Raw genomic sequence first — 112,368 nt, 5'->3', positions numbered from 1 at the left:
CATGATGAACCAAGACTTTATAACATAAGCTCCAGTGGTTGAATTCATGTGCTTTGTGTTTTTAGATTACAAATTTGCAGTCATTTTCCTCTCCTCTGCTCTTGTAATCTTACATGACGTTTTTGTTTTGACACTCAGCTGTAATGATTGATGACCTAAAAAATTATTACATGAGAGGGTGTGTACTGGGAGATGAAGTTCTTACCACCTGCAAAGTGTCTACTGGGTGTTTTCTCATGGCAGAGGTGTGAATCTTCCATCTTTGATTCTCCTACATTTTTGTGTCTCCTCTCTGGAGCCTCAGGACACAGACACACCCACTGCTGAAAGCAGATTTGGCTAATCGGTCAGAATAGCCTGGTTACATTCCTCTGGCAGATTATTTGTGAGTGTTATGTAGAGCAGTTGAATGTTACAGAAATGTGGCTCTTGGAAGTCATTCAAAACCTTTACAACAGCATTTGAGATCCCCACTTGGAGTAGCAGCAGTTCAGCCAACATGAACAGGGAGTGTGTACTGTACCCAAACAATCAGACATTTCCCTAGATTTACTGTAAACATTGAATGCTTGTGGAAAAAAGATATTTTTTACAATAATATTGAATTTTAACAAACCTGGCGTATAACAACAACAGCGGATGTCATATAATTAAGCGCATTAATCATATTTAATAGTGCCAGTTTTTATTATTATGCTAGGTTTTCCTTATTTCTGGTCAGAGGAGCAAATAAGCAATACAGAAGTTCTAATGGTACTTCTAATATTTTGCAAGCCTTTAAATAGAGGAACATTCAATGAATGAACAAAGACGTATTGACATCAATCAATTAACTGTAGGACTTTATTTGAAAACGATGAACAATCACACCTGGAATATAGGCTAATTATAGTCATACATTCACAATAATACTAGTGCTTTTACTGTCAATTAAGGGTTTGGTCTGAGTGCTTCAGTTGTATATTTAACCACTTTTTTAATGACCACTTGCACAATATTTTGTAAATTGTTTTATTAAAGGAACACTCCACCGTTTTTTGAAATAGGGCTTATTCACTTTCTTTCCTACATTTAGATAGGTGGGCAAATGCATTTTTGTCTCAGTGCATGCATTGTTTTAGTTTGACAGGGTCGGCGCTAGCTTAGCTTAGCATAATGAATGGAATCCTTTGTTGCCAGCTAGCATGTCCTGAGTAAAAGTGATATAAAAAATAAAAATAAAACACCTAATTACTTCTTGTGGCCTGCGTATTCACAACAAGTACAAATAGCGATGCAGATTAACACTAGGCGATTTCCTAGGCAGATATTGACTTATGTTAAGGACTATATTAGGGGGAAGCACAGGCGAAGCACTGCTACTTGGGCGTGATATCTCTGCGCCCAAGTAGCAGTGATTCGTCTGTGCTTCCCCCAATATAGTCCCAAGTCAATATCTGCATAGGAAATCGCCTAGTCTGCATCGCTATTTGTACTTGTTGTGAATACGCATGCCACAAGAAGTAATTAGGTGTTTTTTTATTATTTTTTATATCACTTTTACTCAGGACATGCTAGCTGGCAACAAAGGATTCCATTCATTATGCTAAGCTAAGCTAGCGCCGACCCTGTCAAACTAAAACAATGCATGCACTGAGATAAAAATGCATTTGCCCACCTATCTAAATGTAGGAAAGAAGGTGAATAAGCCCTATTTCAAAAAACAGTGGAGTATTCCTTTAAGGAAAGAGGAAATATGTGAACCTGTACAAGGTTGTCACTGTGTACCACAGTGCATGCTTTGATCAATGAGGAATTATAGAAATCTGAAATCTGAAAAGGAAATGTGTATGAAAAGATAAAAGATTTCTGGTAGTCACAGATCTGCTTTCCTTTCTGTCTTTTCATATAGGATAATGCAATGTTTTCTTGGTTTTGTGCAACAGAAAATAAATTACAAAATGTACTTCAATAGGCAAGAACACACTTTTCCAACCTTAAAATGTATAAACATTTTGGGCAAATGCAAAATGTATTTTTAAATATATTGTTAAATGAGTTTATTTATTTTTTTGGTATATTGTGAACAATACAAATATATGATGGCTGGTGTCAAGTTTTGTTTTTGTTTTATGTTCTTGTTACATGTCTGTCATGTGATCCCCTGTTATAGTCATGTGATCGGCCATGTGTTCCCCATGTGAATGTGACATGTTGTCATTGCTTGATTGTCTTAATTATGTTCACTGGTGTCCCTTGTCTAGTCATTAGTCTTGTGTATTTAAACCCTCATGTTTGACATGTGTCTTTGTCAAGGAGTGTTCGTGTTCTCTTGTATAAATGCTGCACTTGGTTTCTTCAAACTTGCCTTCAGTGGACTTACTTGACCAACCATAAGCCCAACAGTTGTCCTCCTTCGCCTTCCTCAGGATGACTTCATTTTTTTAGAGTGGGTCTCCGGTCTTGTTTGCCAGGTGGAAAAATTCACTTTTCCCTGGCCCAATACATATACCCTGCCCTTCTGTTGAGCGGCTCAACTCTGGGTTTTGCGGACGAGTAGCCCCGCAACACCACAGTACCCTACAAGCTTGAGTCTCTTCATGTCATGCCTGCCGAGCCAGAGACTGTTCACGCCATGTCTGCCACGTCTGTGTCTTCGGAAAAGATGGTCACCGCCATTCCAGAGTCAATAGGATGGATTGATGGAACGATGGAACAGCTGAATGGCTGGATGTATACAACTGATGGATGGAACGTCAGAATTGATGGATGGATGGAACGATGAAAGATTTGATGGATTAATGGAACCATGACTGGATGGAACAGATTGATGGAACGTCAGAATGGATGGACGACTGGATCGATGGATGCATAATGGTCATCACTATCCCTAAAGTTGTTACATCAGAACATTTCCCCAAATGCTGTGCCCAGCACATGCGGCCTTGCTTTGCCACATTTACCAACACTTCCCTCTTTTCTTTTCGTATGCTGCCGCAGGCTTGGGTACACCTGCCAGAGCTTGCTCCCAGATGGCAGATCACGGAGAGGTAGAGGGAAGACAGAAATAGAATGAACACCCAGTGTAAGGTAGAGAAAACGTTTTGCAATGTTCAAAGGCGAAATAAGTTCACAACAACACCTTTGATGTTACTGGCAGCCGCCAGACAGAAGGAGACAATCTGTCTCTCTGGTGTACCGCCCAGCTTGAGCAGTGCCTTAACCCACTCAAAAGCCTGCAGCAAGTTTAAAACACATTCACAGACTGGAACACGCTCATCAAGCACTTCAATTACACTGACAGGCAAAGGCACCTGAGACACTGGTGAGGTGCAGGATCAGGGGGTCAATCTTAAATGCCGATATATCTTATATTCACTTTCATCACAAAAGACTGAATATCTGGACTATTGTTCAAATGAATTGCCATTTACTGGGAAAGTTAGGCCGCTCATTCACTCCAGAAAAAGTTTAATTATGCTTGTGGTCATTCAAGTCCTTTGCATATTGTGGTCAAAGATTATTGTTTCAGAGGTTGAATTTAACTATTAGACTTGTTATTAGACATCATGTTTAGGGAGTTATTTGGTCATACACAGTGCTACAGAAACTGATTTTTAAGGAAGTTCACATGACAATCGCATGATAAACTCAGTCATCAAACAATCTTTGGACATGCATTGGAATAATCTGTTAGCACTGAAAGTTTCCAATCATGCAGAGAAAGGATCAGTAACATCAGACTTCAAAGACAGCACATCTTTTTCACTGCGGACAATAGGGGAAAAACTGAAGGTTACGAAAATTTCCAAATTGTTAAGACAAAACAAAAACAAGATTAACATTCCAAAGTGATGTATTTCATAGCGATGATCATTTTTCTAGATTTCTGTTATTGCACATTTCAAAAGACATCACATTCAATATTCTCTATTTATCTGAGCAATTATTTATATAACTCAGAAGCTGTTTGGGTAGCTAAATTTGCAACTTGTAACAATGGCCTACCTTAAAACTATATACAAGTGAACCATTTTATTTAATTTTTTTTTATTACTTTCTTAAAGAGCTCATGCTGAAAACATAAAAAACAACTTCAAAATTAAGCCACTAAACTTTGCTCCAGATATGCTTGCATAAAACCGTTTGTGTCGTTAATAAATACTTTGCTGTATTCACATGCAGACTGCATTAGAATATATTTTTTACAAAGCAAATTGGTTAGACATAAGATCTTATAGGCCTACTTTTTTTTAATCACGTATCAAAAACTCTAATTCTTACATTCCACACTCTTCACAATTCAACTCTTTAAACAGTATAACATTTAACAAACATTTTCACTTAAAATTTCTCTTGCTAAAAATTAATAATAAATAATAAAATTAATAATATTATTTAGCCAAAGAATGGTTCAAGTCTGTATAGGCCTAATAATTATATCTGATAATAATTACATCTGAGTGAAAAGGTGCCGGATTGTTTCATATTTGTGTGAATATCATAATTTCGAATTGAAATAGTTCACGAGAACATCCTGTATAGTCTTGAAAACGAAAAGTTATGATTGCATACCTCGTTAAAACGAGTACGCCTAAATATTTGACAGAAATAGGCTAGTCTACATGAAATATGACATATGAGGACGTGTCGTCCATTATAATTATAGGAGAAGATAATTTTGGATTTGTGAGTTGCCAAGCGTGCATTAAAATCTTTATAAAAATCATACAATTAACTTCCCTTTTTATGGATCTTTAGGATGGCGAAAAAATGCCAAGTAGCCTATATTTAGTCAGTTGGTGCGCGGATAAGCATGAGCATTTTAATGAGTCTCTTCATTTATCATCTGCGACAAAAAATAGAACAAAAGCCAAATTGAATTTTGGTTCAAAGTTTTAAATGGTTTGGACACCTCTAGTAATGGGCCAAGCGAAATATTTGTCAGCGGAAGCGGTTTATGTTTAAATTCCATTTATGGTTCGCGTTCAGATACATATTTGGAGGATTCTTCATTTTTATAGGCTACTGAAGAGGACAAAAAATAATGATAGAAATAATTTAGCAAGGTAGGAGGGTTAGCCTACATGATAACGATTACATTCATCTTTAACTGACAGTGTCAATAAGATTGCAACTGTGAACGGACTTTTAGGGACTTTTGAATTGGATGTAGGCTATATCAACACTTCTTGGTGGTTTAGGATCTGTTTAAACAAGAAATCATTAGACTAACTGATGGACAACTTATAGCCTACACACCTTAGATAATTACAACGAACTTCAAAGAGCTTGAATTGCCAGCCAATTTAACAAATGATCTAATTAATCTAACAAAAATAGGCTAAACTTCTCCTGAACATTTAGCCTATATCGATTACTGGCCCATATTTCTTCCTCATCCACTATAGAGTTTGCCTATTTAGTACATCAGGAGAGCATTTGACAGCACTGGTCTTCAGCTTAAGTCAGTGAAACACGTGCCATAACATTATCACCTGCCCTCAAATCATAGGTGACATAAACACAATACACAGTATCTTGGCAACAGAGTGCAGAAATAGACATACACACCAGAAGAGAGACACACACAGTGACGACGCCAGCTAGTCTGGCCTAGGACAAGAAGTATTGTTATTAACCTCTTTTCTCCCAGTGTGAATGAAAACCAAAGCGAGGGCATATCCTTGTGTTATGACTTCAGGGGCTTGCTTTGTTCCCCTCTATCATGTACACATAATTACAGACTGATGGAGTAGATACACTTCTCTTTCTTTCTCTGTGTATCTCGTGCTATCCTCTCTTTCTCTTATTGGTGCCTTATATATATATATATATATATATATATATATATATATATATATATATATATATATATATATATATATATATCCCTTCTCTCCTTTTTTGTCACATTTGTTAAAGCAATGCTTCCTCAATCATTTTTTAAGTACAATCAACTTGAATTTTTAAGTCATTTCAACTTAAATTACATTAAACTGACTAAAAATTAGTTGAATCTTGTATAACTTTTTAAAAAAGTTGGAAGTTTAGTTAAAACCATGTAAAAATATATGTTGTTATATTTACAGTGTAGTGTTGTAATACATCCTGAAAAAAATCTCATAACATCCAATGCATTGGAGTTTATCTCTATGTTTCCTCGAGTTTGGCCAAGGTGTTTCAGCATTGTAAGTAGTGTCTGGATCGGCAGGCATCAAGGCTGGGCGTGTCGTGACGGTTGGATGTACCTGTGTGTTGAGGAATGTTGGCACAAGATAAAAGCATCTATAATTTGTATAATTCTCTCCTCACGTCAATATTTTGGTTTAATAACGCGTGCCCTTCAACCAAAACATGTAAAAACATTGTGCATCAATAGCGGCTCTATTCAACTTTTCTCCTCTCAACCACGATAAAAATGAGTTTCAACGGAAATCAAACGTGGTGGATTAATTAGCAGTGGGATGCTGCAATCACTTTGTCTTGTCTATCAAACTTCCTTTTCAAATAATAATTTGTTTGAAAGCTGTTAAGCTCTGTGGGTAAAATAACAGAATCGGAGACACTTCTGTCTAAACTACAATGTTAACGCGAGTAATTTAACGAAAAATAGCCTACTAAATGATGGGAAAATATTTTAAAAGACAGTATAGGCTATTTGTAATTTTATTGTAAAATATTTGTATAAACTATATTATAAAAATTCATAGGCCTAATGTTTGGATTGGATAGGCTAAATATTGAATCAGGTCTATAATTTACAGATAATTGAAAATTATTGTTAAAATTATGTTCAAGTAAAAAAAAAATAGTAGGCCATAGGCCTCGTTTTATATGTAAAATCAAAATTTTATTTTTATTCTGTTAGGCTACTTACGTACAAAACAATGTTTATTTTTGTATATTATGTTATTAAGTTTATGATTATTGCATTGTTTTAGTAGGCTAGCTAAAATGTGTTTCCCTGATGATCACATATTTTTATATAGTTTTGATTTAATCTTCTTGGCGGCTTTGCATATGAAAACAGACTTTATATAAGATGGGTTATTAGCTATATTAAGATCATATTAAATCCTGTTACTGTACATGCAGTCCCCAAAGGATACTTTCTCTTTCTTGAACAGCAATACATTTATGGCAACCGCAATTGTCAGGTATTAGCACCACAGGCTCACATTTACGTTGACATTTTTGACCGTATAGGCTATACATAACAAACGGACCTGTTCATTTTTATCTTTCAACCTTTATGAATCGTTACCGACATGGAGTTTATATTTTTGAGAATAGTTTCCAAATTGTCTATTTTGTTTTTATTTCTTTCACACTAAACAGAATGGTAGTCTATTAGTCCAACGAAGCAAACGTTTGATTTTTAAATCTTGGGAACTTTTAAAACGTGGGAATTGCGATGCTCCGCATACATGTTACACTACTGACGTCACCGCCTCTAAGAAATGACGCGGGCGGCGCATGCAGCCAATAAGAGAGCGCGTTCTCACTGCTGGAATTAACTTCAGTATGTGATGGGACTGTCGAGATGAACTCCACAGACTTCATACACTGCCAAAACGAAAGCAAACTCATGCGCCTCGCGATTTCACGGACATGGATCTCTCTAATGGACTTCTTTAAGGGATGGAAATCACATGACTCTTCTAAATAGATGTTACTTTTATGATGCACCGGTCTAATGGACATAACTCTAAAAAATGACTATGACTTCACTGTCTGAAAGTTTGGTAGCTTCAGACCCTTCAAAATCGGCATTTCTGGAGTTCAGTCACGGTTACCAGTCTCACCAGCAGCATTCACCCGGTGTGTCTCACGCGCACTATCCGGTGCACGGTTTGCATCAGAGCGCACATTCGCAGTACGATGCGGCCTTCTCTCCGGGCGCTGTTTCGTACGGCCGTCCTCTCACTTACCACCACTATCCCAGCGCCCATCACCACCCCGGAGCTTACCTACCCTATCAACACAACAGCGCAGTCGCTCATTCAAGAGTGGAGGATGCAGGTAAAGTGTGCTTTCCTTCACCCACAAAATTCGATTAAAAACGTATTGCTAGATTCCGTTCTACGCTTTGAGAAAATTTGTTATTCCTAATTAACTGAATAATAATAATCCTGATTTCTGAAGATAGAAACGCACGATTCATGCTTGATATTGCTCGTTTAAATTTGTGTTTAGCCTAATTTAATTACCTAACCCATAACGCAATACTAATCAATAACGTGTTAAAACGTTATAAAACAATTTTTCAATTTGCAACAATCCATAGGATTAAACAATCCTGGATAAATAAAAGTGCTTATTAAAGCTCAGTGTAGACAGAAGAGAGAAAATAGGCTACACGATAAATAGTTAAATCATATAGGCTACTTTCTTTGTTAGGCTACGGATTTAAAAGTGAGCATAGCCTATTTGCTTTTGTTTTTCCCAACTCTAAATTATTGGCTACATTATTGTATTATGCTATTACTTTACTGGCTGCTGTAGGCTACGCAATATGGATTAATATATTGTAATGACCTCAGTTAACAAATCAAATGTCGGAGCCCACTCACGCACACACACACACACACACACACACAGTCAAAACGGATTGCAAAATAAAAATAGAAATAGCCTAAGATAAAAATGATTGAAAAAATGCTTTTTCAATAACGTGATATTTGACTATAAAGTTTCAAATTATTCAAAATACGCACGAATTTTCACTGCCATTTCAGAACTAGATTCCAGCAAGAGAAAATGACAATTAAACGCTAACGAAATTGTCGGTTGACAAAATGGTCTTGTATTGCGGGTTTCTTCTGACAGAATAGCCTACACTTTTGAGAAATTATTTTAAAATGTTGTTTGAATTTTTAACAGTTATTTCTACTTCTGATATTATTATTATTATCATTAGCCTATAAATATTATTATTAGCCTATATAATGTAATAGCCTATTTCATTTTCTCAATCAAGATTCCGAGAAGCAAAGTTCCATTGAAAGTGGAGAAATACGGCTGAACGGAAAGGGGAAAAAGATTCGCAAACCGCGCACGATCTACTCGAGCTTACAGCTGCAGGCGCTCAACCAGCGCTTCCAACAGACCCAGTACCTCGCGCTGCCTGAACGCGCTGATCTGGCGGCCAAACTGGGTCTGACACAAACACAGGTATGTAAGGCCTACTATGACAACACTGAGTTAAAGAAGGAAAATAGCTCCTTATATCTTTACGTCGTGTGTGTCTGCATGCTTCTCAAAAGACAGTTGCTTTATGATAAAAATGAATGGTCTTTATTATTATCTTTCTAAATACCAGGTTGAAATAGTATCTATAAGAACAATACAAGCAATGTGAAGTCTCAAGTATGTAAACCAGAAAGCAGAACGTTGGAGCGTAAAGTGCATTTCATCTTTGCGCCACGTTTCCTACATCGTTATGAGTGTTAAATTATCGAAAGCATCGAATCACTTATCAGATTCAGAGACAAAGGAACGAAATAATAAATCGGAAAAAACGACATTAATTGAAGGCCTCCCATCCATTGTTATTGAAATGCTAATTTAATCTATAAGTGTTGGTAAAAATAGCATTAAAACGATAATCTGCGAGCTGCATGCAACGGAATTATCATAAACAATGATTTCCCTTGCAAAAAAGAATTAGGCCTCAATAAATATTCATTTCAAGTTCATTTTATGAAGTAGGCTATACTTAATGTTTAAGTATATTTTTAAGTATACTTTTATGTAGTAAGTAGCCTATACTAATATCAACGTAGATGTAAACATGTTAGTGTACTATTTCAATACTGCTTGGGATTAAATTGGCCGACATTTTAGTATATAAAAAAGTATGTTTAAGTGTAGCTTAACTTGTGAATTGCATCTGTACTGAACTTATAGCCTACTTGTAGTTCACTATTTTAATACTTGTAGTATTCTACAAAAGTAGGCTACACCTTGAAGTACACTCTCAGTAAACTAGTTTTATACTGCAAGTAGTCTATTGTAAGTTTTCTTTGTGAAAAGTGAATATAACACCATACTTAGTTTAGCTTACTGTTTATATATTATTTTTGCATTTTAAGTAGGCTATATGTTCCTATATTTAGGTAACCTATTCATTTTTTAAGGCCTACTTGAAATACACCTTTAACTGTAGAAACTTTAACGCTTTCCATTTAAAAAAAAAATATTATAGCTTTTTGCATTCATTTATCAACAATTGAGTGTGGGTAAAAAAAAAAAAAAGCAATATTCTTAACAAAAAGCTGAGAAATCGATTTATTTTTTATTTTATTATTATTATTTGTGTGTGTGTCAGCGGCGGTTTCTTCATTAGGGCGATCGGGCGACGCACCACCAAAGTGTGAAAGGGACTTTCTATCACTATCTCATTCAACCACAGAGTTATGCTAGCAGTCACTCACTGTTGTTCTGCCTCTGGATATAGTCCAATCAGCGCCGAGTCACGTTCTGTGGAGTACCGCCTCTTTTTGGGCGATTTCACTCTGGCTGAGAATCGCCCAGAGTCTTCCCATAGACTTATATTCAAAGATTTTTTTTTTCGAACTGCAGGCACTGCAATGCATTCTCTATGGGTTCCGGGAGGGCTCGCACTAACGTGCTTTCGTCATCATACGTAACCTTAACTTGTGCAGCGATTGGTGGAAACAAATGTTCCTCTAATAGTATTTAGCCATAAGCTGAAGTGACATCCAATAATTTCCTCAGTGCATAACTTACATTTCACGGACATATTTTCCATCTGTAAATGTTAGAAAGTCCAGTTTGCTGTCATGAGTGGGCGAGCTTTCTGCAAGCTATACTTCCGTGAACGAGCGCCCCCGCGTGCATGCGCGCCGAACAGACGGAGCGCAATAGAATAGGAGCGCAATTATTCTGACTAAAATATACATTAGCACTAAATTATAAATATATTTAGCTAAAACATTTGTTGTTGAATATTTGTTGTTGTTGGTGAACATAAATGTGCTAGAGAATTTCAAACCTACATGTGTATTTTTATGATATTAGCTTTTTTTTTTTTTGGTTTAGTAAATTTAACTACTTCTTTAAAAAACATTATTTTGTTTTTAGATTGTAATGTTGCAATGTTAGAATGTAATGTGATTTGACCCCTTTTTTGGATAGACTGCAGATAGACAGCAAGGTTACACTATGTTTTTATAACCTTCAATATAAACATTGTTTGTAGGACAATATCGATCAGGATATTAAATATTTAAAAAAAAAAATTAAATACAGGTTTTTTTTATTCAAATAGAAAAATAATAATTAAATACTCAGATTATACCATACATCGCTATTTAGCCCAAAAATTCAGATTTATTTGGCAATTGGCTATTTCCCAACCCTACCGGCTGAAGTTTTAGCTAAACTTTAGGCTAATGATAGCTACATTATTATCACTGTTAAATTGTTATTTAACAATAAGCCTACATTCAGTCCTGAATTAAAAATTCAGTTTGTTGTGCCCCCCCAAAATTTTTTAGCACCAGCCGCCACTGGTGTGTGTGTGTGTGTGTGTGTGTGTGTGTGTGTGTGTGTGTGTGTGTGTGTGTGTGTGTGTGTGTGTGTGTGTGTGTGTGTGTGTGTGTGTGTGTGTGTGTGTGTGTGTGTGTGTGTGTGTCAAAGACTATGTCCAGATGGGTTTCAGAACGCTGATCAAAACACAGATGGAGTAGATTGAGTCCATCAACACCCCCAAAGCTTCACAGTTGTTAACCATTCCTCGGTCGACATTTCATAACTTTATATAAAGTTAAATGTTTGATGATCGCGCTGTTTTTTTTTTTTTTTTTTTTTGCGTAAGCAATCTTCTATTCTATCACTTGTTTCTGCTTCTTCTTCTTCTTCTTCTTCTTCACCTGTGTGTTTGATGAGGAGATTCTGTACTGGAAGATGCGTAATAGCGCCGCCTACCGTATAACAGTGAAAACATGGCGGGAAAGGGTCAAGTAGATTTGAAGTAAATTCCAATTTACAGGGACAAATCTGTTTTCTTCATAAATTAATATTTTCAAACAATGAAAGTTTATAAGACAGTATGAAAAACTTTGTGGAAAAAATATTAGGCTACTCAATCAAAAGAGTAAACTTAACTACAAGCCAAGAATAGGCCTCTTAAAATACTGAATTATACTTTTAAGTATCTTGATCAAAAGATTGAGTACATGTATAGTCCAAATACTTAGACCTTTCTGTTAGTATAAGTCAAGTATACTTTTATTTCTGAGAAGTACATAAGAAGTAGATGGAAAGTAGCCTACTTTCTAAGTTTAAAAGAAGTATAGCACACTTGAATAAACTTATTTTTCGTAAGGGATAGAGGCTATTCTTAATAATATATCTTGTGTAAGTAATTGGCCTATATGAACCTGCAAATTTTCACTCCTAATTTCACAATCGAACAAGAAAAAAAAAAAGTGAAAACGAGTCCCTTCCTCCTTCAATGACCAATAGTCAAAAGCATATGTTATTGCATATGTCTAATCTATGAATGCACAGTGCAGATATATGGGATAGTAGTTCACTGCAGTGTGGAAATGAGCATGGCTGTTGTAATCCTGTTCTGTGTAGCTCTGTTCTTTTTCTAACCAAAGGAGCACAACTCTTTTTATATTAACAGGGAATTTGCATGTCTTCAAGTTTAAATTTTTTGTCCAGATTTACATTAAGTATAATTAAATATCCAGCTGTCATTTTTTTGATTAATAGTAGGCCTATACTTACAGTTCCCTACCAACTACCTGGGGTTTGGCACACACATTGAGTCTAAATTATCATTATTATATTTTTGACAGTAGCTTCATATATATACATATTTCTATGTATGCTTTTCTCTTTGAGTATCAATATTTCTGAAATCCTGTCTTACTAAAGTTGTAATTATTTATTGTATTATATTTAGCAGCATTTAATAACTTTCATTGCCTGGTTACAAGTATTGTCCATGCAACCGAACTTACTTAAATATATTAAAACTCAATCATAATTTTTATTGTGTCAACCTGTGTGAAAACTGATTTATTGAAGGGAACCATCAAAACATCTCCAGGGATTAAGTTCAAATGGGCAGCGACATAATTGACAAAAATGTTTAGCAAAACATTTTTTTTTTTCACAAATCAAGCATATGAAATATCTAACTTATGAATGTCTCTTACAAATATATATATATATAATTGAAAAGTCTGGTAAACAACATGTCAGGACACTCATTACTTACCCCCCCACCCCCCATTTCATGCATGTTCCACCCCACTCTATTCCAACCTTATGCGACCCATTTTACTCGATGGACCAGTTCACCTGACTTCACCCTATTCAGTAACTCTAATGAAAGCTTAGAAAAATTACAAACCATCCACCCACACATGAAGCCTAACTTTGAAACAATTCCTAAATAACAATATACAAAGCACATTTTATATGATTTGTGTTAAAATACAAGTCACCTCTTAAAAACCAAATGTCAGCTTTTTCTCTCTATTTTTGTTATATAAATGTCCTATTAAAAGTCTTAAAAGCTTCTTTTTTTTTAACCATGATCCTAGTTATTTAGCTACTTTTCAAGTTTTATGAAGAATTGAATATAGTTTGTAATATATAAAACTGAATATAGATTGAAAGTCTGGGTTTGGAAATGCTGTAAAACACTTCCAATATAAAAATATGTATTATAATACTAATATGATCATGTAAACAAAGAGTGAAAGTGAAGCAAAAACTGTTACAATATTTATGCTCTGAAAATAATTGATACATTTTTTATCATCATTTTCCCCACTAGAAACAATTTTGTTTCAAATAAATATTTATCAAATTAAAATCTTACTTGGTTAGCATGGATATTAAAAAAGTGTCGGTGAAAACATGCTTGAATGAATAGTTTTTACAATCAAGCTTTTATTTTGTTAAACTGCTTAAAATGACGCTTCCACCATAATGCTATTGAACACAATACATGATTTGAGATGTGAGGAACTGTGGTGGGATTGTTCATGTCGTTTCAGAAAACAAATTTAAAAATGAAGCATTTATGCTCTGAAATGGTAAACATTTCCAATTAAATGATCAGCTTTTCTGCCTGAATAATTTGAATACTATTGATTCATTACAATCACAACCTAATCTTGAAGATAACCAGGAGCATACATTTGAAGTCACTAAATGCTATGTATTTTGTAATTCAGGCAGGTAACGCATAAAGCTAACTCTCTGATTTCATGAACAGAGATATGTTTTCAAATTATCTTAATCATTTGTGCTGGTTAAATGCATTGATCTTCCCTTAATATATTGTGAGTTATGACAACATATGTTTTTACATTGCTTTAGCTCATCAAAATATTTTTTTACCATTTTTTTTAAGTCAGTTTAATGTTATTTAAGTTGAAATGACTTAAACTCTTTTAGTGTAATAGCTCTTTTTTTTAGATTGAATTTTATTTATTCATTTTCCTCTGTATTAACATCATAACAGCCATAAACGATTTCTCAGCTATTATTCTCAGTTCATAACCAAGGTATGCCATTTATCCCTCATAATAATATATAAAAACACATGTAATACATTCTGACACATTGAAGTGAACTATTAACCCTAAATCTTAAACTTATATGAGCATTATTCATTGAAAATCAAATTATTTTGTGTTAAGCATATATTTATCCTCCAATACAATTCTTTTGTTTCGGTTTGTAAATGAATCACATATTTCATTGATTAGTGTTATCGCTTTCTCCTAGACATTTACAGATGATTATCTGTTCAGCAGAACAGACCCACTTATCAAAACTTGAAGATGTGTGCTTATGTGGAGGTGTGTGGCAGTTTGCAGTGCCAGACTTTTTATTAGCGGTAGACGCTGTCATCGCTGCAGTTTAAGAGTGCTGAATGCTGCCGCTGGCACTTGTTCCTGTCTTTTAGTCCAGGCGGCTCATTTCATCTATTTTCTGATGATAATAATAATACATGCAGATATGGTTTTAGTGATTAAAAATAAAGGCATCACCACATGATAGAGGTGTTCAAAATGCGGTAAGAGGAACATCACATAAAAGTCTAAATTAAAAAAATTATTTTGGGTGTCAGTGTGTGCATGAGAAAACTGTTAAAAGGGTAATTGGAGTTTAATCCATCTTAAAAGTCTCTTGGAAAACAACACTTTAATTATGTCTCATTATAGAAGGTTTTAAAGCTCTGTGGGTGTCACTGTTAAAATTCATGGTAAATTAGCATGAATTTTCCACATTATGATTATATCATTAAGAAAGTAAAAACCCTGAGTATAATATCAAGACTTGTTTTTGTCATATATTCTTGAAAAGGCACGCACAAGTTTGTGCTGGAGAGTTCTGGGTAAACTGTTGGACTGATCACAAATAACAGTAATGTTTGGAGTTTTACTGCATCCAAAGAGCTTTTTTTCCCCTCTCACTCACAGCAAGCTGAAGGCGTGCTGGAGTTGGCAGAAGCCCTGTTGTACCACAAAAACTCATGCTGAATCAAAGCTTTTCTGAAATCAGTGTCAGTAGAACTCAGTAAAAAAAATGAAGCGCTGCTACCCTGAGGTTGATGTTGTAAAGGTTACTCATACAAAGTAGGCTACACCTCAACATCTTAGTCATTTTAACTGAAAAAAATAAACAATAAAAATGGTCCATTAAAATCTGTTAATATAAGTTAATTTACCTCTAATACTAAAAAAAAAGAATGACATTTAACAGGACAACATGTCATTTTACTGTAAAGCAAATTTACAGTATGAATTACAATTTACTGTGAAAATCTGTATTTAACGAGAAAATGTACCTTTACACTAAAATGTGGTTTAAAATGAAACTTTCATACTTTACTTTTATAAATAAGATAATAAAATAAATAACTTCATAATTAACAGTGAAAAAAGTTCTCAGAAGTCACGGTTAAAAAAATAAACTGTTTTGAACTGAACTATACAATCCCATAATGTCTGAAACGTCAACATACGCATATCCTCCCCGAAAAGCGTTATTGTTCTATAGGATAATTCCTTCCAATCCTGCTCGACCTATGCGTTATGAATAATAAAAATGAGGTTTAAACTATGCATTTAAACAGATGAAAGTACACATTCTAATCCAAATGCAAAATGTTGCAGGTAAAGATATGGTTCCAGAACAAGCGTTCCAAGTTCAAAAAGATAATGAAACATGGCTCAAGCGGACCGGAAGGTGAACACCTTCAAGCGGCTTCTGCCTCCGGACCGCCGTGTTCACCAGGAATGCCGCCCTTGTGGGATGTTTCCATGTCAACCAAAGGTGCCCCCATCCACTCTGGAGGATATATGAACTCTTTTGGACACTGGTACCCTGGTCATCATCAAGACCCAATGGCCAGAACTCAGATGATGTGATGAGGGTTTAGGACAGTCTACAGAGCATCCAGATCCCCTCTACTGATTCTACCAGTTCACTCAGTTTCAGATCACGACAACACTCTTTAGCACTGTTTACTTACAGCCGAACGTCCTCCCCAGTGTTTTTTCATCATGAAGATTTACATTGCTGACATTACATTACTTCTTTTTTTTTTTTCTTTTTTTTTTTGCTTGCAGGTTTTTGTGGTGGATTTTTCTAAAGACTGAATAGACAGCCTAATCTAAACTTGGATTTTGTAAACTCTTGTAAATTTGAATAAAATGCCATTGTCTGACTGCCTTGAATGTCTATCCTATATTTCAAAGCTTGCAACCTCAGTCAGTTTATTGCATATTATTTTCCCTTTGTTAAAACAGCAGTCTTGAAATGACAAGTCTTGACCCTTTCACTAACACTAATGAAATATACACAGATTTAATTTTAGGAAAATATGTTTATGAGAAGCTTTTTGTCCCCCTACAGTGTGACAAATGAGTGCAATAAAAATATTTAAAAAGATAATAAAGTTGCAAGCATAACTATAAAATATTGAACAAAATTAGGCTTAAAACAATTAGATGGAGTACGGCATGTCATGCCACACGACAAATGGACTTCATCTCAAAAATCCAATAAAATGTAATGGTATAGGTTATATTCTCTGTTCAAGACAGAAGACAATCTGATGCCACCTAGTGGTTTGAAAACACACCATGATAGCTTTGGGTGTTTGACGGAAGCTAACTCTCTCTAGGCCTAACAAACACAGATTCATGCGAAAAGCTTTAGTATTATGTTGAGCTGGAATACTGACCTCTGTATTGAACACATTAGACCATTATTACTCTAGATTAGAGGATGACACAATGAAGATGGAACTGGATTACGGAAAATCACTTCAGCACTGAGGCCTAAGCAACAACATTTTCTACTTGAAAGGCAAATTATTTTCGGCTAAACATGACCGACTATGAAGTGTCTGTTCAACAGCTCAATGATCTGTTGACAGATGAAAACGGAGACTTCTGTATGCCCTCCAATCATTTTAATGAAGTCTACCCCGGGATACTCCTAGGAAATGAGTAAGTCCTCACATAGCCTACAGATATGTAGTGGGTGGATTATTAGCCTACCATACAGAAACATTGTTCAACAAACATTTACATTTTGCAGTTAAACTGTATGTTTAGCCTTTCCTATCTGATAAGCTAATATTAAAAACATGATCATGTATCATGTTGCAAATTCACACGGGCAAGACTTTAAATAAACATGGCCTATTTTCCATGTGTGTAGGGCACCCTCTTATGTTTGCACTCTCACACACTCACTGAGAGACTGAAAGAGATCAGTTGAACTGAGGTGGCTGTTATATTACACTTGTATCTCAACAGGTCTGTAGCCACAAATGTAAGACATTTGCATCAGCTGGGAGTGACACACATCCTCAATGCTGCAGAAGGCCAATCGGACATGCATGTGAACACTGATGCAGAGTTCTACGCAGACACAGGGATCATCTATCATGGGATACCAGCCTTTGACACGGACCATTTTGACCTCAGTGTATATTTTGAAGAGGCTTCTAATTTCATTGAAAAAGCTCTGGCAATGAAAGGTGGGGAGGGGTCATAGTAAAAACAAGTAGGCTAGCTACTTTTAAATGTGTATCTTTTTTCTCATCCCTCATTTAATGGTTTTCGTTCTGCATGTGGTGCTTTAAAGCTGCATAGATCCTATTAATAGTGCATTATCTGTAAATATCCTACGTCTTCTTGTTTCAGTGACCCACTAATAATAAACTGCTTGCTTGCTCGCTTGCTCCCTGCTCTCACTGCTAATTTGTGCTTTATCAACATAAAACCTTAAAGGGACAGGGGTTTTTTCCCCACCCAAAAATGAAAATTATGTCATCATTTACTCACCCTCATGTTGTTCCAAACCTGTAAGAAGAGAAGATATTCTGAATAATATGGACACAGTTGATGGACCCCATTGCCTTCCATAGGATGGTGGAAAAAAATAGGCTTATTATGGAAGTCAATTGTGTCAATTTTTGGATACACTATCCCCTTAACACTGGGATCCAGAAGGATCTTCAGAGCTGTAGGTGCTACACACAGCCAGGAACAGCACCAAGTTTGACATATCTGTTTGGTTTCCGACATTCTTTAAAATATCTTCTTTTGTGTTCAGCAGTGATGATTACACAATTTTCATTTTCATTGAACAATATAGCCTAATATAAGCTAACAATAACAATAGTTAATCATCATGCTAGCAAGATTGCTGTTATCAAGAACATGAGCGTGATTATGAGCAAAAACATTGCTTTTCAACAGTTCAATGAACAATAAGTTAATATTGAGCTACTTGCATTTCAGAGAAAGTTTTGTCAATTTCTGTCCACCAGTGAAAGTTCCAGAGTAAGCTAAAGCATAATCGCTGCACATTTTCGAGCCACGCATAGTAGAGGTTTTTACTCCCCAAAAGAAGCAACGAGTCTTTTGAATTATTCAATAAATGCCACTCGCTTATAAAAACAGTCAAATGTCGCCACCAACTGGTAGCCTTCAGAAACGCGCGGACAAGCGGAGGGATACAAACAGTGAAAAGTCCCAGTGTTTTTGGACTGTTATGTCAGCATTCTTGAAGTGCTGCTCAGTCTAATTCGAGGACCTGTATTCTGAAGATTTGTCTTGCGAGCTGCCTGCGGTTAAAACGGTCCTTTTTTCATTCAAAATAATTTCCCCATCAAAGTATCAGCTATTATAGGCTACGTTTTGGCAACTTCGATCTGATTAGTAGCCTATAGGCTTATTTTTTCTTAAGGCCTTTTAGAAATCTTACCTTTTCCTTCACATTAATATTCGATAGCCTTATAAATGAATATTCATACGAAATTAAACCAGTCACAGACTCTAATTTCCTCTGTAGGTAAGGTGTACGTACACTGTCAGAAAGGCTACAGTCGTTCGGCTGCACTAGTCATCGCACACCTGATGCTGCAGCACAGGATGGGTGTTCAAGCGGCTGTGGCCACGGTAAGAGAGAAACGGGAGATCGGACCCAATGATGGATTCCTGCGCCAGCTCTGCCAGCTTAACGATTGTCTGGAAAGCGAAGGAAGACCTGGGCATTAAAATGAATCTGTGTTCAATTCTGGTTAGCATTTAGTTTGCCATTTGGAATGATTGTTTTCTGCATTTCTGAAGTGTCTCCTGCCCTCTAGTGGCACTGTTAATCAGAGGAGTTTAGGCAGAAATATAGCCTAGGCTACTTTAAGTAGCCCATGATAATAATTACAGTTTTCTTCCAAATAACTACATAATCAAACACAAGAGGTCTTCACAACAGACAACAATCATTTATTAAACATTTTTAAAGTGAAAAGTAGCACACATACCTGAGTTACACTGAAACCCCTCCCACATTTTCTGCTTTCATCTGATTGTGGTACATTTTAATATATTGTGATTGTATAGCTGCAAATGGAACTTTTCAGTCTCTTAACATCCATTACAGGTTGGTATGTGACACAGTTTCATAGAAGGAGAATGTACAATGCTACAAAGGATGATTTAACAGCAATTCTGCTCTCTGGACTAGATGGTGCGCCACTGACTCATAGAGAAGAGGGCATCTCAACAACTTCCTGGATTAGCATGGTTAGTGTAAAGCACATCAATTATGCTCCACAAGCAAGAAAAAGACAACCGTGTGCAAGCATCATAGTCTTTGTCATTGAGCATTATATATGGTTGAGAGAATGCAGCATTTTATATATTGTCATATGGTAGAGAGAATGCAGATAAAAGCACTGTTAAAATACAACAATGCACATAATGTACACATCACTGATTGAACATAAAAAATGGTCTGTTTCACTGAAACAAAGGCATGTGAGGTGCCTGTGGTGAGGATGAGGATGGTTTCTTACAGTAAGTGAGGTCCTTTTGTATATTAGACGCTGTTGAATATTGTAGTTTGAGTGAGGTACTGGTGATGGGGGTTAAGCTAAAAAAAAAAACATTTTCAGATTTGCTGCAGATGTGTCCTTTAATAGCTGGATAAAAATCTTTTTAAAACTAACATTAACATTCACTCCAGCCTGATCACATCATGGCAGCTTGTGTGTTGGCTAAGATACTGGAGGAGTGAGAATTACTGTGTTTAATTCTGACACAAATGTGACAATGATTCTGCGCTGAACTCACCCTCCTGTATCGTTTGCATGTGAGGTATGAAGGTTTGAAATAACAGAAGTCATTGTTCTTTATCGAGTCGCTACAAGAGAATCTTGATATGGGAGACAGCTGGCGTATATACTAATGAAGTGCGTCTAATCAAACACACGAGATGCACAATGGCCGTCCACACTGAGCACTTACAGAACCACAGTACAGTTCAGATCAAAAAGCATCTACAAAAAAAAAGCACAGTGTCTAAAATGAACTTTAGTTTTGCTCTGAACAATTGCTCATAACAATCCACTCACTGAAAATTCACAGTTCATACTTCCATAAACAGCCTGCAAATGTCCACTCAGCATAAAATACAGCAAGTATTCTGAGTAAAGAATAAGTGTTTTCTCTCTTTATTTATTTTTTTAATTCCTCATCAGAAGATGGTTAGGGTGTTTTTTTTTTATTATTGGGATAGCAGGTCTTAACACAGAACTCAAAAAAGACTTGCTACATTGCAGACTGTGGACATGCAGAACACAAGGGATTTAATAGTTCGAGTGAATCTTCCAGAGGGCTGTTGAAAGACCCTTTTTAAGACCTATTAAAGGAGTCATAGCATTACATTTTCCTCCCTGAGGTCCACTTATTTATTTATAAATTTTTGCTCCGACAATAGTCAAAATTTAATTTTTAATGGTTCTTGTGCCTTTAAGATGGAGACGTCCAATGGAATTCTTAGGCGCGCCGAATAAACACCACAGACACAGTGTAAGAGTAAAACTATATGCAATATAAGATACATCTGTGTTTTGCCAGAAAAGAAGTTTATTCTATATATCATCTTTTTACTACTTTAATTAATTTTACTATAATTAATTTTACAACTCTATAACTTATCTCTTTTAATTCCTTTTATAACTATTTTAATTTCCCTTGCTTTTATTTTGTGCTTATTTTCTATGCAAAGCACTGTGAATATTTTAATTCCTATGTAAAGCATTTTGAATAGCTTTTTTAATTTTCCTTGCTTTTATTTTGTGATTATTTTTATTCCTTTCTATGTAAAGCACTTTGAATTGCCATCGTGTATGAAATGTGCTATATAAATAAACTCTCCTTGCCTTTAAGTCATCTACATAAAAAACTTTTCGCATTGAAACACGTTGTGTTTCGCATGTTCTCGTCTGTAAACTGGATTCAATCTTCCCTGAAACCCTAAACTTGTTGTAAACTAGTTTCCGCAATTTGGCCTACAAATTTACGTCATTCCTAGCCTGGTCCTACCAGACTGTCGTACATTTCATTTGTACAGAGAGTCTGGCCACTCTCCATTGACAAACGTTAACTTCCTTGAAGGCGGGTACTATGCTGAAGTTTAAAACTATTGGATCTGCCCAGAGTCACTCTGGATCTGCCATAACCAATCTCTAACGTTTGGTCGTGACGTAACCCTACTACAACTCAAACTAGCGCGCGACCTCAACGTCATCGTTCTCAGCCACTTCCTCTCTTCGCTGATTGGACCGGTAAAAATTTATAGTAATAGTACTGAAGGGAAATGAAAATTGTGCGGAAGTACGTAGGAGGGCGGAGTACGTCATTCCTGCACCACTCTTAGACTGAACACATGACATCACCGTTTTCACAAATTGTTTTTTTTAGTTTACACAAAGACAATATTGGTATCATTTTCAAAAACTTGCACTTTGAAAACAGTTTTCAGAAGTTTACATTTTCTGGCCCCCAAAATACCTTTGTCGTGTAAATGAACGGCCCTAAATCTGAACGAGGGAGTTCTGAAAGTTACAGTATGATTTCATAGCACAATAAACTTTTATTTCAAAATATCATGATATGACCCCTTTAAGAGTCAAAGTCTCAATCAACATATTCATGATCTGGCTAGGCATAAAGGACTGAATTCTGCTCTAATAAAAGTGCTGTAAACCAGGTTTGTACATCCAGCAAAAAAAAAAAAAGGCTTCCTGATTCCCCGTTATCAAGCGCAGGGTCTGTGGGCAGGGCTCAGCTGAGCTGACCCTTGCTGGTGCAGTAGATTGTGACTGTGGGCAGTGCTGGTGGGTAGGATTGTGCCTGAGTCAGGTGCGTGGCCTGGGGCCTCATGGGAGCTCCATGCCTGAGTTTAGCTAGTCACAGTGAGGATGTCCTTTCTGCCCTTTTGTTCCTCTGTGTCACTTTCAATGGAGGCCATGCCTCACTTCCTAGAGCCATACTGACACAGTATCGGTCAAAAAGGACACTGAAACCCTGCTATGCATTCGAACCAGAAAAAAATATGCTATTTGAAGAGATGCATTGGGGGTCTGGCTGTGTCCTTTGCTGGGCAAAAGTTTATGTAAAGTTCTTGTGTGAGATGGACGGTTGCATGTGAACAGTTTGGGTTTGGAGGCACGGGGACCGGAATGAGGTTCACCTTGTGCAGGAGCCATCTTCTTCTGCTGCCTCTCCAGCGCTTCCTTAAAGCAAAGTAATCTGCTGAGCAATCGGTTAGGTTTGTTACAGCACTGCGAAATTCATTCAGCCTGGCACATTCTTACTGTCCTCTGAAACAGGGAACAAGACTTGGTCCCACATCGCAAGTGAAAGGGAAAGCAGAATACACATATGAGTGAGGTTGCTATCACATTTATGTGACTTTTTAGTGTAAATGTGCACGTTTATGTACAGGTTTAAGCAGGAACATATATGCAGGGATGAGGGGTGAGGTAGAGTCTTTTTGAAAACAGGAGAGGTAAGTGCAATTATTTAATTTGCTCTTGCAAAGAGGTTAGGGAGATCGTAAGTATCTCCTTTCAGAAAATCAGTAAAGATGTAGGGTACAATATGGCTAAAAGTCCTTGTTGTTTTTCTTTTCCCTCCCAAAACATGGAATAGCATAAAACACAACTAATAGAACCAATTTTAAATGTTGCAGATGTTGGTAACTAATGAGAATCCTTTATATTATATAATATTTCGAGACAAAATACTTGTTTATGATTTTCAGATTTGTTGAAAGTGATTAAGCCAACAGTTTATCAGCAAACTGGCAATTAGTGAATTTGTTTTATTAAAAAGCCTCATAGTGGCTGTTTAGGCAGGTAAAAATCCCATGTTTTCTCCATAGAGAAATTGATTTTTAAAGTCGCGATTAAACGAAAGTAGCAACAGATTTTTTTTTTTCGTATTGTAACGCGCATCCAAGTGAAATTGGTTATCAGAATTTTTTTTTTTTTTTTGAATTGGTTGATGATGGGATGCAGGCAGATCTGAATGTGAGCTTACAGTCAACTGTAAGAAAGGGGCGGACTTAATGATTGGAGAAGTCCAACATACATCATCATAGAGAAGTCACTGGAAGATTGATGACATTATGATTATACACATACCGAGGTGAAGAAAAGAAACGTGTATGGATTAAAGATCAATAACATGCATTAAGAAAAAATATGCCAAATATTGAAAGTTTCAAGACAAACCTACAATAAGCTCTGAGATGCTGTTGTTGTGATTCATCTTGGAGCTGGTTGGTTTGGTTCAAAATATTTTTTATAAAATTCTTATGGAGAAAATGAATGGAAAAAATACTTTCGAAGCCAAAATAGCTGAAAGGTGGGTCCATTTTGACTGCTCCAATAACAATGGAGATTCATTTGTGAAACATTATAGCTAAAACAAAATAATCCAGAAGTTCTTAAATACTAAAATTATTTCAGTATTTATTCTAATCATATTTCCATATTAAACAATTAAATAAACAGAAAACTGTTCAACACCTTTTGTGGAAGTGGTTATTTTGATGTTTAGACTAGTTGTACCTAACAACAACCCTTAGCTTCTACTTTTATTAATCATTTGACAAATTCTAATTTTCACCCGATTATCTTAGGATCATTTTCCACCCTGTACTCCTAATGCTGTCTAGATAAAAAGAAAGGATGGATGGATTTCAGGGGTAATATTAAGATTTTACTAAAAAGAAGTACCATGGCACTACCATGTTTTTTGGACAATACCATAGTATTCTTTGAAGTAACTATGCAACACCAGATTTCAAAGCATTATGGTTCTACCATCTGATGAGACAAATGAGCACAACGAGCGATCTGAAGGCCATGATGAGGAGATGCATGTCTCAAATACAGCATATAGCTGTCAGTTCAATTGGATAACACTAGGAAAGACCGATACCTCACGACAGCTATATGGGTCACGCAGAAGGAAGCAACAAGAGATGTCACAAAATGTTCAGTTTAAGTAACATACCCAATACAAGTGGATATGATAGATAGGAAGGTGTATGAGAACTGTATACACTGCATTTTAAGAAGAAAGATGGGTTGATGCAGGTAGAATTGTGAGCATACATACATGTATGGACATGTTGCTACATGTATGTTTGTATGCTGGCGTTTATGAGGTATGAGAAGTTCACACAACATGTTAATGTCTGTACAGTGTGTACAAGTGCACACTGGTAGTTATGTTTATAAAGGAGAGCGTGCAAAGAGGAAGATGAATGCTAAAATACTACTGTATTTTGTGGAAAAGTGGCATTATTTTGTAGATTAATAGTGTACAGCCCAAATGTAGGTGTTTGATGTTGCTCAAAGAAGTTTCCTCTGTCCTTACAACAACAGCTAGCGTTTCTGAAAGAGTGGCTTTCTTTGTCACGCTTTTATAATAAGCTCCTTCTGAGGATGGGAGGTATGTTGGTACGAGAGGTAGGTTGATGCATGCTAGCTTTTTGTCCGCCTGTGGAAGGAATCTGAATGGCAAGTGACTGTGGGGTCGAAAGGTGTGGAGGTCGACAACCCAAAACATTTCCCAGACAAAGCTGATGAGGGACCGACGGTGCAAAATAAAGTACATGTCCCGATTCGGCATTGCATGAGGATGGAAAAAATCAAATGCTTCTGGTATGCTTCGAGAAAATAAATTCATGATCAGTTTTGCCTCCTTTTTTCCCCTCCTAAATTTTCCCTGTGGCTCTCAGTCACACCTCCTGATCCTCGAAGACCTCTAGGAAGAGCGGGGGGAAGAGTTCTGTGGGACACTCCACTTTCATGTGCAGGAAGCGGCTGGCGTGACAGGCTCCGATCATGCGCAGGTTCGTCACCTTCATCAGCAGCTTGGGCCAGAAGTGAGAGATGTTGTGCTTGCGATGGTTGATGTAGTGCTCGAATGCTAACAGGTACATCTCCTGACACTTCTCGATCTTTTCCACACATGTGAGTCCAGAACGATCTGTGTAATGGAATATTAGACAAAAATTAAAGTGACCTCGTCTTTAAAGATGCTGTCAGGAGGTCATAACAGAAAGGGTAATGGAAAGTTAACGGGATAGTTCACCCCCAAATAAAAAAAATATTTCATCATTTACTCACTCTCCTCTGGTTTAAAACCCATTTGTTGTTTGTCCCATTTAACACATAAGGAGATTTACTGATAACTGATATGCAAAACCAATATTTAATAAGTGTTATATTAATGCGTTTTTTTGCACAAAGGTAAATTATTTGACTATGGGCTATGTCGAACAGACTACTGATTTATTTAAAATGTTATACATCAAGAATTTCTGTAACACAATTCACTTGAGAATGAATGGATGTTACATAAAAGCAGTTACTGATCCCACACATAAAAGCATAAAAGCAGTCCATATGTGTGCTACTGTATGTGCTATATGAAGATACACAAAAGCTTTGTGTGAGGAACCAAATTAAATTAAAGTCGTTTTTCAATGAAAAAACATCCTTCCTATTGCTGCTGAAACATCATTGGTTTGTTTGTCTTGTCACAAACATTATGTAACCGTTAATATTGGTGCTGTTGTCCTGGATGGGATTGAGGTTTAGGGGGTTGAGTGTAACTGTCGTAGGCCAGTAAGAGCTGTGCGAATCCCTCTTAGAGCGGGTCGATTAGGACCGGTTACACTTACATAAGCACCATTCACACTGTCAGTCCAAATCCGATTATTTGTGTATCTGATTGGAATCTGATGTAAATTATTTACTGTCCAAATTGTGAACCCATGTGTCCCATGCTGCTCTTTTGTTTTCCGGAATATCTGCATTGGTTTCTATGGAAATGACGTTGCGTTGGTAGTATACACCAAAAACAACAACAACAGCAATGTGGAGGGGTTTGCAATACAGATGTTGTCTTATTTACAACATGACAATGTGTAGTCGCGTGCTGGACTACTGCGTCTTATGAGACAGCGGCAGAAAGAGGCTGGTGCAGATTTATTCCGTGCTGTCGTCTCCGCTGGTCTCAAAACGTGTCTCCATGTCCATGTCAACATGTTCTCGCCTCTCTTCACTGGTTACCTGTCCATTTCAGAATTCATTTTAAGATTTCCTGACCTGATCAAGCTGTATGCTCAGCTAAGAGCACTTAGGTCTGCTGACCATTGTCTTTTAGTTGTCCCACGGGTAAAATTGAAGGGCAGGGGTGACCGAGCATTTGCAGTGGTGGAATACCGAAGCTCTGGAATAGTTTTCCCCTCTACATTAGATAGGATCAAACACTTGCTGTTTTTAAATCTAGCCTAAAAACTTAATTTTATAGCCTGGCATTTGACGCTATGTAAGAGTTGCTTTTTTATTGTGTTTTATTGTTTTCTTCTGTGTGGTGCGGATTGTTTGTATCATTGATATGTGATATGTGTGTAGAGCAATTTGATAAACACTTGCTGTTTTTAAAAAGTGCTTTATAAATAAATTTTGACTTTGACTCCATTTTATTGTCTTCTGCTCATCCGGCACTATACAACAGCACAACATTGTTTCTGCAGCAACTTTCAGCATGTTTACTTTGACAATGTCTGACATTTACATTTTACGTGGTGTGAGAAAGACACATAAACTATGCAAAATCCAATCAAAGCCGTCAGACTAGACCAGGGTTTCTCAAACTCGGTCCTGGAGGGCACTGTCCTGCACAGTTTAGCTCCAACCCTGATCAAACACACCTAGCTGTGAGTTTCTAGTGATCCTGATCACATTGATTAGCTTGTTCAGGTGTGTTTGATCAGGGCTAAACTGTGCAGGACAGTGGCCCTCCAGGACCGAGTTTGAGAAACCCTGGACTAGACGCATTTCCAGAAATGTGCTTTGAATAAGATTTGAAACCACAAATGAATGTTGCTCGAAACGCATTTCATGTGATTTTTTGCCGTTCACACTTGCTAAATCTGATCAAACTTCAATCGGATATGCACAAAAATCAGATTTGGACTGACAGTCTGAATGTAGCCTTAGTAAACCATATTTGATTTGAAAGCTGTAGTGGAGTAGTCTGGCTATCACCAGACCAAGCCCAATCTTTTAAGATTGAACATTAGTCTGGGGAGTCTGCTCTGTATTTTCTACTGCACAAGAGGCGTGATCAACGGGCATACAGTAGTTCAAATGGCTCTGTACGCAATTGGATAGTCCTTCAACCAATCAGACCAACGATCCAGGTGACGTACTTTGCAGCGAAAACTCCAGGCAGGAAACGTGTCAACAAACGTGTTGGTTGGACCATTGATCAGCGGTTTGCAGAAGCACCAATGGCATCGAGCGATTTTTGCAGGTTGTGCAAAAAAAAAAACATGAAAGTGAGTGGTATTTACACCCACTCAAGCGATTTGTTTGCTAAACTAAAGAAGCCATTGAGCATCGTCGAGGGGTTAAAAGGAATTGGATTGGATTAAACCCACCAATAGCGAGCCAGGTGGATAAGCCAGTTTGTGATTGGACCCCGCAAATTTGTAACGGAAGCATGATAGAGGAATGTGCAGGTTTCTAGCCTGAGCTGCAGGGCGAAATCAAATCGCCGGCAGATCGGGCTGAGTTTACCCAGTCTAGCAGTGGAGGGCAAGGGAACAATAACTTTTGAAATTTGAAATTCAAAAATTCTCCTTTTGTATTCCATGGGAGAAGAAAAAATGTCATGCAGATTTAAAACGACATAAGGGTGAGTAAATGATGATAAAACTTTTTTTTACTCAGTTTTGGGTGAACCATATCCCTTCAAGAGCTTACGATTAATTGTGATGATTCTTAGAAACCCATGTATGGCTATAGCAGCTCTCAGTCCATCTCACCTGAGCTCATGAGAAGTACAGCCTGCAGCAGCGCCACCTCCGAGTCATCCAGGTTGAACTGTGACAGGCTCTTGCCCAAATCAAAGATGGCATCAGACACCACTCCTAACCCTCCATTCTTCAGCTGCTCTCGACTGACAGCCATCTCTCCGCTTAAGGTCAGCGTCTCGCTCTCTGGGTCATACCGCACCGCTGCACGCAAGGACATGATCTCCATACAGCAGCCTTTCAGCAGGATAATCTGGTCTTCACAGGGCAGCTGGACACAAGTGGAGGAACTGATTCTTGTGCTTTTACAGAACACATGATATCTTTCGAGGCTCAAAAACAAGGATGGTTCACTATTTGATTGTGAATTGTGCTGGTCAACAACTTAAGGAAGAAAAATAAATAAATCAACCTGACTAACATAGATGGGGTTATGCTGAAATTGAAAGATTTTTCCAGGTTATGACATTTTTGGCAGTATAGAAGTTCCTATTTAATTATAATACATTTTCTTTTTCATTTGATATGTGTGTCTTTTTCATTTGATATGTGTGTCTTTTTCATTTATATGTGTGAAAAATTTGAATAATAAAGTATTTTACAAATATATTATAAATATAAAAATTATACATTTAAAAAGTCAAATTCCATGAATATATTCAAAATTGGGACAAAAAAAAGTCATACATGTAAATTTATACTTTTATAAGTAATACATTTAAAATTATTATGAAAATTGTAATCAGAATTTTCTGGTTTGAATTTTTCTAACAAAAAAACAATCCTTATTTTCCTGCCATCTGACCTTTAAAAAAAAGGTGGTCATTTGGGATTCCTAGTGCAATTAAACTAAAGGCTTCAATGTCCTCCAATGTAGCAAGATAACAAGTGGTCATTTGAGATCATCATGTGTTCACATGAGCAATTAGAGTGGCAAATTAAGTGATTGAAAGCACAGCAACAGCCCAGAATGAAGCCATTACTCAAATGTGGAAGCAAAGAAAAGGAAACGCACAAGCAGTCGTGGTTCAAAAAGTACAGGGACAGCTGGAGCCGAGAAGATAATTGCTCTGTCACAGCGGCCTCTGTTTGACAATTGCCGCAATAATGCAGAACAGTGTTGTTTATGAAAATGTGCATTTATGGAATAACTATTAGCTGTGCAGAGGCTTTTTCAAGCTGATGGAGAGTTGTTTTTTTGTGCAGTGCCCTACAACAACTCACACTGACCTCAGAGAACATGGGCAGTTTTTTGGCAAAGTCCACAACTCGTGTAATGGCAGGGGTGATGATCTTGGTGAATTCACTGAAGGCCTCCAGGTCGACTTTGTCGTTTTCTGATGTGGGTGCTGGAGACTGCCCAATGTCTTCTGGCTGAAAGACAAACAATGAATAGGTTTGGAGTGAAATAAGGTTCAACAACAGGACAACATTCACATTTCCTACATATTTACTGGCCCCACCTTAAGAAACAATACATTTCATTTTTACCAAATTTGTGAGAATGACGTGTGTGTAACGTGTAGTTCTATGTCTGTTTAGTTTCATTGTGTTTTGGTTCTATTTTCCCTGTTCCCATTTTGCCTGGGTTCCTGATCATTATTAGTCTCCCTGGTAGTTTAGTTCCTGCACCGGTTCTGTTTTACCATGATTACTCCCTCTTTGTATTTAAAGGGGTGGTATAATGCCCTTTTCACAAGATGTAAAATAACTTTGATGTCCCCAGAGTGTGTATGTGAAGTTTTAGCTCAAAATACCCCACAGATATTTTTATATAGCATGTTAAAGTTGTCACTTTTTGAGGGTGAGCAAAAACACACTGGTTTTGTGTCTGTCTCTTTAAATGCAAATTAGCTGCTGCTCCCAGCACAGTGGGCGGAGCTACAACAGCTTGTGTCCTTTTATCTCACACAGACATGCACTGGAAATTTAAAAAACTTTTAGCCTTTTATGTTCAAACCGGAGTCAGACAAAGATGGAGAGACTCAAGAATAAGTGACAACATGTAGACAACATTTCTGAATGGTTAGTTGATGAATTTGTTTAGCTTAGGTGTAGATATCTTCCAGTTATTGATTAGCATATTCTGTCTTGATAATCTATAAATCGTGTTCCCGGGGGCGGGTTTATGTAAATTTTAGGGTTCATGATGTCACTAACCCGGGCGGAATGTTGTGTTGTCCCTACCAGCCGTTTGTTGTAGTCCTTAAAAAGCAATTTCTTTAATAGAAAATATCTCCCTTTGCTTTGAATTATGAGTGCCGTAACTTTGCAGATGTTGTTTATGCTCAAACAGCAACATTACACACTAACTAGAGTTAGAAAAGTGAAATCATATTCAACCACCCTTTTAAGTCCTCAGTTTCCTTCGTTTCATTGCCCGGAATCGTCTGTGTTTTATGTGGTTGTGTGTTAGTTCGCACCTGCATGTTCCTTTGAAGATCAATAAATAAGTGTTTGATTGGATTCTCCTGCATCATGTGATAACTACAGCCACTACTTGTGACCGCATGTATGTTTTGTATGTTTTTTTAAAGTATCTAAATCAATGTCCGAAATCAGTTTTTCGTGAGGTACATTTGTGTACACAAGCTGTCTGCAAAGATGAGAGCTAGAGGTTATTCGAGATCTAGCTGAGAGCCCACCCACCTGTACAATATAGTAAATAATGCTATGCATGTACTTTGACAAGGTCTCATGATCACAGACATACAGACACAACCAGGCCTCTTACTAGGAACTTGCGTTTCTGTTTCCAGTGAGGGCCCTGGGCGTTGGTGTGGCGATGAGCCTCCGTCACCATACGAATGAGCTCCCACTCGGTGACGGTGGGCTCAGGTCGATTGTGCAGCGTTTTCACAACCTCCTCTTTCTTCCTCCGTTCCCGGTTTTCCTCGATCAGACGCCTCTTGGCCACACGCTTTGAATCATCCAGCACCACTGCCAGGGACATGAATCACTCGCACAATCACTCATTTAATACTCTCAGTACTAAACAGGAAGTGACAGACAATGTTATGTAATGTTATTATGTGTATGGAGATTATAGTAGGTTTTTTCAAAGGCCACATTTATAAATGTATTTTTTGACAATGTCTTTCATAGACTAATATGTCATTTTTACTGAGACAGAAATGTCAACATCAAATTATGCTGAATTAAAACTTTGTGTTTTTATCTATCTATCTATCTATCTATCTATCTATCTATCTATCTATCTATCTATCTATCTATCTATCTATCTATCTATCTATCTATCTATCTATCTATCTATCTATCTATCGTCTGTTTGTCTGTCTGTCTGTCTATTCCAAAATGATCACACTTGTAACACAGCTAGTCATTCTTTCAAAACCTGACCTTGTCCTTTCATTACGTTATACACATTTCAGTCCACATAATCATTGTTTCAAACACAAGATTATTGTGAGACCATAATGAGAACATTTGGTTTAATCACTGAAAAACAACAGTATGATCTTCTTTCAGTTTAGTACTTTTAACAATCAGTTCATTCAATGTCAAACAATTCAAGACACGTTTCAAATCAGCCTTGTTGCTGAAATAATAACAGTAACGCAGGCTATAGGTGCCACATTAGAAAAAACACTATCATTACCTAAAATTATACAATTGACATAAAAACATAACGTTTGTAATACAGTTTTTTTTTATTCGCTTTGGTACTATTTTCACAAGTTAGGTGTACATGTTCAAAACTCTTGCTAATATCACAACAGATCATCAAAAGTGTACTTTTTTCAAATATTTCATCATGTTTTCAATTGTGTTAGCACAATACACAAAATCACAAAGTATCCTTTTCACAACACAAAATAAGTGTTTCATCTATACATAAATGTTTCATTCATTTATATATGCTGCAACTGTAGTGTTTTTTTTTATATACAATGTGAAATGTTAAATGTTCAGCTCCATGTTGTACATGCACTTCATTCATTTTTGTTATTATTATCTAGAATATTGTATTGACTTCTATGAACTTTATAATATGAAGGAAGAATTCAGGACGTGCTTGATACTTTCAATTATGATATATTTATTTGATATACGCAATGTCCAATATCCTGCTCTGTGTTCTATGATGTTATGTGGATCTCTGTGTGGATATCATAATAATGGAGAAAGGATGGATGGGTGGTAATGGAAAAGGGTTGAGAGGTGTGTGTGTGTGGGTGTGCGTGTGTGTTCCCTTCTTACTTTTTTTTTTTTTTTTTCGTTGTTGTTATTAATTGTTCAATACCTTGAGCGAATCTTGTTAAGGGTTGGAGGGTGGGCTTGGGATGGGTAGGATATGGAGAGGGAAAGAGAAACAGAGATACAGACAACAGAATAAGCAATACTTTAATTGTGCTCTGTTTTATTTTCAGTGATGATGTAATCAGCCTAAGGTTTTCTCTTTATCTTGTGAAGGTGTTTCCTCTCCATTGTGTAAATAATGATTGTAAGAAAATAAATAAATAATTGATCACAAAAAAAAAAAATGTTTCATTCACAGTAACTGCCTTTCATAAAGCTCTTACTATCAAACTTTTGATTTGCATCTCTTCTCGTTCAGTTTAATACATTTGTCTATTATTTAATCCAAATGATTTTAATGGTTAATCAATTAATCATTTGGTACATCTATAGATTTCTATAGATATTGATTCAATACACAGTTTCTATAGAACTTGTTTGCAATTTCTGATATGGATAACCAAATGTTTGAATTCTTTTTACATAAGTGATTTATAGATAATAACCAACACGATGTTCAAAGTGTGTGCACACGCATGTGTGTGTGTGTGTGTGTGAGAGTAAGAGAGAGAGAGAGAGAGAGAGAGAGAGAGAGAGAAAGATACAGAGAAATTTGCCATTTGTGAAAATATTGTAAATTAGAATAGAGTATGAGAGGAAACAGTCAATGACTGTAAAGCATCAGATTGATCAGAGATGCATCAGTAGAAGGGAGACAGATGGCATCAAATACAGCATTTTACATAACAGAATGTATGCCATGTGGTACTGTAAACATGGTAGAGACATGGTAGTTACATTACTGTAACTCAACCTTCATCTGTAAATGTCCACTACAGTATATTCAGTCAAATAGTCAAAATCATTTACTGTATTCATAGCCAGCAAACTCTGTTCTAGCACAAAACCTCATGGCTGTGCTTCATCACACCTTTTGATAACACACTGGATAGATACTATTACAAACATTATGGATTCAATTACATAAGTTAGGTTATGCACGTGTATTCTCCAATGTGGCATAGCCTGTATTACTGTAATTAATTCAGCAACAACTGTGATTTGAAACATGTATCTTGCATTGTTTGCTGTTGAATGAACTGACTGTTAAAAGTACTAAACTGAAAGAAGATCATACTGTTGTGTTTCTGTGATTAAACCAAATGTTCTCTTTACATATTACAATAATCTTGTGTTTGAAACAATGATTATGTGGACTGAAAAGTGTATAACTGTAATGAAAGCATGAGATCCGGTTTTGAAAGAATGACTAGATGTGTTACTAGTGTGATCAGTTTGGATTTTTGTACTAAGAATTTTGAAAATGTACACCTTACTTGTGATAATAGTACCAAAGCGAATAAAAAAAACTGTAGTATCTATTTAGTGTGTTTTCAAAGGGTGTGATTAAGTATATGTGTTCTAGAACAGAGTTTGCTGGCAATCACTTGTGAAAAAGAATTCATTACATTTGGAAATACATATCGAAAACTGCAAACAAGTTCTATAAAATCTATGTCCACACTGGACTCCACCGAATCAATATCTATAGAAATCTATAGATGTACCAAATGATCCACTGATTAACCATTAAGATCAGTGGGATTAAATAATAGACAAATGTATGAAACTGAACGAGAAGAGATGCAAATCAAAAGTTTGATAGTAAGGGCTTTATAAAAGGCAGTTACTGTGAATGAAACATTTATATAGATGAAACACTCATTTTGTATAGTGCAAAGGGTTCTTTGTGATTTTTTGTATTGTACAAGCACAATTGAAAATATGATGAAATGTGCACTTTTGATGATCTGTTGTGTTATTAGCAATAAAATAAAAACTGGAACCAAATGTCCCCACAAGGATAGTAAAACCTGACATTTTTGATGTTGTGGTGAAAAAAACTTTGGCCTCCATGAAACTAAATCATACTAATTTTTATTTTATTTTTTTTGAAAATGTAAAAACGCAGTATGTTTTATGTAAGATTTAGGTTTAGGGGATATCATTTAAAGTATAAAAATCATTATGTCTAGGAGAATCCTCATAAAACACAAAAACTCAACATGTGTGGGTGAACACTCACAGTCAATGGCCATGCCCACCGAGATGCACTTCTTGAAGCGGCACAGCTGGCACTGGTTGCGGGTGATTTTATCAATGATGCAGCAGCTGTCATATTTACAAGAATAGGAAGGATGAAGATTCTTCTGTATTGTCCTCCTGAAGAAACCCTAAGAGCAGAAGGAAGCAAATGAATGAGTAAGTACAGACTGTGATTGAGAGTCAAGAGGTTCATGGGTTGGAAATCTCACCTTGCAGCCCTCACATGTGATGCAACGGTAATGGTAGCCGGTGGCCTTGTCCCCGCACACCACACATGGCTCATCTTTCTCCAGGTAGCTGGGAACATACCCTAGAACAGAGATGCTATTCACTAGAAGATAAGGAGGAAAATGGGCTGTTACAGCAGAATACACACACACACACACACACACACAAACACACACCACCTCTACAACACTTAGAGACCATTTCTACAAAACTGATTGTCAAATTGTTAATAACTCCTTTTGTGTTCTGGGAAATCATACATATTTCAAGCATCATGATGGTGAGAAGATGATAACAGAATTTTTTTAATTTATTCCAAAATGATCTGCAGATGGTGCAACTCAACTGAACTGACTAAACATAGACATTTTGGAGTGATTTCTGCCACGGCGTTACAGACAAATACATTTACCTAGAATAATCATGCTTTAACATAATTCTCAAAGATAGAAATATTTATTTTTGGAAGTTGCATTTAAAATACGCTTTGCTCCAAAAAAGGAGGGGGTACGTTTGGGCATCATAAGCCCAAAATATTTGGGTTTAGACTGCAGTGACAGCGTATCCAAAGTCCTTACCAGACGTGCTCTGCATAGAGCATTGACTATTCTTTCTTTTTCTTTTCACTCCATTCGGCCACCTGATGAGAGAAGGGAGAGAAGGGAGAGATAAGTATACAGTAAAATCAGAAATAATCAGATTTTCATGTACTATTTCACAAGACTGACATTTTACACAAGCTTTTTAAAATCTAAAATGTAAAAAGCCTCTTATATACACAACAGCTGAAAAGTTTGAAGTCCGTATGATTTTTAATATTTTTGAAAGTCTTTTATGCCCACATTTTAGGTTTGATTTATGTGATAAAAAAATTGTAATATTATAAAATGTAATAAAATATAATAAGTAATATTGTGACATATCTAAAAATATTTTCTAACTGAATATATATTGAATATTTTATAACGTAATTTATTCCTGTGATGCAAAGCTGAATTTTCAGCATGGTTACTCCAGTCTTCACTTGAACGAGTGTAATTTGTATTCCCTTATTATTTCCAGTATGGAAATTTATTTACAGTATGTATTAAGGTCTAACGGTAAAACTGATACTATATAGCGTCATCAAACAGAATAATTACCAAACACTCCACTTGTTTAGACAAACAGGCAGTCAAAGTCAAGGACAGTTATAGCAAAATCCAGCAGTTATACTACATAGGCCCCTGTTGTATGAATAATTCTAATATTTATAATAGTTGTATGCCTGAGATTTAAATGAAAACCACAAAAACATGCAATTTGGTTAAATATTTTTTCTAAATATCTGCTTCTCTTACCTCCCAAAAAATGGTTTAGTCCGATCTAAAGTATTTATTAATTATTAAGTCAGTGACAAACATCAGATGGACCCAATACAATTGTAAATCCCACCCCAGCTCGTGAACAGAACCAATCAGAGTTGAGGCGGCAGTGCCTGAAGTTAACGATGAACTTGGTGGAAGAGCAGGAGACTAACTGACTAAATGTCGGGGGAAAGAAAACATAAATCAGGGTAGCAGAAACGCCATGAAAAGAAGGAGAGGGAGGCCAGGAGAGTTGTTGTATCTCAGTCGATCAAGACGTTCTTAAAGACAGGTTGTATTATTTCGCTGGGAATAAGAAAACTACCGTACGCTACAGCCTGCCGGGTTCTGTCACTCTTCATTATCGGTGCGCACCACAATGCGTTTACTTTTTGATTTATGAATTATAGCAGACTGATCGGAAAAACACATTATTTTGCTGTGACTTTTTTAAAATTGGTTTATTATTCTGTAACAATTTCTTGCTTTTTGTAAGTTTTTATCAGTTTAAATTTTTATATAAACATTTAACTTTTAAAATAAAGGTTTTACAACAACACCACCATCTTCTGTTATATGTGGGCCTCCATGCTCATCTATTGTACAGCATATGATATTGGTGAAGGGTGGTGGGGGCCCACATCAATATATTTTTTCAGGGGGTCCGAATCCTCTAGCTACGGCCCTGATGCTAACTCAGACAGGACAAAGTGTTTTTTTAAAAAAAAAATTAAACACTTCGCCTTAAAAGGGATAGTTCACCTAAAAATGTTAATCCAAACCTGTATGACTTTCTTTCTTCTGTGGAACGTAAAGTAAGTCATTTTGAGAAATGTGTCTCTTTTTTTTGTCAATAGGCTACAGTGGAAGTCAATGGGGACCAAAACTGTTTGGTTACAAACATTTTTCAAAAATATCTTCTTTTATATTTAATGGATGAGGGTGAGTAAAAGATGACAAACTTTTTTCATTTTTGGCTGTAGTTAGTTAAGTGTGAAAAATAAGTACATGTGGTGACCATGCGGTGGCACTGTTTTAAAATGATTTAACACTGCATTAAAAACCCCAGCTGACCGCCTTAATTTGTCTGTCAACACTGTTGCATCACCTTGTAAAACGGAAAGAACAGCATTAGATCAAACCACAAACCCGTTTCAAGTGTTAAATTCATGTGATTACCCCCCAAAAAAACATAAGCAGCACTTTCACGCAAGTACCTCAGTTGGTAGTGAATAACAAATGTCTGTCTACATGTGGAGGTTATGAACTCCCTAGCAGGATACAGCAAATGAACCTGACACACCTCCATGAACCAGTGCACAGTCCAGTTCACGCAAGGCAACGTTTGTGTGTATGGAGCTGAACACATCAACATCGATAGTATCCATATCAGCATCACTCAACATAATAATTATGAAGATACAATAGAGTGTTACATTATTCATATACTGCATGAAGATAAGATTGTGTTACATAACCAATGACCAAAACATGACAGTCTACTGAACTCAAAACCAACAACATGACGGCAAACGTAGCAAACAACTGAAACGGACGTGAAAACTTACTATCAAATGCAAACATCATCAGATATGAGGGATTTGAGTTTCATTGAACAACACACACACACACACACACACACACACAAAATCTTTTTTAAAGCTTTAAAGCAATCTATTCTCTCTACCCTCTCGGACAGAACAGTATTAAGTCCAACTGACAATCTGCCCGTACATCAACAGACACAACTGAACAAACAGAAGGAATGGGATGGATGGAGAAAGAACATTTATATTCTAACCTGTTGACATAATAGGGCTGTAAAATGTGCATGATTGCAGTCTCCCTCCTCTTGCCAAGCTGTCAGCAATCTATCTGCAGTAACAGGGACTCTGAGCTGGTAGGATGACACTTCTCTCACCAACCCCAACCCATCCCTCTCTCCCTCCACACACACACACACACACACTCCTCCTCCTGCCACAGCTCCTGTGCATCAGCCCTGTGAGCCCCACCCCTCCTCCATCACTAACCCTCAGCTCTCATCTTCCTCTTAACTCTCTCACGGTTTCTGTCCGACAAAATCATACACAATGAAGCAAAGGACCCTCTGTCTTTAGCTAAATAATGAGAGGTGCAGTCAGTGCTGTTATTTGCACATACTACAAATACTGAATACTGATATTCAGCGTTAGAGTTTCTAGCATATTTATACATTCATGCATAAATCATCAAAAGGAACTATGTTAGAGCCGGATACACAGTGTTGTACACATCTTCAGCGTATCAATTCATATCTAATATTTTGCATTATTCTGAATAAATATTTGTCCTTAATCATTTTTATGATAATAATACAAAAATTGTTTTTATGGTTAGTTTTTTTTATTATTATCATACATTTTAATTTATTTTTATAATAATAACAATAATAATTATGCTAATAATTATATATATAATGTGTATATATATATATATATATATATATATATACACACACACACACAAAGAAGTGTAGCATGTCTGTTAACAGTATATATACACTTTTTGGTTGCGAACAAGTTAAAAATTAGAGTTTCTATCTCGTGGCTAAAGCTACACGTGAGCCGATGACACATCAAAACAAAGTCCACGGGTGGACATCAAAGTTCCACTTCCTCCTTTAATTCCTGCACATGCTTTAAAGCAGAGAGGAGAGACGAACGTACACGCTCAGAGTGAATAAGCCTTTAAATGCTCACTCACGCATGCTTTCTGCTAATCAAATTATAGAGGCGTAATTAAATGGCGGGTCGAGGCGAGGCAGGCACAGGACAAATCTGCCTTTCAGGGAACCATCTGAAAGTTCTCTAGCTGCATAATAATCCCACAACTGACCCACAGGGCCATAAAACTGTGTGTGAGTGTGTGTGCGCGGTTTTGTGCATGCAGTAACTGAAAGTCTGGGGGGAGGGCAAGACCATGAGGCAGCACATGTGAGAGACACGTGCTTGAACGCTTCAAACACACACACACACACACACACATACACACACACTGGTCACAGACAATCCACCGACTGTCGTAATGATTCAGTGTCCTGAATTGTCTCTTGCAGGACAGTGGCCCCATCTGCCTTTGGTACCTCTCTCTCTCCTGCTCTCTAATCTCTCTCTCTATTTGTCTTAGTCCTCATCAAATCGTATCATCTAATCTTAAAACACTTCACACATTTGGACGAATCATCAGGCACTCTCAGGATTACAATCACATTCGGTTAGGTTAATACTTACTGCTTCCTGTATAATGACTCCTTATATGTGTTTAAACATTATATTACTTCTGCTGTTTGAATGCATTATATACTTGAGTCTGATTGTTCAGTCAAAGCATTGAGCAGTCAAATATATAAATATAATGATGCAACACTCTATTATTGACCATTGTACCTGGCAGCCAATCTAGTTTTATGTCTCTCTTATCACTCTGCGGCCTCTTTCATCTCACATAATAAAATAATTTCAGGTCAAATCACTATTTCATGTCCATTTATGTGGTAAGGTGTAAGTGTAACAATTAGAGAAACCCTTTCTGTTTTGAATTATTCTAATTGAGTATTTGATACTGACTGCCAATTTGATCTAAAAAAAACTCTCAAAATGTATTATAGAAAATATTATAATTATTATTCATTTAGAATTTTATCATACATTATTATTATTTAATAGCATTGTTATTATTATTCATGTATCAGCATTACAATTTGAGTGAAAAGTTTTGAGAATGTAAAAAGTACACAAAAAAAATTCAGATTTGTAATATGCTGGATTTTGTACAACTAACAGTCAATATTATATCATAATATACTCAGGGTTAATCCAAAGAAAAATGTAAAACATTAATATTATAAATTATATTCATATTTTTTAATGAAGCACATTTTTTCCCCTAGGAACTAACACTTCTCTTAATCAGTCAGGCAGACAGTTATTGGTAATCTCAAACTGGACAAATATCAGCCGATAAGTAAATCAGGGGTAGTTCAGCCAAAAATGAAAATTCTGTCATCATTTACTCACCCTCATAGTGTTCCAAACCTGTATGAATTTCTTTCTTCTGTGGAACATAAAATAAGATATTCTGAAGAATGTTCTAGACCAAACAGTTTTGTGACATTAAGATGTTTTTTTTTTTATGTTCCACAGAATAAAGAAAGTTATTCCGATTTGGAATGACAGAATGAATAATTGATGACAAAATTTTGGCGGAACTATCCCTGTAAGAGCTAACATGTTTTATAAACACACACACACATGATAACTCACCGTGTCTCATCTCCCTCTGGCAGGTTAAGCTCCTGCTCTTTTTGTTCCATTCACCTTGATTCCATCCAGCATCCAATCACACGAGACTGAGGCGGACCCGACCCTCGCCGCTTTGCTCAGCATACGCAGGGTCAGTATCAGTCAACTGCTATAAGATAGGTCATGATGACATAGCCCGAGCGTATTTCCTGCTCTGAATCAAATGCGTCTATACCTGTTTAAGAGAAAAATATAATTCATCTTAAATAATGTAATAAACAGTTCAAGCATAAAGAGAGTCAAACAGTGAATTTCTCGAATCAAATCATCTTCACATGACACCTCTTCACTGCTCCTGTCCTCTAGAGGCTGCACCATACTTCATTTGTAAAGCAGCTGTGGCTCAGCTTCAACACACGGTGGTGCACATGCGCATGAGATCATCATGTCTGACCTCTCACCCCCAGAGCTCAGGCCAAGCTGCTTTCATTAGAGGGAAAAGGCCAAATGATAAATGCATATCCCTCACGCCTGTGTGTTATTTTTCCATTCCTCCTCTGAAGCTGATATGGCTTCATTGTGCAAGGTCAATAACTCTGCCATTTCCAAGGCAACCACTCGGTCTAATTATAGGAAAGCTGAACTGGGTTATTCCATAATTGCTGACCTCGGTATTTAATATTTTAGCAGTTCATTCCATCTCGGGATTAATTAAAAAGATTTTAGAGATTTAGTTTGTGAAGGATGTCACACTTTTTTCTGTCTCTCTCTCTTATTGCTCTGACATGCATTATTACCTGCATCATGTCACACCTTTAAGAGCCATTAAAGCTCCTTGAATGTGAATCAGTGTGATGTATGATGTCATAGTACCCTAAACAAGATCAGACATGAGACGCCCACTGAACACACAGTTACTATTGAATCTCTTTTATTTGATAGATTCTGGCTTCTGATTGGTCAATATAAGGGTCCAACTAAAATCTACAATAGAATAACTAAATATATTTAGCCGATATTTTTTCAGAAAGCAATTGTTGGACCCGGTACAGAGCCTTTAACATACAAAAAAGTTGTATCAAATATAAAATCTGAAAAACCGATGACATATAGTTGCTGTAATAAATCCAACAGAAAGGAATCTCTGAACTGCGGCCCAAACAAACATCTCACATTACAGATCAAGATTATTTATAAAGGTTTTTTATAATAATATAAACATCATGATGTCTGTCACCCATCGCGATGGACGATGGCATCGTCTATCGGCTCAACCCTAGTCCGGACCAAAATAAACGTAGGCTATATGTTTAGTACAGGTTTGAGATCTGATGGAGGAATTTGATCATCTGTAATTCTCATAGAGAGAGCTTTATTTTCTGCAGTATCTGCCTGTTCTTCTGTTTGATATTAAACAAATAATTTAACTGTTTTTATTCAACAATCTACTGTAGTTCCCATTTTTCTAATTCAATAGTTCTGGTCAATAGCTTCTATTGTCAGTCTAATGGAACAATTTGATTGTGTGTGTGTGTTTACACGGGCATTGCAGCAGCCTTGGTCAAAGACACATACATAACCTTCCCTCAGGAAATCTGTTCTTTAAATCTGATTGTTGCAACCATAGAGCCTTGAACATCTGCAGAACAATCAGAAACAACTCAAATAAAACTGTATCAGTGATTCACGATTTACTAATTTATCAGCTAAATGGCTATTTGTAAAATCAGAAACAATTTCAGTAGAAAGCAGCTTCATTCCTTTGCTTTCTGAACTTCTTCAAGTACAGACAGAGGACATACATTTGTATACAGCTCATGCACACAGTCCATATGGCTAAAACACATTTTGGCAGAAGAGGACTCATGGGATGCCAAGAAAATTACTAGATTTGCTAAATAAAATTGACCTCTCTCATTCCCTTCCAGGTGAAGAGGACTCTCTCATTTATTTTCAATGGGAGATAAACCTAGCAGAAACAGGAACACAGCAACGTATGTTTAGAATTAAATAACAGAAACCCAAACAAGTGCCTTGAGTGCCGAGTCTGTTTCTTTCAATATAATATTGTGGGTAATGTATTAGTCAGGAAATGCGTGTCTGGGCAGATTGTCTAGCTACAGCAGTTGAAAAGCTAAAACCATGTTAGCGAAGTGGCAGATTTGTCAAATAGAATTTAAGAGGATGTTTGGAATTCGACTTAATTATGTGGCGTTTTGAAGAACTTAACCATATAAAGTGATTTCAAAAATACCGAAAATGTGATGGATGTCCTATGTAGAAGCTTGTGCATTTTAGGAAGAAAAGCAGAAAAAGTGACAGCTGTAAACACCATTTTGGTGGACTGGTTCAGTTTCCTATCTGGATTGAACTAAATCATCTGAGATACCTACAAAAATTGTTGGTAGAATGAAGAAATTGGTTCTAAATAAAACCATAATTTGGTTATTTACAAAAGCAGACAAAATTAGATCAAACTGGATCAGATATTCTTTGAGACACTCCTGGACTGCTCAACTGAAGTCACTTCAAGAAAATGGCAGTGGGAATTGAGCCATGTATTGTGCCATGATGTAACCACCAAAATCCTCAGTTATGGGATATTGCAATAAACAAACACTGCATGTTATGGTAGATAATGGCAAGATCCAATCTTTGAATCTGATCTGCTGAAAATCAGAAAGTCTTTAGCTTTTACTTTACTTATACCAGGAGATGAAGCATAAACATGATGACAGCCATATATGTTCAGCATTGCAGTCTTACATGTAAAACTAAGGCACTTATATTAAGTTGCATTAGATATGAGCATTTCCAAAGTGCTTCAAATCTAAATGTAATTGGCCACAGTGTTTAAGCAATATTTTTGTGCGTGTTCTGTAATGGTCAAATTGATGTTACTTAAAGAAAAAAAGAAAACCAACTGAACTGAATCAGTATTCTTCTGTCTGTAAAAAAAAAAAAAAAAAAAAAAAAAAAAAAAGATGTATCTAAAAGATGTGTCATCTGGATCCAATAATGTTTTTTTTTGTTTTTTTTTTTTTATGTGAATGCCTCTAAAAAGCCTTACAGAGGAAGTTAAACAGCCTTGACAAGGTCTTCTTAAACCATCAAATAATCGACTGCTTGTTACTGAAGTAACTGTCCTCCTATTCGGCCCTCAACAACAAGTGAAGAACTGATTATTGATGTTGCAGAATAATTATGTCAGGTACTGACAGCTGAGGTCAAGAGGGTTGAAAGCAAATGAATCAAATGTGTGCTCCGTCCCCTCCATGTGCTCCCGTTTATTGTGCTGTCGATAGCAATTGTCTCTCTCCACAGTTACTGTGAGCGCTGAAACACTTGCATGAGTCAGAGCAGCATGTAACATTCACAAGAAGGCAATGTGATAACAGGATGAAGAATTAGATTTATCCCTGACATTGTGATTAACTGACTTGCTAGCGCAAAGCCGAGCTGACAAGCGGTGACTGAATGAGACACTGACAACTGCATGCATTCACTGTGAAATGCCTCATGGCCTTCAGTCACACCATATAAGAAAGCCTGGTGGGACCTTTTGCATGCTTTAAGCAAAATGTGAAAATGAAAACAGCTTACAGTATAATTCAGGGGTGTCCAATCCTGCTCCTGGACGGTCACTGTCCTGCAGGGTTCAGCTCCAACTCTAATTAAACACACCTGAAGCAGCTGAACAAGTTCTTACCAGGCATACTAGAAACTTGAAGGCAGGTGTGTTGAGGCAAGTTGGGGCTAAACTCTGCAGGACAGAGGCCCTCCAGGAGCAGGATTGGACACCCCGGTATAATCATTACAGCTGATGAACCTATAAGAAATTAGTTGATGTCAAATAATAAAGTCTAAAAAAATGCTTGTGGCCTACCCATATCTCTGACATCTTATACCTGCTCCAGACTGTGCGATTTCGGCAATCCGTGGATCTAATAAACTTGGGTAAGGCATGTATGTAGACTGTACGATGATGACACCAATTGAATCGTAGGCTATGACGCAAGTTACGGAAGAATAAAACGTCATCAGCATGCGCTACTGGTAAACAAATAGAGCAAGATGAATCACACTTTGGGAATTGTGTTTTTTATGTGCGCTGAAAAACACAGGAGGAAGCGAAAGAGGAGAATACGGATGCAGTCATGGCTTGGGAAAAGAGGCCAACTTGGCATGCCAATTTTACAAATGGAGCTTGAGGTAAGAATTGTTTTAAGTTTAAGCGCCATGTCGCGTTGATCATTTCATATTGCATTTTTAAGAAGAGAGCCTGTCAGTGGACTGTCCTCTGCATTTCCAAGAGATTGCACCTCTTCTACCTATATTATTATAAACGATATTATTATATTGCATATTATATTGTATCAATCTATACTATTATATGATTGTACTATTCACTACTCACTATTTTATTTACTATTTTTCTTTTAATGACTATATTATTTTACAATTTATGCTATATATATATACTATTTGCTGTTTTATTTATTAAACTCATCCGCAATTGTATTTTTAGGCTATCAATAATAATAATAAATAATTATAATATGCTATAGAATAAAACTGCCAACTATTGAACTATTACATCTGATATTATATTACACTTATATTTCATAAATTGAAATTGTACTGTAGTTGTACTATAAATGTTATAAATATAAACTTTTTTAGACCCCAATAAAACATTTTAATAAGTTGCCAGACACAATTAAATATAATGCTGTCCATTTAAAATAATTTTACTATAATATACAATTTCTATAAAGACAATTTATAGTTGTGGTATTAATGTTTTAACAAACATTTGTGTTAAACTGCAAGCATAATGTTAGGAGGCAACCCATACAGAAATATATTATTAAAATGAAAAGGGCCTTAAGGTAAATGCTTTAGATAAATAAGGTTTTGAGCTGCAAATTATCTTCACATTCATTTGAAATTGTCCAGTGACATCTTATGATGTGATTCAAAAGAAAAAGAAAAAGGCACAAGAGAAAATTCTAAAATGATGGTGTAGAAGACAGAAAAAGCCATTTTCAAACATTAAATTATATTACATTTGGGATGTATCCACAATTATTAAAGAAAAATAAACTAAATCTATGCTTGACAAGCCTGAGTTTTCACAATTCCTATACTTACAATGAATTATTTTCAAGTTCTAACTAAAGCGAGATTCTGAGTAATTGGAGACATAACCTTTTTCGTACTCTCTGCAGATCATAAACTGCTGAAATCAGCTGAGAAATGTAAACTTTATTGCTCTTTTTGCAAAGTTTGTTAATTTGACTGATTTTACTGTATTTTTTATCAAATACAAATACAGCCTTGGTGAGCATAAGAGACTGCTTCCAAAAACATTTTAAAGGAACACACTGACTTTTGGGGACTTTAGCTTATTCACCGTATCCCCCATAGTTAGATAAGTCCATACATACCCTTCTCATCTCCGTGCGTGCCGTAACTCTGTCTGACGCACCCACCGCTAGCCTAGCTTAGCACAAAGACTGGAGGTAAGCGGCTCCAGCTAGCATACTGCTCCCAATAAGTGACAAAATAACACCAACATTTTCCTATTTACATGTTGCGATTTGTATAGTCACAGCGTGTACAAATAACAAGGTCATATGAGACACTTCTAACCGTATATATACTGGGAACTATATTCTCAGAAGGCGAAGCGCTGCTACTTGGGCGGAGTGATTTGCTCACAGCACCTGAGAAACCCTGTGGTGAGGAGCAGAGAGTTCGCTCAGAGTTGGAGTAAATCACTCCGTAGAAGTAGCAGCGCTTCGCCTTCTGAGAATATAAAACAAATTTGGAATAGGGTTAACCTCTAACATACAGCATTGCATAGTCTTATTTTCCATCGGGTTATGGGGTTACGTAGGAAAATGCATAGAGCTGCATTAAGTGTCCGAGTCGGATCATGTTAAGTTCAAATAAATATTGTAAAAGCCTCTCACATGTTTTCACAATATAAAGGAACGTGTCCTTACCTTACCTTGATCTTAGTGCCTACTAACCCTAAAGTAAATCTGCCATTGAGTTTCTGTTTGCTAAGGATGCAAAGGACAAATCAGATTGTTGGCAGTAATGCAACACAAATCCAATGTTTGAATTTGTGCTTACAACAGCCCCTGATCCCCTCTGAGTCCACAAAGCACAGGCATTAGGTCCATGGGGTCCATGGCACCAGCCGGCTAAGCATTAGGGGTTAGATTGGGTTTAGCAGGGCTGTCAGTCCTGGGCAAGAAATGGATAGCATGGGGAGGAAAAAACATAGGGAAACATATAAACGCAATCCACTGTACGTTTTCATGCTCAAAACATTAGAGATCAATATATAGATGGGCAGGAGTTAGATTTAGGCAATGTCCCAACAGTTCCTGAGAGATACTGTGAACATGTGGTCAGGCCAAAATAAACAACAAACCCTGGGTTACACAGTAAACATCAGATTCACAGCCAACATGTTCCTTCACCTATTATATACTGTAGCGCTCCTTCAAACCCCACAGAAACACAAGCAGATTATTCTTAATGAAAAGTAACTAAATATGCTGAGGCCATTTAAAATTGCAATATTATTTCCCAAAGAGAATTTTCTCCCAAAGAGAAACTATTTTTGAAATAATAATTCTTGATTTTGGTGGCAACATTAAGCTTGAGCAGATCAATTTACACAAAATACAACTATAAACAAACTATAAAAACATAGGTGTATTTAATGGAGAAATATTTTCTCATTTTACACCAAGAAATTAAAAGGTTTTGATAAATGCATGAGATGAAGACTTTTTTTTTTTTTACTGGAGCCAGTCACCTCAAGGAGCAAACACATTGAGATCACATGACCAGCTGAACGCTATCACTTCTCTGTAATACTCAACATAAACCATCACTGCATGAATTAATAGTTATACACTCACCAAAAGGATTATTAGGAACACCATACTAATACTGTGTTTGACCCCCTTTCGCCTTCAGAACTGCCTTAATTCTACGTGGCATTGATTCAACAAGGTGCTGAAAGCATTCTTTAGAAATGTTGGCCCATATTGATAGGATAGCATCTTGCAGTTGATGGAGATTTGTGGGATGCACATCCAGGGCACGAAGCTCCCGTTCCACCACATCCCAAAGATGCTCTATGGGTTGAGATCTGGTGACTGTGGGGGCCATTTTAGTACAGTGAACTCATTGTCATGTTCAAGAAACCAATTTGAAATGATTCGAGCTTTGTGACATGGTGCATTATCCTGCTGGAAGTAGCCATCAGAGGATGGGTACATGGTGGTCATAAAGGGATGGACATGGTCAGAAACAATGCTCAGGTAGGCCGTGGCATTTAAACAATGCCCAGTTGGCACTAAGGGGCCTAAAGTGTGCCAAGAAAACATCCCCCACACCATTACACCACCACCACCAGCCTGCACAGTGGTAACAAGGCATGATGGATCCATGTTCTCATTCTGTTTACGCCAATTTCTGACTCTACCATCTGAATGTCTCAACAGAAATCGAGACTCATCAGACCAAGAAACATTTTTCCAGTCTTCAACTGTCCAATTTTGGTGAGCTCGTGCAATTTGTAGCCTCTTTTTCCTATTTGTAGTGGAGATGAGTGGTACCCGGTGGGGTCTTCTGCTGTTGTAGCCCATCCGCCTCAAGGTTGTGCATGTTGTGGCTTCACAAATGCTTTGCTGCATACCTCGGTTGTAACGAGTGGTTATTTCAGTCAAAGTTGCTCTTCTATCAGCTTGAATCAGTCGGCCCATTCTCCTCTGACCTCTTAAATCAAAAAGGCATTTTCGCCCACAGGACTGCCGCATACTGGATGTGTTTCCCTTTTCACACCATTCTTTGTAAACCCTAGAAACGGTTGTGCGTGAAAATCCCAGTAACTGAGCAGATTGTGAAATACTCAGAACGGCCCGTCTGGCACCAACAACCATGCCACGCTCAAAATTGCTTAAATTTCTTTCCCATTCTGACATTCAGTTTGGAGTTCAAGAGATTGTCTTGACCAGGACCACACCCCTAAATGCATTGAAGCAACTGCCATGTGATTGGTTGATTAGATAATTGCATTAATGAGAAATTGAACAGGTGTTCCTAATAATCCTTTAGGTGAGTGTATATTGCAAAGCTTTATCAGTTTGATATTTACTGAATAATAAAGATCATTCCTTCTTAAATTCAAAAGTGCCATAATGTTCTTCATCTTTCATTTGAAAGTGGAGATAATCTTGGTGGTGAAAGTTCACACTAACTGGTTCATTTTGGTGTTTACAGAATTAAAGAGAAGGATACTGTACTGTAATAAAAATAAAATATCATAGCAGTTCTCTGCAGAGAACTTGATGCCACACAAACCAACACGGATACACAAGGGGACACACTGAGTTCACTTCACTTTAAGCAGCGTGGTAAACATCCAGGTTGGTTTTCAGTGCATTTGTGACCCCTGTTATATCTGTCTTAAAAACATTGTAGCTTTTCTTATAACAAGCTACTTTTTCAGACAAGTATAGTGCTACAAAGCTGTTTTTATATCATATTATATTGTGCACACTGTTCTACAGCCGAGCAAACTGAGGTAACAATCAAACGTGTGCTCCTAAACTGTCCTCTCTCTCTCTCATTTGAAAGATCTGGAAAGTCTAATTCATTTTAGTGAATGGGTTCATTTGTAAAGTTCAAATAAATGAACCATTCGAAAAGAAATGATTCCCCAATTCAAGCCTTTTTATAAAACACATGCCTGTCACCCAAAAAAGTACTGCAGGTGTAAACAATAGTGTCCAAGTATAAGTAAAGCCATCCGTTCACATTATTTGAACTTAAGTGAATGATGTATGCTCTCAAACTACTTAAATACTACACAGATTAGTGTACATATAGTAGCAGAAGTGGAATGGCTGTGAACTCAAACAACTGGAGATGAGTTACTCATAATGAATAAGTACTCCATGCGTTTCTATACGTGTTTGTGTTTGCATTAATCACTATAAGGCTATACTTTGTCTCCAAGGAGCTCAAGGTGTGGCGCTATCCTAAGTATAACAGCACATAGTTATGTTGCCAACTTAACAGACACATGTCACACTATAGCAGAAAGACAAACACATAGTTGTGAGGGAAAACAGGGAGGTGAGGGCATGACAAACACATAAATCACCCTGCTGGAATATATATATACGCGATCTTCCTATTTCACATTTACATGCAGACTCGCACACAGTCACGCAGGATCAACAATGTGAATGAGGTGACTGAGGGGGCAGAGGGAGGCCAGTGGAACACGATCTGCTTCGATCTCCTGGTTACAGTGCTTTTGCTGTAATGCGTAATGGCTTTTTGGGGAGACGCAGGGGTCACGGTCCGACCCTGGGGACATTTCCACTGCACCTGTGCCGCTCTTTACACAAGCTGCCATTCTATACAGCCATTGACACTTCATACACTCATGGCTCACAGCACGGCACGTGCATTCAACATAGCAAAGCATTCTGGGAAAGCCTTTCCGGGAAAAGAGGGGTTTGTGTTTTTGTGTCGACCGAATGTACACTGCACAAAGAAGCAGATATGAAGTATACAAGGAAAATTATGTCATCTGTTGGCAGTCTCACAGAACTGTCTGATACTGATATTTCAACGCCATCTGTGTGCAGTGAAATCAAGAAATATGATATTTTTTTCTACATCAGGCATATGCTCTGATCATGCCATCTGAGAGGGTTTTGTAGCCACAGAGGTCAGAGGATAAAAGAAAGAACAGAGCAGTCAAGAACAGTGATTTGAGCCCTCAGATGTGACTCACAGCAAATGACCGATTTATCATGGTTGCCCATCAGTCAATAGCGAATGTTTGATATTAGTCACACTTAATAATAGATGGCTTGATAGTAATACATAAGTTTGATTTTATTTATGTTGTGATGTGGAGGAATGATGGAAATGTTATTTCATTGACACAATTACAAAATCAAGTTTTACATTACAGTTCAAATTTTTAAATGTTTCTGAAAAAAGGTCTCTTATGCTCACCAAGACTGCATTTATTTGTTCAAATATTACAATTTAAAATATTTGTTTGCTCCTGTGATGCAAAGCTTAAGTTTCAGCAGCCCATATACTCCAGTCTTCAGTGTCACGTGATCCTTCAGAAATCATTAATTTGGTGCTTAATTTTATTTTTATTGTTTTGGAAACTGTCGCAATTTTTTTCAGGGTTATTTAATGAGTAGAATTATCAAAAGAACAGCAATTATTTTAAATATAAATATTTTTGTAACATTAAAAATGTCTTACTGACCCCAACCTTTTGAATGGTAGTGTAATTCTCACTAAAAAGAGGTAATCAAGACAACCTCAACAACCTCAAACCCTGCAAAGGGTGTCCAAAAGGCCCAGTTCAGTGCGGCCAGTTTTGTTGCTATCATCCATCACACAGCCTGTTCACACTTCTTCCATCTGGAAAATGTTTAGAGAGCATTCATGCCAAAATACTTTACATCACTAAACAAGCTGCCAAACTACTACATCCTGTCTGGACTACATTCCCTTTTCCCTTCAACGGTTTAATCTGAAATACAATAGAACTATAGACTTTACACTCACATCTAGGGATTCACCCGGATGCACAAAGCAGATTTTGTGTCATTTGAATTATTTTGCAGAACACAAAATTCTCTTTGCAACCACTTCCTTCCTCCAGTGACAGTCAAACTGGTTTCTGCTTTACCAACACAGATACCAACTGACAACAAGTGGGTGCTACAGTATGTGTTGTGATCAAATAAAGCATGAATTCCCAGGAACAGTTATATCAAATGACAAGAGATGAAGGTTTTGAAATTAAACCTGAAATCTGTTTACAAAGTGAACTGAGTGACTAGCATAATCACACAAATTTTAGATCTATCTACATAATGAGAACTTAAGTGAACTTAAGTTAAATGACCAAGGATGTTTTTCTGTTTTTCAAAAATTACCTAAATAAGACAGCCATTCTTCATTATTAAATGTCTGATGAGGAATATGAGAAATCATTCTAGAACATATTTATTTAGATTTATAGATCAGCTTAGATTTTTAATGCTCTAAAAAGTAATTCAGGGGACAACCTCCTGTTACCACAACTTAAATAAAATGCATGATCACAAGTTTAAATGTATTATTAATTGATTTAATTAAACCTTTTAGGTTGCAAACATTATTTTGTTGAGTTCAGTTGACATAATAATGTTGATCATTACATTAACTTAATATTGTGTGTAATTTAAACTCTGTGTTAATGGATTGTAGATTGTAGTTGTAACTTAATGAAATTGTCTTGATAACTTGGGTAATGGGTTTCTAGTTCAGCACGCGTTGCATAGGATCTGGATAAGGAGAGTAAATGTTGAAATTAAGTGTTATTTTATGTTTTAGGGAAGGGAAAGACCTGTTATTGTTTAATGCTGTTATGTTTTATTAGAAAATTTTAAATTAAAAGAGTTGTGCTGAAGAGATACATTGATACACTACATATAAGCAATGACTGCGCTAATGCTAGTGACAAGTTATTGTTTATTAAAATGACATGCTAATAAGTTACATTTAGCATGTGCTATGATAGCTCAAAAAAATGTTTTAGAGTATTGTCTATCTACTTTACCACTTATACCATAAGTGCTTTATCCCATAAAACACAGCAGCCTCACATCTTTGATATCTCATGACTGATTAAAGTTCACAGTGCACTTATTTCCACAACGTGGATCATCACCCATTACCACCATCACTTTTTCATAAATTTGCTAGGAATGTCATCACATCTTATTCGCATGAAATTTTGACCTTTGAAGCTGTTAAAGGTGTTGGGCTGCTGGTGCTCTTGTTCTCATTGTGGTATACAATAACACTGTACAAAATAAAGTTGTCATTCTTACATGAAAGCACTGTTCTTTTGAACTTAAAAAAAATCACTGTGTCCATAAAAATATTTAGCAGCACAACTGTTTTCAACATTGATGATAATGTGTCTTGAGCAGCAAATCATCATATTAGACTGATTTCAGAAGGATCATGTGACTGAAGACTGGAGTAATGATGCTGAAAATTCAGCTTTGACACAACAGGAATATCTGTCACTGACTTCCATTACAAAGTCTAGTGATGACCGACCGATGGTGTCTGGGTGGGTCTTATCATCACATTTCTTCAGAACAAAAATATGCATACTACATATATACAGTGATGGATCTGAGAGAAAGGAACTGATTACGATGACTTCACTCACAGCGCAGTGGTTGTGAACAAAACAAAGGCTTTTCAGTGAGCAGAAATCAAAATGACAATAAATTCTCACCTTCTCACAATTTGTGGTTCAATAATGCAGAAAAAATTAAGTGCATGTGTCTTTGTTTTTTGATTGGAGAAGAGCTTTGATGGGAAAATAGGTTGATCTATTGAAACAATACTGAACTTAAGAGATATACGTGTCTGAGCATTCATTACAATCGTGCAACTACCGTACAATGATTACATTAAGAAAACAAAGTAACATTGATTCAAGTGAAATTTGCCAAGACAAAAAAGTATCCATTAACAGAGGACTGCACATTCTAACAAAAGCTTTTTAATTAGAAGTCAAATGCGCTTTTCATATTCTTTCAGAGCAGCTTTACGTAAAATCATGATGTTGAAGATATAGGGTAGGCCATTTTTTATAAACCCCTTTTTTTATACTGGTTGAAACTCTCTTCACATACTGATTCGGTAATCTATAATAGAAGTGGTCTAAATATTAAAACATGTACATAATCTTCTGTGAAAATTTTAAGACCAAAACAGTTTTTGTCCAATCATTGCATTCTGTCCGAATGCAATGATAGGATGTCCTACCTGTCTGTCATCATGTATGGATGCTCGCGCAGACATCACACGTCATCAGCGTGTTCCACAAGTTGTAGACAAACTGCCGAGCGCCAAAAGCAAACCAAACGAATCAAAACAACAAGCTCATAATGCGTCCATGCCATGTCGTAACCGTAATTACAAGATCGCAATTACAAACGCATCACTTCGCTTCAGGAGGCATTTTTGGGCTTCAAATTTTGGCCTCCCATTCACTGCCATTATAAAGCTCGGAAGAGCCAGGATGTTTTTAAATATAACTCAGACTGTATTTGTCTAAAAAGAAGAATGTCATATACACCTAGGATGGCTTGAGGGTTAGTAAATAATGGGATAATTTAACATTTTAGGGTGAACTATCCCTTTAACTTCTCATCCTTCATCCGAAGGTGTAGGCTAATCCATGTCCTACATGCTTCAGGCACGTAAAGAAATGACTGCTAAGCTATAAACGATCACGGAGCTAAATCAGTTTACTCAGAAACCCGCTGCAAATAGGGAACTAAAAATAAAGTAGCCTACTGTAAATAGAACACAAACAGGGCACCATTTTGTATCGTAAGCTTTCAACGACTGCTTAAAACACGGAGAATAACTCATCCGTACATTATGTTCAGACAGTACAAGAGAGTGAAGCAGGCAAGTTCCCTCATATGACCTGCAGCGCGCTCCCGAGACGGCAGCTCTGACGTCAACATATAATGAATGCAGATCGGGACGTCAGCTGCGCTCTTATGCAACTGAACTATTTAACTACCTCGCTCGTTCTTACAAGCGCACAGTGTGCAGGACACCCAAATACAAGACACGGCGTCCCACGGGTCACATCGGCCCAAGAGTAGCGCTGAAAGTGTGCCTGCCTACAGTGTCCTCGGTGTCTGAAGCAGAAACCCTAGGAAGACTGGAGCTGACGGGCTGTTTATCGCATATGTTCCACAGTCTAGGTTCTTTAAGGACGCACGTTCCCATTGTGCACTGAATTATTTAGCCACTCTTGACCAAGCTTGTATGCTCGTATTCAAAGCCATGTTGCATCCGCTATGACATTTTGCCTGACTGTTTATCGCGAATCATTTCGATTGGCGATTTAATTATGCACACATTAAGAAGTCGCCATTTATTCACATTAAACCTATAGGCCTACTTGGAATCTCATTTCCTACAAATTTCCTACAATGATTTTGTAAACAAAGGGGGTAGAATGCTTACTAGGCCTAATAGTTATTAAATATGAAAATATTCACACATGTTTTATAAATATGTCTCTGTAAAACTGGATAATTCTTTTTTTTTATGGAATATTGCAGTAGTAGGCTATGTATTATAAACGATTTATCCATGCACTTCTTTTTTTTTTTTATAAATTAGCCCTCATAATATTTCATCAAAATACCCAAAATATAAAAATATTGCAAAATATAGCAAACCACAACCATCCAATCAATTCGTGATGAAGAAAGTCATGTCCCGCCCAGCCGACCTACATTTTTCTTGTTCGAGAAGCCATTTTACTCCAATAGGCATCACAATAGGAAAAAAAAGTCTATTGCCACTTCCGTTTCATGCCAACTTTAACCTTGCCCACCTGATTATTATAGTAATATAATATTTTATTATTTATTGTTGTTGTTTTCATAATTGAAGCTTAGTATTATTATTGCAATAACTGTGATTAGATTAAACAATAGATCAGTTGGCCGGCTGAGGCTTATAGCAACAATAGCCTACAAATAGTAATTCGTAATTTACATTACAATTCTAAGTTTATTTAAGTTCGAGGCAACATCATCTGCTGTGGATTATACCATGATTGCATGTTGAACTGACAGATTTCTCCAAAGGAGCCTTTAAATCCAAGCCTTGTAAAACTGCACTGCTGAATGATGAACCTCTATCAAGGTGAAAGGATTTATTTATTCCTCGCCACCCATGCATAAACTGCCAAAACTCATCAGAGGGTGAAAAGTCCACCGACATATACAAATAATATAAGTAAAATCAAGGACAAGTCATTAAACGTGCACCTTCAGTACACTGCTCTGTAAAATACTTGATTCTGATTGGTCAATCACTACAGCTCAAATATTTCTGAATAATGGCGGCTGGCTGCTCAGGGCAACACTGTACAATTGACCCCTCATCTGGTAAACCTGTTTCTTAGTACACAGCTGTGCTCCTGTTCTCAATACAGTTAATACAGGGGTAAAAATGTTATTACAATAATTTGATTACAATGAAATAGTAAATAAATAATACATCTAACAGTAGCCTAGCTACTATAAGGAGTAGAAAAAAATAAACACAATAGTGTAACTTAATAGAAACTAAATATTTTTCAAATCAGTTTTTACATATTTAGTAATATACATTTTTCACATTATAAATTAGATTTGTATACAACAAACTATATTGATGCCTTTAAAAAAACATTCAGGAGGAGGTCCCTCTCACGAGGATGATCATATTTAAGGGTCCTTTGCATTTAAAAGATCTTAAGTTAAAGGGATAGTTCACCAAAAAATGAAAATTCTGTCATAATTTACTCACCCTCAAGTTGTTTCAAACATTCATGCATTCATTTCTTCTGCTGAACACACAAGAAGATATTTTGAAGAATATGGTTACCAAAGACCTTTGTCTTCCGTATGGGAAAAAAAATCAACTGTTTGGTTCTTCAAAATATCTTATTTTGTTTAGCAGAAGAAAGAAACTCATACAGGTTTGAAACAACATGAGGGTGAGTAAATGATGACAGAATTTTTTTTTTTTTTTTTAGGTGGGGTGGGTAGGGGTTAACTATCTATTTAATAAAACCATTTTAACTTCATTCAATATTCCACGTCCATACATGTATTGTAGGCCTATTTGTAAGGTTGTGCAGTCTTAGACGTCGCAAAATAAAGCACTTTAGAGTGATACAAAAGTCTTAGGCTACTGGTAATGATCTTAACTGTAGCCTGTATCAACTCTCACGAATTAAATGTTTCTACATGACACCTGGGAGGTGAACAACAACTCGCGCGCCGGCGCCAATCCTCTCGAGTGCAATCAACTGTACATTTCATAATGGTTCAATTCACGTCTCTGTTTTCAAGCCACAAGAACCGGAACTAGTTAACTAGTTGTTTTTTGTGTGTGTGCTAAACCGAACTTTGTAAGTAGCACTCACTTGGTTGGTGTCCTCTAATGCCGCGTGCAAAGTGCAGAGCCTTAAAACATACGCGGCAGCGCGACGACGGCGCAGATGTTTGACAGCTCTGCGCTTTCGCGCGCACCATAAGCGGACACCTCTGAAGTGAGAAGCTCAACACGACAGCTGACCAGAGGACAGCAGGACAATTACTCACCAACTTCCTTAGGAATAAAGACAGCCTGCTTCCAAAAAAAGCGAAATGGTACACTGAAGTCCCACCAGGCTCCTAACTAGCGGTCTCCGTCGCGAATCGCTGTTCAGCGTGAACATACGCTTGTAAACCGCTAGGAACTAGTTAAAATAATAGCCTTATTCGGAATATATCCGCTTAGAAGCAGTTAGTAGATAATTTGTTTGGTGTAAAAACGATTATGTTTCGGCTGCCACGACAGGAAAATGCACGAGCTTTACTATAATCGCTCCGCCCCCTTTACTGTAAGGAAGAGCTGATAGTATAGAAGTATGTGATTGTATCAAATGCTGCTCTCTACAGGTTCACAACAGCTTAAACCTTTTAACCCTATGTGAGATGGATGACCCTGTGTTTGAAAGTACTTCCTGAGACAGCTGTGTGGTTGCCAGTGCCTACAGAATTGCAGCATGCTAATTCAAACCTCTTTTGCTGTAGGTATTGCCAATAAAGAGATTTTTATTTTTTATTTTATTTTTCAGAGAGGACTTACATTTTCCTCTTCTGTGATCAAAAGACAAACATTTAAATTTAACACCTGTGATGTGAACCTTATTTTTTGGAGTTTTAAAAAAATAGCCTACATACAGGCTAAGTATTCAAAAACACACTGTAAATAATATTTGTACAAAAAAAATTTGTTTAAGAGCCTGAATTAAACATTATTTTATTATTTAATGTCGAAAATGATGAGAGGGGTAAAAAATAAAATAAACGTCCATTTTTTTTCAATGACTTTTTTTCACATATTAAATTATTTAATATTATATCGCTGCTTATGGCTTACTACTCGTAGTAATAGGCTAGTAAATAATAATAAAATGTTATGCCAAATTTATTTCTTTAAAAATAATTTAATAATAATTTAAGTTAGTGTGTTTGACCTTTTTGAAATGGTATTTTGTGCAGGTCAAATTGAGCAACCTTAGAAAAACATCTTGATATTCATGGCTCAAAATATAATGATCAATTAGCCTATATTTGTAAGAAATATTTCTTCAAATATATTTGATAACCTTTTTGATAATGTGTACAATCATGTGTGCAAGTAAAATCACAAATCTAATTTAAATAAGATTTAATTTGAGTTTCTTACTTTTATCATCGCAAACATCAATTTTTGAACCATAAATAAACTACAGTATTAAATGCAATATTGACATGATCATTCTCAATATAAACATTTTAATGGCTCGAGTCCAGCAGTGATCAGTGAAGTACAGACACTAACAAAAACAACAAGGGTGTTTGGTTAATTGTTTTCGGTCTCATTGGTGTTTTCACAGGTCGTTGAAATGGTGTCATCCCCATTATTAATCAGGGCATGGGAAGAGAGGGTTGAGATGGAGGGCAAGTGCTCATACACTGCAGAGTGATTCTGTGTGTAATACTGATGTGCTTTCTTATGGATTTGGATTGATGGTTTTCAACCATTTGAAGGTGTAAATGTTTTCATTCCTTTAGTTTTAAATTCATATATATATATATATATATATATATAAATGCTTGATTATTATTATTTCTTAAAACATTTTAATATATGAAGAGTTCAGATGCAAAAGCCTCTAAGTGCCATCTGAAATTTTCTTCTAGAATGATCATTTTTATCAAGCTTGTATATTTTAGTTCAGTAATTTCACTTAAATGGCAATGAAAATGATCTATGAATTGTCATTTAAGTGAAATTACTGAACTTAAATATACGAGCTTGATAAAAATGATCATTCTAGAAGAGATTTTCAGATGGCACTTAGAGGCTTTTGCATCTGAACTCTTCATATTATTATACAAATGACATGTTGTCCAACAAATAAATGTCTGTGTGGTGTAAACAACATGTAGAAGTCATATTGTTGTCATGTGAAAACCATAAACCAGACAGAATTAACCCTGCTGGCTGTTACGCAGTGCCGACACAGTTCTATATGGAAACTGTAGCATATAGTTCATTCATATTAATAATGACAACAGGCAGCATAAATCAATAGCAGAATAAATACATCTGTCCCACTGTTTCACTCTGAATTGTCGCATAGAGTTCATGCTTTTGGAGAACCAGTCGCAGTGGATTTGCTTATTTGAAACCCATAGCTTTAATGAATCTTTGGGGACATGGTATTGCACGGCTGATTTACTCTCACTGCAGTGAGCCGGCTGACCATTCCCTTCTCTGTCAGTCTCTCCTTTAAGAATCCCTGCTCACTGTGTGCCAATGTAGAGGAACGGCAGAGTTCTTAGTGAATTGGGCTGTGGGGTATTGGTTTGTACATTAATTCACAGTGAGAATGAGACCACCAGTGCTTTATTTCAGTCAGAACTTATTTTCCCTGCTGGCTTTAAAAATTGCGGCTGAACTCCATTGTGCTGAAAACTCTCCAGGATAAAGACTGTTCAGATATTGTCTCTTTGCAGTCATATTACAATGAAAACCTAATAGGGCCAGTGTGTGAAACATCACTTTATTTAAAAAGACTTTTCTCTGTTAATACTCTCTTGAACTGGTTGCTTTGTTCTGTCTGAAGAATGATTGCTCTTCCTCTGAAGGTGAATCTGATTCATTCAGTGAATCTAAAATGCGTCATGTACAGCTGCTGCAAATGTGCGTTGTGCTGTATGATGATTCATATGAGAGTTTATAAGTGATTAAAATCTGGGTTTGTAGGCACATGTTTCATTATAGACTAGAAATGAAGGCTGAAAGATGCACAATACTGTGCATGTCTTTATTCATTTCTTAGTGTTTATTAATATACCACACAATGTAAAAATTACCTTTATGCATTTTAGCAAACACATTTATCCAAAGTGACTTGCATTATTTGTAAAATACAATGTCAGGTTTATTTGACAACTAGATGTGATGTGATGTGAGGGGTGGTCACCATGCAAGTAAAATTGACTATTTTTATTTTTTATGGAATATTGCAGTATTTCTTAAAATAAATGTGTCTGTGCATATCTTTTTTATTATTATTAATGTACCCTCATCATCTTTAATAAAAATAACACCCCCTCCCTCTTACAGCGACTTCTCTTCTCTGATCACGTGTTTACTGGCATGAGGGCGGGGCAACCTGTCACTCACATGACATCACAGCAATAGCAAAACCACAACAATCCAATGATCCAATCAACAACACTTTCAAAATCAACTTGCTTAGACAGTTTTTATGTAGTCCAAATTCAATTTGGAACTTTATTCCTAATCACTTCTTTTCCAAATTATGTGGTCTCCCTTTCCTATTGGTCTGCAATTGGTCTATTAGACCTATTGGTCTTTTTACTGGTCTTTTTATTATAAGACCTATTGGTCTTCCTATTGCTAGAGTCCCTTACAATTTATCTAAGTTCCATAAGCAAGCATTACTTGCATGGTCGTTAATCTTTAAACACAACTTTTCCCCTCATCGATACTTCATTCGGAACAATCAAAATATTGTATATAAGAAGAAGTCTTTGTTTTTTAGTAATTGGTTTGAGTAAAATATTTGGACTGTTTCCCAGTTACTCAATTCAGAAGGTTTTATTTTAAATTATGAAGAATTTTTATGTAAATTGAATTTCCCAGTAACTCCCAAGGAATTTTCCATTGTAATGGACGCAATCCCTAAAGGAGCTGTTATGCTTCTAAAGGACTCTGTTAGATCATCGAACACTTTTCCTAATTCTGTAGACCCATTTGAACTCCCAATAGGAAAACTGTGCTTTTTGTCAAATCCTTTATCACGTAGCCTAATAATAGAATTAGATCTCTCTTTCAAAAGGAGCTTGTAACAATTCCATATGTGGCCTCGTATTGGAAGAATTTGTTTGATCATATTGATTGGAAAAAAGTATGGACTCTGCCTTTGAAATACATAATAACTAACAAGGTTAGAGAAGTTTCATTTAAATTATTACACAAATTTTACCTTGCTAAAGCTTTTTTGAAAAGGTTTAAATCAGATATAAACACAAGTTGCTCTTTTTGTGGTGCCCCTGATGAAACTGCTCTTCATATCTTCTGGGATTGTCCTCACACACAGTTATTTTGGGTTGAATTTTCTAATTTTATTAAGTGCAATGTGCTTCCGGATTTCGCTTTGCTTTTTAAGGATGTACTGTTTGGTTTCTTTAATATACAAAAAGCTAAATTTAATGAGTATTTTATTATTAATCTATTATTGTTCCTTGCGAAATTTCACATTCACCGTAGTAAATTCACTCAGCAGAATCCCTTATTCATTGTTTTTAGAAGAGAGGTCCAACAATACATCCAAAGCATTTCGTCATCTAAGAATCTTAAAGCTCTTAAGACAATAAAATGGTTTCAACTTTTTAATTTATTTCATTAAAGCTTTCTGTTCTGTTTTTTATTTGATTTTTTATAAGCATACAGTATGTACACAGGCTATATGTATGTATGTAGGCTATATATGTATATATATATATGCTGCTTTGCTTTTTTTATTCCATTGTATGTAATTTGTAAAAAAAATTCTATGTAAGTTATATATTTGAAACATTGGCATTAAAAAAAAAATAAAAAATAAAAAAATCCAATGCTCCAATCAATTCCCGATGGACAAAATCAAGTCCCACCCTTCACTTTTCCTTGTTCGAGAAGACGTTTCACTCAGATATATGTCACAATAGGGATGAAAAGACCATCGCAACTTCCGTCTCATGCCAAATTGAAGTGATGGTCTCAGCAGATCAGGTGGAGGATGTCAGCTCATTCCGCCACAAAGAACCCGAGAGGCTGAAAGTTTTGGAGAGTGACTTTACTTAGTGCCTGATTGTGACGGAACAATAAGGCGACACTCATTCAGTTTATAGTGCATAAAATGTGCTGTTCAGCAGTGCAGGAGCTGTATGTCTGAAATCCTCTCCATTCTGTAGATGAGGCAGGCACTCAACTGTCTGAAGTTTATAATACACAGGTTCACCACACACTGACTGTTTTCTACTTGGTCACCTGGTCTGCAGAACATGATGCAGAAATAAAATAACATGGCGTTTAGGAATGATATTGGCGTAAAGCCTCATTAGACAACAATGAAAACCCAACAAGACCTAATAATTAGTATTAGCCCAAACTGTGTTGCATCCAGTGATCAGTGGTTGCTTCTCAAAGCTCAGTCAAGTCATTTCCAAATCTTTAAGAATAGTAAAGAGATTATAGATTTATTTAATATATGACTGTATGGACAAACATAAGGCGAACAACCGATTAGTTTCGATGAAGTGCTCTTATCTGATATGATCTGGTGGTGAACTGGGTGCTGAAGACAACATTCTCAATGTTTCTCTGGGCCTCCCACCAGCAGGGAAATGAAGGCTGAAGTAGAACATCTGGGGATTATGCAGAAGAAGAGGACTGGAGTGCGGATCAGAGAAATGGGGAGGTCTCTGTCATAATAACCATGCGAAATCCTATTCCCACTGATCCCATAAAAGCACATATCAAAGTCATCACCGCAGGGCAAGGGCACAGGCACATGAAAGTGTTAGACACACTTCTGAAGAGGGTGGTGTGTGTAGTGTGTGTGTGTGTAGTGTGTGTACGTGTGTGTGTTGTAAAGTCATCTGCATGCTTCAGAACTATATGCTATTATAACAAAGCTATTTCCATTTCTTACTGTCAAAAATATGATTTTCATTAATATTAATATATGCAAAGAAGTGATGATGGTTTGCTCTCCTTAACAGTGAGAAGCTAAAATCCAAATGATGGAATTTTTTTAGTTCTAATGATGTTATGTAATGTATATCATCGAGCCGGTCATTATCTTAAAATAAACTAAATTCAATTAACATTTAAGTTTTTTTTTTATATATAATCCATTAAAACTTACAAAATAGTTTTTAAGTCCTCTGAGGTCACATTATGATAAATAAACTGAGACTAAAGATGGCAGTTGCGTTTGTATGAAACATGGTATGATACAAGAAAGTAGTGCCGGTTGCAGTTACCCGGATGAGCAGACTGATCAGGAGACCATGAATATATTAGGAAACATCTGACCACTGAATGTTGCGATTGAGTTGACCAATTAGAATCGAGCATTCCAGAGAGCGAAAAAAAAAAAAACCCTTTTCCTTTTTCTGTTTAAATGCCACATATCAGAGTTGAAAAAACCCACTTCAATACACATTTGTACTTGAAGTAAAATTGAATTGAAGTAAACATTAAATCAAGGACAGCCTTTCAGGACAAGTTCTCCCACTTAATCTCTTGACATGGACAGCTGCAAATGTTTCACCCTTCTTTAGAAATGCTTGCTTGTCTTTAAAATACTTGTTCAGTTATTTCATTACACATGCTATTCTTTTGCTCATGCTTATAAAGCTGAATGTATTTCCTCATATTGCTCGAATCAGCTAGATAATAATGCGCACACTTCATTGTGAAACTCTGATGGAGGTTCAAAGACCTTCAAACACAAGCAACAAGAGATTTGTATGTCAGGAGTACAGCGATTCAGCTGTGTGCGTATGTGCATCTGTCTTTGGTCTTGTTCTCACATGCTCAATGCTTAACTCCTTATCTCAACCTAGTCTTTAATTATGCAAGGTTTACATGTGGTTTACGCTAAAGAACATTCAAGATTTACACTACAGAGGCACAGCTGATAACAGCTATAGAAATCTGAAACTGACCTGTATTTTGCTATCGCTGATAAAAATACTTTAGCTTCAAACCTGCTTGTAGAGCTCAAAGAAATGATTGTATTAAGACACAGATCTGTGGAAGACTACAAAAAAATCTGCTGTATTGAAGGATCACAGAAGCATGTAGCTTCCATAATCTTTAATGGAAGAAGTTTGGAACAACCTGGACTCTTCCTAGAGCTGGTCAAACTGAGCAATCGATGGAGAACGGCCTTGGTCAGAGTGGTGACTAAGAAGCTGATGGTTGAGCTCCATGATCACATACGGAGACAGGACAAACTTACAGAAGGACAAACATCACCCCAACACTCCACTGATCTGGGCTTTATGGCAGAGTGGCCAGACTCAACTCTCTCCTCAGTGGAGACACATGAAAACCCACTTGGAATTTACAAAAAAGCACCTAAAGTACTCTCTCGGACTGTGAGAAACAATATCCTCCGGTCTGATGAAGCTCAGTTCCAAACATCATGTATGGAGGAAACCAGGCACTGCTCATCACCTTCACAATAACCATCCCAGCAGTAAAGTGTGGTGTTTTTCAGTGACAGAGACTCTTTAGAGTAGAAGGAAAGCTCAACGCAGCAAGATATTGAGGTAGCCTTAAAGAGATTGTTCACCTAAAAATGAAATGATGTGTCATCATTTACTCACCCTCATGTTGATCTAAACCTGTATGAGTTTCTTTCTTTTGTTGAACACAAAAGAAGATATTTTGAAGAATGTTGGTAACCGGACAGTTGACGGTAGCCATTGACTTCAATAGTATTTTTGTTTTTTCTAATATGGAAGTCAATGGCTACCGTCAACTGTTTGGTTACCAACATTCTTCTAAATATCTTCTTTTGTGTTCAACAGAAGAAAGAAATCTCGAAGATTGAAAGAAATCGGGAGATTGAATGATTCAATCCCTCATGCATGAAAAAGTGATTTGTTGCCACCTACTGGTGTATCGATGAAATAGAGTTATTGAATAATACAAACTGTGAAAAGTCCCATTGCTGCTGGAATCAAATGGGAAGACTGGAACTGACCGCTGTACAATAGTACCATGACAAAGCTGCTTATTTTAAACCTTTGATTCCAGATGTTATGTTCTCCATTCCAAAACAATACATGTTCTCAATTCATTTTTTGGTGAACTAACCCTTTTTTTTATCACAATAGTACTAATAACACTGCAAATCACTGTTGTTGTGGCTACTAGCACAGCAATGGAAGGAATATTCAACAGCACAAAAAGGAGTAAACTTTTACTGGCAGCCTGTTATTTTTTTATTGCAGTAACACATTTTGCATCTGGTCGTACATCTCCAATAGTCATAACAGATCAAAGAGCTCTGGACATTGAACACTGGTCACATAAACTATATGAATGACTGGGCGGGCAAAATAAATACATAAAACAATATATTCATGAATAGTAATTTCAAAAACAATATCTACACACACTATACTTACACAGATCAATACAGCCACACAAACTAGTTCACTCTGTGGCCTTATTCATTAATACACTCACTCACTCACTCACTCACTCACTCACTCACACACACCAACAGACGCTCATGTAGTGACCACAACAGATTATCAATCCACTGTAGAACTGAACTCAAGGTTGATCTAAAAAAAAAAAAGTGCTGACTTCTCGAACACTAGTACGCACATACAGTACATACATTCGAGAAGTTTACATACACTCACTAAATATTACCAGCTCTGACACAGTGACTTCAAAACAAAACAAATGAAACAAATAGAATCGTCATATTTTGAACCTATGTACAATATCAAATAACACTGTGATCTATATGTTGTCTTCTTGTGTTACCACAACACAATCACAAAGGAAGGGTTCTGCGTATGCACACTACGAACAGCACGGCTCATCTTCACTATATACACACACAAACAGCTTTCTTATGTCCTACTTAAAGATTCACATGTTGCATGATATAGATTCACTAGATATGTTCTGCAACCAGCAGCATATATACATTTTTTTATCAGATTTCTTACATATTCATGGCTTTGGGTAGATTGAAACAGATATTTAATAAACAAACAGCGCACAGAAATATTACACAAAGCACAAGACTATATTTGATATTGGTTTGGTATGAGGGGGCGGCTGTGTGATCGCCGTCCAGTTATCAGTATTGGGAGGGTGTCGTTTGGGTGGAGTTTGCTTGTAGTTGCCAAGGGAACATGCAGATGGCATCAAGTGCCTCCAATTATAAGAAACAGCAAGCGTCCTGCTCTCTTGTCTTCTGTTACTCGTAGAAACCACGATCTCTGCAGAGAGAAGGATGGAGCGTGAGGAGGCGCTGAGTGTTTACTCTGTGGGAGCGTGTACTGTACGCCGGTTGGTTTGGGGTTTCACCTCAGACCCCTGTTTGGGCACAGTCCAAATTTACAGACAAGCTCTGGCACACAGACTCTGTGACTTTGATGGCTGCCATCTGAAAGTCAATCATTACCAATATTGACTGGTTTTCTAATAAATAAAGTCAACATGAATTCAGAATTAACCCTGCTTTCTTTCTTAATGCACATTCCTACTCTTATTATTTAATCAGTGATCATTTTATAATATGTGTTGCCTATGTGATGCTTTTTTCTCTTCTTTTTTCTGTGTGACATTGTAAAGCACATTGCTCAACTTGTGTTGTTTTAATTGTGCTACATAAATAAAGTTGCTATCGCTATTATTGTGTATGATTGGTGCACACTGTTCAAAATGAAAAACTTTTACGTTATCCATAACATGCCTAAGCCCTCATACTTTTTCCATTTCTATTCTCGCTTAATTTAGTCCTAATTTGTAAGTCGCTTTGGATAAAAGCGTCTGCTAAATGACTAAATGTAAATGTAAATGTATTCTTAAAAGTCGGCATGTAATTAAAATTCACACTATCTTTTTTTATTTTTATTATTCATGTTAGGCCTATTGATCTTGATCTTTGGGTGAAACAACAGACTTCTCTCTGGTGATGTATGCCACACTTCTCCAATCATTTCTTCTGCTCAAACACCGCCCCTTTCTTACAAACAACTGCAAGCTTGCATTCATTTTCGAGTGGAATTATGCCCACATCTCAAAATGCAATCAACAGGATAGAACCAAGTCCTGTCTCATGCCATACAATCCATTACACATCATAATACAGAAGAAAAGATTTGTCACTACTTCTGTTTCTTCTCCACTTTAACTCTTTATCTCGCTCTATTCTAATGCCCACTTCCCACTATTCAATGTTAATTTTTAGTAATTTCTGGTTTGTTTCAGTAAAGTATTATATAGTAAATATATATATATATATATATATAGTAAAGTAAAGTAGCTTAAATGTTTTAGGGCTTTGATTAAAATATCCTAGTCAATATCAATATCCTGTGATATTCATTAATTTTAAGCTATCTTACTCTGACCGTTACTCTGCATTACTCATTCATTACTTTTTAGTTAATGAAACTAACATTTTAATTGATTAAAGCAAATATTTTATTTAAACATGCATCAACATATGAAAACTGGCCTTAAAGGGATAGTTCACCCAAAAATGAAAATTTTGTCAGGACTCACCCTCATGTTGTTCCAACCCCGTAAGACTTTCGTTCATCTTTGGAACACAAATTAAGATATTTTTGATGAAATCTGAGAGCTGTCTCACTCCTCCATAGGCTTCTCTGTAATTGAAACTTGCCGGCCCACACAGAAGAAAATGAATAGTTGAATAAAGTCGTTATTTTGGGGATTTTTTGCACACAAAAAGTATTCTCGTCGCCTGATAAACTTATGGTTGAGCCACTGTAGTCACTTGGACTATTTTAAACATTGTCTTTTCTAACTTTCTGGGCTGGCAAGTTTCAATTACAGAGTAGCCTATGGAGGAGTGAGACAGCTCTCAGATTTAATTAAAAATATCTTAATTTGTGTTCCGAAGATGAGAAAGTCTTACGGGCTTGGAACAACATGAGGGTGAGTAATTACTGACAGAATTTTCATTTTTGGGTGAACTAACCCTTTAATAAAAACTCAAACCACAGAAATAATTATATAATGTGCACATTATTTTAGCACATGTGGTAAATACTTTTTTTCTTCTTCCCTTTTCTTTTCTTGAATATCCTGTTTCAACTAAAAATGTGTCCGATTCTAGAAGAAAAATGAGTTTTCAGCATTTCATGTTGACTTTCAGAATGAATCACTTGTTCATGTAATCTGCGATGATTCACACTGGAAAGGTCTGACCTCTACAGGCGCTGGACAGGAAGAAACACTAGCTTACACACAGAACAAAATGCATGTATAATCCTATAACCGCCTACTTAATTGTAAGGTATAAGAACAGAATGAATCTATTATACACTACCATTCAAAAGTTTGGGGGCGGTTCGATTTTTCAATGTTTTTAAAATAAGTCTCTTATGCTCACCAAAGCTGCAATTATTTGATCAAAAAATGCAGTAAAACATTAATATTGTTAAAGGAACACTCCGACTTTTTGGGACTTTAGCTTATTCACAGTATCCCCCAGAGTTAGATAAGTCCATACATACCTTTTTCATTTCTGTGCGTTCTGTAAGTGTTATTTGGCGCACCCACCGCTAGCCTAGCTTAGCACAAAGACTGGATGTAAATGGATAATGGTAGCATACTAATCCCAATAAGTGACAAAATAATGCAAACATTTTCCTATTTACATGTTGTGATCTGTATAGTCACAGCGTGTACAAATAACAAGGCTATATGAGACAGAGACCATTTTTAATCGTATAAATACTGGGAACTATATTCTCACTAGGCGTAGCTAGCGGTGGGTGCGTCAAATAACACTTACAGAACGCACAGAAATGAAAAAGGTATGTATGGACTTATCTAACTCTGGGGGATACTGTGAATAAGCTAAAGTCCTAAAAAGTCGGAGTGTTCCTTTAAATAACATTACGTAAAATAACTTTCTCATTCTCATTTTAAAATGTAATTTATTCCTGTGATGCAAAGCTGAATGTTCAGCATCAGTCTTGGAGTCCATCAAGCAGTTGTGCTGCTTAAAAGTTTTGTGATTTGTTGTGATTTTACAGGATTCTTTTGTTAAAAAATTCTAAATGAACAGCATTTATGTAAAATATAAATCTTTTGTAACATTATACATGTCTTTACTGTCACTTCTGATCAATATAATGCGTCCTTGCTAAATAAAAGTATTAATTTCTTTTAAAAAAGTAAAATCTTACTGACCCCAAAACTTTTAAACTGTAACGTTTTAATGTTTAAAGCTGATTTTTAAAAAAAACATATGAACACAGACATCAGGTTCTAGCTTGTATAGAGTTGCTACAGGAAACTGGTTTTCAGGTTTCTTAAGGGTAAACGCAAGGGTAAAGATATTTCAGAGCAACTACTCTGATGACTCTAAGTACAACACACTTAGATACCACAACACCCTTACCATCCTTTTTCATGGGGAGAGTTAAATTCGGATGTGATTGTTTTCATCCAGCCTGTCAATTAACAAAATCAAATTTGTGAAGAAAAAAACAAACAAAAAAAAACAGTGTAACTCTCCATCAGGTTTGTGATGCAGTGTGTCTGTGGCAATACTGCTTTTAGAAGACATTGTTGGGACAAATATGAAACGTATTATTGTAGTGGTGAGTACTCACGCTCCCTCATCTTTCAGCAGAGACAGGAACTTGCTGACTCTGTACGCCTGATCCATCTGAGAAGAGAGTAAACACAACGTGCTATAAATAAACTTTCATTTTCGCTTTGGTTCTCTGCATGTGTCAGTCACGAGATGAAGTGAGCTCATGAGATTGCTAGACAGTCATTTAGATGTAGAGTGTGATCCTTCTGTGCATGAAACAGCTATAAAAAGCATAGAAAATGAATTGAATTATTTAGACGGTTGGAAGCTGCTTGAGCTCATTAAATTTCTAGTCCACACCTCCGGCAACATGAAGAGACAAATCAACAAGGCAAAGTTGCAAGGTTGATAGCTTCTAGTAGAAATAAATTCTAAAGATTTAAAGGGTTTGGGTGACTCTTAATGCTTCACAATAGTATTTACAGACTAGTCTCGCGTCGGTCTGAGGTTAAACGACAGCACAGTCCACTGACGCTTACCTGCAGAGACATCTCAATAAGCATGAGAAGCTTTTTAATGCCAATCCAAACTCTTTTTCCTTTCACATGCTGGGCAATGGTGGTTCTCTCAGCATCTGTGAAGCTGCCCAGGAGCTTGTAAACAACAGAAAAAAAAGGTAAGTATGATGATAACATTTTAAGCAAGTAAATGCAGTAGGAAAATTGTGCCAGCATTTTTGCAGTGTGGTTAAATAGCACCCTCTACTGGCTAATACTGAAACAGCATTAAACTAGAATAGTGAAATAACAGCCTTGCCTCTTGCTTTTATGTATCTCAATAGTATTTTTTTAATTCATTATTTCTTCTATTAAATATACTATTATTTTTGTTTATTTATATATAGCACTTTTCCTCCGCATCCACTCTGTCTCACCTCTAAGGCTTCAACCAGATGTTCCCCACTGGAGATATTTTGCACATGGATGGTGGTGCTGAACGCATCCAGCATCTCCATCTCCTGCAGCACATCTTTACGGCTGGTGGTACCGATGATCAGCAGCTTACGGCCCTTCAGATGAAAAGAAGAACACCAGACGTCACGTGTTATGCTCATAATCTAACAAGCGCGCAGTACATGGATAAATGCATTCAGAGACAGAAAAAAGAGTGATACACATTTACAAATGCACATAAATGACCCCTATATGAAAACATCAGAATTTACGTGAGGTGGAGTCTTCTTCAGCAAAACCAACAGGGCCTGAAGAACCAGGTTGGAGAATCGAGGTCCAATCGGCACGTAATCTGTTTCACCACACATGAATGATAGTGTACCGTTAATAGTGTACAATAATGTAATAACATTAAAAGTCATTCCAACAAGCAACGATACATTTTTAAAACCAGGGGTCTTCAGCACTTCACCACATAAATTCACAAGTTCATAATCATACTTGTGTATCATGTTGGAAAGGGGAAAAAACATTTGCTTGTTAACTTTAGTTTAATTGTATTTATGTTTAACACATATGTGACCCTGGACCACAGAAACAGTCACATGGGTCAATTTTTTGAAATTGAGATTTATACATCATATGAAAGCTGAATAAATAAACTTTCCATTGATATATGGTTTGTTAGGTTAAGAGATAAAACTATTTGAAAATATGGAATCTGAGGGTGCAAAAAAATCTAAACATTGAGAAAATCGCTTTTAAAGTTGTCCATTTATGTTCGTGATTGTGCTGCATTCACTCACAAAAATAAATGTTTTATATATTTACGGTAAGAAATTCACAAAATATCTTCATTGAACATGATCTTTACTTAATATCCTAATGATTTTTTTGGCATAAAAGAAAAATCGATAATTTTGACCCATACAATGTTTTGTTGGCTATTGCCACAAATATACCCGTGCGACTTATGACTGGTTTTGTGATCCAGGGTCACATATGTTCTTTTTATTTCTTCGCAAAAACTAGATCAAAATGAAACAATAACTGGCAGTTTCCCCTGCTGAAGAGCCCTAGTTTAAGCAAACAGAATCAACAAAGTTGAATAAAAAAGTCTAACCTAGCAGACGCTCAATGTCATCAACCACAACACAGCTGAGCTGAGACTTGTAAGCATCGTCAAAGACCTTAGAAGAAAATTTAAAAAAATAATTAACAATTTGAGCATTTTTGTGGGCAATGAAACAATTTTGCCTTTGAAAAGTCATGTGAATACATTACATATAGTTAATATATTATATTACAGTTTATAAGCACACGTTACCACTAACCTTCTTGATTGCCTGGCATTTGGCGATCTCTGAGAAGCCAATCATCTTGTCTGGAGAGCAGATCTTAATGAATGGGAACTCCGAGTCCTCTGAGATTTTGGCGGCCAGGGCTGTCTTTCCACTATGAGGAGGTCCTGAGGCCAAAAACAGGATGTGTCAGGACTATTTTTTTCATTAACTTTTCCAATAAGGATTTTAAAATTGTGTAGTAAGTCATTTGAAGCTAAAAAGGTTTTACAATTTGACAAAAAGACAAAGGTAAAGGACTGTGTACTTAACGATTTTATTGAGGTAAAGAACTACAATCCCATGAAGCATTGCAAACAGCAGAATCCAGAGAAATATAAGAATGTACATTATTATATGTATAAAAACAATATATTTTAAGTTATTTTAAGAAAATATGCATATATATAAAAAAAGTCAGTATTCTGAGCGCGTAGGGAGATTGACTAAAGAGCAATTTTGGAGCATGTTGCTATTTTCGACTCACTGAGTGGTGTAATTTTCTGCACAGCATCATGGGTAATGTAGTTTTTCACCAGGAATTCCACTGTTTATCACGATTACTTAAAAAGTAAGCTGAAATAATGCAGGCTGACGGCTTGAGCAGAAGCAAATACCATGGATTAACAACCTCATAGCTCACAGTAGGTCTGTCTTTGAAGGTTTATGTTATCGTTCAAAATCTATTTCCTTAAGGAACAGGATTGACCTCGAGCCGGGAATTAAACTCATTTTTGTAATGTTAGCATAAAGGTTGTGAGAACAACCTCACCCTCAAGAAGCATCGACACCAGTGGGGTGCGGTCACTGTTTTTAGTCTGCTGCACCAGCAGCTCTCCGTCCTCCAGCACTCGGGTCACCGGATCACCCCACTTGATGATGCCGTTCATGATGTAACAGGAATAGTCTTCCTGGTTAGTGCCAAAAGCCTAACAAGGGACAAAATGACATGGTTTCGCTTGACAAATTCAGCTACAACATTTGATTCTCTGAACTCTGAAATCATTCTGCTCTTGAAAACATACAATTGTTCAACACGGCAGATACTTACAGGTTTGATGTCGTTATTCAAGGAAGTCATGAAATCTGTTCGAGTGACCTGCAGCTTTTCTGCTCGCTCCATGTCCACCTCTACAGTAGATGTGGCCTGGAATAGAGTTCGACATGAGTTTAGATCTTTCAGTTATGAAAACATATCCCTGATAAGGCATGCACAGATCATTCTACAGTACTCGGCACCTTAATGTGGCGGTTCATGGCAGTGGACTGGGCAGCTCTGACCAGGCCCTCCAGCTCAGCTCCACTGTAGTTCTTGGTCTCAGCAGCAAGTTCTTTAGTATCCACATCAGAAGCCAGGAGGTTAAACTCTCGCATCTTAGATGTGTGAATGTTCAGGATCTGAACACGGCCCTTCTCATCTGGCAAACCTGGGTGATGAGACAGACAAATAGGTGAGCATAAACAGAGATGTAACGGAGAGAGTGTTAAGTATTTCTTTTTGAACAAAGGGCAAGTCTTTGAGGTCCTACCAATTTCCATCTTTACTTCAAATCGGCCAGGTCTCATCAAAGCTTCATCTATGAGGTCAGGCCTGTTAGTCATGCCTTCCAGAAAAAGATAAAAGCACAAGTTAGAAGAAAACAAACAAACAGATCATTAGGATATAAGAGATTAAAAGTGACTTTTATTATGCTTAACATAAAAACTTGACAGTAATCTAAAAATAATAATAATATTACTATTATTATTATTATTAGTAGTAGTAGTAGTATTATATAATTTATTATTATCAGTTTTGCCATAAATTTGAACTTTAACAATAATGATAACAATTATTATTATTACTATACAATTAAAAGTCCCTTTGCAATAAAACATATTATTATTATTATTATAAAATATATATAAAAAAATTTAATAATTATTATATATATTATAAATAATTTAATAATTATTATAAAACTAAAGAAATTATTTTTGGACTGTAAACAATATTTTATTTAGGTTTATGTAAAAACATCACATTAGTTTTGCTATAAAACTTTAACTTTAATAATAATAATTTTATTATTATTATAAAATTAAATACATTGTTTTTGGCCAGTAATCAATCATTTCTTTCAAAACTCACACCGGTTTTGCCATAAACTTTAACTTTAATAATAATAACCATAACAACAATTATTATTATTACTATTATAGTTTTTTATTATTATTATTATTATATTTATTATTTAAAATAGTATTATAGTTAATTATAATTTTTGGACCATAATCAATCATTTCTTTTATATCAGATTTGCAATAAACTTTATTGTTATTATTATTAATATTTTAAAAGTAAAAGTAACTTTTAAAATAATTTAAAAAGAGTTTAATAATTTAACAATTATTATAAAACTAAATAAATTGTTTTTGGACAGTAATCAATACATTCTTTCAAAACTCACATCAGTTTTGCCATAAACTTGAACTTTAATAATATGAATTTTATTATTATTATTTGTCATAATCCCAGCCTGTGTTCCCCTGGTCTTGTGTGGACTTTTGTTATGCCCTGTTCTGCACCATGTTTTGTAGTCATTTTAAGTTTTTCTTGTTGATTAGTTCTTTGATTGTTCCCAGGTGTGTCATACTGCATTTCTGAGCACTCCTGTGGTTTTGTGTCTTTTGGTTTTGACCCTGTTTGCCTGTTTTCGGATTTACACTATTTGCCTGTCTCTCGTGGATTTTACCTGCTTGCCTGTGTTCCTGTGCCCTGTTATGGTTTGGACCGCTTACCCTGTGTTTATGACTTTCTGCCTGTTTTTGACTATGATTGTGGATTACCCTTTTAAATAAACTATTGCGTTTGGATCCTAAGATTTCATGTCTTATAGCAGTTTATGACATTATTATTATTAACATTTTTCGCAATGATAGATTTAAAATTCCATAGAGCTCCAACTAAATATTGCAAACAGAACAGCTGCAGATCTTTACCGATGACAAGGATGTTGTTGAGCTGCTCCACTCCATCGATCTTTGACAGGAGCTGGTTGACCACAGTGTCGTGCACACCTGTGCTTCCGGCACTTGTACCACGCTGCTTACAGATAGCATCCAGTTCATCAAAGATGAGGATGTGTAGACCACTGTTAGCACCCAACTGCACACAAAAAAGATAGGGTTACACTTTTATTTTAAGGTGTCCTTGTTACAGTGCAATTATACATTAAGTACTGAGTAGGCTAATATTGATTAAATATTGATGTACTTACTATAGAGATAGGGTTATAATTAGTGTTTGGCCAACCTGAAAATCCAGTTTCTTGGCCGGTACATTTTCTTAAGTCACCGGCTATTGGCAGGTGTTGCAAAAAGTTAGTTCTAGTTTCATTTAATTTACTGTTATTACTACAGTAAGTACATGTAACATGTGTAACAAAGACACTATAGTACAATAAAGTATTGTGTGGTGAGGACAGGGTAATTAAAGCTAAGTCTATGCGTCTGAGTGCAGTTTGTCATCTCACCCTTTTCTGTTCCTCCTCAGCATCTGCGAACAGTTTCCTAATGTTGGCCTCAGATTCACCCACGTACTTGTTGAGGATTTCTGGCCCGTTGACTATCTTTGGCTCTCTGGCATTCAGCATCTTACCGATCTGCCTGGCCATCAGTGTTTTACCGCAGCCAGGAGGACCAAAGAGCAGGATGCCTTTCACATGCTTACAACCTGCAGAGGAAACAACTCATTTACAACAGACACTCCCCGAAACACATTATTCACAATCAATGCATCTGAGTAAAGCGTTTACTATAACTGATTATAACATCAAAACAAATGGACTGTTCTGGTGAATGGATACTTTTTACAAGATAACACCAAAATGGAAAGTAAAGACAGCACATACCCATCTGCTCCACGATGTCTGGAGGAAAGACTCGAGAGGCGAAGGCCCTGCGGAAGATATCTGAGAACTCCCTGTCTAGACCACCGATGCCCATTTTCTCAAAGTTCCATTCAGGGTTTATGATCGTCTGACGGGATTCTTTGGTCTTGGCCTTGCCTGGTGAGCAGGAAGACAAAGAGTAAGATTTAGCGCTGAGTTACAAGGCTGTTTATATGATAAGAAACTCATTTTCAAGTGTGATAAAACTCACCGACTAGAGTAAGAGATGAACTCTCAGATTTTTCAAAGATCACTTGACTGTTTCCAATCAACAGACCAATCTCAATCTGTATAGTTAGATGTCAAAACAAAGAATAATTAAATAATTAAATAATTAACTACTGGAATGCTATTTTTATATGACATTAAAGTGACAATACCTTTTGCTTTTTGCCAGATGCTTGTTCCCCTTTCAGTATGCTGGAGTCCATCGCCTCAATATCCTTGATAACTAGCCCAAAGAGTTTATCACAGAAACTGAAGACCAGCTATGACAGGGAAATCACAAGACAAAAAATTAGCAAGCATAATTAAACATCATTCTCTTTTTTCAGTTTTTGTGATGCAATTCTGACCTGCTGCCCCACAGAGAAACCCTGACTGTTGAAATGCTGGATAAACTCGGCAGCCATTTTGTCTGAGTCGTAAGGATTGGTGTCGGTGCTCTTCTTCTGCAGGAAGTCAATCTCAATGGTCATGGCACCAATGCACTGTTTGGATTTGTCAAAGTTGTAGTTGGCCACTGAAATGAGGAAAAAAAGGTTTTTGATTACTTGATCATCGAAACATTGTTTATTTGTTGCAAATGTTCCTTTGAAGCAACGTACAATACCTTCGATATCTTGTCCAATGGACAGGCCTGCCCATTTCCTCTTTAAGAATAAGTGAGAAGAGAATGAATAAAATAAAACTGCAAAAGGTCCATAAAAATACAAGCAAACTATCTGATTATCAATACTTAAATGATGATAGAATGTTCTTTTTTGGCTGAACTATCCCTTTAAATTTGTTTGGTAGTTGTTCTTTGGAGTAAAATGTTATATTTGGAGTGTTTGTTGCTGTGTTTGTATCACAAGTAAAAGATATTGACGGTAATCCTGCACCTGTGGCAAACTGAAAGCGATGGTTCCAGGAACCACAGAGTGGTGACTCTTCACTGTGAACACAAACTTGTGGGCAGGTGTTGTCCTCACAGTCACATGCCTGGAGAGAGATGCAGAAAAGATTCAACTTCTACAGCAACGTAAAAAACAAAACAAAAAACATGATGTTTAACATAAACTACGGTGACTTTATATCTGGGAACATTATTTTAACCTGTAAAAAGGCAGTTTTCCAGTCAAGTACACAGCACGATTACAACCGCACCAATCCTTAGACACCATAATCCGAGATTAGTTTGGGATTATATGTGTGACTGACAATGGCTCTTTTTTTAGTAGGGTTATGTCACATGTCAATTTATTCAATTCTATATATTGTAACCGTAACGTCTGAAGAACGACAGACAAGGGAGGCTCCGTTTCTGAACTTTAAATCGGAACGCAAGAAAAACTGCACACAAACGCACCAGCCTAACTCACTCGCGCGTTTCTCTCTATACCGGCCTTTTTTCGAACTCACTGCATTAACCCTATAACTGCTGGTGCAAAATAAAACAGCAATTTCAGTCTGTACGCTACAATATATACAGAGTATATATGCAACAAAATACAGTATTTTACATCAGACATTAACATCAATATGCCAACTCAAACCCACACAAATCACCCATCATGCTGTAATATATTCTTGGACATGAGGCATCAGCAAGAGGCACTGCGGCAGACGCTGTCAGCCTCAGTTAATGTCAGGACTGATTCAACATTCCAAGGACACACACAGTTGAAGCCAAGAGAAAACCATCAGCTCTACTTCTCGAGCATTCATTATATGTTTGAACTTTCTCTACAGTGTTAATATGATAAATCCTCAAAAGGATAATGAGTACTTTATGCTGCATAAGATTGAAAATTTTCCACAATAAATATTTAAGGGTCTGTGGCAGAAATGTTTTTATTAATGGGCATTATTTGCTCCTGGAGGTTTTTTTAGGAGCATTTTCACCCTTATAAGGCATGTTTAGTATGTTTCTACTAAACCCATAAGAATATAATACTATTATTATCATATGTTATCTCATATATCACACATATTAATGTCACTTTTCTTAGCTATTACAAACCTATACTATATTAAATATAACATCTATAATAATAATTCATTTGATTAGCTTCCGTGTGCAACCGTGACAAATCTGTGAAGGTCTGTAGTGTGGGTGAATACTCACTGTCCAGACTGCAGGTCTTTCTCACTAACTACAGCACAGTTCGTCAGTGACAGCTCATCTGTCGGGCATCGAGCGGCTTGCATCGTCTGCACAGAGACAGATAATAATAAAGAGAGAGAGAGAGAGAGAGAGAGTAAGACAACGAGAGGCAGAAGTTTGCCTGACATGAGAAAGACGTCTGGCTATTGATGTTGAAGCTTAAAGGTGATGTGTGTAATTTCTGGTTAAAATACATTCTTCTATTCACTTAGCCTAATATGCAGAGACTTGGGGGGAAACCTGTTTGAGAACGGTCATTTTTACAATTCCACTTGGTGGCGCTAGTGCCACAGAAATTACACACTTCAGCTTTAATTTATGCATCTTGCTATATTAGCTCACTGGGTGTTCTCTCTCATAAAAAATTTAAGCCACACCATATGATGAAGTTCCCATGATTCTCTGCTGAATTTTAAAAATAGTAGGCCTAAATCCCATGGTGTAAAATAGCAAGATGGAAAGCTGTTTCTACTGTGCAAACTGATTGTTCGTTTAATGCTCTTTCAAGATCTCATCTAAACATTCCTTCCAGCATCACATGCATCATGTTTTATTGCAACAGAGATCCTACAAACCCCAAACCAATAACATTTTATAGTGTAAACAGTGTTAGATAACAGCAGATGAGGCGATAAACAAAAAGGCCAGGGAACGGTCTCAAAAAAATAATCATAAATTCATCTGACTAAGAGCACCAGTCACCTAATGTGTTAAGCATGGGTAAATGAGAAACATTAAGACAAATAATTTAGTTTAAGCAAATACTGACAGTGAAGGTTCACGGGTGTTCTAGCTTTATTTGTTCCTTCTTTGGTTGTAGCAACCAACCAAAGAACAGTAAATAAAACAGACTACAACAGAAAACAAAACAAGGAGAGCTAATTGAAAATAAGGGCTGCATGCTGTTCCCATCTGCGTACATGAAAAGAACAGAGTGCTACAGAAAGAAACATAATGACTGACCGAACAAGAATAGAAAACTTCAGTGAAAACAATTAAAGATTTATTGAACAACTAGATTTACAAAAACTAGTGTGTTAACGTTAGTTAAAAGCACAGTATGTAAGTTTCGCCGCTAGAGGTCGCTTATTCAAAACAATAACAAAGGCGTAGCTTGATGATGCAGTGAATGAGCGTGGAATCATGGGAGTTATCATATTATTCTCCACAGCCGATGGAAAGCAATACGACGAGAGGGACTCAGGCAGAAATTATGTTCATGGATGAGCTAGTGTATTAAAGTTTTTTTAGCGTGAGTGTGGTACGAAACCGGGCGCAAGCGACATTTTATGTTGCTGTTTTTATTATGCGTATATGCCGCAATCAGACGCTGCCACTCCTTTAGTTTTTGTTGCTTATGTTTATTTTACGATTAAAGTTACGTTTAATGTCCGCCCCCTTTTTCCCTGTACTTGAACTTTGTTAAACTTATGTTAGATCACTTAAATCCGCATTATTTTATTTCAGTCTAATAAAACAGCCGCAAGTGCTGAATTACTACTCATACACAGGGCTGCCAAATCACACGCATTCAACCATTGTTTCACGCAGTGAAAAAAAAAAACATCGCGGAGTAAAGAGGATACTGACAACGTGTCGAAAGACAAGACAGAACAGATTACTTTTGATATGAAACAAAGTCTCAGCTTTCAAATTCTGTCAATTTTATTACAAAATTCAAACAAACTTTATTACTTGTTTAGGCACCAAATAAACATGAATGAACATCAGAAGGTATGTTGAAAGATACAGCTTACTGAAAAACATAATTTCTCATGTAATCGTTCAATGAGAGTTTCAACCTTGGAAAGATGTGAATAAAACAGCTTATTGTGAACAACATGTCACACCATTCAAATACCATTATGTTAGCTAGAAAAATTAACTCTAGAGAGGAGCATTTTGCTAAAATATGTACTATATTACATATTTATGATATTTTTACTCTTATATTATTAAAAAATAATATAACATTATTATAAAAACCGCACTATATCAATTGTATAAGAATGAGTTATTAATTTGAACCTTTAACAATAATACCAGCTGACAGGTTTCCCTGTATGTTTACAGCATTAGCTGAGAGATTTGTTTCCGTGTAGACCCTTCTGTACCTGATATTTAGCCAAATGAATCGATATTGAACCAAGATCAGAATCGAATCGCACGCTTATGAACCAAATCACCCCCACCATCCCATCCATAAGTCTCACACCAAGCTAAACAGAAAAGTTGGCAGCCCTGCTCACACAGGTTAATTACGCAGCGCTGTTTTACTTGGTCAAAACAATCATACTAAAATACGTTTTAGTGTGTTGAATGTTGTTGATATAACGTTACTCTGTAAGTTCGCTTGGTGGCTGGTATGAGCCACTTGTTGCACATAGCAGTAAGCTAGATAAAAGCTGGATGACTTGTGTTGCTAAATGGTATGCAATACATTAAAAAATATATTGTATGGTGGAGAAAATGCTGTATTACTGTTACAAATAAAGCTGTTTTTGATTATGCTATGTTAGCCAGTTGACAGAATAGTGTTGTCTCTGAGGCATGGTACAAACATGTCACCCGTGGTAAATCAAGAAATCAAGAGATTTAAACAGTAAGACTAACTGTCTTGAGCTATATAACAAGGATTCTTTTTCTTTCGACAAAGTTTAAAATGCATTATATATAAAAGCATCTTTGGTGTTTCCATGGTTTCTATGGAAGTCACAAATCAAGGGTAACGCGGATATGACGTCACTCACACGTGACGCAATGGCATGCGCTGTTACACTGGTTAAAATAGCTGATTTCTCTGGATTTAAACATTGTTGGAAACATTTGGGATAAGCACATAAAGTCAACAATATATATATTTTTTATATCCAAAAATCTTACGTATTGTGCCTTTAACATTGCATTGTGAACTAACAATGAACAATCTTTAGCCAAAAAATATTTAATTAACTATTATGATTTTTAATTAACAAAATGGAACAAAAGACTGTTAGAAAGTGCAGACAAAGGAAATGACTCATGAATGTTTCACAGTCCTTGGCACATTTTCAGAGAAATTTCAGAGATTTAGTATTGAAATCCTAAAGATTTTGTATCGATTATCCTAAAGGTTCTGGCGATAGTTATTAAATTATTCTTTTACAATTGAACAACACGGCAATGCTTTTCTGTATGTAATGAGGAACACTTGCCTACAGAATAGCACAAGATGGAGAAAAAAACTCTGATATGTCTAATGTGCATTCTCAGAAATAAAAAATTGCAAAAAATCTTACCTTTAAGGGCCTTGTCACTGTGCAGTAGTAACATACATGACATATACTCTAAGGTACTATGTCATTTTTAGGGGAAGTTAAGTAACAAAGTTGTGTACTGCCCCAGTGAGTTGTTGTACCCCTTAAGGTAAAGATTTTGCACAGATGCTTCTGACGTACATGGATGACTTTTTTTTGACATAGTGGTAAAGAAGGCATCACAATTTTTGAATGCTGAAGAAACTGAGTTCATGTTGACACCGTTGCGCGACATGAATATAATGCAGTATACTGATGGTCAAAAACATCATAAAATGAAGACACAAATCCAATACGTCCATAGAAATGTTTTGCATTTGATTTAAGTAGATTAAAGCAATGGCGAGTAACACACCTGCTGCATGCGAGATAATAATTTATGCTGTACACTGGGCTATGTGGTAATAATATGTCAGTTATATGTAAATAATGGCACTAAAAATAACCACAATTCCGGCAATTTCATATGATTGACAGGTTGCTCACTCCAGTGAATACATCATCAGAGTCGAGAACAGACGACATAGTAAGAAGGCGGGGAGGTTAATGTTTTTGATTAAAGATTAAAAAATTAAATGCACAGATAAATAATTTATAATAAACACTGCAATATTCCATAAAAATAAGAATTGTCTTTTTTTTCTGCTGTATCATGGCTGTATAGTAGTATTCCAGTCGAGGGGCCGGAAGGCAGAACTAAAGGACACTAAATGGCTTTCTGAGGATTTGTATCTGATTCAAAGTCTGGGTGTTGCTAACTCAACAGGCTGACATAATTTGGTTAACGAAGAGCGGTTCGGCAATTAGACCTACTTCAGTTGCAAGTCAGAAAAGCAATAATCCATGGCTCCCTGCCAGCATGCACTTTAAACCCACCACAGGCCCTCACAACATTCAGTCATTATAGTTGGCCCTTTAGTGTTCAACCTCAAATGAACCTTTATTTGTCCTGAGAGTGAGAACACAGGCAGATGATCTTGAGTTGTTATCGGTTTATGCCGATGGCATTGTGACGCAGTTTAGGCATTGTACCGCTGTAGCGATCCCTCCAGCCGTTGCTACCAAGAAGGGACATAGCAACAGGGGTTACAGCCTGTCAGCTCTCAGGACACTAAGGGTGAGCAGAAAGCTAGTAGAAGTGAAGCGAACAGCTCAATATGGCAAGCGAGACAAGCGGAGGCAGAGAGCATTCGGAAAGCATACATACCTTGAAAAATATTAAAACCTTGGGGGCCAATGAATGCACACAAGCAAGAGGGAGAGCAAAAGGACATAAGACAAACAGTTGAGACAGCCAGCACCACACTGAGCCGAAGAAGACTGCATGTGGTCGAGAAACAATAGAGTGTGCAGCATGAGGCAGCATGCAGAGCAGAATCAGGATCAACTGCGTGTGTGGTTGAAGGAGCAGCAAAGGCAAATCACAGGCAAACCAAACCCTGAGATGGTAGGGAAATGTATATATGTACATTTTCCAGTCATTTTAAAGGTGAAGAGTTTGATTAAGTAAGGAATAACTGACGACGGGCCGTTGAATCCTTCGAAAAATAATGCATCATTTTTCAATAAGTCAAAGGCCCCGAGTCAATTATTGCACTTATACTGCGGTTACCACACCTCAAAACATTGTTCAGATCATGTATTTCCGGACATTTGTCAGGGTTTCCGCCTTAGAACGCTCTTGTGTGTAGGACTAATTTCTTCTCATCCCAAGCCTCCATTGTTAATTCTAAAATGCCAATTTAGAGCTAGTAATGGAGAACTGAGCCACTTATAGCAGACTAATACAGTTATTAATGCAGTTATTAGAGAGAGAGAGAGAGAAAGAGAGAGAGAGAGAGAGAGAGAGAGAGAGAGAGAGAGAGAGAGAGAGAGAGAGAGAGAGAGAGAGAGAGAGAGAGAGAGAGAGAGAGAGAGAGAGAGAGAGAGATTAAGCGTGTGTGAATTACCTGAGTCTGTGCGTCTCTCAACAGTTTTCGGCAACAGCGGCTCTAATAATAGCGAAACTACGTTTATTTTCTCCAAGAACAATGGCATTATTCCCTCGCTAGTGAGAAATTCATGTAGCTTTTAAGTTGTTCAACTATTTTACTGACAAAATCGTCAGAGCAGCGCTGAAAACAGAACGTTCATCCAGCAATCAGATTCAAGCATTCAACAGCCCTGTAGTATAAAAGGGTTTAATGCACATGCTGAAGAATATCATATGTGAACACACTTAAATAAGCCATCATGATAGTTGAGAGACTAAAGAAAAATTTTTGTGAGAACAGAAATCTTATATACAGTGAGGAAAATAAGTATTTGAACACCCTGCTATTTTGCAAGTTCTCCCACTTGGAAATCATGGAGGGGTCTGAAATTGTCATCGTAGGTGCATGTCCACTGTGAGAGACATAATCTAAAAAAAAAAAATCCAGAAATCACAATATATGATTTTTTAACTATTTATTTGTATGATACAGCTGCAAATAAGTATTTGAACACCTGTCTATCAGCTAGAATTCTGACCCTCAAAGACCTGTTAGTCTGCCTTTAAAATGTCCACCTCCACTCCATTTATTATCCTAAATTAGATGCACCTGTTTGAGGTCGTTAGCTGCGTAAAAACACCTGTCCACCCCATACAATCAGTAAGAATCCAACTACTAACGTGGCCAAGACCAAAGAGCTGTCCAAAGACACTAGAGACAAAATTGTACACCTCCACAAAGCTGGAAAGGGCTACGGGGAAATTGCCAAGCATTTTGGTGAAAAAAGGTCCACTGTTGGAGCAATCATTAGAAAATTGAAGAAGCTAAACATGACTGTCAATATCCCTCGGACTGGGGCTCCATGCAAGATCTCACCTCGTGGGGTCTCAATGATCCTAAGAAAGGTGAGAAATCAGCCCAGAACTACACGGGAGGAGCTGGTCAATGACCTGAAAAGAGCTGGGACCACCGTTTCCAAGGTTACTGTTGGTAATACACTAAGACGTCATGGTTTGAAATCATGCATGGCACGGAAGGTTCCCCTGCTTAAACCAGCACATGTCAAGGCCCGTCCTAAGTTTGCCAATGACCATTTGGACGATCCAGAGGAGTCATGGGAGAAAGTCATGTGGTCAGATGAGACCAAAATATAACTTTTTGGTCATAATTCCACTAAACATGTTTGGAGGAAGAAGAATGATGAGTACCATCCCAAGAACACCATCCCTACTGTGAAGCATGGGGGTGGTAGCATCATGCTTTGGGGTTGTTTTTCTGCACATGGGACAGGGCGACTGAACTGTATTAAGGAGAGGATGACCGGGGCCATGTATTGCGAGATTTTGGGGAACAACCTCCTTCCCTCAGTTAGAGCATTGAAGATGGGTCGAGGCTGGGTCTTCTAACATGACAATGACCCGAAGCACACAGCCAGGATAACCAAGGAGTGGCTCTGTAAGAAGCATATCAAGGTTCTGGTGTGGCCTAGCCAGTCTCCAGACCTAAACCCAATACAGAATCTTTGGAGGGAGCTCAAACTCCGTGTTTCTCAGCGACAGCCCAGAAACCTGACTGATCTAGAGAAGATCTGTGTGGAGGAGTGGGCCAAAATCCCTCCTGCAGTGTGTGCAAACCTGGTGAAAAACTACAGGAAACGTTTGACCTCTGTAGTTGCAAACAAAGGCTACTGTACCAAATATTAACATTGATTTTCTCAGGTGTTCAAATACTTATTTGCAGCTGTATCATACAAATAAATAGTTAAAAAATCATACATTGTGATTTCTAGATTTTTTTTTTTAGATTATGTCTCTCACAGTGGACATGCACCTACGATGACAATTTCAGACCCCTCCATGATTTCTAAGTGGGAGAACTTGCAAAATAGCAGGGTGTTCAAATACTTATTTTCCTCACTGTATACAGTATATAGGAATGTATGAATGCATGATGAATGCAAAATATTGAAGCACAAATTTTTTCAACATTGATAATAAGTTTCTTGAGTAGCAAATCATCATATCAGAATATTTCTGAAGGATCATGTGACACTGAAGACTGGAGTAATGATGCTGAAAATTCAGATAATTTTTTTTCTTTTAAACAAAGAATACTGCGTGAATACAGAGTTTCCAAAAATATTAAGAAGCACAACAGTTTTAAACTGATAATAATGAGCAGCAAATAAGCATATTGGAATGATTTCTGATGGATCATGTGACACTGAAGACTAATGATAAAGAGTAATCAGTGTTCCCACATCTTGGTTAACTTCAAATTCAAGGACCTTTCAAGGACTTTCCAGGTCCAATACCCTCAAATTCAAGGACTTATTAGTGGGGACACATTTCAAGTGAGAGCAAGGTTACATTGTTACCTTGTTAATACATTGTTACAGTTTTGCGCGTGTGAACGTAATGGCAACGTACAACACAAAGTATCTCACGCGGGAAACACTTAACGTAACTCATAAATGCGCATAACTAGCGTAAATCAAGCAAGCTAGCATAGGCCACAAAGTGTTGGCGAAATAACACATTAGTGGACCGGAGGGAATAATATGAATTTTTTTTTTAGAAAACTTCTTGCACAAAATAAATTCAAGCACTTTCTAGGACCTGTATCTATGTATGTTTATTTTCAGAAACTTTCCAGGGCCTTGGCTTTTCTTTTTTCCAGATTCACAAACTTTCTAGGATTTCAAGGACCCGTGGGAACCCTGAGTAATGATACTGAAAATTCAGCTTTTACATCACAGGAATAAATTACATTTTAAAATATATTCAAATAAAAAACAGTTACTTTAAATTGTAAAAATGTTTCACAATATTACTGATTTCACTGTATTTTTGATCAAATAAATGCAGCCTTGGTGAGCATTCTTTCAAAAACATATAAATATTTAAATAGGCCTACATATTAATATGTGACCCTGGATCATAAAACCAGTCATAAGTCACACGGGTATATTTGTGGCAATAGCCGACAATACATAGTATGGGTCAAAATTATCTTTTTTTTCTTTTGTGCCAAAAATCATTAGGATATTAAGTAAAGATCATGTTCCATGAAGATATTTAGTAAATTTCCTACCGTAAATATATTTTTGTGAGTGAATGCAGCACAATTGCGAACATAAATGGACAACTTTAAAAGCGATTTCTCAATGTTTTGATTTTTTTATAGTTGTAACTCGGCCAAATATTGTCCTATCCTAACAAACCATACATCACTTGAAAGCTTATTTATTCAGCTTTAATGTGATATATAAATCTAAACTTCATAAAATTGCTCCATGTGACTGGTTTTGTGGTCCAGGGTCACATATGTAGTGCATTTGATACCAGAACAGAAGAGTAAATGTCATGCCTGTTATTTGGTTTTGGTCATGTTTTCTTGTCTTTCATTTTGAATTTCTCTTAGTCATGTTTCCCGTTCATGTCATGAGTTTTCCTTGCTCCTCATGGGATTGTGTCATGTGCTTCGTGTTGTTTTTTCATTGGCTGTTCTAGTCATGTGGTTTTCTGTTCTGTTTTGTCATTGGTTCATCATTCATTGCTATCAGGTGTGTCTTGTTAAGTCATTAGTCTTTGTGTATGTAATATAGCCCTCATGTTCCTATTGTCTTGTGTCTAGCTTTGTTCATGTGTATGTCATGGTTCAAGTCAAGTCTTTGTTTATTTTGCATTTGTTTTGAAAAAGTGTTGTTAAGCAAATCTGTACATGGGTTCAGTTCAACTTGCCTCAAGTGGATTCATTACAAAAATAAACTATTTTCTCTCCCTAAAATCTCACCAAGATTTGAAACAAAGACACTGCAGTGTAATTCTTTGCTAAATAAACTAAATAAAATGCTGCGTGCCATTTCATTTGTCAGTGAGTGTACCGGGTAATAATTTATTTCAAGCAGCCCTACTCTCCATGTTTAATGAGGTTGGGCCTCTTGAGAGATATTCAATGAGAAATGAGGAGAAGCCTGATCAATAGAGTTGAGAAAAAACTCCTGACTGCACAGAGGACGTCCTGCCACAGGACTGAATCCAACAACCCCATAACCAGCTAATGGCTTTATCCACCCTGAGGGTATGATTAAGCATTATTAGTTCACGTGCCCAATTCATAAGTGGCACAGATCACAAAGTTAAGATCGACAGACACACAAGGATAAAAATAATTGTCATGCATGGCCTTTAACTAGAGCTACGACTGATGCGGCTTTCTCTATAATGTAAATTATTCATTCCATTTTAATAAACTTTAGATCTTGGCAGTTATTTCAAAGCTCGGGCCACTTTTTGATGCACACAGAAGCCTATACACTAATATAAAAAGATTTTTTGATTCAATAGAGATGATGTATGTGGTACAAGCAGAAGCAAGAAGCTTCAATAGATGTTGAGCAGAAACCACTGTATCTCACATACATCTAAACAGCATTGTGACAGACACAACCAGACTGTATATCATTCACATATACAGTGCTATGCATAAGTTTAGACACCCATACTAAAGATGACTAAAAAGAGGAATAAAAAAATCATCTTTTGGAAATTGAACTTAATGCCTTAATTTAAAAAATTAGGAAAAATCCAACCTTTAAGGACACCAATTTTCTTTGTGAATGAATTATGTATCGTAAATAAATAAATGTTCTTCCTTAAAATACAGGGTGCATAAGTTTGGACACCCCTATGTTAAATTCCCATAGAGGCAGGCAGATTTTTATTTTTAAAGGCCAGTTACTTCATGGATCCAGGATGCATCCTGATAAAGTTCCCTTGGCCTTTGGAATTAAAATAGCCCCACATCATCACATAGCCTTCACCATACCTAGAGATTGGCATGGAGCACTTTCCATAAGATCATCTCTCAATGCAAATCAAACTAGCTATTAGGCTAACTGAAATAAAACCATGCCAATCTCTAGGTATGGTGAAGGCTATGTGATGATGTGGGGCTATTTTAATTCCAAAGGCCAAGGGAACTTTATCAGGATGCATAGTATCCTAAAAAAATATATAAAAAAAAATACTTAAAAATAAAAATCTGCCTGCCTCTATGGGAACTCTAGGGGAGTTCAGTTTCCAAAAGATGATTTTTTATTCCTCTTTTTAGTCAATTTTAGTATGGGTGTCTAAACTTATGCATAGCACTGTATACTCTCCAAGAAGGCAGTGAAAGTATTAGGTCATTTAACACTGATCTGAACTCTGTGGGTGACGGATGCCCACACAGCGTTTGTCTGGATTGGTCTGGCTTGATCATTGCAGAAAAATCTCATCATAATCAAAAGTCATGTGAATAAGTCATTCTGCTGACATTGATAACTCAGTTCTATTCATTCTCATCATGATTTACTCAACCTTGAGTAGAGTCACACCAGGGAACATGATGGGCCTCTTAATAAACAATTGACTCTGTCTGACTCATCTTTGTTCAGATTTTCTTACAGCTGAGAGTGGGTGGGTGACAGGCATTCACAAATTTCTGAACATCAGATTCACCTGCTTATTCACTGGCAGGTTTTTTCACTCTAACCTCTCTCCATATGTAGATATATTTTGATAGGAGATTGCATGAATATCATAATCTTAAAATGCTTGCAATATAGTGGAAGGATTTGAATTATGGTTACAATCAATCAAGCGACAATTGGTCACAATGACATGCAAAGCACCCGTTGCCACCTATAGCGCCCAATCCTGCAGCAAGGAGAGAGAGTGTGTTGTAGCTTTGCGCACAACACATATTCGTATTGAGGGAGCAATGCGTTTCTGTGGACATTTTGAAGCGAATGCATCATTTTGGACGGGATATGCTTGCTCAAGGTTATACATCTCGAGCTCTTAAAGCAGAAACACTGTGGTGTGATGAGCTTATGTGAGCATTACGCGAGCCATGTCAAGGTTAAATCCGCTGAACGAGCACATTCGTGTCATTTCACTCTTCATGACACCGTTCTGCAGCAGAAAATACGCAACATTCTTCTGTAAACATACGTCTGTATCAACGATATGAAATAATTAATAATGAAACAGCAGCCTGCTGTTCATCTAGTACCTTATCGATGGACTACCGCTTCGGTTCTATTTTAAGCTTTTGCCTGTTTACCGATGGGCTCAGGCTAGAACAACCAATCCCCTCTATTTTACGACGCATGCAAATGCTAGAAAATGAAGTCTCGTGCCACCGCCGAGATACGAGCACTCATGCAAGTTTATTATTATTGTGCGTAGCTTCCCGTATATTCTTGTGCGTAGCCACTGTTAGCATGCTATGAATAACAAAGTAAACCAAACACCAGCAATATCGCTGCAGTCGTGGTCAGAAATGACCGTTTCGCCACCTGCTACTGTATTGCAGGTTACATTGAGGAAAGATGACAGTAGCTGGCATCAAACAGGATTTGATTTTTTATTTATTTTTTAAAGGGACGCTGACGCTGTTCTCGAGAGCGATTGTGGTGAAATACTGTGTTGAATTTCAACTCAGTGCTAATTCCTAATAAAATTGCGCTTATTCGTTGAATAATTGAAATGGAAGCATATCTTACCCGGGTCGCCATGTTTGCGTTGGTGATGCTGCTCGGGAGTTTCACACAGCAGTACTAGAGCAGCACTTCAGTAGCGGACAGCGACACAGGCGGGAGCTGCGCATGCGCAAGGATTTCTAGCCATATGAAGTCTGACTCTCATTTTTGTGAATCGAATCTTTTGAACAGTTCATTTTAAAAACGGTCGGCTCAACAGCATACCTGTCAACCCTCCCGTTTTTCCCGGGATTCTCCCGTATTTTACATTGCTATCCCGCTATCATCCCGTTTAAATAATTTCCCGTATTTCTCCCGTATTTTTAATCTTTCTATAATTTTTTTTAAAAAAATCCCAAAGGGCGCAAACCAGTTAAGCGGAAATCCCGCCCTACAGCTAATTTCATTGGTTAAGGTTACAATGACGGGTAGGTTTAGGGGTCAGTGTTTGGTGTAGGCAATCAGTACTGTGATTCACATGACCAATAAAATCTTTAGAATCGGCTGCAGGGCGGGATTTCCACTGAAGTAGTTTGGGGGGAAAAATCGCGCAAAGAACAGCAGCATCCGAGGATGGGTGAACATGAGAGAGATGGCATTAACACACGCAATTATGTCAAAATGTCCGTTTTGTCGAGTATCCTCATAAGAACAGTCTGAGCAGTCTATTAGTTAAAAAAAAAAAAAAGTCGTAAATGAAAGTAAAGAGTTGTGAGAGAATGAGACGCGTGTGAGATCCGTCAGCGGCTGTTTTTAAAGAGACAGTAGCCAATAAAGCTTTCTGTCAGTAAAGTTAATCAAAGAACAAAGGTTAAGGTAACAGAGAAAAGCACTCACTGCTCTTGACTAAAGATCTTTTTTACTTTAATAAGGATTAATCTATGTACAATTTAAATTGTATGCAGTGCAAACTGTTTGATAACTTCAATTTCTGTATATTTTTCCTACCTGTTAGACAAATATTTAAAATATACTGTTTTATGTTTTTCTACATTAATTTGGAGATTAATTGTGAAATTATTACATTATAAAATGTAAGTTTTTTAATGGCAATTAATCGTGATTAATTAATGTAGTTAATTGTTGCAATTGATAAAAATAAAGAAAGAAACATGAATAAGTCTTATGTTTATTTTAATTGAATAGTATGTATGTATTTATTTATGTTAATATCTGCGCAATTAATGTCTATTTAGCCTGCCTCTAACCCCCCCCCCCCCCCCCCCGCCGCGTTCAGATTTCCCGTATTTTGGTATCCAAATGTTGACAGGTATGCTCAACAGTTCTTTATGCCATCGCGTAGTCGGTGACATCCCGGCGTGGCAAATTGCGTTCTTTAAAATGTTCCAGTAAAGCAATACACATTTACATCCCAAAAATATTGCTACTTTTATCAGTTGGTGGCTTTATTGCAATTGCATGCTAGTTTAGTTTGTTGCAGCCATGATTCAGATCATAAAAACAAATCTAAATACAAATAATATTTTATTATTAAACTCCGAATCGGAATTACTTACATAAAAATACTTAATTTATATTTCAAAGCTGAACACGTTTACAAACTGGCTTTGTATTAATATTTGCGAATAAAACGTACATAAAATTAAGTAATTAATTGCCCTATTAATCAAAACTATGCGCATATACTAAATCAATTCAATCGATTTCTCCGTTCATTGTGAATATGACATGTCTGAAAATAAACTGATTCCAATTCAAATCATTTAGGTTTTATGAACTGGTGATTTATAAAATATTCACCCCAAACTCAAAACTATTGATTCAGTGTTGCGCTGGTTGTGAAAGGGTATTACACAACTCCATAATCAATAAGCAACAGATATCTGAGTCATCTGCATATTAAAGGGATAGTTTACCCAAAAATGAAAATGATGCATCATTTACTCACCCTCTCAAGTTCTTCCAAACATGTATGAATTTCTTTGTTATGTGGAACATAAAAGATATTTTGAAGAATATTTGTAAGTTGTGGGGATCTATTGCCTCCCATATAATTTTTTTTTCCAAACTATGAAGTCAATGGTGCCCCACAGCTGTCTGGTTACCAGCATTCTTCAAAATATCTTTTGTGTTCAACAGAAGAAACCTATACAGGTTTGCAACATCATGGGGGTGAGTAAATGATGACAGAATTTTCATTTTTAGGTGAACAATCCCTTTAAGCTATGAAAGGAAAAAGTAAAACATCACGTTAAAAGAGCACCAAAAACAAAGCAAAAAAAATCCTGATTCAAATGAAAATTGTCAAGTGCAAGTAAAACCCTCAAACCATGCTAATCTGATGTTCTCTGTATCCCAGGATCTGGTACAGAAGCACTCCGAGTCATGTTCTCTTGGTGACTTTATTATGTTTTTTTAGCGTTATAAAAAAGGGGAACAGCATGACAGGCCAGACGGAGGCGCTTGGCAACGATATGTACAAAGGAGGAGGAGGAGGAGGAGGAAGGGCAGGAATGCAAAGGCCAGGGAAAGACAACAGCTCATGACCCCGTCCTGTTGACAGCATCTTATCAGAAATTTTGCGCCCAACATAAAAAGTCCAAGTATACTGTCTGTACGAGAGGTAGGCCTGGAGCGAAGCCAGAGGCTTCTTTAGGAGACCGGGGTTAGGGCTAAAACTGTTCGATTAGTAATGCAGGGAATCTTGTCAACAGCACAACACAATGGCCCCAGATTGGCAAAGGAACTGAATCATTATCATATCAGCTTTGCTAGCTCTATGTATATACATTTCAAATAAAGTTAGAATGCAGGTGAGTTTTTATTATTATTTTTTAAGATTCCCTGATGGCCCATTAGGCACAGCCAAGATACAAAGAAATGCATTACCAGCAAAAAATAAAGTGAAAATAAAAAAATGTGATCCCATAGTAATAGAAGTAGTTTGTCCTTGTCTGGAAGGTGGTAAAAAATGTCCAAGTGAAAGCCAGAGAGGACAACAGCAGGAGTCAGTCTGTTTTTTGGGGGTGTTAGACCTTTTTTTTGTTGACTTGGTATCTGTATCACATCTCCCTCCCCTTCCCCCAGAGTCCCCCACACTGGCCATGCTCTCAGCTGCAGGGTCCAATGCTCAACCTGCACAAAAGACAAAGCTGAGATCAGCAGAGACAAGTCATTTTTCAATTCAACACTATGAGATGCAACATTATTATGCACAACATGGAAAATGGACTTGCCTATGTCAATTTCTTGGCTTTGTTGTAGAGCGAGTCCACTACTTTGCTCATGTTCTGAATTGTTTCAAGGGCAGCTTCATATGTTTTGTCTACGGGAGGTTCGTCAAACACAATCAAGACACCTTCCCCTTGGTCAAGGATTCCTATATGCCGTGAGAATGAGAGTTTTTGATAAGCATCATCATAAATCATAAAGTGAAAATATTTGGAGGGAGCACAAATACTGATTTATAGTATATACACAAGATGACATATGCCTGTTTGCCAGGTACTGAGTAAAAATATAGATCAAAAACGGTGCGACCGACCAGTGAAGCCCAATTCCTGAAGCTAATGACTCTTGACCCAGTTCTTTTAATGAATAGTTTGAGGAATTACTGATTTACTGGTCACTCTAAAACACTGCTATGGACTTTTACTAAATTAATCATTGAGACTGAAGTGTTACTGCAAGAGGTTTGAGTTAATTTGATATTTATGATTTTAATTCAGTAAACTTTCAGCTATACAAGGTATTTAAGCAGTGTAATTTTGTATTTAGAAATCTCCTTTTCAGCAAACTCAAATGAAAGCACTCCAATAAAACAATATTTATAATTTAAAAGACGTAAGGGATCGGTTTCCTCAAATGAAATCAGGTTTTACAGTGTATCATTTACAGAAGTAGTATCAGTTGTAAGCAAAATGGACATTTCTAACTGAAAAACACATACGAATCAGAATCAATCATAATAAAATCTGTAAATGCATTGATAACCAGTCCTAAGTTTGACAGATAACTTATAAAGTAAAAGACAAGGATGATGGCATCATACCGTGGAATTTCTGGTCTAAAATCATCTGTGACAGTTTCCTTTCAACATCCCCCTGATGAGATAATGAAGAGAAGGTTACAATTTGAGAACGGACACTTGAAACAAAGTATCTTGATTAAAATAAAACTTTGTTTGTCATTTAAATCTATACATATGAGGTTTAGAAGTGTTATTGCAAATTAGAGAGTAAAAAGACTTTACCTTGGAGAGTTTTATTAGCTCAGAAATATGTTCAATCTGTTGGCATAAGAGAAAAATGTAAGTGAACAACTTAACTGTTTTAAGCATATATCAGTGCTCACTGTGGTATAGCAGGGCATTACCTGCACTCTGGAGAAGGGCTCGATGACCCTTATGAGGTTTTGTTCCAGCAGATTGTCATAGAGTTTGGCCAGGTGGGTGCTGATGATGGGGTCATCCCGCAGCTCAGCTTTGTATTCTGTTAAGGCCTGAATGCAGATCAAAGAGAAGGACGTTAAATGTAAAAACTGCAGGTGGACTGAGAATGTAGCCAGGGGTGAAAAGAAGTACAACTATAATTTAGAATAAGATGCTAACTTGTTAACTTTGTTTGTTTTTATATTTCTTTCCAGTTCTGTAAAAGGGAACATGTAAATTGTTATTGCTATCTAACATCCAAGTTGAATTCAATTTATTTGGAAATGTATATCCTCACCTTTTGTGGCCAATCCAGAGTTAGAACCTGGGACTAACATTGTCCTATAGGTTAGGAGGACTAACCCTAGCAAACCATCGGGATCAAGCGTTAAAGTGCTGAATACAACTTCAGCTAAGAGTTCGAATCAGTGAGTGATGGGACTAGCTGCCGAATGCTGGCGATGCGTGTCATTTCGAGAGGATCCGGATATAGCTGTTCGAGTTACCGGAACACTCAAACTTCCTCCGGCAAAGAGGGAAACATCATGAGAGAGTGATCCGTTATTGGAGAGGCTGGAACGGGACTGAGATCGTGGGGATTGTGCTACTGTATAAAACACATGCAGTGAGCCTATGTTTAATTTTTTGCACTTAGGAGTGAAGCAGCTAATTGTTTTAGGCTGAAACAATCACAAGCTTCATTTCAGGCCTCCAACATTGACTCTGGTATTTACATTATTTATTTGTTTGTTATCTGCTGGCTACTTGTTTTGATTTGAACATTGTCCTTGAACTGTAAACTTTACTGTGACTTGCTTTCAATCAGTATATGTGCGTTTATTAATTTATTGATAATAAATAGACTTTAAAGGGTTAGTTCACCCAAAAATGAAAATTCTGTCAGTAATTACTCACCCTCATGTTGTTCCAAGCCCGTAAGACTTTCGTTCATCTTCGGAACACAAATTAAGATATTTTTGATGAAATCTGAGTGCTGTCTCACTCCTCCATAGGCTTCTAAGACACTATAACTTGCTGGCCCAGAAAATGTATTAAAGACATTGTTAATATAGTCCAAGTGACTCCAGTGGCTCAATCTTAAGTTTATAAAGCGACGAGAATACTTTTTGTGCGCAAAAACAAACAAAAATAACGACTTTATTCCACTTTTCATTTCCTTCTCTCTGGGCCTCGAGTCTTTTCACGTAGTGTTTAAGCGTAGCGCGTCTGTGTTGCACGTCACCACGTAGGCTCACTATTGGGCGACGCTGGTCATGTGTGATACGTGGTGACGTGAAACACAGACACGCTACGCTTAAACACTACGTGAAAAAAACTCGAGGTCCATAGAGAAGGAAATGAAAAGTTTAATAAAGTCATTATTTTTGTTTGTTTTTGCGCACAAAAAGTATTCTTATCGCTTTATAAACTTAAGATTGAGCCACTGGAGTCACTTGGACTATATTAACAATGTCTTTAATACATTTTCTGGGCCAGCAAGTTAAGGTGTCCATAAGCCTGTGGAGGAGTGAGCCAGCTCTCAGATTTATTCAAAAATATCTTAATTTGTGTTCCGAAGATGAACGAAAGTCTTACGGGGTTGGAACAACATGAGGGTGAGTAATTACTGACAGAATTTTCATTTTTGGGTGAACTAACCCTTTAATTCTTGTCATTTCTGTTTTTTCATTTATATTTCATTCACTGTAGAGTTTAATTTGAACAAGCGAGCATCCAGATTAGTTTGAAAAATCCATAATACAAATTGCATCATTTTAATAAAAACTCAGTCAACAAAGAACTCAGGTTAGCCTCCCCTACAAGAGTTCCTCTGGGGGCGCAACATTAGTAACATTTAAAGCCGAAGAATCTGACCCACCTTCTCAAAGTCTGCAAGTGACCTGTTCTTGCTCGCTTGGGCCACACATTTAAGTGCATCTGTCTAAAGAAAGAGAGAGACAGGACGAGTTAATCCACATAATCCTCCAATGACACAACAGAAAAACATCACTTTGTCAAGCAGCACACAGGGTCAGGTGTCAGTGCATTTTAGAGGGCACTATACGCTCATAAAAATGGAAGTGGTAAAAACTATGAAATATGTGCTGCAATATTTACTTGAACAAAAATACAGTAAAAACTAAAATATTGTGAGATTATTACAATTTAAATTAACTTTTATATTTAATATTTTAAAATTTGATTTATTCCCATGATGTTAAAGCTGAATTTTCAGCATCATTACTATGCTGCTCAACAAACATTTCATATTATTAATGTTGAAAACAGTTGTGCTGCTTAATATTTTTGTGGAACCGTGATTGATTTTTTTTCAGGATTCTTTGATGAATATAAGTTCACAAGAACAGCATTTATTTGAAATAGAAACCTTTTGTAACATTACAAATGCACCCTTGCTGAATTAAAGTATTAGTTGCTTTCAAAATCAAAATCTCACTGACCCTAACACTTACACTAAAACAATTAAGTTCAACTAATGACTACAATTTAACATTTCATTTAAAATAAGCATTTAATTTAAGGTACGGGCAAGAAGTGCCTGATCTGTTAGTGTGGTAAAGTACAAGATTTTGACCTCAAACTAGTATGAAATTCATTATGGCACACTTTTAGTTAACAATACTTTAACACTTCATGTTATAGCACTAACACATAATAGTAAAAATGCTTAACAATGTAACACGATACGATAATGTATAACATTATGATGTGATCTTCGCTGCTGACAATATTCTTGCAGAAGTCATGGAGAAACTACATCATGAGATTGACCCTTCAGCTCAGACATCTACCTGTCTGCCAGCATATCTGAGGGCAAGTTTTCCACTGATCAGGGACTGCACATCCTCTGGCCTGCAAAGATAAAGATATACAGGTTTAACATGTTCAATATCTAAGTTTAATGACAAGAGAGAAAAAAAGGAAAAGAGAGAGACACTAGAAAAAGCCAGGACTCACAAGTTCAGCATGATCTTGCAGAGGAGCATGTACTTGAGTGCAGTGATGGCACGGGGACTGTCAATAGAATCGTAGCCTTCAAAAGCCTCATAAAAGTATGAATACGCCGTTTTCCAGTCCTTCTCCTCAGCAGCATGAATAATGCCTGCAAGGGGGAAAAAAAGGATGTGAGATATCTCTAATACCAGCTCCAAAATTCCTTCACTAACAAATCATCTGGTAAATCACGATCTGTTTTTCCTCCATTTGTTTAGGATAAGTAATGCACATCGGCGTTCAATAAGCATTTGCAGGAAAAAGTAACGCTAATGTAGAATAAAGTCTGGCTGTTAATTTTGAGACTGAGGACATGCAAACTGTTTCTATCAATGCATGTGAATGTCTCACTCTGGGAAGTCATGTTACAGTACAAACAAATATGTTCTGACTGGCTGCGATCAGATCATGTTGCACAGCAATTTTGCTTTCAGCGAGGACAGACAAATTAGCCGTCATGTCTGGTTAGGATCTGGCGTGATACTGAAGGTCTTTGTAGAAGGGTTGTGGAAACGTACCTGACTGCATATCTAGAGCAGCCTGCAGCTTTGGGGGGCAGTAGATGGCGTTTGCCGTGGTCCTGGCAGAGGTGAGAGCTGCTCTGGCCTTGGGCAAGTTGCTTAATGCATGATACGTCTTGCTCTCCAGCAGCTGGAGCTCCACCAGTAGAGCTTTATCATCCATCTTCTTCAGCTCTTGCAGGAGCTGAGAGCCTGATTAACAAGAAAGAAAAGGACAGTGGCTATAGACCGCAAATACATCTCCCAAGCTTATAGGGTTAATTCACCGAAAAATGAAAATTCTGCCATTAATTACTCCCTTTCATGCCGTTCCAAACCCGTAAGACCTTCGTTCATCTTCAGAACACAAATTATATTTTTTATGAAATCCGAGAGCTTTCTGACCCCCCCTAAACTGCAACGTTACTACAACTTTCAAGGCCCAGAGAGGTAGTAAAGAAGACATCGTTAAAATAGTCCACGTAAATACAGTGGTTCAACCTTAATTTTATGAAGTGACAGAAAACCTTTTGTGCGCAAACCCCCCACAAAAAATAATAAAAGCTCAGAAAGCTTTCAGATTTCATCAAAAATATCTTAATTTGTGTTACCAAGATAAATGAAGGTCGTGTGGGTTTGAAATGACATGAGGGTGAGTAACTAATGACAGAAATTTCATTTTTGGGTGAACTATCCCTTTAAGAAGTAAGAACATGAATGACAATGTCAAATACAAGGGATGATCTTGTAAAGGACTCACCAAGCTGCAGAGCCTCTTGGTAGCGTTTGGTGTCGAAATATAAAGAAACCAGACGGGCCTAAAAGATTGAAGCAACACTGATAAGAAATCAATGAACCAGCATATGATCAATACTGATCATAACCACAAAGAAAGCTTATAAGGCAGGAAGCAAAAAACAATCTTTTGGTGAATCTGACTCAATTCCGTTACGCTTTGACACTGTTCAAAATTTTGGAATCAAGAGGATTTATTTTATTAAATGAAATAATTTGTTCATTCAGCAAGGCAGCATTACATTGATTAAAAGTGAAAGTAAAGATATGTATAATGTTTCAAAAGATTTATATTTTAAATAAACAATGTACTTTTAAACAAAGAATACTGAGTGAATCCAGAATTTCCAAAAAAATTAAGAAGCACAACAGTTTTAAACATTTCTTAAGCATCAAATAAGCATATTAGAATGATTTCGGAAGGATCATGTGACACTGAAGGATCAGGGAACTACACTGCGACCTTTTGAAATGCCATTGCGACCCAAATTTTTAATGGGTCGCAAATGTATCACTGATTATTTTTGTACCTATGTTTTAGGCAATATGCTATGATTTACTATGAGCATTTATTAAAACAGAAATGTGTATTTTAAGAATACGTTTTATAACGTGCTCTGAGCATTCAACACATCAAGTTGGCTTCAGCCCCGCGACCGTTACTTAGATTAAAACGTACCATTGTATCAGTGCTGCGCGAGCTCTCTCTCTCACACACACAAATACGGACGCGCGCACACAGAGAGAGAACATAATTGTAAAATGAAAATTGACGGGCTATAGTTTAAATTTTGTTCTTGCTTGTTTTTTTTTTCTGTCAAAATATCAGAAAGCATTTTGTATTATCCATCCGTGTTTTTAAAATTCGTTAAATGACGGACGTATTACAACACAGCCCTCGTTATATGTCGGATTCGTCTAACTTAGCCTACTTGATATTATTTTTAGAATAAGTGATTCGTTATGCTATTATTGGACTCCTGTCTATTCATTGTCAACTGTTTTCTATAAATGTGACCCTGGATCACAAAACCAGTCTTATGTTGCACGGGTATATTTGTGGCAATAGCCAACAAAACATTGTATGGGTCAAAATTATAGATTTTTCTTTTATGCCAAAAATCATTAGGATAATAAGTAAAGATCATGTTCCATGAAGATATTTTGTAAATTTCCCACCTTAAATATATAAAACATTTATTTTTGTGAGTGAATGCAGCATTATCGCCAATAGAAATGGACAACTTTAAAGGCGATTTTCTCAATATTTCGATTTTTCTGTACCCTCAGATTTTCAATATTTGGCATCTCGGCCAAATATTGTCCTATCCTAACAAGCCATACATCAATGGAAAGATTATGTATTCAGCTTTCAGATGATGTATAAATCTCAATTTAAAAAAAATTACACATAAGACTGGTTTGTTTGGTCCAGGGTCACTAATATGTTTGTATTGGCTAACATTTATGCAGCTAATGCGTGTCCTGTTTAAAATGTGCAATGTTCAAATGCAAAGACAGCACGTCACAAATAGAAGCCCTTTTCCCTGTGCTATTTAGTATCATAAATTTTGGATATTGGAATAATAAAGTAAGTAGCCTATCTTAATTGTACACCTGTTTTTTTTTTACTGTTTTGTAGGGGTTTCTTAATTTTAGACAAGTTGACCAGCACACGTTATATGCAATGCAATGAATGCAATATAATGCATGTGTGTCGTATCTGTGACATATTTTGCACACAGGTAAAGGTGCCCAACATAAGTCATTTCTAAAGTAAAAAAATATCGGCCACAATTTTCACATCGGTGCATCACTACTTAAGAGTTCAGGAGTCTGCCCATCTGTGGCAACCATAGCATGTTGAAATCCATTTTGCACTTTATTGTGTACTGTATTTTCTATTGCAGTAAATCTATCCCAACCAATGTTAAAGAAAACAAAAACAAGAAGGCATGTGGTTTAAAAGATGGCAAGTAAAAATAAAAAGCACATCTGTATGCAATACAGTTTCATTATTGTTCATTATTATCCAAAGCAGCTTACTATAAATAATTTGTGCGACCAAATCATGTTTTGCGCCAGTAACTGAAAAAGTTAGTAGCGCAAGTGCCACCAGTGGAAAAGGTTAGTGTAGTTCCCTGAAGGATAATGATAATTTTAGTTTAATTTATTTTAAATCGCAAAAAAAAATTCACAATATTACTTAATTTACTAAATAAATGAGCATACAATAGATGCTTTTCAAAAACTCCAAACTTTTGAAAGTTTATGTATTCCACATTACAAAAAAAGTGCACAATATTGTCTGAATTTATGTTTGAATACACTCACATTCACTCAATCCTTCCTCATATTGTGAACTAGGAACAGTCATGTCAAATCCATGACCAGTTGACCAGATGAATACTATTCACTTTACCTTGGTAAAAATATCAATAACATACTGTCCAAAACCTAACCCTACATATAAGCAGCAGTAATGGTGATGTTTACAATTACAAAACTAGGTGCTCACCTCCAGGGCCTGTCGTAGAAAGGTCCTCTTCTCTGATTTGGCCCATTCAATGCACTCCAAACATAATTCCACCTCCTGACCAGTAGCTGCCTCCATGTCCAAGAACATATCGAGCAGAGAGCGCACCAACCGTGCCGCCTTTGCTTTGCTGATGGAGTTCAGGAACGGCCTGACATACTTCAGCAGACCTCCCAATTCTGCAAAGGAACAATATATTATGGACAACAGTTATTAACTTTGAGGAGAATGACAGCTGACAGAGTAGAGTAGTGGCACTTCAGGACAATCAGACAATGATGATGACTGAGAGAAATTTTTTTTTATAATGACAACCTATTAGTTAAAGGTCTTTACCAGCAGCTTGTCCAGTCTTGGCCAGCAGTCCGCCCAGCTCCAAAATACTCTGTTCTTTGACACGCACAGCCTCTTCGTCATCGTCGTGGATGTCTCGTTTGACTGTGAATGTGGACAGAAGTAGTTCATATTGCTGTTAAATGTTATTATGTACAACAAAAGAACTATGTAAACTTGGTTAGCTTAGACTTTCTGATGACAGTATATAGACAATTTCATATTGGTCATCATGATCCAAAAATAGATTAATAACTAGACTGGTGGGCTTCAACAGCTGCTGATAATGTCCAAGGAACATGTAAACCTTATTAAAACATAACAGAGAGACTGAATTTGTGTGTAATATAATATTTTGATTATAGGCAAGTTTTATTTACACAAATTGCCAAGTTTTGTAGCTTTTAAATATGATTTGAAAAATAAAATCCTTTAAGCAGCTGAAAAAGGAAAAATTTAAAACGCTCCAAATTACTTTATTAACTCCCCTTAGTTTAATTTATGTTACAACTAGCTTTTATAAACTTTTTATTCTTAAAACATGAATTTATTTTTTGTCTCTTTCTATTGTATGTTGCTTGGGTTAATTGTTTAAACATTAATTTTAAGAGATTTAATAAAGGTTAAAACAACTAAAAACATGACATTCTGCAGCAGATAATCAAAAAATGGCATGGCATGCTAATTATCCGTGACAAACGCACACATATCAAACTTCATGCCAAACAAAACTTACTGACGCTGTCAGATCATATAGCATAACTGAACGACGAGAGGAGAAAAGGTCTGTGACCACTGACCGTAATTGTAAAGAGCATGTCAGTCATGCTTTAATGACTCAAATCTGCCATGAATAAGTTGAAATGGTATTTTTCAGACTTTTCTTGACATTACACTATGATAATTCATACCCAAATGTCATAAGCAGCAAAGAGAATGTCACTAACTAGAGAAGCTAATTAAGTTGTCATGAAAGTTCTGGTAACGTTAGTTCATTTAAACGTAATTTAGGAAACGTCAGTCATTTCTCTAATTGTACATGATTCAACACAATTAGGACGACGAAAACACTTACTAAACATAAAAATATATATTCATCTGTGTTTTGCAAACGTACAGACTTCTACAGAGAGATTCGCGTTCATTGAGAACTGAAGCTAGCTGATTGGCTAACTGTTTCCACGGGTGGCAGGACACTGAACATTGTTTTTTCTAACAGCTACAAGTACTACAAATATATTTAAGGGCAACGTTTAAAAGAGCGCAGCGGCTCGTCTGTAAAGTTAACTGTTAGTAAGAGCACAGTGTGTGTATTCAGCTAAAGGCTTCTCATGCCTGTCACAGTGAGTCAGCAGCATGAAACCGGCTAACACATTTAGCTGCTGTTCTACAAATCGCAATGAGGGACATGATCCGTGTGTTAAAAGCACAGCTCCTTTAGCTAAAATCACACAAGCGGCTCAGAAGGTAGCGGGACTGGAGACACTTACCAATAGCATGTAAAATGTCAATGGACGCATTCCGATCCGTACTGAGAAGCGACTGTGCTCTCTGAAACTCTACCGCCGCAGCCGCCATCTTCCCAATTCACCAATTGCCTGATTCACACAACAATCATCATTGAACACGCTACCGGAAGCCCCACTGAGGCACGCTGGGAGATTGAGTTCGCAGAGACAGTAGGGTGTATGACTCACTCGAGGAGTTAAAGGGATAGTTCACCTAAAAATGAAAACTTTGCCATCATATTCTCACCCTCATGTTGTTCCAAACCTGTATGAGTTTCACAAAAGAAGAAATTTTAAAGAACGTTGGTAACCAGATAGCTGAGGTAGGAACTGCGTCATAGTAGGAAAAACATACTATGGAAGTCAGTAGGTGCAGTCAACATTCTTTACAGTTTTTCTCAGTCGCTTTGGTGCATTTCTCACATCACTATTTACATTTGCACAACAGTTAGTTCAACCTCCACAACATTTAGTCATTTATGCACAGCATAGTAGCAGTTTCTCATTCCTTCCAACAAATTGCAAATGCTTTTGGACATGCATCAATTGCTTTCATACAACTCTCTGCTGTTTTATAACATTATCATTTGCTTATGTCATGTCAGTCAAAATTAACTATACTTGTGAATGCTGAATAGTCATTCCATATAAAACTAACAGTCCTCATTTCATTGCTTGAGTCATTACATACAAAAATGTTGAACTAGTTGTCAAAATCTGTCAAGCAAATTTTACAATTTTTTTTAAATCTTTTTTTTTTTTCTAAAAAAAAATCTCCTAAACTGAACAATTTCTCTCAGGTGAATCTCAGCTTTCACTGATGAGGAACGTCTGGATGCGCATGAATGATTACAGTACTATGTATGTTGTATGTTCAGTTTCCAATATGTAGGCTACTGCAATATTGTTTACAGTTGTGCACAGCTCTACCCAAAGGGAGTTTATGTTTGTTGTAAATAATGGTGTATTTTTTCTTTTGCACAATGCTGTGAACAAATTAGAATTGCAAAGAGCATATGCAGTAAAAATGTGAAACATACATATTCAGTGTCTTGTACTCAGTTACCTCACTAAATACAATAATGTGTAACTTTACTGTATTTTTCAAATTGCTGTGCAAATAGTATTTAGTGCTGTATTGAGCATTTTCAGGTAGTGTCACCAAGATCTGACTTTTTTGCAATGGAAAACATTTACAGAGTAAACTGTCATAATGAAAACATGACAAAGCCATTTGACTATCTTGTTCATAAACAATGGTGTCAGGACTTTTAATCTTGATGACATTGACATGAATACTTGATTTTGAGGAATGAGCTATCAATTTTGAGCAAGTGACACACTTTTGCAGGTTATCAACTAGGTTTTGCAGTTTGTACTAATTGTTTTGAGAACTGCATTAACTGTTGTGCAAATGTAAATAGTGATGTGAGAAATGCACCAAAGCGACTGAGAAAAACTGTAAAATATCTTCTTTTGGCTTCAACTGAAGAAAGAAACTCATACAGGTTTGAAACAACATGAGGGTGAGTAAATGATGACACAATTTTCATTTTGGGGTGAACAATCCCTTTAATAGCCTGGCCATTGACATTTCATGTAAGCTGTCTTGAAAGCTGTAAATAACTAATTTTGGAGAATTCACTTACATTATGCCATCATCAACATGATGGATGGATGGATGGATGGATGGATGGATGGATGGATAAATAGATAGATAGATAGATAGATAGATAGATAGATAGATAGATAGATAGATAGATAGATAGATAGATAGATAGATAGATAGATAGATAGATAGATAGATGTAGCCTACACACCTGTCTTCACCTGAAATAACTCTGAATATTTCCAAATAAATCTCAGCTGTTTTTGTAAGGTTTTTATGACATGTTCTTGGTTGTTCTTGGGCCACAAAGGGCCCCATCCTATTGTTGAAAGGTATCACTCAGATGAGGGCTAAAAAAAAAATTCCAAGGCATTAGATATCTTTGGAACACCGTGAAGACAGTCATCCACAAGCGGTGAAATATGGCACAACAGTGGCATTATCATGAACAGGGTGTTCCTTCAAAATTGATGAGAATACAGAGAGAAAAGCCAGAGCCCAGACCTGAATCCTAGAAAATCTGATGATGGCTGTGTATATGAGATGCCCTTGCAATGTAACAGATTTGGAAAGTTTTTGCAAAGAAGGGTGGGATAATATTCCCAAGTCAAGATGTGCCAAGCTGATAGACTCCTATCCAAACGGACTTGAGTGCTGATAATAAAAAAAGGGTAGCCTACTTTAATTAAGTGTTAGGTCAGGGGTGTGCAAACTTATGCAACAAATTATTCCAAGTTTTTTTTTTCTTCTTCTCTGAAATATAGGCCTATCACTTTTTCAGTGTCATTGTAGGTGTAAACGTTCTGATATGATTATAATGATGTTTTCACACACACACACACACACACACAAACAGCTGTTTTAACAAGGATGTTTAGACTTTGTATATTTGTCTGCGTGTCTTTTTACCTTAGCCCACATCTTACAGGGTATATGCAGGAATCTTGAAATTAATTTTAATACCTTTTCAAGACTTTTTCAAGACCTTCTCAATATTTTTTAATACCTCACCGCCACTTCAAGCTGTAACCATTTACATCAGTGATACTTTTAACTTAACAGTTTTAGTTTGTGATAAAGACTATACGCACTACGTAATACGTAATACGCAATGGGACCGCCAGAGCGTACATTGCAGGGCTCGCAAAATTTCAAAATCGCTGGTAATTCCCTGAGAAAATTTTGATTTCTCTGATCTACATATGTGCATTTTAAGATGTTTTGAAGGGCAAAAAAAATTGGATAACAACAGCTTTAAAACCATGTAAGTGCAGGGGCAGCTGATTATTTTTCTCTCCTCATCAGCATCACACTCCTATTCTCTTTGTTTTCCTCTTGCTCTGTCTCTTCCCCTCCTAAAGCTGAGCTTTGACCGATAGAGGCTTTTCATTTTTGTCTGTCAGTGAAAAAAGTAAACAAAGGGTCAACTGATAGGTTGATTTATGAATCATGTTCTCAGATGCATTAATTTACTGAAAACTACTAGGAAAGCTAGGTAGTCTAACTAAGTTTATTGAATTCATTCACAATATGTACACATTCATTATTGATCTTATTCCTAATACAGGGCAGGGCTTTATAATCAAAGAGGTCATACATTTAAGGTTATTAGGGGGTTTATTTTTTTTATTTCTCGGATATGTCCATTTCAAGAAGTTTAAAGGCCAAAAAAGGATCAGAAATAGCTTTAAAACCATGTCAGCAGGCAGTAGATGATACCTGCTCTCACTTCTTATCCATCACTCTTTCTTTTTCTCTCAGTCTCCTCATCTTGCCATCTCTTCTCCCTGTTACCTAAAGCTGAACTTTTTTAATTTACTGAAGGCTACAAATTGTATATTAATTCTCAACATGTACACATTCATTATTAATCTTGTGCCTATGATGAAAACGGCTTTGTTAATGCTACTGTCCCCTCACAATGACAGTAAACTAATTATTAGTCACGTTACATAGGCCTATTTTCAGTTCCAAATGGCGAAATTCGACAAAAGTATATTCATTTGCCTGATTATTTTTGTCATTTGTTTCACATTTATGACCTAAAAAAGCTGTCAAATATGAAATGTTTAGTTTAGCTAACGTTACTTACATCTTATCTCGCTCTTGACCGTAAACTGAAGCGTCGAGTCGCTCTGCTCAAATTCGCGCTCTGCAGCTTCTAGTGAACATAAAGCCCGCCTACTTTGATTTGATTGGTCATCTCAATATTCTGACATTGACGAGCACCGCAGCAGACCAATGAGACTCAGATGAACACACACTCACACACACACACACACACACACACACACCCTGGCCTGTCCTCTCTGTTTCTGACGTGCTCGGCGCCGCTTCGGATTGAAGACGAAGAACGCGCTGAATCTGATTACAAGACTGAAGCGAACACTATTTCAGATAGCCCGTCGGGCAGGCTGGTTATGCATTTTGGTAGCCCGACTGGAAAACACAATAGCCCCGTATGAAGGTAAAACAGTAGCAAAACTCGAGAGCATGTAAATGTGAATTTGAGAACTTGTACAATAAATATTCGTACTTGTACATGAACATTTACACTCACAGCTCCAATGTGAAAACCTGTAAAATAAAAATCTGAAGTTGAATGTTGAAATTTGCACTCGCAAACAATAATCACAAACCTGTATTCTGAATCTGAAGCTGCAGACAAGTAGACACAAATGTGTAAAATGCCATTCACAGAAATACAACGACAGACACAAACTTGTAATATATATTTTGCGTTTAATCTTACGTTCACATTCGCGGTACTTCCTCAATTAAGCACTTGCAGCTTCTCAAATCTGTCACTGCAATTTCAAATTTCGCGCCTTGACTTTTGCTACTCTTTTCGCGACATATCAGGTGCAAAGCTAACTTGTGCACTTGAAACTCAGAGGCGGTGAGAGGGAAAGGGGGGCGGGAGAAGGGGGGGTCAAAGGAGCCGTTTTATTGGTTGGCACCTAGCCAATGAAATGGGAGTTCGATGATGTCACGAAACCCGCGTGCACTGAAACACTAACATGGCTTAATGCATTAGACTGATATTAAAATAAATAAACGAAATTATCAAACTCAGTAGGCACAATGCTAATGCATACTACAGAAAAGCAGATGAGCACAGAATATGACGTAAAACATATGACGTATGCCATATATATATATGCCCTATATATGGTATATATACCATATAGACTGTAAAAGAGTTTTGTGTGTCCAACAGTTAGGCTAGGGTGAATATTTAAAACATTTACATTTTTCCAAAGCGACTTACATTGCATATTAAGGTATACATTTTACATTCTTATCAGATAATTTAGGTGCATTTTCATATTGCAATGGAATTGGCACACACACACACACACACACACACACACACACACACACATATATATATATATATATGTATATATATATATATATATATATATATATATATATATATATATATATATATATATATATATATATGAAGAGTTCAGATGCAAAAGCCTCTAAATGCCATTTGAAATTTTCTTATAGAATGATCATTTTTATCAAGCTTGTATATTTAAGTTCAGTAATTTCACTTAAATGATAATTAATAGGTAATCTTCACTGCCATTTAAGTGAAATTATTGAATTTAAATATATGAGCATCTGAACTCTTCATTTATATATATATATATATATATATATATATATATATATAAGCAAATGTGTGTTCAGTGCAAATAAACTTGCTGCCTAGTGTTTTATTAATAAAGTAACAAATTATGTGTTTTTTTTATTGTTTTTAATTTTTATTTTATAACTGTTAGTCCATTAAGCCTCATTAAGCGTTTTCTTGGGTTTCGAGGAAAACGTACAATTAAACGCGTTGCGTTCATATTCTGTGCTCAATTTTTTTCTGTATAGGCTATGCTTTATGGTGTTTCCTTTTTGGTCTTTTAATACCACTGTCTCAATTAAACGCGTTGCGTTCATATTCTGTGCTCAATTTTTTTCTGTATAGGCTATGCTTTATGGTGTTTCCTTTTTGGTCTTTTAATACCACTGTCTCAATTAAACGCGTTGCGTTCATATTCTGTTCATTGGTGAGGCATCGACCAATAAAATGACTTCATTCCGACCCCAGCCCCGCCCCCGACTCTGCTCTCGCAAGTCTGCATTTACAAGTGCACGAGTGAGTTTTGCTACAGGCATATCGCAAAAAGAGTAGCAAAAGTCAAAGCGCTAGGATTTGAAGTTGTACTGCCAGATATGAGAGGTTGTGAGTGCCGACTTGTGGTTGTACAACGAAACTGAACTAAAGCACAAAGATAAATGTGTAGTACACAATTGTGCCTGTCATTTTGTTTATGTAAATGACACTTTACACATTTGTAACTATTAATCTGCAACTTCGAATTCAAAACACAGGTGTTCTGAGTATTGTCTGTGTGTGCAAATCGATAGATGCAGCTTTTCACATCAGAGCTGCAAGTATAAATTTCAACTTACAAATACAAATATTAATTTTACAAGTTCTCACATTCAAATTAGCAAGCTCTCGAGTTTTGCTACTGTTTTACCTTCATAGTCCCGGGACGTCGGGCATTTCTGGTTGCCCGCTCTGGTGCTCTCAGAGGCAATTTACGAACGCACCCACAATAGCCTAGTTTTTTATGTAGGCCTACCTGTTCGTTTTTTTTTTTTTTAAATGACTAAATTCACACACTTTTACGATGTTTTTGGGATTCAAACTGTTGGACAGCTAATTCAGAAAAAATACTTTCAAAATTTAAGACTTTATAAAGCCGTGATAAGACTTTTTAAGGGTCTTAATTTTCCCAAAATTGATTTATCACCTTTTAATACTTTTCAAGACCCCGCGGATACCCTGTCTTAATTTGATCCGAAGTGCTGTTTCATCAATGACTTGATTAGCTTATATTAACGCAAAAGAGTGAAACTGCAAAACGTTCAGATTGGCATAAAAACTATTGCTTTTTAAACTATTAAAAAGTCCGATCAGGATGATTGGATAAGCATGAGAGATTGAGAGAGTGTGTGAGTGGGTGTGAGAGAGAGAGATCAGGGGGGGTGGGGTTGCCCATTCATGTCTGCGCCACACTGAGGACTACAAAGCCTCGGCGACATTACTGCACATCAGGATTGAAGTTAATCTGTCTCGAGCGTTCAGTGTGTGAGACTTTCCACACTCTCTGGATGTTGATTAAAGATTGTAATCTGCCAACAGCTGGCATTTCATGTAAAGACGGGGCGTGTGAAGTTAAATTATAGCGATTCCTATAGCTTGACCATGAAAGGTAGACGACCTTATGGTCAAGCTTAGGAATCGCTATAAAAGATGCTGGTGTTGTGGTGAGCGATTTCAAATGATGGACGGTATGGACTGATAACTAGAGGGAGCTCAGCCACTGCCAAGTTCCCACCCATCTGAGATTCAGCATCACCAAGAGAGACCAGTGCCTTTCTCTCTCTAAAATATAAATAAACAGCGGTCAATGAACGCAATTCATCGCATTTACTTAAGGATTAGTCTGACACGGACTTTTATTTTTAAGCTTTTCCAGTTATATTCAAACCTAGTCTGTTCACCCGCCTGCGCAGTTCAACAAGATCACAGGCTGGCAGATGTGAAACAGACCCGAGATTTATTGTGATGAAAGGGACACGACAGAATTGCCATTGAGGGTTTATTTGGGAAGACGTGGCGTGCATCCTGGGAAGTAACCTTAGCAACCGGAGAATCCTGAACACCCTGCATATTTGCTTTACGTAGAAGCATTATTTCATCGCTGACGTCCCCCTTTCAGCACCTTGGACAACGACGAGCACGTTTCACAGTGCGACACTCTGAGAAAAACGGGATAATCGACGGATTTTTCTACATTTACCGATTCTTCTTCTTCTATATCTACGTTTATCACCGCGAGGAAGACGCATTGATTAGCAGGTAACCAACATGTATGTTTATAACCCATATTGAATCAAATGAACTTAATTTCAAAAACGCTTTTAAAGGGTTCGCTCTTAATAATTCACAAAATGTGAAAAACTCAATTGTACTGTCGACACGAGCCAGTCATTATAAAGATGCTATCTTGATTTACGACATAATTTTGTCTGAAGCGTGATGTTCTCATTACCTCGTGTTGACCCACTAAATATTTCGAACAGCTTTATAAATCATGAGGTCATAAACGACTTAAAGCTTAAATGTAGAAATATTCATTATTCACATTTCCAACACGTACTGAGAGGGATTTTTCCTTGCAAATGGATATGAATTGGGAATGAATGTGTTTACATTCTAGCCTTCCATTTTGAAGCTAAGATGGATGCTTTCGCATATTCTGCTGAATCTTCTGGTGAATCGGATACCAGGGCTTCAGTTGATTAAAACAGTGAATCGATAATAAAAAAAAAAACAATTTTACGATTTTAAAATTTGGTTTTCTATACATATATTATAGAATATAGCATATATAGAGAGAAATGCTTATGTTTTGCATGTGTGTATGTTGTGTTTAAATGGTGATGGTGGTTTCATCAAAATCATTGCTTATTTAGATGAAATACTATTGTATCACTAAACATTCATATTTATTTATTTCTTTTATGGACAGATTCCCTATCAAAAGACCCTGTAATAATCAAGGCAAAATGGGAACTGTTCTCTCAGTCTCCCCGAGCTACCGAAAGGCAGGCCTGTTTGATGAAATACCACCCAATTATACAGCTGTGCAAAACAGTAAAAACGCCAAGGACAAGAGCCTGAAACGGCAGTCGCTCATCAATATCCTGCCGTGGAAGCGCATTGTGGCGGCTTCGGCCAAGAGGAAAGGCTCTAAGAAGCTGGCGTCGGGCGACAGTCAAGATGAAGAGAGCGTGGGCACCCTCAACAGCCAAAACCTGAAGAAGTCCCAGTCCTGTGCCAATCTCTCCGGCTTAACGCAGGAGCCGACCGTGAGCTCCATACCCACATCGAAAACTACGGCCAATGTGGCCTCCACCGCGAAGAGGACCTCGATCACTGGATCGGTGGGTCAAGCAACCAACGCTGGCACACCCAAAAGAGTGATCGTGCAGGCTTCCACCAGCGAGCTTCTGAGAAGTCTGGGCGAGTTCCTGTGCCGACGCTGCTACCGACTGAAGCGCCTCTCCCCCGCCGACCCTGTTCTGTGGCTGCGCAGCGTGGACCGGTCCCTTCTGCTGCAAGGTTGGCAGGACCAGGGCTTCATCACCCCAGCTAACGTGGTCTTCCTCTATATGCTCTGCCGCGAGGTCATTTCGGGCGAGGTGTCCAGCGAACGCGAGCTGCAGGCCGAGCTGCTCACCTGCCTCTACCTGTCCTACTCCTACATGGGAAACGAGATTTCCTACCCGCTCAAGCCCTTCCTGGTGGAGACGGATAAGGATGCCTTTTGGAATCGCAGTCTGGCGATCATCAACCGCATGAGTAGCAAAATGCTCCAGCTTAACTCTGACCCGCATTACTTCACGCAGGTTTTCGCTGACCTGAAAAACGAAATTCAAAAAGAGGAGGACAGCCGGCTACTTATCGGCCTGGATCGATAAGTGAGCCGTTTGTGCATAAACAGGAAAAACTGTGCGTAAAAAGGTTTTGTGCGCAGAAAAAAAATAAGTTTTTTTTAAAAAACAAAAACTTTAGTGTTATTATTAGTATTAAAAAGCATAGATTTTGAAGCTTATTTGTAGCAATGAATGCGATTGGATCAGCCATTCTAAACCCTTAAGGTCTGACCAAGATGCAGGACAACACCTTGCCAGCCAACAACGTGTTCTTTGACTGGCCGTGTGGCGTTTCTGAGGTCAGTGAATCAA

General features: G+C 36.8%; 6 protein-coding genes across 12 annotated transcripts; 3 read left to right on the top strand and 3 right to left on the bottom strand.

Annotated features, from left to right (window-relative positions):
- Positions 1 to 7,444: 7,444 nt before the first annotated feature.
- On the top strand, positions 7,445 to 16,716 carry dlx4a (distal-less homeobox 4a). Its single transcript, XM_081383344.1, has 3 exons — positions 7,445 to 8,004; positions 8,963 to 9,156; positions 16,158 to 16,716. The coding sequence occupies exons 1-3, from the start codon at positions 7,698 to 7,700 to the stop codon at positions 16,410 to 16,412; spliced, it is 756 nt and encodes a 251-aa protein (XP_081239470.1). The 5' UTR covers positions 7,445 to 7,697; the 3' UTR covers positions 16,413 to 16,716.
- A 510-nt stretch (positions 16,717 to 17,226) lies between these two features.
- Positions 17,227 to 20,084, top strand: dusp3b (dual specificity phosphatase 3b). The gene is made up of 3 exons (XM_081383331.1): positions 17,227 to 17,498; positions 17,811 to 18,034; positions 19,354 to 20,084. The coding sequence occupies exons 1-3, from the start codon at positions 17,377 to 17,379 to the stop codon at positions 19,557 to 19,559; spliced, it is 552 nt and encodes a 183-aa protein (XP_081239457.1). The 5' UTR covers positions 17,227 to 17,376; the 3' UTR covers positions 19,560 to 20,084.
- A 3,758-nt stretch (positions 20,085 to 23,842) lies between these two features.
- thraa (thyroid hormone receptor alpha a) lies at positions 23,843 to 57,545 on the bottom strand. 5 transcript variants are annotated; one of them, XM_081383285.1, is made up of 9 exons: positions 57,178 to 57,545; positions 40,934 to 41,147; positions 35,862 to 35,923; positions 35,265 to 35,386; positions 35,036 to 35,183; positions 31,424 to 31,629; positions 29,920 to 30,063; positions 28,702 to 28,960; positions 23,843 to 25,850 (listed from the first exon to the last, which is right to left on the bottom strand). In XM_081383285.1, the coding sequence occupies exons 2-9, from the start codon at positions 40,981 to 40,983 to the stop codon at positions 25,600 to 25,602; spliced, it is 1,242 nt and encodes a 413-aa protein (XP_081239411.1). In that variant the 5' UTR covers positions 40,984 to 41,147; positions 57,178 to 57,545; the 3' UTR covers positions 23,843 to 25,599. The 5 variants fall into 5 exon arrangements, with proteins under 5 accessions (XP_081239411.1, XP_081239415.1, XP_081239412.1 ...); XM_081383289.1 differs by having other exon boundaries at positions 35,265 to 35,365; positions 57,178 to 57,460; XM_081383286.1 differs by lacking the exon at positions 57,178 to 57,545 and adding an exon at positions 57,000 to 57,097.
- Positions 57,546 to 65,114: 7,569 nt separating this feature from the next.
- On the bottom strand, positions 65,115 to 89,955 carry nsfa (N-ethylmaleimide-sensitive factor a; the record flags this gene model as incomplete). Of its 2 annotated transcripts, XM_081361356.1 has the most annotated exons (21): positions 65,115 to 66,162; positions 69,538 to 69,593; positions 70,001 to 70,114; positions 70,396 to 70,530; positions 70,687 to 70,766; positions 71,538 to 71,604; positions 71,749 to 71,882; positions 72,527 to 72,683; positions 72,806 to 72,901; positions 72,994 to 73,181; positions 73,284 to 73,358; positions 74,737 to 74,902; positions 75,270 to 75,469; positions 75,648 to 75,803; positions 75,898 to 75,973; positions 76,067 to 76,174; positions 76,262 to 76,428; positions 76,519 to 76,558; positions 76,790 to 76,889; positions 78,016 to 78,101; positions 89,877 to 89,955. In XM_081361356.1, the coding sequence occupies 21 exons, from the start codon at positions 89,886 to 89,888 to the stop codon at positions 66,141 to 66,143; spliced, it is 2,235 nt and encodes a 744-aa protein (XP_081217482.1). The 2 variants fall into 2 exon arrangements, with proteins under 2 accessions (XP_081217482.1, XP_081217483.1); XM_081361357.1 differs by lacking the exons at positions 65,115 to 66,162; positions 89,877 to 89,955 and having other exon boundaries at positions 69,534 to 69,593; positions 78,016 to 78,098.
- A 1,289-nt stretch (positions 89,956 to 91,244) lies between these two features.
- On the bottom strand, positions 91,245 to 103,064 carry psmd11a (proteasome 26S subunit, non-ATPase 11a). 2 transcript variants are annotated; one of them, XM_081363423.1, is made up of 13 exons: positions 102,912 to 103,064; positions 101,425 to 101,526; positions 101,071 to 101,267; positions 98,518 to 98,575; positions 97,776 to 97,970; positions 97,222 to 97,366; positions 97,056 to 97,116; positions 96,122 to 96,184; positions 94,188 to 94,313; positions 94,066 to 94,101; positions 93,865 to 93,916; positions 93,050 to 93,192; positions 91,245 to 92,948 (listed from the first exon to the last, which is right to left on the bottom strand). In XM_081363423.1, exons 1-12 carry the CDS (start codon positions 102,997 to 102,999, stop codon positions 93,050 to 93,052), a joined length of 1,266 nt encoding a protein of 421 aa, XP_081219549.1. In that variant the 5' UTR covers positions 103,000 to 103,064; the 3' UTR covers positions 91,245 to 92,948. The 2 variants fall into 2 exon arrangements, with proteins under 2 accessions (XP_081219549.1, XP_081219550.1); XM_081363424.1 differs by having other exon boundaries at positions 92,204 to 92,965.
- An 8,122-nt stretch (positions 103,065 to 111,186) lies between these two features.
- On the top strand, positions 111,187 to 112,101 carry cdk5r1a (cyclin dependent kinase 5, regulatory subunit 1a (p35); the record flags this gene model as incomplete). The annotated part of the gene is made up of 1 exon (XM_081360027.1): positions 111,187 to 112,101. The coding sequence occupies one exon, from the start codon at positions 111,187 to 111,189 to the stop codon at positions 112,099 to 112,101; it is 915 nt and encodes a 304-aa protein (XP_081216153.1).
- Positions 112,102 to 112,368: the final 267 nt, after the last annotated feature.

Source organism: Scardinius erythrophthalmus (genome assembly GCF_964197995.2).
Source record: "Scardinius erythrophthalmus genome assembly, chromosome: 1".
NCBI lineage: Eukaryota > Metazoa > Chordata > Actinopteri > Cypriniformes > Leuciscidae > Scardinius > Scardinius erythrophthalmus.
Note: the sequence above shows the minus strand (reverse complement) of the source record. Positions and strands in the feature narration are given on the sequence as shown.

Excerpts from the sequence above, each read along its gene's own strand:
- dlx4a (XM_081383344.1), top strand. The coding sequence starts at position 7,698 with ATGACTATGACTTCACTGTCTGAAAGTTTGGTAGCTTCAGACCCTTCA. Across the intron at positions 8,005-8,962 it reads TTCAAGAGTGGAGGATGCAG|ATTCCGAGAAGCAAAGTTCC; the intron begins GTAAAGTGTGCT and ends TTCTCAATCAAG. Across the intron at positions 9,157-16,157 it reads TGGGTCTGACACAAACACAG|GTAAAGATATGGTTCCAGAA; the intron begins GTATGTAAGGCC and ends AAAATGTTGCAG.
- dusp3b (XM_081383331.1), top strand. The coding sequence starts at position 17,377 with ATGACCGACTATGAAGTGTCTGTTCAACAGCTCAATGATCTGTTGACA. Across the intron at positions 17,499-17,810 it reads GGGATACTCCTAGGAAATGA|GTCTGTAGCCACAAATGTAA; the intron begins GTAAGTCCTCAC and ends GTATCTCAACAG. Across the intron at positions 18,035-19,353 it reads AAAAGCTCTGGCAATGAAAG|GTAAGGTGTACGTACACTGT; the intron begins GTGGGGAGGGGT and ends TTTCCTCTGTAG.
- thraa (XM_081383285.1), bottom strand. The coding sequence starts at position 40,983 with ATGGAACAAAAAGAGCAGGAGCTTAACCTGCCAGAGGGAGATGAGACA. Across the intron at positions 35,924-40,933 it reads CCAGAGGGAGATGAGACACG|GTGGCCGAATGGAGTGAAAA; the intron begins GTGAGTTATCAT and ends TTCTCTCATCAG. Across the intron at positions 35,387-35,861 it reads CTCTATGCAGAGCACGTCTG|TGAATAGCATCTCTGTTCTA; the intron begins GTAAGGACTTTG and ends CTTATCTTCTAG.
- psmd11a (XM_081363423.1), bottom strand. The coding sequence starts at position 102,999 with ATGGCGGCTGCGGCGGTAGAGTTTCAGAGAGCACAGTCGCTTCTCAGT. Across the intron at positions 97,971-98,517 it reads CCAAGAGGCTCTGCAGCTTG|GCTCTCAGCTCCTGCAAGAG; the intron begins GTGAGTCCTTTA and ends CTTGTTAATCAG. Across the intron at positions 96,185-97,055 it reads TCAGATATGCTGGCAGACAG|ACAGATGCACTTAAATGTGT; the intron begins GTAGATGTCTGA and ends CTCTTTCTTTAG.